We start from the raw sequence: 144179 nt of genomic DNA on the forward strand, positions 1-144179 counted from the left end.
CATATTGACGTCTGGAAGGAGCTCTTTCTCCATAATAGAAGACTTGGTGTGTCTTCTCCTGGATCAATGTTAAATAACTGGGTAAACTTGATGGACAGTATAAATTAATGCTTGCAAAATGTCATGAAAAGTGGATCTATAGCATAATAAGCATACCGCAGTAAGTATACCGCATCCCTAACAACACTACCTTCTGTCCTCACTCATCATTTTTAAGCATTTGCTAATATACTTTTCAGAGGAAATAAGAGAAGTATTGCAGGAAATCCTTTTACCTTCCCAAAGTGGCCAATACTTACAGTTTTATGTAGAAAGGAAATAATTAATTGAGCTAGAAAGGAAGGCAGCTGTATTTCCTGCTGCTCTCCATACAATAGGACCTGCCCTTCAGTCCACCACGGGTGTCATGTTAACAGACGTGTGGCTCATACAATTGCTTGACAGGCAGCTAAAGTTATGATGGATAATGTAAAAACATGGGCGATGGTGCGGCTGTGTTTTCATACTTCTGTCTATACGAGAAGCGGATTAAAGGCATTGTCTGACCCCCCCAAGCTGAAATTAATTAAGGGCTGGAATGTGTTTAAAATAAAGAAACCCGCCCTAGTCACTGCTGCTTCATTCCAGTGCTCAGGGTCCTGTCCCCTTTGGGTTAGAGGTGTGATGTCTCATCGGTGGGTCTCGTGCAGGGACATGTCACACTGATGTCAGCAAAGTTTAGTGAATGGAGTGGACACAGCTGGTGATGTCACTACCCAAAATCTGCCTGCCCACCCAATTCTGATACAGTGGGCTGGGGGAGCGGCCCCACATATGTTAAATTCACGCTATCGGAAGGGATTCAGACACTTCAAAGTGTCATTGAACGTTGAAAAAACTTTTAGTATGTGATAGTAAGGCATGAAAAGTTTCCTTTCTTAGTGGTCTGAGTGTTAAGACCCCCAGAGATCGCTAGAACAGGCGAGAGAAATGCTCACATAGCGCTCTCTTTCTTCGCTGGAGGAGATGGGCCGGTAGACTTTCTATTGAACCCGTCTCCTGCAGAGGAGTGTCTGCTAAGTGCTTTTCTCTCCTCATTCTAGCGATCGGTGGAGATCTCCACACTCAGACCGCCACTGATCAAAACCCTTGAGGGGTTCAGTGACACTCTAAGGATACAAGTTCAGATGTGTCAGATTTGTCGTACGGATTTTGAACTGTAAATTCTACTGCAGGACACGTGGGATGTTAAAAACGCTGTCCGCATTTGCAGTCCAGAGAAATGAACATTCTAGGGATTTCACCTCTGTGGCATACACATTTATTGCACATTAAGGCACATGTCCGACAGTGACCTAGCCCCTGGATAGGTCATTGGTATCTGATCGGTGGGGATCCAACAACCTGTGACCCCCACCAATCAGCTGCTTGAGAAGGCAGTGGCGCTCGCACTTGGCCTTAGCCCCACTGAAGTGAATGGGGCTGAGCTGAGACAGCAAGTACGGCCACTAAGAGAAGGCCGCTGTGAGTGCTGGTGCTTCTCAAACAGCTGATTGGCATGGGTCCAGGGTGTTGAATCCCCACCGGTCAGATACTGATGACCTATACAGAGAAAAACCTCTTTAAAGCTGGAGTTTAAAGTTCAGGCCAATTATCTGGAATGAACGTTCCTACAAATGCTTGTTCCCAATAATCTGCCCATCTAAGGCCTGTTTCCCACTTGCGTTATGGCTTTCCGGTTTTGAGATCCAGCAGAGGAAACGGTTCCATTTTGTCCTCATTCATTGTCAACGGGGTACAAATCTGATTAAGATTCCTTCCTTTCTGTTTTGTTGCATTTTTGGACTAGACACAAAACTGCTGCAAGCTGCGGTTTTGTGTCAGGTCTGCGAAAAAGTACAAACTGGATCTGACAGTAAAATCAATGTAAGTCAATAATTCCTGATCCATTTTTTCCAGATCCGAAATAAAAATGGATCCGTCATCCATTGACTTACAATGATTTTAGTGCCGGATCCGGATTGTTCCATTTCGATGTAACACAACTGCATCCTAAGGGAACGGATACATCCGGATGTGTTAACACCAAACGGAACCTCTCAAAACCGGAACCCAAAATGCAAGTGTGAAACAGGCCTAAAGGTGCCGCAGATCATCTGATGAACGAGCAGCGCTTCACCTCCACTAATGAGCAGGCAATTGTGGGAAGGAAAGCTTTCCTCCTGATTGGCGCAGCCGCGCAGTGTAAATGCATTTTCATGCTGCACCAATGAGCAGAGGATTGTTGGGAAGGAAGCTTCCCTTCCTGACCATTGCCGGCTCGTTAGTGCAGATGAAGCAAACGCAGCCATCACCTCCAGTGCTATCCCTCATCGCTGTCCAGAAATGATTTAGGCGACTGCACCTCAGAGCATTTAACCCAAGTGTTTTGCTCATTCATCAGCAGATTATTGGGAACGAGTGTTCAAAAGGAACGTTTGTATGCGATAACTGGCCGAGCAAATCCAGCTCCAGATGTTCCGTGCAGATTTCCCCCCCTTCAATACGGAAAGGAGGAATATTCTGTGAATCCGCAGGTAACCCTTGCAGATGTATCTGTATAATCAATGCAGATTCACCAGGATCGCAGCGAGATCCACTGTGGAAAATATTGCTTTGTCTGAGTTTACCCTTGGGGAAGAAAATTTACGGAAAATAAAAATGAAAAGCGTTTAACCAGATTGTATGCTGCTGATTTATGGAGGCTACCAAACTGCATGAAATCTGTCATTAGTAATACAACATAATATATTTCCTGGAATTTACGAGAATTTACAGGGTGTTATTAACCATATCAAATATGTCACTCCGATTAATTGCAGAAGTCTATTCGCTACCAGAGGCTCTGATAGCCGAGCTGCCAGACTTTGTACCCAATACAGTAAATGATGGTAACAGAACTGTCTCGGAGATAGAGTGTTTCTGCGACCTTGGTCACAATGATCTGCACAGAACACCATTAAACACTGTGTATTCTAGTCAGGCAGCCATTCTGCAGGGACGGATATGTATGGAAATGTTTCTGGGAGCTCTTAGAAACAGAAATACAGGAGATGAAGAAATAATAGGGGTAAGGTAGCTCTACATCTGCTGCTAGTCATCCCTCTCCGGACTGGTACCTTGATACTAATAATCCTTATTCATCCAGCACCTTCATTTCACAGAGAACATGTAAAAACAAAATCCGACACTACAGATTTAAAGGGGTTGGACATATTCCCTTCTTCACCCAGGCAGCCCCTCTGAATCGCACAGGGCTAGGGCTTTTTCAGTGGATCCGGTGATGTACCTGGTCTCTGCTAGGCAGAGGCTTCCGCCTAGCAGTGTTCCTGGTGACGCCACTGGCACTAATAGGAGGGCTTTAGCGCTGCCCTAGCCTGTAAAACAGCGCAGGGCAAGGGAGAGCATCGGAGCATTAAATGCTCCGTTGCTCATCTCAGAGGGGTTGCCTAGGTGAAGAAGGGGGCCACACCATAGATCTAGGTTAGTCAAAACTGCTGATTTTGGCCAATCATCTTAAAGAGATTTTCCGGTTGCACTAAAAATGATAAATAACACCAGCATTGAACCTTACTGCATTATATAAATCATATGATGCGGTTCTGAGTACATTTTGCAATCTGCGGACCACACCCTTTGTTTACATCCCGGTGCAAGGCTCACGGGGAATGTCTGCAGCATCAAGTTTCTGCCTCTCCTTCCCCTCCCAGCTGGAACGTCATAGATCCAAGCAGGACTGGCAGCCTCATTAGTATTCACTTCAGTGAATACTAATGAAGCTGCGTTGGGTATGGGTTAGGGGAGGGCTCCTCTTCTAGCACATAGGGGGAGATTTATCAAACTGGTGTAAAGGAAAACTGGCCCCTAGCAACCAAACGGATTGCATATTTTGTTTTCCCAAAGAGCTGGGAAAAATGAAAGGTGGAATCTGATTGGTTGTTATGGGCAACTTAACCGGTTTCCTTTACACCAGTTTTGATAAATCTTCCCCATAGACTTTTAATAAAGAAATGATTTAACAGGTCTTCATCAGGATTTATACCCCAGACCTTCTGTATGGCAGGCAGAAGAGTTATCATTACACTACAGACCTGCTCTGTTGGTAGGGCTGAATTTTCTGTGCTTATAAACCTATTTTCTCTTCAGGCATAACATTAAAGAGGACCTTTCACTGGAATATTCTAGTTTAATTAAATACCTTTCCTTGCGGGGCTGATGCCCTGGTTGTTTTTTTTTAAATAAATACCGCTCGTACGTCCCGCTGTGCCCCCCTGCAGTTTTCCCACTCAGTATGTTAATCCTGAGCATCGGTACAGGGAGGAGGAGACGCCAGGGTATCTCAGTGGGCGTCTCCTTCCCCCTGGCTGTGCCGCGGTACAATCACAGCAGAGAGTGCCACGGCCAGGTAGAAAAAAAAGCTCACCTTCTCCCTGGCTGTGATGCTCTCCGCTGTGATTGTGCCGTGGCAAAAGGTCTGTAATGCTTAGCAGAGGGGGGTAGCGGCAAAGAGTTCGGGTGAGGCGTGCTTGGGCTCTAAAGGAAGGAGGGCTGGGCACTGTACAGGGGAGTTACTGGGCTCCAGATTAGGACAATAACGCCCCTCTGGGCACCTTAGACGCTCATTTGCATAACATAAAAAGTGGATTTTATCGCTAATGAAACCATGAAACAAATAATGAAGCAAGAAATAAGGTATTTTATTGTACATGGCAGTAGTAACACTTTAATATGCTCAAAACCATAGCTGTTTTCACATTGGTTTTCTTTGGGTGTAAAAAAAATAAATAAAAATCTGGCCCAAAATATGTGTCAAACTAAATTAGAAATGCTCGCCTGTTAAAGGGCCTGCGTCCACTTTTCTAGTTATCCTCTATCCACAGGACTGGGGATAACTAAGTAATCCGTGGAGGTCTAAACACTGATCCCCCTTCTTGATTGAGTAGCAAGTTGAGCATATGCCCTGCTTCTCCATCCATTCTCTATGGGGTCGCTGTAGATGGCAGATTACAGCGCTGGCTATTTCAAGTAGTCCCAAAGAGAATAAATGGATCAGCAGCGCGTATGTGTGGCCTGCCACACCATCAAAAAGGGGGAACAGGACCCGTTCCTGGAATCAGTGGGGGTCGCAGAATCGGACCCCACACATCATATAGTTATGCCCCATGGTGTGGAGAGGATAACTTGAAATCCTGCACACCCCTTTAAATCCTCCACCATCCAACCAGCAGTATCTCTTTACATGGCAGCAGTGATGCCTGTAAATACGGAATATCATCACTACCGCCATGTAAACCATACGTGTCAATACTGGAGAATATCACGCACTGTGCAGAATTTTTCAGTAATAAGTCCAACCCCCTTTGTAGGTCACAACTTTTAACAAAGCCCAAGCAAAGGTCCTTGGAGCAACATGAGCAAAGGGCACAAACAGAGGGTCATAACTAAAGCAGAGGCATTAGGGTTACCTGAGGCAGGGTAATAGTGGGGATCCTGGAGCAGGGGTAACTGGAGAAGAGGCAATATTAGTGGTGACTTTATAGTGGGTTCATCTGGAACTGGGGGACTAATGGGGGTGCACCTAAATCAGAGGCATTTGGGTTGCTTGAAGCAGGGTAATAGTGGTGATCCTGAAGCAGAGGTATTAGGGGGGCAACTGGAGAAGATTCAATACTAGGGGTGCTTTTAGAGTGGGGCATCTGGAGCTGAGTCCCCCCAATGCCACTGTGAACTCTGCAGAGAGCAGCACACATTCATAGATCTTTGTCTGCTATAAACAAATCCCCTATTCCCCCCTTACAGTCTCCTACAGCTCACTACTGTCACACACCTGAGAAATCAGCCCAGCACCGCAGAGGAGTCTTTCTCTCCAGCAGCCAGTTTTCTGACAGCAGGGAGGGCAGGAGGATGGCCAGACATGTTCTCTCCTCCTTCACTGCCAGCAGCCCGGGAAGCTTAAAAGATACTGCGGGGCCTCCTGTACAATGTACACCAGTAGGAGACTGCATCACTGTGTGATACTGCCACCTAGTGGTTACAATAATTATCTCTCCTGAGAAACAAGATAAAAGATTATTCCTCTGTCTTATCTCCTCTGGGGGCCCACCGAGGAATCCCCCGCCTCCCCGGTGGGCCAGTTCGAGCCTGATGACCTTCATAGTTTGTAATAGTGAGAAAAGAAATCTGTACATCGAGTTCAGCCTGTTATCCTTCAAGTTGATCCAGATGAGGTTGAAGCCAAGTTTCCTCATTTTATGGGAAAATAAATTTCTTCCCAACTCCAGTCAGAATAAGGGTCATGCTCACGACTGTTGGATGTTTTGTGGTCTGCAATTTGTGGAACTACAAAACACGGATACTGGCCGTGTACATTCCGCATTTTGCAAAACGCAGTCACAGGCCCTTAAAGGGATTCTGTCACCTCTTTTTACCCTATAGAGATGCGGACATGCACGCCTAGATCGCCTCTAGCATGTCCGCAATATACCTGTTCCATATCTCTGAGTGGTTTTATTGAGTGTAAAAAATGATTTTATATATATGTAAATCAGCCTAGTAAGGAGCCCAAGGGGCTGTACTAACAGTTCTGGAGCCCAGCACCGCCCCCCTGTGAAGGAGCCCAGCACCGCCTGTATCCAGGAATATCCTCCTCGCTCACAAAGTCAAATTGCCGCGAGCTCGCGCATGCACAGTTCCTTCCCTGAGGCTGATACCAGCACAGGGAAGGAACACTATGCCGGCACTGCGCATCGTGAGATTACGGCGATCTGACTTTGTGCAGCCCCTTGGGCTCCTTACCAGGCTGATTTACATATATATACAGTACAGACCAAAAGTTTGGACACACCTTCTCATTGAAAGAGTTTTCTTTATTTTCATGACTATGAAAATTGTAGATTCACACTGAAGGCATCAAAACTATGAATTAACACATGTGGAATTATATACATAACAAAAAAGTGTGAAACAACTGAAAATATGTCATATTCTAGATTCTTCAAAGTAGCCACCTTTTGCTTTGATTACTGCTTTGCACACTCTTGGCATTCTCTTGATGAGCTTCAAGAGTTAGTCACCTGAAATGGTCTTCCAACAGTCTTGAAGGAGTTCCCAGAGATGCTTAGCACTTGTTGACCCTTTTGCCTTCACTCTGCGGTCCAGCTCACCCCAAACCATCTCGATTGGGTTCAGGTCCGGTGACTGTGGAGGCCAGGTCATCTGGCGCAGCACCCCATCACTCTCCTTCATGGTCAAATAGCCCTTACACAGCCTGGAGGTGTGTTTGGGGTCATTGTCCTGTTGAAAAATAAATGATGGTCCAACTAAACGCAAATCGGATGGAATAGCATGCCGCTGCAAGATGCTGTGGTAGCCATGCTGGTTCAGTATGCCTTCAATTTTGAATAAATCCCCAACAGTGTCACCAGCAAAGCACCCCCACACCATCACTCCTCCTCCTCCATGCTTCACGGTGGGAATCAGGCATGTATAGTCCATCCGTTCACCTTTTCTGCGTCGCACAAAGACACGGTGGTTGGAACCAAAGATCTCAAATTTGGACTCATCAGACCAAAGCACAGATTTCCACTGGTCTAATGTCCATTCCTTGTGTTCTTTAGCCCAAACAAGTCTCTTCTGCTTGTTGCCTGTCCTTAGCAGTGGTTTCCTAGCAGATATTCTACCATGAAGGCCTGACTCACACAGTCTCCTCTTAACAGTTGTTCTAGAGATGTGTCTGCTGCTAGAACTCTGTGTGGCAGTGACCTGGTCTCTAATCTGAGCTGCTGTTAACCTGCGATTTCTGAAGCTGGTGACTCTGATGAACTTATCCTCCGCAGCAGAGGTTACTATTGGTCTTCCTTTCCTGGAGCGGTCCGCATGTGAGACAGTTTCTTTGTAGCGCTTGATGGTTTTTGTGACTGCACTTGGGGACACTTTCAAAGTTTTCCCAATTTTTCGTACTGACTGACCTTCATTTCTTAAAGTAATGATGGACACTCGTTTTTCTTTACTTAGCTGCTTTTTTCTTGCCATAATACAAATTCTAACAGTCTATTCAGTAGGACTATCAGCTGTGTATCCACCTGACTTCTCCACAACGCAACTGATGGTCCCAACCCCATTTATAAGGCAAGAAATCCCACTTATTAAACCTGACAGGGCACACCTGTGAAGTGAAAACCATTTCAGGTGACTACCTCTTGAAGCTCATCAAGAGAATGCCAAGAGTGTGCAAAGCAGTAATCAAAGCAAAAGGTGGCTACTTTGAAGAACCTAGAATATTACATATTTTCAGTTGTTTCACACTTTTTTGTTATGTATATAATTCCACATGTGTTAGGGCTCTTTCACACCTGCGTTCTTTTCTTCCGGCATAGAGTTCCGTCGTCGGGGCTCTATGCCGGAAGAATCCTGATCAGTTTTATCCTAATGCATTCTGAATGGAGTGAAATCCGTTCAGGATGCATCAGGATGTCTTCAGTTCAGGACCGGAACGTTTTTTGGCCGGAGAAAATACTGCAGCATGCTGAGCTTTTTGCTCCGGCCAAAAATCCTGAAGACTTGCCGCAAGGCTGGATCCGGAATTAATGCCCATTGAAAGGCATTGATCCGAATCCGGCCTTAAGCTAAACATCGTTTCGGCGCATTGCCGGATCCGACGTTTAGCTTTTTCTGAATGGTTACCATGGCTGCCGGGACGCTAAAGTCCTGGCAGCCATGGTAAAGTGTAGTGGGGAGCAGCATACTTACCGTCCGTGCGGCTCCCGGGGCGCTCCAGAGTGACGTCAGGGCGCCCCAGGCGCATGGATGACGTGATCGCATGGCACGTCATCCATGCGCATGGGGCGCTCTGACGTCACTCTGGAGCGCCCCGGGAGCCGCACGGACTGTAAGTATGCCGCTCCCCCGCTCCTACTATGGCAACCAGGACTTTAATAGCGTCCTGGCTGCCATAGTAACACTGAAAGCATTTTGAAGATGGATCCGTCTTCAAATGCTTTCAGTTCACTTGCGTTTTTCCGGATCCGGCGTGTAATTCCGGCAAGTGGAGTACACGCCGGATCCGGACAACGCAAGTGTGAAAGAGGCCTTAATTCATAGTTTTGATGCCTTCAGTGTGAATCTCCAATTTTCATAGTCATGAAAATAAAGAAAACTCTTTGAATGAGGTGTGTCCAAACTTTTGGTCTGTACTGTATATATATAAAATCATTTTTTGCACTAAATAAAACCACTCAGAGATATGGGACAGGTATATTGCGGACATGCTAGCGGCGATCTAGCCGTGCATGTCCGCATCTCTATAGGTGACAGAATCCCTTTAATAGAACTGTACTAATACTATCCTTGTCCGTAATGCAGACAATAATAGAATATGTTCTATTTTTTGGTGAAATGGCCATGCTGACTGGGAATAGTTCCACATACGGGATGCAAAAAAATAAATAAAATAACTGAATGGACACGGAAAAAAATATGTTTGTGTGCATGAGCCCTAAGGGTGCCCTCACACACAGCAGATTTTATGACAGAAAATCGGTTCCATTCTATTCATTTGAATTGGGCAGCAAGCACATGGATTTCTGCACCCTCCATAAAGGTGAAGGAAACGGATTTTCAGTCACAGAATTTTCTGCCACAAAATTTGCTGCATGTGAATGCGCCCTAACTGCAGAAATCTAATCAGCCGGGGGATAAATAGATGATGGGAGAGAACTCTGTACTGATCCCTGATATATTTATACATAGTTATTAGACCTCCCCTCAGTCATATTTTTTTCTTAAAGTGAATAATCCTAATTTTGATAATCTTTCAGGGTACTGTAGTTGCCCCATTCCAGTTATTACTTTAGTTGCCCTCCTCTGAACCCTCTCCAGCTCTGCTACGTCTGCCTTGTTCACAGGAGCCCAGAACTGTACACAGTACTCCATGTGTGGTCTGACCAGTGATTTGTAAAGTGGCAAGACTATGTTCTCATCGCGGGCATCTATGCCCCTTTTGATGCACACACAGTGAAAAACGCATGAATACTGTGCAGACCAGGTCCTGGTGTGAATGAGGCCATTCTGAGCACACATATCGGGCTGGGCATGTGCCAGGACGTCTGCTCTATGAAGTACATGCACAGTCCGTGTCCTGTGGATGAACATGAGGGCACAGAACATTCTGATAATCGTGTCTGGCGCTTCTCCTGTCAGAACAGGCGGCACAGGGCAGCGCTTCACAAACGTGACGCTAATACATCGATAGTTCGGCCCATCAAAGGAACTAGAAGATTGTGGCGCAATAGCTGCACATGTGTGCGGTTTCTGCGGATCGCACTGCGTCACTTCCGCCCTGGCCGTGAGGGGGTTAACCGTCTCCCCCTATAGTGGAGGTATAGTCTGGTGACGTCACCGCACGCGCGTCTCCGCCTCTCTCTCGCGGTGTTGTGCGTGGCGGGAGCGCGCGCTGGAAGGTGTAAGTGTAAGGAGGAGGCGGCTACGAGCGGCGATAACTGCGAAGTGAGCGGAAGGCTGCGGAGGATTTATCGGTGTCGTTACTAGTATGGAGGCCGGGAGAGTCGGGTGAGTGCGCTGCGCCTCTGTAGGGAGAGGGGGCGCGGGGTAGAAGTTGTGTTATCGCTAGACAGATTGCATTGTACGGGCGGAGGAGGAGGGGACTGTGATTTTCCCGTATAGACTTGTGCAGAGCTCAGGTTCTCCTCACCTCCGCGGGCTCGGCCTGTACTCTGCACATCTCTGTGCCTGCCTGTGCCCCGGTCATTGGGGACTGGTTACAGCCCGGTCCTACTTACCTCCTGCCTGTGCCCCGGTCATTGGGGACTGGTTACAGCCCGGTCCGCTTACCTCCTGCCTGTGCCCCGGTCATTGGGGACTGGTTACAGCCTGGTCCTACTTACCTCCTGCCTGTGCCCCGGTCATTGGGGACTGGTTACAGCCCGGTCCGCTTACCTCCTGCCTGTGCCCCGGTCATTGGGGACTGGTTACAGCCTGGTCCTACTTACCTCCTGCCTGTGCCCCGGTCATTGGGGACTGAATACAGCCTGGTCCTACTTACCTCCTGCCTGTGCCCCGGTCATTGGGGACTGAATACAGCCTGGTCCTACTTACCTCCTGCCTGTGCCCCGGTCATTGGGGACTGAATACAGCCTGGTCCTACTTACCTCCTGCCTGTGCCCCGGTCATTGGGGACTGAATACAGCCTGGTCCTACTTACCTCCTGCCTGTGCCCCGGTCATTGGGGACTGTTACAGCCTGGTCCTACTTACCTCCTGCCTGTGCCCCGGTCATTGGGGACTGAATACAGCCTGGTCCTGCTTACCTCCTGCCTGTGCCCCGGTCATTGGGGACTGATTACAGCCCGGTCCTACTTACCTCCTGCCTGTGCCCTGGTCATCGGGGACTGAATACAGCCCGATCCGCTTACCTCCTGCCTGTGCCCCGGTCATTGGGGACTGATTACAGCCTGGTCCTGCTTACCTCCTGCCTGTGCCCTGGTCATTGGGGAGCTGAACCGGTCCGCTTACCTCCTGCCTGTGCCCCGGTCATTGGGGACTGGTTACAGCCTGGTCCTACTTACCTCCTGCCTGTGCCCCGGTCATTGGGGACTGAATACAGCCTGGTCCTACTTACCTCCTGCCTGTGCCCCGGTCAGTGGGGACTGACTACAGCCTGGTCCTACTTACCTCCTGCCTGTGCCCCGGTCATTGGGGACTGAATACAGCCTGGTCCTACTTACCTCCTGCCTGTGCCCCGGTCATTGGGGACTGAATACAGCCTGGTCCTACTTACCTCCTGCCTGTGCCCCGGTCATTGGGGACTGAATACAGCCTGGTCCTACTTACCTCCTGCCTGTGCCCCGGTCATTGGGGACTGGTTACAGCCTGGTCCTACTTACCTCCTGCCTGTGCCCCGGTCATTGGGGACTGAATACAGCCTGGTCCTGCTTACCTCCTGCCTGTGCCCCGGTCATTGGGGACTGATTACAGCCCGGTCCTACTTACCTCCTGCCTGTGCCCTGGTCATCGGGGACTGAATACAGCCCGATCCGCTTACCTCCTGCCTGTGCCCCGGTCATTGGGGACTGATTACAGCCTGGTCCTGCTTACCTCCTGCCTGTGCCCTGGTCATTGGGGGCTGAATACAGCCTGGTCCTACTTGCCTCCTGCCTGTGCCCCGGTCATTGGGGACTGGTTACAGCCTGGTCCTACTTACCTCCTGCCTGTGCCCCGGTCATTGGGGACTGAATACAGCCTGGTCCTACTTACCTCCTGCCTGTGCCCTGGTCATTGGGGACTGGTTACAGCCCCGTCCCAGTGTCCATGCAGGCTGCTTGTATACAGACTTACCTCCTGCCTCAGCTCTTAGAGGGGTGATTGGTCTGGATTGATGATGGCTGGTTCGATTTGTATAGTTATTAAATAGGCATTTGTGTACGGGGATGGAGGTGAAGATCGCTTATGTATTCATCAGAGTCAGGAATGGACTCCTAAAGACTCAGTCTGTATGTGCGTCTTCCCTTTACAATAAGACCCCTGAGTGTGGGATCCCAGCTTTCTGTGTCTTTCCCTGATATTTGGGGTTCTAGTGTTGAGCCCCAATAATCCCCAGAACAGGGCTGGATGATTTGTTCTAGTTGGGATGAGCGAATGGACCTTGGATGCTTCATCCTTATAGTCCAGGGGTGCACAACCTGCGGCCCGGGGGCCACATGCGGCCCTTGATACCATTCTGTGCGGCCCCCAACCATCTGGTAACAGACATGTATGCCTATGTCTTGTGGCTGCTCACATGTATTTTTCATGTATTTCTCCCATTAGATGGGAGTCCTGGAAGTGTAACTAGACATTAATGTTATATAATGTGTGTTCAATATGCCATAAGTACAATATTTCAGTTGTTAATACACCTTTAAATTTTCATTTCGGCCCTCGTCATTGGTTTAGTCTGGCAATGTGGCCCCCAACCAGGAAACGTTGTGCACCCCTGTTATAGTCTATGGCTTCTGTTGTGCCCCCTTAGTGGGAGGATATGGTCGGGCCGTGTTGCCCCTTCATATGCTGGAGGATATCCCGTACTGTCTAAAGCCTAACTCGATCAGGTTTTTTTTTTGTTTTAGCACCTGGTGTCATTTTGTATGCTTGTCTTTGCACTCCCCTGTAATGTCACTTCCTCTGTACTGGGGGAAAAAATGGTAAAAAAAAAATGATAGGGTCAGCATACATTGCATGTGTTTTTGTGAAAATGCAAAAAAAAAACAATTGTGGCGTATGGGAGAAAAACGCCAGACCCAGAGCATGCTGCCATCGAACGCCATTGACCAAGAAAAGTCACCTCGGAGCTGGAAATGGACACTACAAGAGATGCATCTCATCCTTCCTCTGATATTTCCCCTAGACTTCCATGCAACATCTGGAACTGGCCTTTTTTTGCCTAAAACTTCAGCAAAGAAAATGGAAAACCTCATCTAAAGATGGTTGTCACCAGTAGAAAGGCATTTTACTATAAATAGTCATTAACGTTTATGCCATAATTTATGTAAATGAGTACATTTTGGTCTAGGTGCACGGACCGCCAAAGGATGAGCCTAACGTACGAGGAGGAGTGTGTCGTCATAAATTGGGCGCGTCCACCTTTGATAAATGACCGCCAATATTGTCAATGATTTCTCAAGTACAGTTGGTCGGAGATGCTGTAGGAACTACTTTTCAGCTGAGCAGAGTCCGTGGAATATGGGTGGCACACGGAGGGCAAAAAGTCGGCTTCTTCACAGAAAAAAAACACAGGTTTTCCATAGACCTCAAACGGAAACGTGAACGAGGCTGTGGTTGTTTCAGTCCGTGCAGAAGACCCGCTCAGTCTGTTCTACTCTTGGGGCGTTGCTCGTCCGGAGTTTCTCCACTAGAAACCTCTTACAAGTTGCCCCAAGTGACAGTTGTGTGGACAGTCACCACGGTTGGTGACTGGCCATGGCAACAATCTGTGTATGATCTGCTGACCATAAACAGCCCTTTATGGAGGAATCCTCTGCAATTGATTACATCCTGGGCAATTCTCTGAGGAAATGTCCTGTTGGGGGAAGCCTATTGTTTGTAAATCCTATGGCCGTGACGTGCTGCCACGCTTATTAATTAGTGACGGGACGCTAATTATGTTGTTTCCACATAGACTTCAGTGGGGTTGTTGTATAAACTGAAAATCCGCACCAAGACCACCATACATAGTGCAGAAAGCTTGCGGATTTTCTGCATAGACGTGCCCTAAACAGGGTTTGCAGAGTAATTGTGGGGTAAAGGGGCACAAACATTGACATGCTGTGGATTTCAGACTCCGCATGCCAGGTCAGTTTCCAAACTTTGGCACATCTCATCTACTTTGCTGGTACTCTATTACGCTGTGTTTTTATCCCAAAAAAATTTTCACACTCAGATCCACGTTGAAAAACTGCACGTAATCCACCATTTGTGCAGGTAGCCTCGATGACCACTAATTTACTTGAATGTCATTGATTTGTGGCCATTTATTGCCCGACTGGCCCGAGCAAGAAGAACCCTAGAGAATTTACCTCTAAAAGGCTCGCACAGATTAATAGTCTATCAAAATCCGCACCACTGATTGCTGCACTTTTAATGAGCTTTCCATGTGCTCGCTGCAGATCAGAGACACTTGGTGGTACAACCACGTATGGTTTTTGCCACTAAAGCTGGGTTTACACCTGGCGATGCAATGGCTGATTGTCAGGAAGGAAGCGTTCCTACCAGACAGTCGGCTGCTCGTTCAGGGAAGGAGACTGCACATTTAGGCCTCATGCACACGACCGTTGTTTGGGTCCGCATCCGAGCTGCCGTTTTGGCGGCTCGGATGCGGACCATTCATTTCAATGGAGCTACAAAAGATGCGCACAGCACACGGATGCGGACAGCACACGGAGGCTCCACAAAAAAAAATATAACCTGTCCTATTCATGTCCGTGATTTGCGGACAAGAATAGGCATTTATATTGACTGCTTCCGTTCCACAAATTGCGGAAGGCAACGCGGGCGCTTTCCATTTTTTGCGGACTGCAAAAAACGGCATGGTCGTGTGCATGAGGCCTTACCTAGAGTGCTCTCCTCCACAGTATGAGGATAAGGGGATAACTATAATCCCTTGTCCTTATACAGATTCATGGCTTCTGAGCAGCAGATCGCTGTTTAGACCACACTATTTAGTTTCACACTAGCGGCAAGGAACTCCGGCAGGCTGTTCCAGCTGTGAACAGCCTGTCTGATCCGTGCTGCCGGTAGTGTATGCGTGCCCCCGGACTACCTCTCCAGTGCCTTTAGCGCTTTACCACTCCAGTGCCTTCAGCTCCTCTCCCTCAGTGCCATCAGCCCCTCCATGCCATCTATTTCCCTGTCCCCCAGTGCCATCAGATCAGCCCCTCCATGTCCCACCAGTGCTGGCTGTCCCCCTTCGGTGCTATGTCCCCCAGCGCCAGTGAAATAAAATTCTTACCTTTCCTATAGGGGCGCACACTCTTTTCCGCGCTGCACTGGATCCTGGCGTCGCACAACAACTGGTCATAGTGCGCGCTTATGTGCACTATGACCTGATGATGTGTCAGGATCCAGCGCGGTGCGGGCTGGCGGGTGACCACAGAGCTGTAAGTAAATAGCAAGCGCTTCACTCCCGCTCCGTGGTCACATGACACAAACGAATCCTCGATGCACAAAATTTGCATCAAGGATTTTTTTTTTTGGGGTCAAATTACCACAAAATACTGAGTGCACACGGACATCATCCGTATTTTTTGTGTTCAGCAAAATACATACGGCCGTGTGCATGAGGCCTAGGACTGTAGAAAGCTACAGATAATAAAAATTCCAATCTTTTGATCTCATGTGGAAATGCGTTACTTATTGCAGAGGCTGGAAGCGTTTGTGCTGCTCGACAGTGGGGTTAAATAGCCAAACGCCCACGCTCTGCTCATTGACATTTTTCTTAGTCTGTGGCATCGAAAGAATGAGCGAGGAGGAATAATCCAGTCCAAAGGTAAAAGTCTGACATTTCCATCTGCAGGACTCGCTAACTTCTCTAAAAAAGAAAAGTAGTCCCTTTGTTCGGTGGCCTCCTGCTCATATATTTGGAGGATTGCTTTGAGAGCAGTTTCCTAATATTCTAATTTGCTGCTTTTCAGAAGTGGAAAGCAGCAGCGAGGCAGTGGCGTCCCCGTCTACTGTCCTGGTACTGTTAACGGGCAGAGCGGAGAGGAAGAAGAGTCTGACAGCGGCTTCCTCCCGTCAGAGAATCATGCTGGCACGTGTTCAGGAGGTTGGAACTGACCACTGTCTTGTGTGTGGCTGTGGGCACAGTCTGGGTAGGAGCAGACTACAGAATGCACATCGAGTTCTCATATCACAAAAGTGTATCTGAGCTGTAAACTATTTGCTTAGTTGCTTAAATAGGTATTCGAACCTTGTCCCCTGCACCATCAGGTGAGGTGGCCACGTATGTGCGGGGCTTTCTACTTTTGTTTTGATGAAAGTTAGGCCTTGTTAACAGTAGCTATAGTAATACAAATGAGTATGGGTATTTGTCAGAAGATTGGTACCTCTAAAACTGTACAACCTGTTGCATTTGTGCTTGGCAGTCAAAGGCATCTGTGTTGGCACCATGTTCATAAGTCAGTGCTCCAGACAAAAAAAAACAGGAGCCATTGGCTCCTAAACGAAAAAATGTAGTCGCCAAATTTAAAATGCATAGGGGAAAAAAAAAAAAAGACTTGACAGAGAAGTTGAGACGCAGGTCAGTAGTGAGACAGCACTACATATAGGAGAATACAGCACTACATACCTCACATCCAGTGACCTCTTTTGGGGGACAAGGTGGCTAAAAATGGAGAATTGTGCTATTTATTTTTTCCTTTGTTACAGCCTTCACCAGAGCGGAAATATCTTTAATATTTTAATAGCGCACAGTTTTTCGGATGTGGCGATATGTAATAAAAAAAAATAATAATTTGTTTGTAAATTTTATATGTAAAATTGGGGAAAGGGGGCGATTTAAACGTAAGTATTTTAATTTTTATTTAGTAACCATTTCCCCCCTTAGGGGGGGGGGGGAACACTGGCGTCTCCTCCTCCTTGCTCTGAATGTTTAAAATACCAGGGGCCCAGGAATAATAAGTGCACTTAGATCCCTGGGCGCCGCTCTATGCAGCCTGCTACTAAGTTCATATTGTTAGGACCCATGAAAGGTCCTTTTTAACTCATTTATACAAGTGTCGGCAGCGGTGTTGCAAACCTGGCACCAGGCCTCAATAACAGGGCATGCAATCTGCAGCAATTAACCACTCAGATGTGACATCTGAGGGGTTAATTGAAGCGTATCGCATGCCCTGTTATTGAGGCCAGGTCTGTGATACCGCTGCCTATACTTGTATTAATGTTTTCCAATCATTGGTGGAGCAGTGGCCACAGCTCCTCCCTGCTATCTCCCCATTGGTGGCAGTGGCAGCCGCATTAGTGGGGAGGGAGGGACTCCCTCCTTCTCCACTGTGCTAGTGAAGAGAACATGGTACGTGCCATGTTCTTTAACTGATACTAGGCTGTGCGGCAGTCCAGTCGCAAATGGTGATAAGACTAAAGTCTTTTTTTCGCCATCTGCAAATTTTAAGGCGCATTGGGGACTGTTTTGGTCGCCATCTGGAGCCCTGTAAGTTCCTGCATTGTTGAGAAAAATGTAAATAAGGGTACTTTAACACTAGCGTTTTTCTTTTCCTGCACGGGGTTCCGTCCTAGGGGGCTCAATACCGGAAAAGAACTGATCAGGTATATCTTCATGCATTCTGAATGTAGAGAAATCCGTTCAGGTTGCATCAGGATGTCTTCAGTTCAGTCACTGAACGGCGTTTTGGACGGAGGAAATACTGCAGCATGCTGCGTTACCTCCGTCCAAAATTCCGGATCAGTTGCCGGAATGCAGGATCTGGCATTAATCTACATTTAAATATATTAGTGCCGAATCGACATTAAAAATACTGCAATGCCGTATCCGTTCTGGTCTGTGCATGTGCAGACCGGTAAAAATGTGAAATATATATATATTATATGATCCGTTCTTGCAATGCATTTGTAAGACTGATCCGGATCAGTCTACAAATACTGTCTGTTTGCATGCAGATTGCTGGATCACTCTTCCGCAAGTGTGAAAGTAGCCTAAACCTTTAGGAGTAACGGGGGCGTTGCCATTACACCTAGAGGCTCTGCTCTCTGCATCTGCTGCACCCTCTGCACTTTGCTTAGCTTCAGGAGAAGTAAGGGCCGGGTGTGATGACGTGAAGGATCAGCAGTTGAAGAGAGAGCAGAGTCTCTAAGTGTAATGGCAACGCCCCCGTTGCTCCTAGAGGCAAATAGAATTTTCATGTATTAATACATCACATTTCTCAGCAATGCAGTCACTTATGATCACATTTCTTAAGGTACAAATCGGCTGACAGATGCCCTTAACTGCAGATATCCTCATTGTGGATTAAAGGTGTTGTCCGATATTTGCATCCTGATAGCCAACCTTCCAGATAAGTTATCAATATCTGATCACTGGAGCACTGCGGCCTATTTAAATAGCCGGCTGTCAGACCCCCACAGTCCTATATTGATGACCTATCCTGAAAAGCCCTTTTAAGAGAACAATGAGGCCTGCACATCATCAGAACGGGAAGGTAGCGCTTTGGACAGATCCTTTAAAGTGTGGATAGATGGAGTGTAAGTTATGGGTCAACCCCTCTAAGTGTCCATTTAGGCTACTTTCACACTAGCGTTTTTCTTTACCGGCGCTGAGTTCCATCCTAGGGGCTCAAATCTGGAAAAGAACTGATCAGTTTTATCCCCATGCATTCTGAATGGAGAACAATCCGTTCAGGATGCATCAGGATGTCTTCAGTTCAGTCTTTTTGACTGATCAGGCTTTTCTGAAAACTGTAGCATGCAGTATTTTTACCTCCGGCCAAAAATCCAGAACACTGACTGCCGGATCCGGCCTTTTCCCATTGACTTGCATTAACGCCGGATCTGGCGCCCTGTGTTCTGTCAAACCGGATCCGGCTTTTGCATGTTTAACTTTTTTTCACATCCCCCAACCGTTGATTGTCGCATCGGATTGATTGAACACCGTACTTCTTGCTCCTTATTTGTATCGGCCCCTGTACATGCGCTATAAATCTTGACTGTTAACGCACAACTTTTTTTGGTGCTTTATTGTTGAATTTCTAAAGATGAACATTTATTATTCTCTTCTACAATTATTCTGGTTTCTAGGAGACTTCTGCTGTTTTTAGTTCTGTAGCATGTATGACCTAATGAAAGACTCCTGTTCCCCACCACTCCAGTCCTGTGCTCTGGCGCCTGTTCAACCATCTTTTGGTCCCACATTTGTTTACTTCTGGCCAGGATATGGGCATGGTCACATGTACTGCTGCAGCCAATGACTGGCTTCAGAGGTAACCTGTCACTGCTGTGCTTGAGGGCACATCACCGCTGAAGCCAGTCATTGACTTTCATTGAAAATAATAGAAAATTCCCAGAAAACCCCTTTAAGCCTTTCTTTCCTTATCCCTATATAAAAAACACTGCATTACATTTCAGCCATGTTCTGGTCTTCTCCAAAGCCATTGACCTTGCATTACTGCAGGGGTCCGGTCATTCCTGCCTCATGTTGAAGGGTAATAGGTCAGCGTTTCCTTCTGAAGATCCAGGAGTGCAATTAAGGAAGCAAAAATTCTGCAATCACGACTCTGGCTAGACTAATACAATTAGTCTGGTTTTGAAGTAAACCATCTGCACTTCTACGCAGACAAGCCTACCATATATATGGATTCCATTTAGATACAATGCTGAAACGTACCATTACTGCAGCACAATTTCTTTGGAGGCTTTCTGACTACTTTGATTCTGGTGAAATTCTTGTGGATTTGTGGCTAAATCCTGGCGGAATATTTTGAATGCACTTAGTGCCTCAACACACATGAAATTGGTCTCGTGTTTTTTTTTCCACCACCATGGCAACCACTTGTGTGTTTTTGTTTTTTTTTTTGTTTTTTTTTCCCCATAGCACATGTGTTTTTTATTGCATTTTTAGTTGCGTTCTTTGCAAAACAAACGTGTGGTTGACATTTATTGTTCAGATGTTTTTTTTCCCTCTATAGAAAAGGGAATGAAAAAATGCTGTTGGAAGGGGGGGGGGGGGGCAACAAAAAGTTGCATATGTTAGCAAAAAACACCACCAAGCCCCAAAAAAGGGTTTGCCCTGCATTGCATCTGTCCCATAGACTTTGATGGAGCTGGTATTACAGCAAAAACACACCTAAAACCACATGTGCAAACACCACCACCAAAACCTCAAACGTGCTGGAAAATACCTGTGTTCTTAGCCCCTTAGCACAGTGTACTGTATAGATAATAGATGGAGCTTTTTCTGACAGTTTTACCACGATGTTGGTCCAGAGCACTGCATTGAGAGGTCTCTGCAGTATCTGCTAGTGTCATCTCCTGACTTTCAGACCCACCTCCGTGCCAGCTGAAGCAGCAGTCTGCAGATGAGATGCTGGCTTAATTATTCAAGTCGTGTCTCAAGGCCTGTTTTACAAGGTCTAACACTGACTTACAGGATAGTTGCCTTAAGCCTGTGTTAGACTTGCCAATTGTCAGCCAGTTCATCGTTAAAGAGCGTTTGCAGGAAATTTCCTTAGTGATGATCTGGCAGTGTAATACTGCTGCCGATGAACAAATCAGACAATCCAGATTTTTAAGCTTGCTGCCGAAAGATCGTGCATCAACTGGACAGCATGGGGATGAGCGATGGTATAATGATCACTCCCCCCCCCCCCCCCCCCCATGCTGTGGAGGAGATCGCTGCATGTAATGGCCACGACCTCTTCCGCTAGCGAGCAGGTGACTGCTGGGAAGGAACGCTTCCCTCCCGACAATCGCCTGCCTGATCTGGCTGTCTAATGCAGTCCTTACATCTGGTAGCATTGGAGGAAGAGCTTGCTAAGGTCTCATTTTCCTCCCTTTCCCCAGCATTGGCTCTGCACTGCTTGTGTCAAATGTTTCAGAATTTGGGCGGAAGTTCAGCATTCATCCATTATTCCGCTCATTGTCAGGTACAGCAGTTATGCTTTATAATTGTTACCGCTGAAGGCACCGGCGCGGCATTGTTCCTCCTGACTTTGGAACAGTACACCAGTGTGTTGTAAAGGGAAACAAAAGGTAAACTCTCCAGAAGGCTACAGAAATTCCTGTGGATTTACAAGGCGGGTTCTCTGACAGATTATTGATCACCTGATGAACAAGCGAAATGCTCGTTCATTGGGAGATCCTGCCGTTCGTGCAGGCACCTAACTTCTTTCTGGGCAGGAGAGGTGATCGCCTCCACTTAAGGAAAAGCTAACTGTTGGGAAGGAACACTTCCTTCCCGACAACCTGCTGCTTGGCCTGTCTAAATGCGCCTTAATAGTTTTGTAGGAATCTTGCAAAGAACATTGACTTGGATTCCTCATGATCCCTTCTATTTTTAATTTTTGGACAACTGTGGGGCATGTGGTGGGGTTTACTGTTTCAGGCCTCCTATTGTAGGGACCAGAGGTTGCGCTACATTTTTTCTTACCATTTTTGAGTGTTTTTAGCTGATGTTACAGTAATCCAAATAGTTAATACGAAGGCCTACATACATTAAGGGGTTGCTATTTATGCAGGGAAACCATTACTAGTACTCTAAAACTGTCTTCCATGCATAAATAGCATATTTAGACCATTTAAAATTTGAGGCCACTGTTTTGCTCGGGGGGGGGGGGGGGGGGGTCGGTACCACTGAGGTCACTGTTGCAGTGATTTTGAAGTTTAAAGGGTATGTCCTAAGATAGGTAATAAATATCAATCGTTAAAGAGGACCCCTCGCCTCTCCGGATTTGTCTGTTTCAGAGACTACTTGCACCCCCCCCATGTACTATGTCCTGGAGCATCTAGTCTTATGACTTTATGTTGCACCATTCCTCTTATTTCTGCTATTAGTTATGAATGACTTGCTAGCAGTTTGCAGTAAAGGTCCAGATGGGGGTGTCGCTGCACAGCCTGATATTTTTCAATCCGTGCTGTCAACTGGTAACAGCGCGCTGGACCTTTATTGCAGACTACTAGTAATTTGTTCATGAGTTCTAGTAGGAATAATAGAGGAATGGTACAATATAAAGCAGGCATCCTCAAACTGCGGCCCTCCAGCTGTTGTAAAACTACAACTCCCACAATGCCCTGCTGTAGGCTGATACCTGTAGGCTGTTCGGGCATGCTGGGAGTTGTAGTTTTGCAACAGCTGGAGGGCCGCAGTTTGAGGATGCCTGATATAGTCTCTCAAGAATTGATTCCCCAGAATTGTTATTGCATGGGAAATGCAAGTCGTTACTAAAACAGACATGTCCCCTTCAAGTACATCATCGCTGGGGGTCCCACCTTGGTTACCATGTTCTAGTGTTCTGTGTTAAGTATGGATAGGTAAATAGTGTTTATCTTGGGACAACCCATCACTTGGCCATTGCTGCCCACCATAGTTAGATCCTGGTAGATGAGCTCTCAGGTGGGTATGTTGTGCCACTGGGGCTGTTGGTACACTCTGAAAAGACCTGAGGAACTGGCAGAGCAGGACAGGCACAATGAATGGTGGTGCATTCTGGTGCCAAGGGCACAAGCGAAAGACCTAGGCACATACCCCTGGTGCCAGGTGCTCGCACCGTCAGTCACTTGTTGTGAATCTGGATGATGTCACGCAGTGATAACCACCAGTCTCGCCTGTAGATCTGCATCAAGCTTCGGCACTCCAGCTGCTGTGAAGCTACAACACCCAGCATGCACACTTGCTCAGCTGTTCTTGTAACTCCTAAAGAAGGGAGGATACTGGGAGTTTCAGAACAGCTGGAGGGCCGGATCTAGAGGCTGTCATTTTGTGTTGTGCTTGGTCTTACTATAAAGGGGAGTTCGTCTTTCATGACCCATTGCCCTATCTCATGCCACCAGATAATGCCACAAAATTGCCACCACCGCTGTGGTTATTGGATTATACAGTCTAACAGCGAAGACTTCATGTGCTTGGCAGAGGGACTATGTCCTGGAGGCTGTAAATGGCCACATGCTGTCCTTGTAGCGCCATGTGCCGCCATATTACAGATGAAATCCTTACAGCACACTATAGTTCAGCATCTGATGGAACATGCTGATGAATTCATAGGAAAGCTGACAGGTGACACAGGTCTACGGGTGACAGGTCTGTCGTTATGGAGGTTGTATGGAGCTGTGGCGCGCCCTTGTGCATGAAGCCTCACTGAATTCTATAAGCAGGAGTCTGAAGCGCTCAGCCACTTTTCCTCACTGCTGAGCGTGGTAGTGAAGACGGTCCCTTAGACCTTCTATTGAAGCCGTCTTCACTACTGCGCTCGGCTGAGCGCTTCAGACTCGTCACTATAGGAGGAAAAACCAGGTGCTCAGATCCGGGACCCCCACTACACAGCAAGGCCACTTACCGTGCGCCCCCTCTCACTTCAGAGCGGTGTGCCATAATCTCTGGCAGCCGTCTCAAATTGTCCAATCACACAAAGCGCCTTACTATAAGGAGCTTTGTGATTGGTTGTTTCCGACAGCAGCATCGCTGCGCTAATGAATGGCAGGGAAAAATCTAAGGCATATCGGTACGCCTTAGACTTCTTCCAGGGAACAGATGTCTATGACAGCATTGAAGTTCAGGTGACAATCGTGGCTTCTTGAGCCTGGCTTGGCCAGCAGTGCATGTTCTCTTAGTAGGAAGTAGGGAATAAATGGCTGCCAGACACTTCAGGGTACTGTGTGTTGAAACCAGTTTCTTCTGTGGAGAGTGTATCCGGATACCCCATCCACATAAGGTGGTCAACAAGTCCCATTGGCATTCTAGTAAATGGGAGCTGCGCTATTTAAGTTGCCTAAACAGAACAAGAAATTGGTGGCCAGTGTGAAAAATACAGGATTATGTACACTTATTTTTTAAGATATAGTGACATGGAAAAAAAAAATGGCCAAAAATTGTAAAAAGTGTTTAACATAAAGTGCCTTAAACAATGGGTCTTTTTCTGATGCCAGTACACATGAATTGGGACACTTGGAGAAAGATGTTTCCGTGTTGCTGGGGCGGTGAGCTCGCCTTCCGCAGACAGAACTAAAGCAAATAAATACCGGACTACTTCTCCAGCCGAGTGTGAATAATGAGCAGAGCTGATAACATCTGGGAGAGCCAGCCAGTTTACAGCTTGGATGCTTCTTTGTATGTGAAGGGTTTCCCAAGATCTCCCTCAACCAGATAGTGTTCTCCAGCCAAAACATCTTAGTTTACAGGCATTTTTAACCCTCTTGCTCCTGGACAGTGTTTTGCCTTCAAAGGCAGACTGGGGGGCATAGCCTTGCACTACCTAATCTGATACTGATCTCAAGTGTCTTACAATCCTTGCGTATGTATCAAAAGCAAAAATGCTGCAGTATATCTGTGTTCTTTTAAATTGTCCCTAAAAGTTCTTAAAGGGAATCTGTCACTAGCAATTTACCAATTTTTTTTTTTTTCATGAATCCATGTTTAACAGAGTACCTTTTTTCCACCTGTCTTGTTCTTTTGATTGTGAGTCTTGTAGTTTCTTCAAAAAATCGATTCTTATGATATGTTAATGAAGCTGTAAGGAGCCCAGAGGGGCGTTATTCTTATTCCACGGTGCCCAGGAACGCCCCTCTGAAGTGCCGTGCCCAGCTAAATTTGAAAAGTAATAACTCCTCCAAGCAATCTAAATCGCCTCCCAGAGGCGCGGCTAAGTGCTCAACACCACCCCCCAAACCCCCGCCCCCCCCCCCCACCAGTGCCGCGCTCAGCGGCAAAGACCCAGATCCTCCTCTCGCCGGCAACCCAAATCCCGCGCATGCCCAGTGCAGTCAGTCATCTTATCATAGCGCAGGCAATTGCCGGCACTGCGCATGTGCGGGATTTGGGATGCCGGCGAGAGGAGGATCCGGGTCTTTGCCGCAGAGCGCGGCGCTGGTGTGGGGGGGGGGGGGGGTTTGGGGGGTGGTGAGCACTTAGCTGCGCCTCTGGGAGGTGATTTAGATTGCTTGGAGGAGTTATTACTTTTCAAATTTAGCTGGGCACGGCACTTCAGAGGGGTGTTCCTGGGCTCCGTGGAATAAGAATAACGCCCCTCTGGGCTCCTTACAGCTTCATTAACATATCATAAGAATCGATTTTTTTGAAGAAACTACAAGACTCACAATCAAAAGAACAAGACAGGTGGAAAAAAGGTACTCTGTTAAACATGGATTCATGAAAAAAAAATATGGTAAATTGCTAGTGACAGATTCCCTTTAACTTTATTTAAACGAGTTCTAAATGTGCTGAACACTTTTCTAATGTGCTTTAAAAACAAATGAACGGTTAACCAACGTTCCACACAAGACTGGCAGCTGTAAATTGTCAATAGGGCCCACTGGACCACCAGCATCCCCGTGGAGGAGGTCTGTTCCCACCGCTATATATATAATATTATTTTTTTTTTTTTTGAACCGCTACAGTTTTTATGTACAGAAGCTTCAAACTTGACCAATAGCTTTGCTAGGATCACAGTAGGGGTAAGGGTTCCTTCACATCTGCATTGGGTTTTCAGTTCTTATCCATCAGAAGAAGAACGGATCCTTTCTAACACCCCTTGGTTTGAATGGGCATCAGTTTGCATCCGTAAGGCGCTGTTCACGTCACGTTTTTGGAGTGTGTACATAATACAGTAAAAATGTATTGCAGCTTTATTGCTTATTGCAGGTTAGAACTGGGAAAAGATGATAGATAAAAAAATGCGTATTTGTCATTCAGTTTGCCCCCTGTGTTTCTGTACATTACGGTTTCATCTGTTAAACATCCTTTTTTTTTTTTTTTTTTTTAAGATGGCTTCAACTCCTTATTTAAAGGGAACCTATCATCAGCTATAGGGTGCATTCACACGACCGTATAAATGGATCCGCATCCATTCTGCGAATTTGTGGAACGGGTGCGGACCCGTTAATTTCCATGGGGCCGCAAAAGATGCAAACGGCACACCGTTGTTCCGTGGCCCTGCAAAAAGAGCATGTCCTATTCTTGTCCACAACCGCTTAGGCATTCTCTGTATAGCGCTGGCCATGTGTGGTCCGCAAAATGCATCATAATCATTGCAGCACAGGCCTTGAAGAGTCAAATCTACCTGAGAAGAGTCATGGTAATTCCTAATCTCCTGCTCTCTCGCCCATCTGCTGATGATTGACAGTAGTCTTCTACCTAGTTTTCCCCCTTTCTCTCTAGAAGAGTACTGTCAGTCATCAGCAGGTGGGCAGGGGAGCAGGAAGTCATGAATAACCAGGACTCTTCTCAGGTGGCCGTGACTCTTTTCCAGGCCCAGTCTGCAATGATTGTGATGTTGGTTCTCGGCAACCACTTACTTTTAACTTACAAATGACAGACCTCTGAAATCAACTCTCCTGTCTCTACTTTATTCTGTCTTTAGTATGGGCACCATAAAGTTGATGATGGGTTCTCTTTATAACCAAGATTTCACCAAACAGCAGATACATCTAAACTTTAACACTTTTAGAGGCCATTTTCACACGACCTGACGCAAAGAAGAAGCCTTATGAATAATTTCATTTTCCATTGAGTTTGTAGCCTGTAAATGCCCAATTTTGGTGTCTCTTGAAAGCACATCTGGATCCAGTTTGTATAGGCTACCACCTATGACTGACGCCACCCATGGTAGCCAGTTGTCTTGGCTTTACCTATAAGAATGTAAATGTATATTTGACCATATGTGGCAGGCACCCGGTTTATATAGGCCAACTACCGGGGGCGAGCCCTTGTACATCTGGTCATTTCTGGCCCAATCATGTGCAGGTGTGGAATGGACCTAAGCTTGTGTTCATACTTTTATAGCTCACTTCCAAGAGGCTTTGGCATGTTGAAGTCCAACAGTCCGATTCTTATTTCCTCTGTCGTCAGTCAAGCGGTGGAAGGCCCCCTTAAAGATTAGAGAGACAATTGATGGAGAACCATTCATCAGAGTGGAAGAAGCTGAGCAGAAAGTATATATAGTTTCATAGGAAAAGATTGACAAACCCCCTGTAAGTGTGTATACAGGGATAGCGGTCAGTCACAGTTGTGTAAGGGGGCAGTTTTAGTTTCAGAAAGCCCATGTATAAATAAAAAAAGGTTTTACTGAATCTTTTCCCACAGAATTATATATACAAATCTGCTCAGCTCCCCTGCTGCCTACAGACTGCACTGCGTATCGTCGTGATAGGGTCTCGAAGTCTATACCACCATTAAGCTCATTTTTCTGAACTTATTCTGTTATGGCCCCTTTACAGGGCCTGAACATTGGGCAGGTCCACCCTAGCAAGCTTTTGTAGGTACGCTCGTTAGCGCTTGTGGCGGTGTAAGGGCTGTTTCACACGAGCGGATGCCATGCGTGACATCCGCTGTGTGAATGACAGCCAAGACCCGATGCGGACAGCAGAAGCACAGAGCATTAACATAATTGATAATGCTCCATGCCTCTCTGTGACCTCTTTACTTCGAAATCACAGCGAGATAAAGTGGTCACTGTGATTTTGTAGTAAAAAGATCACAGAGAGGCATGGAGCATTATCAATCATGTTACTGCTCCGTGCTTCTGCTGTCCGCATTGGGTCTTGGCTGTCATTCACGCAGCGGATGTCACGCACGGCATCCGCTCGTGTGAAACGGCCTTAAAAGTGCTGCCGACGATTGAGTGAAATGCTTGTTCCTCTGGTAATAAGATTTTGTGCGGTCACCTAAATCGTTGTTTGCTGGCAGCAGATGGTGCCGACACAGCAAACAGTGATTCTGTATGAGGATGAGTGGCATTAGCGATCGCTCCTCCCGTACTATGGAGGAGATCACTGCATGTAAATAGATCATCTCCATGGACGAGCAGCAAATTGCTAGGAAGGAACACTTCCTTCTCGACAGTCGTTTGCTGGATTGTGAGTATAAAGGGGCCATTCATTGTAAGGAGATAAGCACTTTCTTCTGAATGTAGAAGGGCATTTTTCCTAACAATCCTTTGCAAAGTGCGTTTTTGCAGATATTCTTCAACTAAGTTGAAATAAAGGGTGGGTTGCCTCACACACAAACCGAGACACGGAAGTCTGGTTGTCTCCTTTCCAGATACAGTTTAGGTTCCCGCTCCGTTCCCCAGACATATGAAATGCGATATCATTGGAAACTTTTGGTTTAAGTCTGTTATTAGAGAAAATATCCTGCCGTCTCCTGGATTTTCTGCCTCTTGGATCCTCCACTGTTTGGTTCTTTGGAATTGTAGGGTATGGCGTGTAACTAATGGATAACTGAAACGTGTGTTGAATAGCTAGTACGTATTATATAGTAGGGGCAGGCGGACAGGTGACAGTTGGTAATGGGAGAGATTTGGAGATTTCTATAATCTTCTATGTAGTAGGTTGTTTGAATTGGACAAGCTGGTAAGTCATTATGCACACAGTACCAGGTTATGGAGTTGTATTACGGTGCTTTTTGGCGGCAAGAAATGAAGTCGGAGGCATTTAAAGGAACCGTAGGAGCTGGATGTTAGCAGTCTCGCATTACTAGTCTGTGGTAAGGAGCCATCATTTATGGCGCTGACTAGGGCTGCACGATAAATCGAAAAAATAATCGAATCGCGATAATTGGCAAATGCGATATGGCGATTTGGCCGACCAGAAAATGCCGCGATTATATATAAAAGGGGACCCCGCGCACATAACTGCCTTTTGTGTGTAAAGTGTTACTAGTGTGTGTGTGGGTGAAACAATCTCTCTCCTAACAGGTCCGGCCTCTGTACTCACTATGAATGCAATGCTCTGCAGCGAGGTGACTGACGTCACTTAGTAACGCTCCTCCCACTTAAGGAAGCAGGAGCGTTACTAAGTGACGTCAGTCACGTGCCGGCCGGCCACCTCGCTGCCGTGCATTGCATTCATAGTGAGTACAGAGGCCGGACCTGTTAGGAGAGAGATTGTTTCACCCACACACACTAGTAAAACACTTTACACGCAAAAGGCAGTTATGTGCCCAGTTTAGGACACATGAGGGGGACCAGCATAAGATGCTGTATGTCTTAAGCTGGCCCCCCTCATGGCCCTATGTGTCCTCCACACATCCCCTATAACAGTGCCATTCACAGGTCCCCCATAAGTGTCCTCCACAGATCCCCCATATAACAGCGTCCTCTACAGATCCTCCCCCCCCCCCCCATATAACAGCGTCCTCCACAGATCCCCCCCCCCCCATATAACAGCGTCCTCCACAGATCCCCCCCCCCCCATATAACAGCGTCCTCCACAGATCCCCCCCCCCATATAACAGCGTCCTCCACAGATCCCCCCCCCCATATAACAGCGTCCTCCACAGATCCCCCCCCATATAACAGCGTCCTCCACAGATCCCCCCCATATAACAGCGTCCTCCACAGATCCCCCCCATATAACAGCGTCCTCCACAGATCCCCCCCCCCCATATAACAGCGTCCTCCACAGATCCCCCCCCCCCATATAACAGCGTCCTCCACAGATCCCCCCCCCCCCATATAACAGCGTCCTCCACAGATCCCCCCCCCCATATAACAGCGTCCTCCACAGATCCCCCCCCCCCATATAACAGCGTCCTCTACAGATCCCCCCCCCCCATATAACAGCGTCCTCCACAGATCCCCCCCCCATATAACAGCGTCCTCCACAGATCCCCCCCCCCCCATATAACAGCGTCCTCTACAGATTCCCCCCCCCCCCCATATAACAGCGTCCTCCACAGATCCCCCCCCCCCCATATAACGGCGTCCTCCACAGATCCCCCCCCCCCATATAACGGCGTCCTCCACAGATCCCCCCCCCCCCATATAACAGCGTCCTCCACAGATCCCCCCCCCATATAACAGCGTCCTCCACAGATTCCCCCCCCCCCCATATAACAGCGTCCTCCACAGATTCTCCCCCCCCCCCCCCCCATATAACAGCATCCTCCACAGATCCCCCCCCCATATAACAGCGTCCGCGGCTCATATGGGAAAATCCAAGCAAATAGACCTCTAGCACAATTCTTTTTAAAATATTGCATCGCATATCGTTATCGCAATTTTTAGGGCCCTAATTGCAAACGCACAAAATTCCCATATTGTGCAGCCCTAGCGCTGACTGAACCGTTCTGCTGAGCCTAGTAGGCCATGTGCAGTGTTGTCTAGGAGGACCCTTCTGTGGGAGGCTACATAAGCCCTTATGGCTGGTATTTTGGTGGCACTGCCGTAAATGAAGGAAGGGATGTAAAGCTATACGGCGGCTGTGACTAGTGGAAAGCATTCCTAGTAGTATGACGTTCTAGGTACCTTTTTTATTAGGTTAGTCATGGTCTGTATGGTGATAGATGGACACCATGTGTAAGATTATCTGCTCACATTCTTCAGGCGCCTGAACTCTACTCACTCTTTGTGCTCCTTTATAATATCTTCTGCTTTCTGTGTGTAAAATTGTGACCATAAAAAAATGCTGTGCTTGTGTATAATCTTTCTATAGCGCCAACATATTCTGCAGCGCTTTTACAATGGCGCACAACTGTGTCCTTTAGGCTTTCACACTAGTGTTTTTGCTGGATCTGCCAGGGTTCATCAAAAACGCTTCTGTTACTGATAATACAACCATCTGCATCCGTTATGAACGGATCCGGTTGTATTATCTATATCATGGCTAAGACTGATCAGTCATGAACTCAATTAAAAGTCAGTGGGGGAAGAAGAGAAAACGGATCCGTCCCCATTGACTTGCATTGTGGGTCATGACGGCTCCACCTTGCTCCGCATTCCAGGACAGCATGCTGCGGTTTGTTCTCCGGTATGAGAACGGAACGAAATACATTTTGGAGCATTCCATTCTGTTCAGTTACATTTTCTCCCCACTGACGATTGGGGACAAAACGGAAGCTTTTTTTTTTCCGGTATTGAGGCCCTATGATGGATCTCAATACTGGGAAATATTGACTCTAGTGTGAAAGTAGCCTAAGAGCAGCTTTGTCACTAAACCTTGTAGTAATCTCTTTGCACAAATGATGGCAACCCCCCCCCCCCCCCCCTTCCAAACTGGAAAGTGTGAAGACTCCTTTAATTGTTCAGTGTGAGAGCTGAGAAAATCAATGTAAACATTCTGCAGCAGGCACTTGTTAGGAAGCGGTGATCCTCCTCGCCTTGTGTGTACATAGCCAGCTCAGACTGATTTCAGTATGTGACCTGCTATGATCAGTTAGAACATTAGTACTGCAGATAAGGAGTCCAGATCTACTTTCTTTTATTTTCCTGCCCCCTCCCTGTTACCCCACTGTCAGCAGTCCAAGCCGCACCGAAATACTGCTGTGCGGTGCTGACATAATGGAGAGGACTCCTGTGCACGTGCGCAGCAGTCCTTACAATGTATTTCGAAGAAGCTTCAAAAGCTGATGGCACAGAAACGGGGCGGTAAAAAATAAAGTATACTCTCTATCTGCAGTACTTCTCATGTAGTCCAAGATTGTGGTGACAGATTCCTGTTCTATTTTCATTAAATTGATGACCTCAATTTAAGATCATTGAGGGTCGGACTCTTGGCACCTCTGCCGCATAGCTTTTTGCACCTGCTGCCAGGGTGGATAAAAATCAATGATTTTTAAATCGGATTTTCTTTATTTAAATCAGATTTTTTTTAATTTAAATATGATGCTTTTTGAGGAAAATATATTACCATCCAAAGGTTATTCCATCATGAAATAAAGATACATTTTTTAATTATGTAGAATAAGACTGTGTATATTTTTTAGGTAAATAAATTCCATTAATCCATTCACAATGGGAGGGAAGAAATGCAAATGAGCTCTTAGCAAGCTTTGCCTCTAATGCCACCAGATGTAAGGCAGCTGTCCTGTAAGTCAACATTCAGCTCTTAAAATAAGCCTTGTGACATGACTTGGATATTAAATAAGCCAGCACCTCATCTGCAGACAGCTGTTTTGGGGTGATTGCCCCTCATCAGTGCAGAACAGAGAGTACTGGCTTAACTGGTTAGGAGGCCTGTGTCCGAAACAGCTGTCTGCAGATGAGGTGCTGGCTTATTTAATATCGGTCATTTCTCAAGGCTTATTTTAAGAGCTGAATATTGACTTGTAGAATAACTGCCTTACATCTGGGGGCATTAGAGAAAAAGCTTAAGAGCTCATTTGCATTTCTTCCCTCCCAGAATTCCAGAGGAGCATGTATGGCCTAAAAGTCTCCTCACACTGATTAAGGTGCTCTCTCCCGAAGGCCTCATGCACACGACAGTATTTTTTCACTGTCCGCAAAACGGGGTTCCATTGTTCCGTGATCCGTTTTTGTTTCCGTGTGTCTTCCTTGATTTTTGGAGGATCACCAGACATGAAGGAAAGTGAAAAGAAAAATCTAAGTCAAGTTTGCCTTGCAAATGATAGAAAAAATAGACACGGATCACAGACGCGGATGACAATCTTGTGTGCATCTGTGTTTTTTCACTGACCCATTGACTTGAATGGGTCTGCGAACCGTTGTCCGAGAAAAAAATAGGACCGGTCACTGACTGGAAACGCGGAAGACAAACGGTGCATTTTCCGAATTTTCCACAGACCCATTAAAACTCAATGGGTCCGCAGAAAAACACGGAAAACGGAACAATGAACACGACAACGATCGTGTGCATGAGTCCTAAGGAGTTAGTTTCCCCCTTTATCCATGTCATGATCTTCCAGAGGTTTTTGTAAGATTATTGGGCAGTTTCTCTGCCTACAAGATATTATCACAGATGCTTGGTTTACTTTTGCAGTTCTCAAAACTGAATTTGACTCAGCAGAGATCACAGGCCGCCTCTTCACAGCAAAAATGTTTATAACATGAACAGAGTTGAGAAAAAGAACTTACTCCTAACTTCTACAAACCTATGCATACAGAATCAACCTAATATGAAAAGTGTTTATTCTAAAAATCTTCATCTACTTGCATATTATAAGTTATACCAGCAAGAATTAGTCTTGATGTAAAAAAAATATATCTATATATATAATTATTTTTTTTATATATATGTTTGATTTAAATCAAATCCACCCTGCCTGCCGCTGAGCCTACGTCTACATTGTAGTGGCGGTGCAGGGTAATTACAAGTTCTTCCCCATTCACTTGAATGGGTTAAGCAGCTGTAATTACCCTGAAGAACATGCGGCACTCATGCGAGATTCACAGCATCTGCAAACTGCTTTTTGCCAGAGGTGCAGAGTCAGACCCTCACTGATCTCAGACTGATGACGTATCCCAAGGAGAGGTCCTCACCATTACTAAACCACAATACCCTCTTAGGGGCCAATGACCTGGAACAAACGCTCATAGAAATGTTTGCCTGATTATAGCTGGCAAATGCTGCTTTGTAGGCTGATTAAATCTTTTAATCGGGCAAAAAAATTGTCCTTTGTTGGCACATCACCCAGTGCAAAAGGAGGATGTGCCAGAGAAGATAATCCCATAACTGATTGGCCATTTGTTCTAGCGATTTATGCCTGCATAATAGGAAACCAGCACTGATTAAGTTACTATATTGTCGTTTGTTACAGGCAGAGATCTTCCTTATAGAAGGACCCTTAGCCTGGGTTCTTGGCCTCATCAGCAGATCGTTAGATTAAAGCATTGGTCACATTTCTGTTTTTCATGGAGGTGTGTGTGTGTGTGTGTGTGGTCCGCGTTCTCCACAGATAGTCCACGTACCCACTGATTTTAATGTTTGTTCACACGTCTGTTTTTTCTCTGACAGCGGGTGAGTGGAAATATCACTGAGACGAGCAATACCTTGATCCATGATGCAGACCATACAGGCCCATTGAAGCCTATAGGTCTGTGCCATTACAACAGACAGTGGAACCACAATGAACCCTTCCAAAGTCAGTGGGGCCCGTTGGGTGTCAGCACTGCTATGGTGGTTTCCAGTATAGCCAGTCTCCCTATGGTATGGTCAGTGGCACTATGGCAAGGGTAAAGTAGCCATTCTGATGGAGTAAATGGTAGTGTCGATTACAATAGAAAAATGTTGGCTGGTTTTATATACAGCCGCCCCTATAGTTCATAGTTTTGCATAGCCATATCGCAGGAACTTGTGGCTGTCTAGAATTAACCCTCACGAGGCCCCTGCGTAGATCCATATATATTCCTGGTATTCCCCTCTGTGATTGTAAGAAGGTTGACTTCTTGTCCAGGCTGATCCGTCTGCTGCGCCATTCTTTGAAAGAGCTCATATTTCTTGCTAAATGTGGCTGAGGGAAGAGGAGGGGGAGCAGGATCAAGTTACGTTCTGCGTTCCAGAGTTTGCAGCTACACTTCAAGACTGGAGCCATGCTGACTAGGAGAGGGTATGCAATCTCTGCATTCATTACCGCCCTGCCCCCACCCTGGACAGGAGGAACATGGGGCTTACCAGAGCTTTCTTTTCCCGTACACAGAAATGAAAAGTTGCAGTACCCACCTGATTTTACCCTCCTTGCTTGTTACTAGAGCTTTGAGTTTTTATGTTGACATTTTTTGTATATTATGTTTATAGTATTGTAGAAATCTAAAACATTCATACATTGTAACCTGTTAGTATTAAAGGAATTCTGTAACCTCTTTTTACCCTATAGAGCTGCGGACATGCACAGCTAGATCGCCGCTAGCATGTCCGCAATATGTGTCCTATAGGGCTGTCCTTTTATTTTGTTAAAAATATTATTTTTGAGATATGTAAATGAGCCTTGTAAGGTGCCCAAGGGGCTATACGAACCTTCTTGGAGTCAAGCCACGCCCCTTATGAAGTAGCCCAGCACCGCCTGTGTCCTCCGAATCACTTCAATTAGATTACCGGCACTGCACATGTGCGAGCTCGCGCATTGCGAGATTACAGCAATCTAACTGTGACAAAAGAAGGAGATTCGGAGGCTATAGGTGGGGCTGGGCTCCTTCACAGGGGGGCATGGCAGGGCAACAGGAAGGTTCGTATAGCCCCTTGGGCTCCTTACAAGACTCATTTACATTTCTCTAAAATCATGTTTTAAATAAAAGCACACAGCCCTATAGGACCGGTATATTGCGGACATGCTAGCGGCGATCTAGCTGTGCATGTCCACAGCTTTAGAACCGAAAACAAGGTGACAGAATCCCCTTAAAGGGCTTACCTGGGAGTTTGCTTTTGATCCTCACGATATCTTATCGGTATTCGATTGCCACAGGTCCTGAGAGTCTGAGCCAGTGACGTCACTGTGCATTAGTCACTCGGCCTAGGAGCAGCTCAGTCTCATCCAAGTGAATGGGGCTGAGCTACAATATCGTGCACAGCAGCTATACAATGTAAGGCTTGGTAAGCTGTAAAGGCACCGCAGCGTTTAACGGACCTTCAAACATCGGCGGGGATGCTGGGCGTTGGACCCTTGTCAATATGACTTATGACCTATCCTGATAAGTCATCAATATGAAGTTCCAATATAGTGGCTAGTGAATAATACCTGTTGTGTTTATAGCCTACTAATACGAAGAGTATGTTCACATAGGGCAGATAAGCTGAGGATTCTGTCCCAATTTGCCTACCGTGTATTAAGCTAGATTCACACCAGCGGCAGCGGTTTTCTTCCAGCCGATTCTCTGCTGATGCTGGAATACGGATGGTTCTCTTTCGGGCCCCATTATAGTGAATGGGACCGGACTTTGCCTTACTGCAAGCTTCCGCCAATGCTGGAATGTAGCGCCATCCGGCAGGCTATTCCCTTCCAGATCAGGTCTTGCAGTAGCAGAAGTGCATGAAATTTTACTAAAAAGCACTGAAGTGCGGCTTTTAAATCTGGCAAAATCTGTCAAGTCTGCATGTAAAGGCCCTTTAACATTGCTGGATTTATCAGCCATTGTCAGGAGGTAAATGTTCCTTCCTGACAGTAGTCTGCTCGTCAGTGGAGTGACCTCTGTATTTACATGGAACGATCTCCTCCACAGTATGTTCTCCTCCACATTGTTTGCTGACAACAGAGGCTGTTTAGATGTCACTATACGCCGCTGCCAAATGATGATTTAGCTGACCGCACAAATAATCTTATTACCCGATGAATGAGCATCTTGCCAGGCAACGGGTAATCGGCACCACCTTTACACCGGCAAGTGTTCCTACGAATGCCTGTTACCAATTATGTGGCAGATGCTTGTTCCAAGTGGACGAAAACTGAGAAAATAGGGAGCATAAATAGACAAGTTGCAGATTTAAGGTCTGCATCACAGCTCTTTCCACCCAGAGTCCGCATGGATTTGTTTCCCACCGCGTGGTTGCGGTTTGGAAAGTCGACCAGTTTGCTGCTGATTTAGTGCCCACAAATTCCAGATGGAAAATATTTGCCCAATTATTCATACAAGGCAGACAAATCAGGAGAGGTAAAGGCTTTTCTCACTAATGTCATATTTTTCCAGCCCCCCCCCCCCCCCCCCTGCACTTTTGAATGGGTTGGTCTGGGATCTAGACAGATGATGTCCTCATTGGTTGCTTGTACACACTGTGTATACATGCCTCATATTGGACCAAATGCCTTTTCCTTGTATTCCTTCCAGTCACAGGTTGATGATTCAGGGGCCACTATGCAGCCATGATCCCAATACAAGAGCTGAAGCCGCCTTGCTGTAACTGGATTCACCATTCGCTATCCCTCTATCTTTCCTATAGACAGGGCTGCTTGTGTATGTCGTCATAGTTTTTAAAATGGCACTGGGCAGAAGGTAATGATCGCCGTAATACTCGCAATGGAGAGCACATGAAGTGCTTCCATCACAGAAAACACTGACCTCCTAGGAAACAAATATCTGACGCACATATCTTCTATCCTGAGAAAAGGCAGCATGGGTGCCAAGTGAAAATCGCCTCCTTCACTGTATGTTCTTGGGCTACTTTCACACTTGTGGCAGAGTGATCCGGAAAAACTTGCGCCAACTGGCATTTGTAAGACTCATCAGTCTTTCCGGTGTCATCTGGCATGCATTTTTTTTTTTTTCACCTTTTCTTTTTGGTCTGCGCATGTGCAGAGCTGAAGGACTGATCCGGCATTTTTCCCCATAGGAATGTATTATGCATTCAAAATACCGTAAGTGTTTTTTGGCCGAAGATAAAACCATAGCGGTATGATCTCTGTCCTGATCAGTCAAAGACTGAACTGAAGACATCCTGAACGGATTACTTACATTCAGAATGCTTTAGGATAAAACCGATAAGTTCTTTTCCAGCATTGCGCACTTTTGACGGAACTCAGTGCCGGATAAGAAAAACGCAAGTGACTGTGAAAGTACCCTTACGTGGCGAGTCTGCAGCAGATGTTCCTCAGCAGATCTGACCAAAATCTGCACCAAATCCGTCAGCTTTTGGTGTGGATTTAATTGGGGAAACGCTGCTGATTTTCTGTGTATTTCATCCTCTGCATTGCAAAATGTGAAATTCTCAGTCGGTAGCTGAGATATTCTGCAAGTTGACATGCTGCGTATTTAACATCCACGCCATATGTCAAGTTGTCTGGATGCTGTTTTTTGTAAAATCTCCTCCACTTTGCCGCTGCAGTACAGCACCGTAGATTTGCTGAACGCAAGTCTATAACATTTACACCACGTGGATTAGCTGCATATAGTGTGGATCACACCAGGGGTTTTATGCGGAAAATCCACTGCCTAAGGCCTTTTTTTTTTTTTTTTTTTTTTTTTTGCGGACTGTATACGGAACCATTTATTTCAATGGATCTGCAAAAAAACAGAAGTTACTCAGTGTGTATTCAGTTTCCATATTTCTGTTCTGCAAAAAAATAGAACATGTCCTATTATTGTCCGCATTGCCTATGAGATGTTTGAGGATCACCATAGATTTCAGTGGGTTTGGTGAAATAAACAGAAAACGCGCTCAAAAACTGCAACAACAAAGTAACAAAACCAGCTTTATGTGCATTTTTCTGTGCCGTGTGCAGGTGGCCAAGGCCTCTCTTCTTGCATGGCGGGTGTCCACAGACTTCTATCCCACTGCAGAAGCCAGCATTTGGAACAAGCTCCATTTATATTGCAGGTGTTGGAGCTGAATCCTGGTATCAATCATCAGTGGAGGGCGAGGTTGGTGTCTGTCAGCACCCGTGGCTTGGGATCCTGGAAGGTTTGGCAGTGTTAGAAGACACACCTTTCCAACCATTAGTATTAAATGCTCTGATCCTAAATGTACAGTCACATTGAAGGGACAAAGCAGTGGAGAATTGCAAAGGTTAATTCTGCAGTGGGTTAGGATTATATGATCATAAATCTTACCCGCATGATATGCTGAACATGGTCACGATCTGATACCGTCCCACACGGTTAGTTCACCACTGGATATGCTTATTTCAGAGGCAGGAATCGCTTCTGTCCTGTCCGGCCTGGTGGTGTCCCTGATGTGACTGGGGATGTGACCACACATGTCTCTCTCTCCATTCACTTATGTCCAAGATGGCAATACCCGTTTCCTCTTACTCTGAATTCACTATGCTTTGAAGAATAGGTTTAGCCTCCCTGGTAGGAATGTTACACGGATAGTCGGTGGTGTCTCTTCACACAGGAAGCGCACAATTAAAGGGGATGTTTGTGTACACTTTATATACTATTCCTGACAACACTATGTCACTTCAGTAGTCCAATTCACATGCAATTATTAGAAGGTGCCTACAGGCAACGCTCCCTGGGTAGGACATGCAAATGGCTTTCTCCAAAAGGAAGAAGACTGTCTCCTTATAAGGGGTCTACCTTGTAAGCCAAAGACAGACACATTAGGAAGCTTTGAAACTTGACCACATGGCTCCTCCATGATGGATGCTTGCCACTGTCCTTCTTCCCGAATCAGTGGGGAGTGGCAAGCCCCTGCCAGAAACCCGATCCTTCTTTCCCTGAAACGGTTCCTCCAAAATCAACCAGTCTGGCCAACTTTCATGTGCAGGGCACTGGACTATTTATTGGTTCTGTTCCTATCTAAGAGGATTGATGATAATGAGGTCCATCAGGTTTCTGTTACGTTGTTGTTCTGATGGACAAAACGGTGCAGCGTGCAATGGTATTTTGTCTGGCATTACCATAACTGTTCAAAGCTGAGTAAATCTGCTTTAGTTGAGGAAATGCCCCCAAAAAAGGGGGATTCACCTTCCCGCTCTCGGGTCATGTACACAGACCCTATGGTGCCGCACTGAGTCCCTGTAGATCTTCATCACAGCCTTAGGGACTTGGCATGGTCCTGTATGATTCCTATGTGAGGCACCATGAGACTACCACTTTGTATAAAGAATCTAAGGAGAGAAAAACCTGTGTGCCTCTATCAGTGCCAGAATGTGATGGATATTGTATTTAAAGGGGTTGTCTCACTTCAGTAAGTGGTATTTATCATGTAGAGAAAGTTAATACAAGGCACTTACTAATGTATTATTGTTATCCATATTTCCTCCTTTACTGACTGGAATTATTTTTCCATCACATACACTGCTCTTTCCCGGGGGTTACGACCACCTTGCAATCCAGCAGCAGTGGTCGTGCTGCACTCTATAGGGAAAAGCAACGGCCTCTCTCGTGGTCAGGGCCGTGGGATCGTGCATAACCACACATGTGCAGCAGCATCTGCTGCAAGTACCCAATCATTGGCTGTGTAGATGGATGTTAAAGTGGTTGGATGTTTCCAGAAGTGGAATACAAAAAAATTACAATAAAAAAAATACCCGTCCATCCTCCTGGCCAGGCTTTGTTTTCAAAACTACAGCTGTGACCTGCCGATATACTGTACTAAACCACTGTAGCCAATCACTGGCTTCAGTGGTCTTGTGCAGTTTACTACTGCGTAGTGATGAGCGGCAGAGGCAATTTCACAAATATATTGTAGAATATTCGTCATATGCAAATTTGAGATTATATTCTTGGTTGCGATAATCGGCAATGTAATATCCACTCATGCTACATTTTTCAAGTTGGTATAAGTTTTGAGACTGGAGCAAATGGTTGGCACGGCAGAACATTAGAATAGCTTTATATGCAGATGGTGCTCACATATGTTTTTGGCAATATCAGCTACTCTATAGATCAATCTAACCTACACTGACTGCTCCCCCCCCCCCCCCAACTATCTGAATGAGAGAGGGAGAGAGCACAGCAATGACACTGCTGTCTCTTCATAACTGCAATAAACTTCAGAAAATAGCTGCTGGGGAGGTTGCTAAGCTGTGACAAAGCCTTCTCATTGGCCCACAAGCTAGAAGAAGGGAGGGATAATCACCTGATGTGTAAAAAAAAAAAAAAAACAACAAAGAAACGAATATTCGTCATTACGAATATATAGCACTATATTCAAATATATCACGAATTCTTGAAGTGCCGATATTCGCGATAAAAATTAGCTTTTCGAATACTCGCGCTCAACACTACTACTGAGGCCAGTTATTTCCTTTTTTACTGCAGCGAAAGCACTATGTCTTGGTGTCTTGGCTGCAGTTGTGCTGGAATAGAGATATATATATAGATATATATATATATATATATATATATATATATATATATATATATATATATATATATATATATATAAATTTTTATATTGTAACAGTTCAAAAACATCTCGGGCAACCCCTTTAAGGCAGAGCTACCATACAGTTTTACAGCTATGCTCCTGTTACCAGTGATGGAGAAAGCACAACTTATCTGAGTTCAGCAGACCAAACAATTATCCTTCGTGATCAGTAGATGGACTACTAAGGATAATGTTATGTCTGCGACCAGTTTTACTGGTTTCTGTTCTGTATGTATTGTGGAGCAGTAGTATTCCCAGACAGTTGGTGTCAGGCCCACATTACATAGCTTGTCCAATGTATTTTCAGGACAGGCTATAGTAAGTTAGGGTCCCAGAACTGAAACGTATCTGGAGAAAGAGGCTCTTATATACAGGATGCTTGAAATGTTCCAGAAAACTGAAAGGGGTTCACTGGCATTATGAAAAATACAGGCCTCTGGAAGGAAAAAAGATGGTTTTGTTAATACTTTACCATCCCCTGGGCCCCTGATGACTCTGCTGCATTAGCACAGGGTGCAGCGGACAGGTTAGTATTAATAAAACCATCTTTCTTCACAGGTCTGAGGAATAATTGTATGTTTCATAATGCTCATGGAATCCCTTTTAAAGGGGTTATCTCACTTTAGTAAGTGGCATTTATCATGTAGAGAAAGTTAATACAAGCCACTTACTAATGTATTATCCATATTGCTTCTTTTGCTGTCTGGATTCACTTTTCTGTCGCATTATACACTGCTTGTTTCCATGGTTACAGACCACCCTGCAATCAGTGGTGGTCGTGCTTGCACACTATAGGATAAAGCCCTAGCCTATGTGTGCTCCCATGGTCCCGGCCACCAGAGAGGCTGACCCTTTTGCCTATAGTGTGCAACTTCGACCACCACTGGTCATGATCAATAACACTGAGTGATGAACGAAAGATCTGTCCGAGAACTATTTTTGATCACGAACAATCTTTCATGCAACTAGCAGATGAAAATACACAAGGGCAACGTCTTTTCGAATGATAAGTCTGTCAGCGGTCAGCAAAAAAACAGTAGTTTGTTAAATTGTCGGGTGAAATTTAACAAACTACTGTTTTTTGCTGACCGCTGACAGACTTATCATTCGAAAAGACGTTGCCCTTGTGTATTTTCATCTGCTAGTTGCATGAAAGATTGTTCGTGATCAAAAATAGTTCTCGGAAAGATCTTTTGTTCATCGCCCAGTGTTATTGATCATGAATGGGTGGTTTGAACAACTGTCAGTGTGGACTAAAAAATGTATATGGTGCTGTCTGCGAAATCAATGTTCACCAGATGTTTACCTGCTGTTCAACCATCAACCAACTTGTATCTCGTGTGTGGCCTCCTTCTAGGCCTCAAGCACACAATGCTGTAGGCCGGGTTATCCCTGCAGTGCTTGATGGATAGAATCGCTGTCATATGGTGTCCAATGGAGCATTCTTTCATATGCCTCTTTTATAGGAGCTCGTCATATCGAGGATCGGTAGACCCAGTGTACAAACTCAAAGTTGCACTAGTCACCCAGCTTTTCTGCAAACAAAAGGCAGAACTTTGACAAAATGACAACTTTACGAGCTCTTTCATGTGTCAGCCAGTTTTCCGTAGTACTGACCAGCAGAAACTGCTAGTTAGGTAAAACATGCCCTACTCTCATAAAAGAGGACCTTTCATGTTTTATTTATTCTAGATAAATATCTTGCTGATGCTGCCACCCTGCCTGTTTGTTTTAAAATATGGCTCCTACGCCCCGCTGTGCCCCCTGCAGTTTTCCCGCTCAGTATGTTCTCCCTGTACCGATGCTCAGGATTGAGACGACACCAGGGTTTCTCAGTGGGCGTCTCCTTCTCCCTGGCCGTGCCGCGGTCCAATCACAGCGGAGAGCACCACCGCCAGGGAGAAAGAAAACTCACCTTTTGCCTGGCGCTGATGCTCTCCTCTGTGATTGGATTGCGGCACAGACAGGGAGAAGGAGACACTGATTGAAAAACCTTGGCGTCTCCTCCCTGTACTCCGCAAGTAAAGGTATTTATTTAGAGTAAAAAATAAAAATAAATGGTCCTTTTATTTAAATGGGGTGAGCTCTAAACCCGGACATATCCCCATCTTCGGGCCCTGATACGAACATCAAAGCATTTCATTTCGGCGCATGGCAAAGGCTTTTTTTTTTTTTTTTTTTGGGACATCCGGTGACGTAACTGGGTTTCCATAGGGACTGCTAGGCGGATGCTTCTGCCTAGCAGTGAGCCCGGTGACGTCACTGGCACGAAGCTGTAAAATGGCCTCCACCTAGCAATGTGCCAATAAAAAAAAAAATAATTTCAGCACAGGGCAATGGAGAACATTGGGGCATGAAATGCTCCGATGCTCATATCCAGGTCGGAGGGGTAAAGATGGGGATATGTCCGGGTTAAGCTCTGAACCCAGACAACACCTTTAAGTGGGCTTGTATAAGAAACCGATTGTAAAGCTACGCCTGTTACGGTATTCTATGATCATAGCGGAGAATAAAATGGTGCATCAGCAATAGTCGTTATTTACAGCAGATTATCAGGGAATGGACCCGAGGCTGTGTGTGAACGTGACTATATTCTATAGGAGCTGATGTTACTGGATATGCCCGGCAGGGTTTCGGTTCCCCAGTGTCTACCTCAGAGGAAACGATGGCACATTACAAATGACTTATTCTAATGGATTGGAGAAGAGAGGAGATTGGTAACCTTGGGAGGAGGTCACGCGGATCCTGGAATTCTTCTTTAGTACGGCTATGAGTAGATAAGATTACCCACTGGGTGGTGTAACTGGGATTATTGCAAACTTCCATTATTTTTTTACCCAAGTATTTTGTCCTGTTTAGTTTATGCTTTCAGTTATATGAAATTCGCCCAGTGCTAACATAGTGAACTGCATGTGTCTGCTGTAGGCAAGATACGACCGGTAGGGGCTTTATATTGTCATGTTAACGTGTCTTTATTCCGTTCATACAATGCCTTGTTTTTCTCTTTTTAGGTCTGCAAAAATATGCGTCATTTTCACACTGCTTTGGAGTTAATGAACTGGAAATACGGGTAAAATCGCCAATTGTCTCTCAGAACAGAATTATTAGGTAAAGTAAACTGTCGGTGTCATAAGTAACACTGCCTCAGTCACACAACCATATTTTCAGTCCGATCCGTGTTTTTTGCAGATCGCATGCAGGCTTATTAATTTCTATGGGGGCACACAAAAGGTGGACAGCACATGGATGTCCTCAGCATCCATGCCGCAAATTATAGGACATATCCAATTTTTGTCAGTTTTGTGGCAAAGAATAGGCATTTTTACAATGAGACCCGCAGAAAGTCCTGTCTCATTTTTCCGGGCTGCAAAACTGGCACAGCTATGTCAATGTAACCTAAAGGTCCTTTTACACCAGGGATGCTCAACTTGTGGCCCTCCAGCTGTTGTAAAACTGCAACTCCCACCATGCCTTGCTGTAGGCTAATCAAGCATGCTGGAAGTTGTAGTTTTGTACCAGCTAGAGGGCTGGAAGTTGGGCATCCCTGTTTTACATGGACTGATCATTGGGTCAGTTATTAAGGAAGAGTGTTCATGGAAATAGTTTTTCGATAAATGCTCTGTGTAAAGGCGTCGACAGTCACCTGACAAATGAGTAATCAGTCGTTTGTCATTTGGTCATATTTTTCAGGAAGTACCTGAAGGTGTATTTACACTACCCAATAATAGGGCAGATTATTGTGATTGAATGTTAGTGCAAATGCTCGTTCCTGACAATCTACCCCGTTTAAGGGCTCATTCAGACGACCGTGCTTTTTTTGCTGTCCGCAATAATACAGATGAGTTTTTTTTGCAGACAATTCAGCATAGTGTGCTGTCCGCATCTGTTGAATGGGTCCGCATCTAATCCGCAAAATTGCGAATCAGATGCGAAAAGAAGAAACATATGGCCGCCTGAATGAGCCCTAAATATGCTGCCGATCACCTGATGAATGACCGAAACAATTGTTCATCGGGTGATCGTGTCGTCATGCAGGCACATCAATTGTTTCTGGCTAGCAGATCGTGCGGTCTTAACCGCTATCTGCTGTCCATAAATGATGATTCTCTATGGGTTGTTACTGCTCCTAGAGGCTCCTTTCTCCCACCTTTGTCACCTCCAAGTCCTGATTGACAGGGCCATGCAGCGCTCGCATCGGTCTGTCAGCCCTGTGCTCTGGTGAAATCTCTGGCCGTTCAGTATTGCGAGCCTGCGAGAGTCTTTCCCTCACCGCGCCTGTGCCGATTGCTGAACGGCCGGAGATTTCACCAGAGCACAGGGCTGACAGACAGGTGCGAGCGCTGCCTGGCCCTGTCAATCAGGACTTGGAGGGAAGCGACAAAGGTGGGAGAAAGGAGCCTCTAGGAGCAGGAACAACAACCCCCCCAAACCCCCCCCCTTCCCTGCTCCTAGAGGCTAATTAGCATATTCTAAAAGTTAGATTTCTGGCGTAACGGGTTGAACCTGTACTTGTATAAAGTTGTTGTCTGAGATTGTTTTCCAAGAACAGTGCCACCCTTTTCCATGGGTTGTGGTATTGCAGCCTAGCCCCATGGCAGTGTTTGAGCATTTGCAATCTGACAACTGTCGTAAGCGTGCTTATATTTTTTAATAAAAAAAAAAAAAAATGGTTGGTCTGGAAAATCTACACATAGGCAGATGCAGCATTTTATTCTATGATTTATATCTTGCCTCCTATTAAATCTGTCAGTTTGTCACACGTGACTCGTGCTTTGTCTACACGGGGACAGAATAGCACTACATTTAACACCCTCTGCTGGAGCCGGGGTTCCTGTTACAGATTCACAGACCTGATTACATCCAGGCCTTAGAAATAATACCATCACTGCACATACAGGCACTGTCAAATTATTATTTTTTCCCTGTTTAAGTCAGTTTAATAGGTTATGCCTGTGCAGGGTCACACTGCTTATGATGATATGCACTTTTAGGAATGGTCTGGCTGCAGGCACCTTTAGCTAATCCTTCCCATCCCCCCCCCCCCCCCGTCCACCTGTCTGGCACTCGTCGCATAGCAGAGCTCGTCCTTTCCTTTTTCTATGTAAAATTAGTGTGACATACATGTGTTCTGCGTCTGAAAAAATGGTGTCATTGCTCACATTAGATTTCTTGTATAGGTGTGTCTGCAAAAATAAAAAATGCTTTAACGTCCGCCTGGTCAAAGTGCAGCTGTCTGCCGTCGGTGCATTTAGTTTCCTCCTTCATGTAGGTTAAAGGGGTTGTCCGGGTTCAGAGCTGAACCCAGACATACCTCCATTTTCACCCCGGCAGCCCCCCTGACTTGAGCATTGGTGCAGTTCATGCACTGAAGCTCTCCTTTGCCCTGCGCTAAATCGCGCAGGGCAAAGGCATTTTTTTGGAGATTTGGTGACGTACCGGAGCTCTCCATGGGGCTGCCAGGAAGCCTGGTGAGGTCACCGAACACACTGCCGGCAGTGTGTTATTGAAAACAAGAGACCTTGCCCTGCGTGGTTTTTATCCCATTTGGTGTAACGGGATAACTACGTAATGACAGCAAGTTTGTTCCTGCTCTGCGCTTCAATGGTACATCATGGTGATGGCATGGTCTTAAGAGCCTGACCCACCCCAGCTTTATTTTACAGCAGGCCTTTCACTGCTGCAATTGGAGATAACGCCGATCCTGGCAGTTTAATCCCTCAGATTACACAGTCCATAGCGACTGCAACATCTGAGCGATTAGACCAAGGGAGGGAGTTCACACTGTCCTAGCCAGTACCCCGCAAAAGCAATAATGGGGTTCTGAGTACTTCCTTCTGAAGGACCCCAGCTCTGCCGTGTCCTGGCCCCAATCAGTAAACACATTTGTTTTCTCCATGTCCGCAACAACCCTGCCTATTAATATATTTTATTATTTAATCCACATGGTGAATGCTGTTTTCTCACCTCCCAGAATAAACTAAATAATAAATTATCAAAAGGTCCCATGTATCTCAAAATCCATCCAATCTCAAAAATGAACCCTCACTGATGGGGCTGGGGGATTAATGAATGATGAGGAATTTCATTAATTTACTCATTCCGAGCCCAGCAGTGTGTGTGTTATTTAGGCTAATTTTATTTTTATACTTGCTGTATCAGCTCAGGCTGTGTGTTGTGTTCAGTCCCTACCGTCTACACGATTAACCCTGATGCAGGTGGCAGGGATTGAAGAAACCCCACAAAGGCTGCGCTGATGCTGATCACTGTGGGAGCCCAGCACTGACTGTAACGGCCAGAGTGGAGAGAACTCCAGTCCCAGCAGAGTAAACTCCTAGATGCCGCGGTCAATGGTGACAGCGCCATCTAGACAATTAAGGAGATTTTTGTCACCGTCAGCCCCCAGTAAAGACAATTGCAGAGTGCTGATGTTCTGCCATTGCAGCCTAGGGCCTAACAAAAGCCCCCAATCCTGCGTTGACAGTTTTTTAGACTGTGCCACAGGCTCAGCTTAAAGTCTGTCATGTTTTCATAAAAAAAATCAATCTTTTTAGTTTCTCACATACCACTGTTTTTCTCAAGGTTTTTTTTTCCCCTTAGCTACTGCTGTTTTAACATCTTCAATAGGAGTATCTTCTCAAGATGGCTCCTCTGCCAGTTCTGAGGCCAACATTGCCTGCCCTCACTTCACATACACACTTCCTGACAGCCAATCAGATTGGATTACTGAGATACCCCTTCGTACTCTGATGCCGCATGCAGTGTGAAGGTCTGTCCTGTCTTCTGTTTACTATTTGCAGGAGGCAGACAAGCAATGGTCTTTTAAGGGACAGATGACATTAATGAAAGCTGGTATTATAGTGTAATTACAGATCTTTTGACAATCATTGATATACTAACTCTAGCTCTAATAAACTAGCAAAAAAAAATTGTCACTTTAATATACTGCGACATTGATAGGCGTGGAACCGAACCAGAGTTCGGGAAATGTATTTTTGCTGTACAAATCTTGTGAGACTTCACAAAGCAATAACTTTGGCTCATCTGAGCCAATAAATTCAAATACTGTAAGGATCTCCTGGTCTGTACAATATTAGAACAAAGGTTTATGCGAATCGACTTTGGATGTTTGATCCAAAGTCTATTAGCTCATCCCTAGCTATAATGCATTAATGTACAATGTACTGTCCTATGTACCCTATAAGGGTGCCAATGAAAACTACATCTTGTCCTGTAAAAAACTAGCCTGTATACAGCTATGTTGGTGGAAAAGAGAATTAGTATGGCCCTTGGAATGCTACAACATAAACTATTTTGCATGATATGTGATATTATTGTGCAAAAATACAAATAAAAGCGCTCATATTCAGTATCTTTTTTTTTTTTTGTACCATGATAGGTCAAATCACAAAGATTGCTGAAACGATTACTCGATTAAATTGAGTAACAACATAAAAAATTCTCAATGCAAATTTTTTGCATCGAGAATTTGATTGTGTCATGCGACGACGGAGCGTGAGTGAAGCACTTCCTGTCACTCGCGCTCTGTGGTCCTCCGCCGGCTCGACCCGCACTGCACTAGAAGCTGGCGTACACACATCGTCAGGACATAGTGCACGTAAGCATGCCCTATGACCTGATGCTGTGTGACGTCAGATGCCAGTGCAGTGTGCAAAGAGACGGCGAATGGAAGATTTCTGGAGTGTCGGCAGCGCCCCTAAAGGAGAGGTAAGTATTATTATTTTTTTTCAATGGCACTGGGGGGCTGATGAGTTTTTATAAAGGAAAATGTTCTTTTTAATAATTACAATTTTTTTTATAGCTGCAGCCATAGTCAGAACTCCTCTTCATACATGGACATACCCATAATTTCGCCCAGGCAGCACCCCTGATTGCATCGAAGCATCTCATGCTCTGATGCGCTCCCTTGCCCTGCACTAGATCGTGCAGGGCAAGGGCTCTTTTTGTTTAGTGTGTTTGGTGACTTAACCGGCTCTGATTGGCGTGCTTTAGCGCTGCCCTAGCTGTTTTACAGACTTCACCGGGCTTCCTGGCAGCCACATGGAGCGCCTGATACGTCGTCGGAAATCACGCGATTTAGCGCAGGGCAAAGGAGAGCTTTGTTGCATTAACTGCTCTGATGCTCAAGTCAGGGGGGCTGCCTAAGTGAAAATTTAGGTATGTCTGGGTTTAGCTCTGAACCCGGACAACCCCTTTAAAGGGGTTATCCAATTTCACAAACGGGCCCCTCCTTCCCAATGTGTCGTGGCCCTCAGAGGTAATATACTTACCCCGCTCTCCTCTCCTGGTCCATGCACCGTCGCTGCGGCTTCTCCCTGTACACAGATGAAAGCATCCGCGTCACCCGCGGTACTAGGGAGGCTCTTCCCCGCCTGCCATTGGCTGGATGTTTTTCATCCGTGTAACAGGAGAAGCGGCAGCAACTGTACAGGGACCAGGGTAAGTATATTACCTCTGAGGGGCCTGGCACATGGGGGAGCTGTTTGTGAAATTGCATAATCCCTTTTTCTAGACTATAAATGCAATTTACTGAAGTGAGACAACCCCTTTAAGTATTCTAGATGTTTTCCTTCTTGCAGCCTATACATTTATTTATATACTATGTTGACAGTTGATCTATATCTGTGGTTTAGCTGATGTCTCGGTTTAGGTTATTGAGTGGTTGAGATCTGAGACAATTGTCCTCAGTTATCATACAGTGGTGAAGCTGTTTGGAATATCTCATACATATGTATATATGTAATGTGGACTATTGCGTTATAATTTGAACCTGTTTCTGCCAATCTATGTGGCTCTGCTTTAGGCTAGACAGTGGCAGTGGAGCCAGGTGTAACCCTCCGTAATTAATATGGTTTTGATCACACGTCTACTAGTAAATACTACCTGCCCCTTATTAGTCTTCTTTCTCGTGTTGGTATTTTGCAGTATGTGTGCTGTAATAGGTGTTCACTCGTAATGCATTTGTCCTACTTTATCTGCTGCTGGTCTGCGTAACGACAGATAATTTTACTAGTCCTCTCAGTGCATTCCATCGAAGATAAGTGTTTAATTATGGGATTATGTCTAAAGATGGCTAAAACTGGCTATATTACTGGAGTTGGACAGAGATCTTACTTGTATGTGGTTCTCCTGACTCTACCCAGATCACAGATGCCTGGGGGTCATTTACAGAGACCCTCTGCTGCCGATAGGATGTCGTAAGTTAGACGCACATTGAGCAATCTGAATGCCTGGTGTAAAAACTACTCCAATCCTTGACTGAATTTTTATTTTTTTATTTATTTTTTATTTACAGAATTTACTCAGGTTACAGGCATAAATGTTAATAAATTTGGCAGGGCTGATGTTCCACCTCCCACCACTCTCAGGTGGTGAACAGTGTTTTTTATGCCATAGTGGTGACATTTTTTTTTAGTAATTAACCCCCTGGTCTTTTATTCTTGAAGGAGACTTTGGGAGCAGGTCCTTCCACTGTACCTGTTGAAGTAAACATGCATACTCGGCCATACCCAGCATGCCTGCTTATACATGGCAACATAGGGGGTTATTTACCATCAGATATACACCAGATTTCTGCCGTTAATTGCAGCACAACTTTTCTCCGCTCACGCCATGTCTGTAAAAGGTGGTGTGGGCAGGGGCCAGGCTGGCAGGCCTGTCTCATTTATAATTTCTCGCCCAGTTTCCTTGGGGGACACAGAAGACCTTGGGTATAGCTCATCTCCATAGGAGGCGTGACACTAAGTGAAAACTGTTAAGCCCCTCCTCCACAGCTATACCCTCAGCCTGGAGAGAGAGGCTGCCAGTTTTTGCTTAGTGTCCAAGGAGGCAAGACACTCCCTGCTACTGCAGGGCTGTTTTCTCCTTTGTTGTTTTTTAAAATTTTTTGATTTTTACTTTATTTTCTTTTGTTCCAGAATACGGGACAACAGAGACGCACTAGACCTCTCTGTTTCTCCCGGGGTTGAGCTGCGCCAGTGCCGGTATCCGCACTGCTGCCTCCCCCACAGAAGGCAAGGTGGACCAGGGCAGCCCAGCTCCCCTGCATCCCGCCAGCGTAAGGGTCGCCCGCACGCCAAGTCCCTCTTCCAGCGTCCTGCCACTACGGTGCCAGTAGCTGAAGGGGCGACCCTGCTGGAACGGACCGAGGGTGAAGACGGCTGTGGTGAGAGAGTGGCTTCTCCAGCCCTACGACCCCCTCCCCCCCACCCCGGTCTCCTGCTTGACTGACCCCCATACTGGTCTGGCCACCCTAGTTTGTTTTATTAGTTCCCTCTCCTCCCCTCCACTATAGGTGCATCCACTGAGGGGTTATGCTGGCGTCCCTATCATGCCGCCCAGGGAGCTGCCTCTCTCCTTGCAGGGTCCCCCATCCCCCCCCTATCGCCTTACCGGTGCGCAGGCATCCCTCCTTGAGACAGCTCAGGGCCTGGGCCCTCTCCTGACTGCTGCGGCGTAGGGCCCTTGTTTCCGGTCCGCGGGGTGGGCTCCCGCGGCCGGCATGACTGCGGTGTTCAGCGGACCCCGACCGCAGGTGCTCGGAGAGGCTGTCTTCCGGTCGGTCGGGCGCCGCAGAAAGGTTCTATCCCGGGCTCCTTCTTCCGGGCCCCCTGATTCTCCGGCCCGCGGGGTGGGCTCCCGCGGCCGGTATTGTGCATGCGCCGCTTCGCTCCTTCCAGATCCCGGCCGGTACCTCCGGGCACCGCAAACTTTAGGCCCCGGCTTCGCGGCCTACTAGGCCGCAATATTCCGGCCTCGATTGGAGGGGGCGGGCATTCGCAGGCGCGAATTCTTCCCGCCGGAGGTCCCCCCGCCCCCAGGGGATCGCTGCACCGCCCTCAGGTCCGATCTGTATTAACCTCTTGGACGCTGACGGCTGCCATCTGGAGGAGACCCTGGGATGGCTAGCCTCTCAGTGAGGCTGTGCTCTTATATGGTGGCCCCTTCCTGCCTAAAAGAGGCTGTGTTTTACAATAATAAATAAAAAAAAAAAAAAAATTAAAATAAAATAAAAAATATAATAATATTAATAATGAAGTGTGAATATATATCATATATATGAAATATCTGTATTTTATGTTGGCTGCGCAGGATACTGCAGCCTGACCTTAGAGCGCTGGCCGTATGCCTGCCCCTATTCTATAGGTGGCATGTTGCGCTCCGTGGCACTGGCCAGGTATACATGTTTCCCTTTCTAGGCGGACCCTTGCCCTCTCCTGGGGTACGGCGCTGGCCAGGTGCAGGCCGCCTTTTTCTATAGGCAGAATTAGTCGCCCTCTCCAGTCGCGGTGCTGGCCATGTGCATGACCCCCCATTATAGGCGGCATACTGCACTCTCTCTGGCTGCGGGCTGGCCTTGTGCATGACCCCCTTTCTGTAGGCGGAATACTGCCCTTTTACCGCATACGATGCTGACCATGTGCACGACCCCCTTCCATAGGCGGAACGCTGCACTCTCGCTGGATTTGCTACGGCCATATGCGTGACCCCCTTCCATAGGCGGAACGCTGCACTCTCGCTGGATTCGCTACGGCCATATGCATGACCTCCTTCCATAGGCGGAACGCTGCACTCTCGCTGGATTCGCTACGGCCATATGCATGACCTCCTTCCATAGGCGGAACGCTGCACTCTCGCTGGGTTCGCTACGGCCATATGCATGACCTCCTTCCATAGGCGGAACGCTGCACTCTCTCTGGCTTCGCTGCTGGTCATACGCATGACCTCCGTCCAAAGGAGGACTGCTGCGCTCTCTCTCTGGATTCGCTGCCGGCCATATGCATGACCTCCGTCCATAGGCAGAACGCTGCACTCTCGCTGGATTCGCTGCCGGCCATATGCATGAACCGGCCATGTGCATGACCTCCTTCCATAGGCGGAATGCTGCACTTTCCGGATTCGTTGCCGGCCATACGCATGACCTCCGTCCATAGGCGGAATGCTGCACTCTCTCTGGATTTGCTGCCGGCCATGTGCATGAACTCCTTCCATAGGTGGATTGCTGCACTATCATTGGATTCGCTGCCGGCCATGTGCACGACCCCTTCCTTGGGTGGTGTGCTGCACTCACTGGAATCGCTGCCAGCAATGAGCATGTATCCTTTCCTCAGGCGGCATACGCACAACACCGCTGACTGTGGTTGTTTTCTCGCCAGTGCGTTGCTGGCCATGTGCATGTCCCGCATCCTTGGCGGGGTGCTTGCATTTTTGCTGGATGCGGTGACGGCCGTGTGCATTACCCCGCCCCTTTCTGGGTGGAATACTGCTCTTTCGCCGGATGTGTTGCGGGCCATACACGGCCCTCCTCATCCATGGGCGAAAAATTTGCACCCTCACGTGACCCATGGCTGTCCGTGATATGCTGTGCGGGATTCTTGCATGTTCTCCTTCATTGTGGAGTAGTTGCACTCTCACAGTATTCGGTGTTAGGTGGGTTATTGCGCACTCGCTTAATGGTTGGATAACCCCGTGCATGTCCCCCTTTCACTGGGCGGACCTCCCTCCTGCGTTCCCGTTGGGTACTGTGCGGCCATGTGATTGGTCACCTTCTGGGCAGACTATGGTATGTTCTACTTCTCTGAAGTTGTTACTGGCCTTGGGCATCCCCCCTTTGGGACGGGCCTTTGCATTCTTACCAGCTGCAGTGTTGCCAGATACGTTTCCCCCTTTTCTGGGGGGCCTGCCTGCATTTCCATCGCATGCCATACTGATGTCTTGTGCATAACTCCCTTTCAGGTTGCACTTTGCACTTCCGTTGATACTGTTGGACTCTGTGGCTGATCCCCTTCACTGGGTGTCTATTTTTTTGCGGTGAGCGGTATTTCTGGTGCACTCTGTCCGTTGTTTGGGCCGTGTATGCCTTCTCCTCCCATAGGTGGGTTGGCCTTCTCACTGCTTGCGGGGCTGCTCGTACGTATGCCTCACTTCCTCCTGCAACATTCCCTCTTTTTCTCTTGGGATGTGGTGCTTGTCACGGGCCTTGCGCTCTTCTCTAAAGAGATCATTCTGTCCACCTGTGTAACCCTTGGGTGCTGTCATACAAGCATTAAAAGAATGCCATTGTATTCAAAGGTGTATTCCTTAGATATAGTAGATGGGCTCTACTGCTCTCTACTTCGCCGAGCTGGGTGGTGCTCGTTTCTCTGGTTTGGCCTGTATATTGTGGTCCCGTTGGTCGGCATCCACCATGTCCGTTGGCCTTTCCACCTGGGGAGTGTTCGTGGTTCTTTGATAGGTGCCCTTTCGTTCTCCCGTGCACTCGCTTCCCGGCGCAAGTGGTCACTGGGTCGAGAGTGCCGTTTGCAGTGCCACTCGTTTTCGGCGTTGGCTCTGGCGGGGCTGCTGTTCCCTCGCCTGCTACTGTTTCCTCCTCTTCGGGTGTCGTGCAGTATGAGTCTTTTTTCTTTTGGCGCCCCCTCCGCGCTTCAGGCTGGTCCGCTACCGGGTTCGGGCCGCTTTTCTCGGGATGGTCACCCAGCTTCTCTTGGGTGCTCGCTTACCCAGGTCCGTAGGACCTCCACCTTGGGTTCTTCAGGGTACTCGCCTTCTGCGTGGCAGTGAACCGGGCGTCTCAGTGAACCGGGCGTCTCCTTTCGGTTGGAGGGTGTTATGCCGGCCTCTGTCTCGACTGCCTTTTCTCGCCGGCTCTGCTTGGCTCCCGCTCGGTTCGGCTCCCTCCGGTGTGGCTTTTGCCCCGGCCGCGCTTCAGTGGCGGTTCCTTCACTGCCCTCCCCTCTGGGGAGAGCTTGGTTGTTCATGTGGATGGTTCTGATGTTCCTCTTGGCCTCGTACTGTCTCCCTTGTTCACTCTGGCTGTAACTTGGGAGGAACCCCCATTCGGTCGAGATTGTCATTAGATCTCCCACACCGGGACTGTAGGACGTCTTCCTGTGGTGGCTACATCGACATGGACTTTAGCCTGTCTTGTCCTGGCGGTTACTGGGCGGACCCTTCGGTTCCTTTCCGTCTGTCCTTCTGCTCCCCCACTCCGGGTGGTTACAGGACAACGTTGCTCGGGGGCCGACGGGACCAGTTTTTGCCGACCGTACTGCCCGTGTTTCGGGTCTGCGCCTGTTCGCATTGGGTTTTCACCCGCTTGCCCAGGCGACTCTTGCGTGCTCGCTAGTGTTCGCTCCTAATGGTTCTGTCTTTCTCCAGTCCGACCTAGATCTGGGACTGGGACTCTGTTGCTTGAAGTGTCAAGTGTCGGCGCTGTCCTTCCCCTTTCAGCGTTCCCCGGCCCTCTGGGCCTGTCAGGACCCTCTTCCATGGAGCGGCTTTGGGGTTCCCTTGTACTGCCCCTGGGTACCGCCCTGGGCATTGCATACTGGGCTCTTGGCACTCCAGTCTTTCCCTTGGAGCCGTTACAGAAGCTCTCTCTACTCCTTCTGTCCTGTACGGTTATGTTTCCGTAGCCGTCGTGTCTCTGGCGGGTGCCTGGGTGGCGGCCCTTCTTGTTCCGGGCCTTCTCTTTCCTCAGGACAGGGCTGTTCTCCATCCCGTCTCTTCCTTCCTTCTGAAGGTGGTGTTTGTCTTTCATTTTGACGAGGCTTTCGTCCTCCCCTTTCCACCCCCGGGAACGGACTCTTCTTCAGATTTGGGAGTTGTTTGGGCCTTGCGGTTTTTACTTGGAGATCTCCGGCTCTTGTCGACGTTGGGTCACTTGGTTTTCTAGGAGGTCCGCGCAACGGGTTGGTGGCCTCCGGGGTGGCTTTCCTCCGCTTTCTCACTGTGGTTATTGCTGTGGTTACCGCACCAAGGGCAGGGTTCTGCTTTTGGTGTCTCCGTTCATTTCACCAGAGTTGTCGGTGCCTCCTGGGCCGGAGGCATTTGGCTTCGGCCATGCGTCTGTGCGAGGCGGTCACTGGTCTGCCTTACAGCGTTCTACAGGGTGCCTACTCTGGCTTCGGCAGGTGCTGCCTTGGGCCGCCTGGTCTGCGGGCGGCGGTTTCTTGATGCCTTCGGGTGCTTCGCCTTGGTGCTGTGGTCCCTCCCCCTTTTGGACTGCTTTTGAACGTCCCAAGGTCTTCTGTGTCCCCCAAGGAAACTGGGCGAGAAAACGAGATTTTTGTATAACTTACCAGTAAAATCTTTCTCGCTCTTTCCTTGGGGGACACAGCACCCACCCATTCTTTGTTTTTCTCTACACGGTTTCCGAGTTGTTTTACCCGTTGGGTAGTTGGCTTGTTGGTTCCACTTTTGGACTTTGCCTTTTTTCACTACTTGGACACGCAACTGGCAGCCTCTCTCTCCAGGCTGAGGGTATAGCTGTGGAGGAGGGGCTTAACAGTTTTCACTTAGTGTCACGCCTCCTATGGAGATGAGCTATACCCAAGGTCTTCTGTGTCCCCCAAGGAAAGAGCGAGAAAGAGATTTTACTGGTAAGTTATACAAAAATCTCGTTTTTCTACTCCTGTTTCAGGCATAGAAAATAGTCTAAATCAACACCAGCAAGGAGGCTGCCATAGATTTAGACTGGAAGACAACTGCTGCATGGGGCTGGATGGAGCCTTACCAACCCATGGCAATGCCAGACTGCGCAGAGATCCTGCAGCTTGTTCCCTGCCGGTCTTTAACGTTAGTGTGCAACTAGCCTTAGGGTCCAATTCAGACATCTGTAGTTCTGGGTCGGGGTGCGGACCCGTTCATTTCAAGTCTGTGTGTGTGTGTTGCCTAAATGCCCCCAAATTCCCCCCTCCGATATTTGCACATCCACTTAAATACTTTCTCTCCTTTTATTGTTCACTCCTCATTTTGGTTTTCAAAACTGCATGGCGAAATCTGACCATGTGGCCGTACCCTAATAGAGACCTAAGGCTTTGATTATAGAAGACACCCTGGCATTTAACCCCTTAGGTGCTGATTGCAACACCTGTGCTGTATAAACAAAGGGTTTCCTTTTCTGTCACCCAAGTGTTGACTGTTATATAGAGAGGCCTGGAGCGGACTCCTCAAGGCTGCATTTTCAGATTCTCACAAGACATAAACACATTTGGTGTGCCCATAGCCATAATATTCCCAACTTTCTGCACTCCAGAAAATATAGGTCATCCCACGAAAAAAAAAATAAAAAAAATAAGCTATACACAGATTTCACATCTGCAGCAGATCCACTGCCAGATGGACCATAGTGGGATCCATCAGCTTTCTGGTATGGTTTCTGATTTACTGCTCCTTTTTTGTCATACTCTTCTCTCCTCTGCTGCAGATGTGAACCTAGCCTTAGGTCACCGCCACTTATATGCATTGTTCCGCTCTGTCAAAGCAGCAGAACAATCAGAAGTGCTGGATTCTGCACATTCCCATTCACTATAATGGAGCCCGGTTTGGCTTTCATTCAGGTGTCCACTTTGTATGACGTGCAGGACTATTTGTCTGCTCTTTGTGGCAGAACCAGCAACGGAGACCCCGAACAGAGCCTCCAACGCAGATGTGAACATAAGCTTAAAGGGGGGGAAAAAATATGTCTGAAGATAACGAAGTCACAATTGGCTGCATCCTTAAGGAGTTAAGTATAGTTCTTAGATGAAGCCAAAGAAGGGTTTAGCGCAGGTTGACTTTTCAACCTGACTTTGTCCATTTTGCTTGCCTGTTTGTGCGTAATTCAAGACTGTCAACAGGAAGTAATCTGGCGAGAGGGCATCTACCGTGCATAGTTCCTAATGTGCCGTCTCCAACCAGGCCTCCAAACGGCAGTCCCCTGGTGAAGGCTTAAAATAATAGGCATGCGTTCTGACGAGCTGTCATCGCCTGCTAAGTGTTAGCTTTTCAGAAAGGGTTGAAATGGTTTGTGGAGAAATTATACCAAGGGGGAAAAGTAGAGACACTTGCCTTGTGTTAAGGGACAGAGCGGGGGAAGGCTGCTGCTTGGGTTTGCATGATTTAAAGGAGGGTGGTATTCTTATGCTAATCCAGGCCTTGGATAAGGAGCAGAGTAGCCCCCTGCACACAATGGAAGTGGAGCCAGGATGTCTGGCTTGTAGTCGAGCGCGCCTTGGAAAGCATGTCAGACAGGGCGCCTGAGGCTGCCTTTGGGGGCAGGAGCTCAAGGAAGAGGAGGGTCCCTGCTTCTTTAGTGTGCTGGCACACGGCCAGGAGGAAAGACTGCAGATGTTAATTCAAGAAACGCAGGACCCTGGATCACTCTTCTGGCTTCAGTTTTCTCTGTGTGTGTGTGTGTGTGTGTGTGTGTGTGTGTGTGTGTGTGTGTGTGTGTGTAACCCTTTCCATGAAGAAACAATTTACATTCATGTCTGAGCAGGAACGCAGTTAAATTCCGAAAGTTGCTCCGGTGATGATACGCGGTTACCCGGCCTCCTAGTGTTCGCATGGCGAAAACGAGGCCAAGTAAACAGCGTCCCGTATGCCACATCTGTAATGGCAGAAACCGAGCGATTCCTCCCAGGGGTGGAAAATGTCGGGAGAAAGGAAGTCCTTTCTATTGTGATTCCACATGTTAAATAAGACTTATTAACCATTTCACTACAGGCACAGGAGCAGCGTTTGGCCTGTTGCACCATGCCGCATATCTGTAAAATGTCACGTTTAGGCCTCTTGCACATGAATGTTGTGCATCCGTTCTGTACATTGGGGACCGCAATTTGCAACGTCCATGTGGTGGCCGGGACGAATCGAGACCCATTCAACTTGAACGGGTCCGTGATCTGTCCGCATCTATTATATTATTATTTTTTTGCGGTGCGGAAGCACGGGCAGGAACACCACAGAAGCACTCCGTAGTGCTTCCATGGGGTTCTGATCCATGCTTGCATTCCACACCTCCGTCCTCTGATTGCAGACCCATACAAGTGAAAGGGTCTGTATCCGTAATGCGTTGTGCACAAGGGCCGGTGCCCGTGTATTGCCGACTCGCTATGCGCAAGAGGCCTTAAAGGGAACCTGTCACCTGTATTTTGGGTATAGAGCTGAGGACATGGGTTGCTAGATGGCCGCTAGCATATCCACAATACCCAGTCCCCATAGCTCTGTGTGCTTTTATTGTGTATAAAAACCGATTTGATACATATGCAAATTAAGCTGAGATGAGTCAGAGCTTGAAAATATGACTCTTCTCTGGTCACACAAGTAAGATATGACTCTTTTGTGTTAATTTGCATATGTATCAAATCGTTTTTTGACACCATAAAAGCACACAGAGCTATGGGGACTGGATATTGCGGATGTGCTAGCGGCCATCTAGCAACCCATGTCCTCAGCTCTATGCACAAAATCCTGGTGACAGGTTCCCTTTAACCCTAAAGGTTTCCTGGAGCGATATTCATTTTGTAAATGACCCATCCATGTGGGGTGAGACACTGCTTTCACCTTCTAAAAAGGTGGCAATGGTGGTGTGTGTTTTTACCACCACAAAGCAAACATGAGGGGTGTGATTAATCACATCCTATATGATGGCCTGGCTCCTCATGGATTCTGTCTGCCCTCAGTCGCCACAGTTCCTCCTGCACTACATGTGATTGGGATTGTTCATTTTCCTTTTCCGGTTGGAAATGTGAGCACATTATATGTGTATTAATTATATAACATATGACTAATATATGAAAGGAGCGCTCTAACCTGAGCTTTTAGAAGTCAGTTCATACCTGTCTGTTTCCTCATCAAATTCATGAGCATACTGGGTCCGATTTTATATCACATTGACATACGCCAAGAGAATCCTTGTGGATTTTTGTCAGCCGCAATAAAAACAACCATTTTCTTTTTGCAGATTCCACGCACAAGTGTAGATTAGCCCTGATGAATGGTCCACCACCATGCCTCAGATCCTCTGGACTGCTGGAGGTTACCCATCTCTGCTTGCTGTTGAGGACATTTGGCCAAACAAAGCCTGACTTGACTCTGCACCCGGGCTGACAATTTGGTTGTCACCAGCCCTTCCTGTCCTGGGGCAATGGTTTTCTGTGTAAACAATGGCATCTTATGCTGTTTCCATGATTGATTGAGGATTTTTCATTTTTTAGCCTCCCACGTTTGGGCAGCTTGGCCCCATCTCATGAATGCTTTTTTTTTTTTTTGTGACATTGAAGCTTTTTAAAGCATTCCTAAGAAGTGCAACTGTTACATTTCTAGTGTGTAACCTTCCACTGTCCGGAATGGATTACTGGGTAATCTAATACAGTAGTGATCCACTGTGTACCATTCACAAGCTGGTGCCATTAAATAGACTTGTGAGCTGAAAATAATAATTATTAATACTAATTTAGTATTTTTGTTCCTGGTTCCTTTACTGCTGCAGCAATTTCATAGGTGTAAACTTTGTCACGTTGTCTCTACTTACCCAGGTCCCCTATGAGCATCGCCAGACCTCTGTGCTGCTGGTTGTCTCACAGGCAAACATTTTGTTGGACAGATGAAAATCCATCCCATCTGACCCTTGCTTCACATGAGATTACCCTTGTCTGCGCGTGTGGTCAAAATAGAATTGGGGGGCGGGCGCGCATACTAGTCTGAAGTAGTCTGGCTTAGTTGCCCATAGCAACCAGATGCCACCTTTAATTTTTTTTTTTATAAAAGATAAAATCTGGTTGCTCTGGGCAACTAAGCCAGTTTTACTTCACACTAGTTTGATAAATGACACCAATATATTTGTATAGGATCCATCGAAAAAGGGTTCATCATATCGCTATGAATCATGTATACATTAAAGGTCCAACACTGTGAACAAGTACATGAGCTGAACCTTTATATACAGTAGTAAGTAGATGGAAAGCAGAAAAGCAAAATTAGGTTAAGGGTCCATTCACACGTCCTGTTTTTTTTCATCCTGAAAAACGGTCCGTTTTTTGCGGATCCGTTGTTCCTGAAAATGTTTCCGTATGTCATCCGTTTTTTGCGGATCCGCAAAAAACGGAAACATGTATACATTTCAATAATCAAAAAAAGTTGTTTGGATTTCTTTGAAAAAAAATTGAAAAAAAAAAAAAATTATAATAATTTGTTATGTGTTTCCAGGAACAGAATCCGCAAAAAACGGATGACATACGGAATGACATCCGAATGTCATCCGTTTTTTGCGGATCCATTGACTTTGTATTGTACCAGGATCAGATTTTTCAGGACAAGAATAGGACATGTTTTATATTTAAACGGACATGCGGAACGGAACAACGGAAACGGACAGCACACATTGTGCTGTCCGATTTTTTTCCAGGACCCATTGAAAATGAATGGGTCCAGATCTGGTCCTGATCTGTTCCTGAAAAAACGGAACAGATCAGGAAAGAAAAAACGGACGTGTGAATGGACCCTTAGGCTACATTCACACGTCAGTATTTTTCTATAATCCGAATTTCGGTCCGTTTTTTGCAGATCCGTTGTTCCTGAAAATGTTTCCGTATGTCATCCGTTTTTTGCGGATCCGCAAAAAACGGAAACATGTATACATTTCAATAATCAAATAAAGTTGTTTGGATTTCTTTGAAAAAATAAAAATAAAAAATATTTGCTATGTGTTTCCAGGAACGGATTCTGCAAAAAACGGAAGACATACGGAATGACATCCGAATGTCTTCCGTTTTTTGCGGAACCATTGACTTTGCATTGTACCAGGATCCGATTTTTCAGGAACATAATAGGACATGTTTTATATTTAAACGGACATGCGGAACGGAACAACGGAAACGGACAGCACACATTGTGCTGTCCGATTTTTTCCAGGACCCATTGAAAATGAATGGGTCCTGATCTGTTCCGCAAAAAACGGAACAGATCAGGAAAGAAAAAACGGACGTGTGAATGGACCCTAAGGCTATTTTCACACTTGCGGCAGTGTGATCCGGCGGGCACTTCCGTCGTCGGAAGTGACGCAGGCTCCACCACGCTGGATGTGACTGAAAGCATTTGTGAGACGCATCTGGATGCGGATCAGTCTCTCCGCTTGCCATGTGGACAGACGGACCCGTCGTGTGTGTGTGTGTGTGTGTTTTTTTTTTTTTTTTTTTTTTTTTTTTACATTTTTACCCGTCTGCACATGCGCAGATGGATTTTCATCTGTCCAACAAAATGTTTGCCTGTGAGACAACCAGCAGCACAGATGTCTGGCAATGCTCATAGGGGATTACATTTGAATCCTGATCAGGTTTTTGATCACAATGAAAAAATGCATTGGAAAAAACTGATCCGCCATTTATGGACTTTAAAGAGGACCTTTCACTTGTATAAACTATGTAAACGGAGTATGCTGCCATATAGAGTGGCGCCCAGGGATCTCACTGCTCTTAGTATTATCCCCGGGCGCCGCTCCGTTACCTTTGCTCCTTAAGTTATAGTAGGTGGGTCTTCCCTTGTCCTGTGGGCGTCTCCTTCTCCTAGGCTGCAGCGCTGGCCAATCGCAGCGCAATCTGCAGCCTAGGAGAAGGAGACAAGGGAAGACCCGCCTACTATAACTTAAGGAGCAAAGGTACTGGAGCGGCGCCCGGGGATAATAGTAAGTGCAGTGAGATCCCCGGGCACTGCTCTATATGGCAGCATACTCGGTTCACATAGTTTATACAAGTGAAAGGTCCTCTTTAACTTTTTTTTTCAAATTTTTCGGGTTTAACATTCAAAAGCCGGATCCAGTTTGACAGAACACACGGTGCCGGATCCGGCATTAATGCAAGTCGATGGGGGAAAAAGGCCGGATCCGGCAGTCAAAGGGTTCCAGATTTTTGGCCGGAGGTAAAAATACAACATGCTACAGTTTGCAGAAAAGCCTGATCAGTCAAAAAGACTGAACTGAAGACATCCTGATGCATCTTGAACGCATTACTCTCCATTCAGAATGCATTAGGATAAAACTGATCAGTTCTTTTCTGGATTTGAGCCCTTAGGACGCCCGAAAAGAAAAACGCTAGTGTGAAAGTAGCCTTAGAAGTCTGCCCGCTGTAAAGGACCCTCAGGAAAGGAGAGGTAAGGTCTACAGACCGAGGCAGCCAGTCTGATGGAATGTCACCCTAAAACAGGGCAGAGCAACTTACATTGTATGTGAAAGCATGCAGGCTGATGGAGGAAAAAAGTTATATTTTTTTATTTTATTTTTTAACACCAAATTAAGTACAATGCAATAATAAAAAACTAATTCACAGATTAGATTTACTTTTATTTGGGATCATTTGCAGTCATGTGACAACTAAGCCCAAGGCTTACAGATGTATTTTGTAGAATATTTCACGTGCGTGTTCACCCGAGTCTCAGATCTTCTTCTTTTATAGGTGCCAAGTACGTTGTATGTTGTAGCCTATCTCGCAGCACATGACTGTCTTGCATTTTTATATATATTTTTTTTTTAGTTTTTAATATAGTTCCCCCCTGTTGCTAGCCTGTCTCCCTTCCCTTGCGGTAATGAATCCTTTTTGTTTCCCAATTACTGAGAAGTCACAGATGTGTGAAAAGTAGGCCACAGGTCGAAGGCTGCGTGCCCCTTACCCAGTGAAATTGAAAATGACAGGAATCCTTTTGCTCCACCACTAATTTGCTTGTGTGTTAAATGGCTCCGGAGCCCCAATTAAAAAGAAAAGTTCTTGGGTTCTGATGAACAGACAGATTGAGTTATTTATGGTGGAAGCAGCCACCAACATAATTGAGGCCCATCCTTGAACAAATACAAATTATTCCATTCAGGAGTAGCGCCAGGCTGACAGGGTCGTGCAGGTCAAGCTCACCGAAACAAGAGGCCAATGAAAGCCAAAATGTGCCTTCCATTCATCTTAGTACAGATCTCCTTTGTCTGCATTAACTGTTTAGGTGTTTGCGTTTTGCCGCAATTTTTTGGTTTAGTTGTCCTCTATTTTACTATTTTACTATTTTAGTGAGGAAATGTCTATTACAGTGATCACATGAAGTTGATGCAGAATTGTGTGTTGTCGTAAGGTTGCATTTGCCAAAGCTCAACTCTTTAATCTTCATCAGTATAACATTGGGCAGAACGTTCTGCCCAATCTTTGGGCTCCAGAACAGAAGGAACTGGGCAAACTAGTGTGGGGTTTTGTATGGTAAAAGTTCCAGATGAAATGTAGTATATCTGTGGGTGGTCCTAACTGGTGATATAGGCTACATTAACACTCGCGTTTGGTGCTGATCCGTCATGGATCTCCACAAACGCATCCGTTCAGAACGGATCAGTTTGTATTATCTTTAACATAGCCGAAACGGATCAGTCCTGATCACCATTGAAAGTCTGATCCGTCCCTATTGACTTACATTGTGTGTCAGGATGGATCTGTTTAGCTAAGTTTTGTCCGCCTACAAAGTGGGATGGAGATGGCACGGCGCCAAACTGATGCATTCTAAGCAGATACTTATCCATTTAAGGGCAAAACTGATCTGTTTTGGACCGCTAGTGAGAGCCCTGAACGGATCTCACAAACTGAAACCAAAACCCCAGTGTGAAAGTAGCCTTAGACTGATCTCTGTATTCACACTTTGTGAATCACTGCAAGTGGACAGGGATTAAAATGCTTCCCCCAAAAACTATATCCAGAAGTGTCCACAGATGGGGTACCATGATAACCTATCCAGTTATACAATAGACAACCATTGGCTTATGACTTTGTGGCATCACACTCATGATTGATTTTATTTTTTATTTACAGATTCGCTACCAAAGAAAATTTATCGGTCATTGTGCTTAGGTCCTCATCTCCATTTTCTGTGATTTTGTGAAATGCCACCATTGAAGAACATGACACTGGTAGAACGTGTTCTAGCCACTTTAGTCGGATGTATTGTATTAGCAGTTCACATTCAAGGTGAGTTACCTGTTTCCTGTCACTTTCTGAGTCTGCATGCTTTTCTGGGGTAGATCATTTCTCTGCAGAATACAACATAAAATTATGTGACTGCCATGACGTTTTGTCATTGTTAACGTTGCGTCCAGCTCCTGATACTTTATTCAACAAATAGAGCATGTAGTGTTTCCAACCACTTCTACCGATTTTGGTCACTACTTTGGCAAGGTTTGCACAACTCCATGGCACAGTGTGGAGAAAATACAGAATTGTAACAGGGAGCATATTGCACTATAGATGTCATCCTTAACCTCCCTAGGACCGCCTAACGCACGGATGCGTCCTGGAGGCGGTCGATTGATTCCTCCTGGACGCATCCGTGTGTCATCTCGCAAGAGGCGAGATTTCCTGTGAACGCGCGTTCACAGGATCGGAAGGTAAGAGACTGGATCTACAGCCTGCCAGCGGGCTGTAGATGTGTGTGTTTTTTTTTTTTTTTTTTACCTCCAACAGGTATATTACATGCTGTTTTGATAACTGCATCTAATATACCTGCTACCTAGTCCTCTGGTGGTCCCTTTTGCTTGGATCGACCACCAGAGGACACAGGTAGCTCTGTAAAGTAGCACCAAACACCACTACACTACCCCCCCCCCCCCCCCCCCCCGTCACTTATTAACCCCTTATGAACCCCTGATCACCCCATATAGACTCCTTTATCACCCCCCTGTAAGGCTCCATTCAGACGCCCGTATATGTTTTACGGATCCACGCATCCATGGATCGGATCCGCAAAACGCATACGGACGTCTGAATGGAGCCTTACAGGGGGGTGATCAGTGACAGGGGGGGTGATCACCCCATATAGACTCCCTGATCACCCCCCTGTAAGGCTCCATTCAGACTTTTTTTTTTGGGGCACAAGTTAGTGGAAATTGATTTATTTTTTATTTTTTTTTAGTTTTTTTCTTACAAAGTCTCATATTCCACTAACTTGTGTCAAAAAATTTAATCTCACATGAACTCACCATACCCCTCACAGAATCCAAATGTGTAAAAATTTTTAGACCTTTATATTCCAGACTTCTTCTCACGCTTTAGGGCCCCTAAAATGCCAGGGCAATATAACTACCCCACATGTGACCCCATTTCAGAAAGAAGACACCCCAAGGTATTCAATGAGGGGCATATTGAGTCCATGAAAGATTTAAATTTTTGTCCCAAGTTAGAGGAAAGGGAGACTTTCTGAGAAAAAAATCAATTTCCGCTAACTTGTGCCCCCAAAAAAAAAAATTTCTATGAACTCTCCATGCCCCTCATTGAATACCTTGGGCTGTCTTCTTTCCAAAATGGGTCACATGTGGGGTATTTATACTGCCCTGGCTTTTTAGGGGCCCTAAAGCGTGAGGAGTCTGGGATCCAAATGTCTAAAAATGCCCTCCTAAAAGGAATTTGGGCCCCTTTGCACATCTAGGCTGCAAAAAAGTGTCACACATGTGGTATCGCCGTACTCGGGAGAAGTTGGGGAATGTGTTTTGGGGTGTCATTTTACATGAACAAAAAATGGCGAATCACGCAGTAATTTTTTTTTTCTGTTTTGGTGTATGTATGTGTGTATATATGTAGAGTTTTCTTTATTTTTATGACTATGAAAATTGTATATTCACACTGAAGGCATCAAAACTATGAATTAACACGTGGAATTATATACATAACAAAAAGTGTGAAACAACTGAAAATGTCATATTCTAGGTTCTTCAAAGTAGCCACTTTTTGCTTTGATTACTGCTTTGCACACTCTTGGCATTCTCTTGATGAGCTTCAAGAGGTAGTCACCTGAAATAGTTTTCACTTCACAGGTGTGCCCTGTCAGGTTTAATAAGTGGGATTTCTTTTCTTATAAATGGGGTTGGGACCATCAGTTGCGTTGTGGAGAAGTCAGGTGGATACACAGCTGATGGTCCTACTGAATAGACTGTTAGAATTTGTATTATGGCAAGAAAAAAGCAGTAAATGGACATCTGTCTCCATACAGTATTAGAATGTATGGGCTCTGATGAGCTAAAGCAAGTTATTCACTAGGTCGCGTGTGACTTTGTTAAATAACTTTGGTAGTTGATTTTTTAAGTGGAAAACCACTTTAAAACTTGAAACTGGTACTAGTTGCAACCGAAGCAGAGTTCGGTTTCAAGTTTTAAAGTGGTTTTCCACTTTGTTAAATAACTTTAGTAGTTGGTTTTTAAAGTCACACGAGACCTAGTGAATAACTTCGACTCATCAGAGCCCATACATTCTAATACTGTACGGAGATGGACCTCCATACAGTATGCTGAAGTTTTGAACGAAGTGGCTTCGGCTTAAGCGTCGCTCAACTCGTGTCAATGCAACACTTTCATTTTTTCCTTTTTTAATACATTTTAATAAATTTAACAAAGATTTCTAACCTTCTTTTTCAATTTGTCATAAATTTTAGCACAAGGCTGCAACGTAACAAAATTTGAAAAAGAGTCTGAAGACTTTCCGAAAGCTTTGTATTTGTTACATCCGCTACTTTCATACGTCATTTGTAAAACTTCTCATTAGATAAATAGAATCGGAGGTTCCCTCTTTGATCTTTGCACCATGGACCCTAAGAATGCAAAGACTGGTAAAATCCCAGGAACCAACTAGTCAATGCAGTTTGACTGCTTTTGGTTGTACTCTATGAATGTAAAGTCCTCGCTCTAAATATCTCTAAAACCCTATAATTACTTCTCCTGCTTCATTCATATCAGTAATGCACAGCTTAATAAGTATTTAACATCTTGAGTTCACGTTTTGCCTTTTGTGACATCTGCACGAATGTTGATGTTCCACATCTGTATCTGCTTCAGAGTACTGGTGTATAGTAGTCAGGTCCATAAATATTGAGACATTGACACAATTCTAAAATTTTTGGTTCTATACGCCACCACAATGGATTTGAAATGAACAAGATGTGCTTTAACTGCAGACTGTCAGCTTTAATTTCTGGGTATTTACATCCAAATCAGGTGAACGGTGTAGGAAATACAACAGTTTGTATATGTGCCTACCACTTGTTGAGGGACCAAAAGTAGACAGTGGGACAGAATAATAATCCTAAATCAAACTTTCACTTTTTTAATACTTGATTGCAAATCCTTTGCAGTCAATTACAGCCTGAAGTCTGGTACGCATAGACAACACCAGACACTGGGTTTCATCCCTGGTGATGCTCTGCCAGGCCTCTACTGCAACAGTCTTCAGTTCCTGCTTGTTCTTGGGGCATTTTCCCTTAAGTTTTGTCTTCAGCAAGTGACATGCATGCTCAATTGGATTCAGGTCAGGTGATTGGCTTGGCCATTACATGACATTACACTTCTTTCCCTTGAACCCTTTGGTTGCTTTTGCAGTATGCTTTGGGTCATTGTCCATCTGCACTGTGAAGCGCCGTCCAATGAGTTCTGAAGCATTTTGCAGAATATGAGCAGATAATATTGCCCGAAACACTTCAGCATTCATCCTGCTGCTTTTGCCCGCAGTCACATCATCAATATAAGAGAACCAGTTCCATTGGCAGCCATACATGCCCACGCCATGACACTACCACTACCATGCTTCACTGATGAGGTGGTATGCTTTGGATCATGAGCCGTTCCTTTCCTTCTCCATACTCTTCTCTTCCTATCACTCTGGTACAAGTTAATCTTGGTCTCATCTGTCCATAGGATGTTCCAGAACTGTGAAGGCTTTTTTAGATGTCGTTTTGGCAAACTCTAATCTGGCCTTCCTGTTTTTGAGGCTCACCAATGGTTTACATCTTGTGGTGAACCCTCTGTATTCACTCTGGTGAAGTCTCTTGATTGCTGACTTTGACACACATACACCTACCTCCTTGAGTGTTCTTGATCTGGCCAACTGTTGTGAAGGGTGTTTTCTTCACCAGGGAAAGAATTCTTCGGTCATCTACCACAATTCTATTCCGTGGTCTTCCGGGTCTTTTGGTGTTGCTGAGCTCACCAGTGCACTCCTCCTTAAGAATGTTCCAAAGAGTTGCTTTGGCACATATGCAGACTGTTGGAATTTTTACACAACCTGATTTGGATGTAAATACCCTCAAATTAAAGATGACAGTCTGCAGTTAAAGCACATCTTTGTTTAATTTCAAATCCATGGTGGTGTATAGAGCCAACAATGTTAGAATTGGCGATGTCCCAATCTTTATGGACCTGATTGAGTGTTGCCGAGTTCAGGTGTGAGATTTGTATTTTAAAGGGAGTCTTTCCCCTAAATTATTGAACGCTAACACCATGATCTCCATTATAGTCCTCATTTTGGAATGCTGCTTACCATATAGCTGTCCGTTGATTGTTTTTTTTTTTTTTTGAAAAAATAAAACACTTTTATTCAATATGTTATTAGGTTCTGAAGGTGCACAGAGGCAGGGTTCATGCAGCCGGTGCCCAGGCCCCTCGTCGCGTTTTATATCAAACCCCTCCCGTTTCACCCCTCTGGTCCACCCAAGGTTCTTCAGAAATCAAGCACCAGCGCCGTTCAAAAGATTTGCCTTGCCTGCGCACTTCATTCCTCATTATGGGTAGAGGCACAAGGCCGGCTAGATGTACGGGCCGGCACATGTGCATTAAACGCTCTTGTGTCTCTGCCCATAATGGGGAATGAAGTGCACAGGCGCGGCAAATCTTTTGAATGGCGCTGGATTTCTGAAGAACTTAGGGCGGGCCAGTGGGGTGAAACGGGAGGGGTTTCATATGAAAAGCGAAGAGGCCTGTGCACTGGCCACATCAACGCTGCCTCTGGGCACCTTCGAACCTAATTAACATATTGAATAAGTGTGTTTTTTAGCGAAAATAAGCGACGGACAGCTATATGGTAAGCAGCATTCTAATATGGGGACTATAATGGAGATCATGGTGTTGGTGTTCTATAATGTTCAGTTTAGGTGACAGCCTCATGCACACGACGGTTCAGTTATTATTATAATTTTTTTTTTTTTTTTTTTTTTTTTTTGTAGGGCTACGTAATGGAGCAATGGATGTGGATAGCACAATGAGGTCTAATGCTCACATTCTGATGCGGTGCTGCCAATTATGCAACTTTTATCTTCATGCTTGCTTGTATTCTGATGCTATGTTCTGACGAACCAGCAGTAAAATGCACTGGGAGGACTCTTGGAGTCCTCCTCAGTGTGTGTGAGCTCTTGAGTCCTCACAGTGCATTTTACCCCAGGTTAATGGGACCTCAGCATCAGAATTTAAGTGTGAAAATAAAGATTTCATAACCAGGCATCACTTACACTATGCTCTACTTTTTTTTTTTTTTTTTTTGGGCGGGGTGTTTCGGAGCTGGGAGATTCTCTCTAGAACACTTCTGTTCAGACAATCCCATGTGGCTTTTCCATGAAATTATTATAGTTCCTGACCGTTCAGTGCATCAGTCAATGTCATGCTGTATGATTTCCCATCATAAATTCTTTCCCCATTAATTAAAGTGAAATGTTAGTTTTCTCTGCCACAATTGTCATCTTATCATTCTGTTATCCACAACTCTCAAAAGGAGAATGAAATGAACCTCTGCATAATGTGGTAAGAATGCAAAAACAGAAGTCTCGTATTTCTGATTGTAGTGACAGAATGACACGCCATAAGAGATGATAAAGTTTTGGTCACATACTGTATATTTGTGGAAGCATACTGTTGGTCCTTGTCAGAAGGTAGCTTACACCATGGAGTAGAGACAAAAAATATACTTCATTCCTACTGGGGGTAAAGTAATAGGTGTTAAAGCCGAGACTGAAGTCCTGAGTGGAAGACAGCGGAGTCTGGTTCACCCATACTTGTGATTCCGTTCATGTCTCTGCTGCAGAAATAGTCGTCTAACGCAGTGATTCTCAAACTTTTCACACCAAGTATCCTCTAGTGCAGGGGTAGACCACCTCTGGCACTCCAGCTGTTGGAAAACTACAACTCCCATCATGCATAACTTGCTCTGCTCTTCTAAGAACTCATCAAAATGAATGGAGCATGCTGGGAATTGTAGTTTCACAACAGCTGGAGTCCCAGAGGTTGCTGATCCATGCTCTAGTGAGTAGAGGTTTGAGCCGAGTGCCCCAAAGAAGCAAACTGTTAAGGCTATTCTCGTTCCACTGTTGTAGGCTGTGTTCTAAGCCTCTGTCAGCAAGCAGTTCCTTCAGATTTGCAGGAAGAATAGTGCAGCACCACATTAGGATTTACTTTTTAAATTGCATTTTGTGCTACCAAGCGTGCAGGAGAATACAACAGCCAGTAATGTCTCCTCTAATATACACAGTCACGTCACATTATTATGACCACCTACTTTCAGCGTCTGCTCGTGAAGAAGTCTCGTGTCGGGTCTGCACATTGCTGTCATGCGTAAGAGTTGCAAAAAGGATGGATTTTGGTCAAAGGGTGTCAGTATTTCTGAAACTGCAGTTTGTGAACTGTTCACATGCTGCTGTGGTGAAAGTGTATAGTCAGTGGAAAAATGGTACCATTGCAAATAAGTGATGTGGAAACTGCAGGCCACCACCTGCTAGAGGTAAATATCGGCTCCAAAGAACATATCAACCCGCTACAGTAGAGAAGCTGACATCAAAATAGCTCAGTCACTGATGACTCCTCCTCCCTGTACCAATAGCACTTCACAGGGCTGCCAACATAAATGTATAAATTACAAGTTTGAATTAAAAGGGGGGTTATAGTCACAGTATGTTTTAAAATGAACACTGTCCAGGGACTGTTCTGTAATTGGCATCTGTCTAGATAGGACTATAACCCCCTCATCCATAGAAATCCACCCCATGTACTGCAAAATATGGGTAGACTCCTAGGGATGTGGGGGGTTATAGTCATATTTAAAATAAACACTGTTCTGTAAGTCATTCGTCTATATTAAATATGACTATAACCCCCCTCATCCATAGGAATCCATCCATATTTTGCAGTACATGGGTGTATTTCTATGGATGGGGGTTTTAGTCATATTTGGCACACAGTTTTTAATTGAGGTACCATAAATTGCCTTAAGATGTCCTCACCTTGGGACTTAGGATGCAATCTACGGTACCTGGGGGTGTCATGTGGCACTGAACAGTGTACCGGTAGCTTATTGGTGGAGGAAGGGGGAGCAAGTGTCAGGACCTGTACTTGCGGCAGGACACTGGGACGATGCACATGGAGGGCGGTCCGGACACTCCAGGACCAGCTCACATGGAGATCGGGCGCAGCATTTGGCCATCAGTGGCAGCTTCACTGAAGGATACCATGAGTGCGTTCCCCGCCCGTTCTCCCATTGTTTTATGGCACTCAGGAGCAGTTAGTGAGAGCTCCTGAGCCGCATTAAGTTACACATTTGTGCCACATTCCTTTTATAAGACACACTTTGGAGGGGAAAAAATTGCGTCTTATAAAGCGAAAAATATGGTATATAAATCTGCCCAGCTTCTCCTGCTCTAGAACATGCTGCTTTCAGATTGCATTGCATTTTTTTGTTGACAGGTTCTCTTTAATAAATGTGGTACAAGCCATGTACGCCAGTTGCACAAGCATTCTTGCACATTTCCAACAATAAATCTGCCCCAGTGTCTATGCAGTTGGCTATTCACCACCTGCAAGTGTGGGCATGGGTGCTACCGGCCACTTGATCTTCACTAGTTTGGGAGCACTTAAAGGGAACCTGTCACCGGGATTTTGTCTATAGAGCTGAGGACATGGGCTGCTGGATGGCCGCTAGCACATCCGCGATATCCAGTCCCCATAGCTCTGTGTGCTTTTATTGTGTAAAAAAACCCGATTTGATACATATGCAAATTAACCTGAGATGAGTCCTGTACGTGAGATGAGTCAGGTACAGGACTCATCTCAGGTTAATTTGCATATGTATCAAATCGTTTTTTTTTTACACAATAAAAGCACACAGAGCTATGGGGACTGGATATTGCGGATGTGCTAGCGGCCATCTAGCAACCCATGTCCTCCCTCTGCTCTATACACAAATTCTGGGTGACAGGTTCCCTTTAATATATGGGCAAGTTCACATGATGCAGCTGTAATGTGACCGAAAACCAGAATGCCTTGTGAATGTTAAGTGTATACTTGCCCAATGTGTCCTGCCTTTTTTCTGAGCTAGTGCATAATCGCTAAGCAATTAGTTTCCAGTAAACCCATTTATGTAGAATACCTCCCCATTTTTGTAGAAGGGAATATGAGGCAGACTATTTTTTTTTTTGTGACATGAGGTGACGTGTTAATTAAAAGCAGGTATCTTTAGTGGGGGTATGAACTGGCATCCTTGAAAAGTTGCTTATTACGAACTATAGACTGGGTCTATGGGCATGTGGCAATTGTTAGCATTGTCTGGTGTGACTAACATTGGTTGTCTCTTCACCCAGAGATTGATGGAGGCCTTGTTGGCAATCTTTTGATGTAATGTATTGAGTAGTTGTTCAAGGCGACAACCTTATAAACGGACTATTAACAAGCTGCTCACCATATGACAATTACTAGCGTAGGACCAAATTCACACAGGCTAGGTTACATCCTAAATTCCTTCAAAATGCTACCGAGTTCTGCCCATCTCAGCAATGTTTTCCAGGATGTCTTCTGGTTTTCAATCCTGTTTCTTTGCCAGTCACATGTTTTCAATGGCACTTGGTGCTGGGGTCCAGGTCTCATTCCAAGCTTATGCTAAGAAAATAGAGTTCCTCCAATGGCGCCAAGCAAATCAGACCAAAGGAAAGTTCACTTTATCACCTTGACAAACATAAATGCACACTTGTTCGGCTATAAGATATTGTTTATTTGCTTAGTCTTCTACTTCACCTGTGACACACAGAAAATGATTAGTTTCACGGACACACGCTCTTTCTCCTCGACATTTGGAAGCCCTTGTAAGCTCACACTCCTAATTTTCTGCTGCCCCCGAGATGTGTATTCTCTTAGTGGAACATGGCACTGGACAGAAAAGCTTGTCAAAGCAGAGGTTTGTGTAAAATGAAATTGCAGACCAGTAACACATGGCTTCAATTAGGTCATAGCTTTGCTTTATAAGTAATGGGCGATAATGGCTTTAATTGTGCAAATTCAACCTGTCTAAGCCCTAATGCAAGCTAGACATGTTTTATTAATGATACCCAAACCATACAGAGGAGATGATTGCTATGTGTAAACAGGGCAATTATTGGGAATGTTTGGTTCATTCTTGATATTCGCTTGGGCACTGGCCCATGTAAAAGGACCTTAAGAGTGACTGACTGCAAAGTGGTTCATATCCAAGTTTAAAAGAAGCGAACACTGACCAGTATCCTGTCAATAGTTTGCACAGGGAAATATGGCTACGCCTAGGGTGCCATTATGGGAGTCAAGCCGCAGCTAGCGCTAGTTGCCTCAATGCACTGCACGGCATTTATTGGTTACAACACTTCAGTGCCAGCTATTTATATAATGGATCATGTATTTAATTTTACTGTCATTAATCCGAGGGATCTGCAGGGTTGTCCTGCAGATCATGTTTTTAAAGACGGTGATCCCATTTTGACACTTCCCTGGTCCCTCACGACAGACAGGAAATGCTTGCTCAGCAGATTACTGTATCTTTTTTATCTGTATAGATAGTGCAGCTGGTGGGTGTTCTCTATGGTAGCTGGAATAGAAATATCTAGGCTACTTTCACACTGGCGTTTCTGGGTCCGCTTGTGAGATCTGTTTCAGGGCTTTCACAAGCGGCCCAAAACAGATCAGTTTAGCCCCAATGCATTCTAAATGGATAAGGATCCGTTTAGAATGCAATAGTTTGCCTCCGTTCAGCCTCGTGTCCGCCTGGCGATGCGGAACCAAACGGATCCGTTCTGACTTGCACAATATGGTGCAATTGAAAACTGATCCGCCTCCCATGGACTTTCAGTGCAAGTCAAAACGGATCCCTTTGCATTATATATATATATATATATATATATATATATATACACCGTATTTATCGGCGTATAACACGCACTTTTTCCCCCTGAAAATAGGGGGCAAATGATGTATGCGTGTTATACGCCGATATAATGTTAAGAAGCCATGTTTTTACATACCGAATGTATAACATTAAGACGGCGCAGCGCCTGTCCCAGCTCCCTCCTCATGCGCCGCCTGTCCCAGCTCCCTCCTCATGCGCCGCCTGTCCCAGCTCCCTCCTCATGCGCCGCCTGTCCCAGCTCCCTCCTCATGCGCCGCCTGTCCCAGCTCCCTCCTCATGCGCCGCCTGTCCCAGCTCCCTCCTCATGCGCCGCCTGTCCCAGCTCCCTCCTCATGCGCCGCCTGTCCCAGCTCCCTCCTCATGCGCCGCCTGTCCCAGCTCCCTCCTCATGCGCCGCCTGTCCCAGCTCCCTCCTCATGCGCCGCCTGTCCCAGCTCCCTCCGTCATGCGGCGCCTGCCCCAGCTCACTGTCATGCGCCGCTTGCCTGTTCATTCATAAAGTGAGATAAGCAGGCAGGCGGCGCATGAGGAGGGAGCTGGGGCAGGCGGCGCATGAGGAGGGAGCTGGGGCAGGCGGCGCATGAGGAGGGAGCTGGGGCAGGCGGCGCATGAGGAGGGAGCTGGGGCAGGCGGCGCATGAGGAGGGAGCTGGGGCAGGCGGCGCATGAGGAGGGAGCTGGGGCAGGCGGCGCATGAGGAGGGAGCTGGGGCAGGCGGCGCATGAGGAGGGAGCTGGGGCAGGCGGCGCATGAGGAGGGAGCTGGGGCAGGCGGCGCATGAGGAGGGAGCTGGGGCAGGCGGCGCATGAGGAGGGAGCTGGGGCAGGCGGCGCATGAGGAGGGAGCTGGGGCAGGCGGCGCATGAGGAGGGAGCTGGGGCAGGCGGCGCATGAGGAGGGAGCTGGGGCAGGCGGCGCATGAGGAGGGAGCTGGGGCAGGCGGCGCATGAGGAGGGAGCTGGGGCAGGCGGCGCATGAGGAGGGAGCTGGGGCAGGCGGCGCATGAGGAGGGAGCTGGGGCAGGCGGCGCATGAGGAGGGAGCTGGGGCAGGCGGCGCATGACCAGGGAGCTGGGGCAGGCGGCGCATGAGGAGGGAGCTGGGGCAGGCGGCGCATGAGGAGGGAGCTGGGGCAGGCGGCGCATGACCAGGGAGCTGGGGCAGGCGGCGCATGACCAGGGAGCTGGGGCAGGCGGCGCATGACCGAGGGAGATGCCGGTCTGCGCCGTCTTAATGTTATACCTCCGGTACTACAGTAAGTACCGTACAATTAGATATAGAGTCAGATTGAATGTTTAACAGTTGCGGGGCCCGGTGTATTAGAGTAGAGTCACTGCACCGGGCCCCGTCATGAGTGTTCCCGCCTCCTCTCTCCACACTTATCCATCTAATGGGGGATCTGTAGATGACACTTATGGGGATCTGTGGATGACATAAGTGTCATCCACAGAGCCCCATAAGTGTCATCCTTTTACATTATTTACCTTATAAGTGGTATTAATATTAATAAAAAAAAGTTCTGAGCTACCCTTTTTTTCCTGAAATTTCCCTCTTAAAATGAAGGTGCGTGTTATACGCCTGTGCGTGTTATATGCCGATAAATACGGTGTGTGTGTGTGTGTGTGTATATATATATATATATATATATATATATATATATATATATATATATAATATTTTTTTTTTTTTTTTCATGGTAATGCAAACTGATCCGTTCTGAACGGACACAAGCGTTTGCATTACATCTGTGCAGATACCAGACTGATCCGCACCTAACGCAGGTGTGAAAGGAGCCTTAGTCTCATGGAGGTGATGAAGAGCCTTCTCCCATAGAGACCAGTTGAGCGCCATATCTGTATGTACAGAATTGCCAGCATGCCTTATTCAGGCCTCTAGCTGTATGCCTTCCTGTTCAGGACACGTGCAGTCGGCCAAAGAACGAATAGATGGGATGGATAGAATAGATATTGCTCTCTAGTTTTACAGTTATGTGCATTTTTAAAATTCTGTTTTGTTTTAATCAATAAACTACTGACATCACTCCCAAATTTCTGATAAAAATATTGTATTTTGAAGCATCTTAGCTTTTTTAGAAAATGACAAATTGTCAAAATAACAAAAACTGTTCCAGTTATCAGACCTCAAATCATGTTTGGGAAAACTAGTTGATATTCATTTTTACAGAGTACTGTGGCTTGAAGGCCTCTCCAGGTCTCAGTCTAAGGCCGAATGCACACGGCCGTGAGCGGTCCATGGAACCGCGGCCTGGATTCCTGCTGAGTGCAGGAGCGCACGGCGTCATTGGTTGCTATGACGCCGTGCGCTCCCTGCTGCCAGCACAGTACAGTAATACACTGGTATGATCTATACCAGTGTATTACTGTACTGTGCTGGCAGCAGGGAGCGCACGGCGTCATAGCAACCAATGACGCCGTGCGCTCCTGCTCTCAGCAGGAATCCAGGCAGCGGTTCCACGGACTGCTCACGGCCGTGTGCATTCGGCCTAACTATTACTTGACCAGGTATTGGGCAAAGCTGAAATTGGGGCTCATAATAATAGATTACCTTCTCCAATCATCTTTGGTCTAATCCTTATGGTCTTTTGCAAACTTAATCCTGACTCTCCTTTGCTTCTCATTGATGAAGGGCTTTTTTCTAGCTTTTCATGACTTCAACCCTGCCACTAAAAGCCTATTTTGAACTGTCCTCGCTGTGCATTTCATCTAGACTTCTACTTCTTATAATTTTTGTAGCTCATTTGATGTCATCCTATGGTTAGGCGATATTCGATTGAAGTAGTGGTGTTCACTGTCGGTGTTCAATTGTCCCAATTGCTACTTGACATTTTTCTTATGAACCACTGTATTTGAATTTAAGGATGAAACCTGCTCACTGTATCCCTCTCCTAGTAAAGCTAGAATTGAACCCTTCTCATTCAGAACTTTTCTATTTAACGTTTGGCATGATCTGTGGTGAGGTGTGTGTGTATGTGTGTGTGTGTGTGTGTGTGTGTATATATATATAATATATATATATATTTGATATTAATCTATCTATCACCCCTTTTGGACTGGACACGCCAATCTACCTGGGACTTCTGAGCAGAGTACTTTTGTCGCTGGTTCCTACACAGCCATGAATATTGGAGGCTTTAAGTCCAAAGTGAGGCAGTATCTTTAGTGATAGAGACCCATCTGCGGAAGCCACCTTGACGCCTGGTAGATGGGCCCGACACGTATGTGCGCTAAGAGCTTCCATTACTTATTCATACTCATTTATAGTCGGTATTGTACCACTTTTATCTAGAATGACCCCCATTTCTTAGCTCTAATTAATATATATATATATATATATATATATATATATATATAAAAAAAAAATTTTTTTACACTATTGCTCGTTAAATAAGACTTGGTTAGGTGTTCACCTAAACGACCGTTGTTGTGTTCTGTTCCGCAAAATGGGGTTCCGTTGTTCTGTGATCCGTTTCAGGTTTTTGTTTCCATGTGTCTCCCTTTTATTTTTGGAGGATCACCAGACATGAAGCAAAGTAAAAAAAAGTCTAAGTCAAGTTTGTAATCCGCGTCTGCGTCCGGTTTTTTTTACTATCATTTGCATGGCAATCTTGTGTGCCTCTGTGGTTTTTTTTCACGGTCTCATTGACTTGAATAAGTCCGCGAACTGTTTTCCGTGAAAAAAATAGGACAGATTATATTTTTTTTGATGGACTGGAATCACTGAAGCGGGTGACATTGAAAGTCAATGGGTCCACAGAAAAACACAACAACTGACACGGAATGAAACAACGGTCGTGTGCATGAGGCCTTATATAGAGAATCAACAGTGCAGGGCAGTCTTTAACGTGGGGCCCATTTGCTCCTTGGGGGACCAAGGCAGCTGCCTCTTGAGCCCCGCTGGCCACTGGTGACGTGGGGGGGTGGCAGCAGGGCACCGGTCAGCAATACAGAATGAAGTGCTGCGGCAGGGGAGGGAGAGGCGTATCCCTTCCCCCATTTCTCTGATAGGCTGCAGGCATCACGTTTTTATCACGTTTTTATCGCGCGGGTGCAATGCGTTTTGCACACGTGTGATAAAAAAACCTGACTGTGCTACCCAGACCCGAACTTCTTCACAGAAGTTCAGGTTTGGGTTTGGTGTTGTGTAGATGTTATTATTTTCCCTTATAACATGGTTATAAGGGAAAATAGCATTCTTTAATGCAGAATGCTTAGTAGGTGGTCAATTGAGGGATAAAAAATAACTCCTTCTCCTCTTGATCGCGTAGCTGCCGGTCTCTTCTTACTACTTTAATCATGAGCTGCCAACTAAAGGACCTGTGGTGATGTCCAATCATCATGGTGATGGATCATGGTGATGGATCATGTGATTGGATCATGTGATATGTCACCACAGGTCCTTTAACCGGCAGCTCATGATTAAAGAAGTAAGAAGTTAAGAGTTAATTATTTATTTTACCCTCAATTGACCACCTACTAAGCATTCTGTATTAAAGAATGCTATTTTCCCTTATAACCATGTTATAAGGGAAAATAATACAGTGAATAGACTGTCACCTAGCAACCATGCGTGAAAATCGCACCACATCCACACTTGATTGCGGATGCTTGCGATTTTCACTCGGCCCTATTCCCTTCTATGGGGCCTGCGTTGCGTGATAAACGCACAATATAGAGCATGCTGCTATTTTCACGCAACGCATAAGTGATGCGTGAAAATCACAGCTCATGTGCAAACCCCAATAGAAATGAATGGGTCTAGATTCAGTGCGGGTGCAATGCGCTCACCTCCCGCATTGCACCCATGCGGAAATCTCGCCCGTGTGAACTCGGCCTAGGTGTGTATTTATTTTTTTATTTTTTTTATTTTTTAATATGGTACTACTACTGGCACATGATTGGGGGCATCTATGGGGGCACTTGATACTGGAACATTATTTGGGGGCACTTCTTACTGGCACATTTGGTGGCTCTATGAGGACACTTGCACATTATTGGGGGCACTATGGGGGCATCTTCTGAGGTCACAAAGAAGGGGTATTTTGTATGAGGGAAAGAGGAGAGGGACACTGGGGGTTTCTACTGAGGCCACAAAGAAGGGGTATTTTATATTGGGGGGGCTCTGTACAGGGGCCTTTTATACTGGGGCACGTTATGGGTACTATGGGGAAGGGGAGAGATAAGAGTACTATTGGCTTATCTATGGGGGGCACTAAGAAGGGGTATTTTATACTTGCAAATTATAGGGGACACTGAGGCCATCTACTGGGGCACTATATGGGGCATTTTATACTGGTACATTATGGGGGCACTAGGAAGAAGGGGGAGAGGACCACTTTTGGGCATTTAATGGGGGAACTATATAGTGGTATTTTATACTGGCACATTATGGGGGACATTAGCTCAACTGGGGGCATTAAGGTTTTTTTTTTTAGTTTTTTTGCACTGGCACATAAGGAGAATTATTACTAGTGGCGGGTATTATGATGGACTTTATTACTACTGGGGGTCTATGGGGAACATGATTACTGGTATGGGCACTATGGGAGCATTCTTACTTCTGGTGTACAGTGGGGACATGTTGGGGGCACTGTAGGAGCACTATTACTACCATGTGTGCTCTAGCAGAGAATTATTCATATTGTTGGGACTTTGGGGAGCACTATTACTGTGGGGGCACCTTGGCACAGTATCGGCTTACCACAATTATTTTTGGGGGACATTATGTTTACACTATTAGCGTCAGGGTCACAATTTGCTGGGTGCAATTATTTTAGGGAGCTGTGTGGCAATAATTATTAAAGGGCACTATCTGCATGGTACTATTATTATTACTGTTTCTGCAGTATAGTATTGGGGAGCACAGTATTGGGGTGTGGTAGGATGATTTGTCCAGGAGATGGGAGGATGATAGAAAAGTAGTAAACTAAGATTTTGTTTGTCAAACTGCAGATATGAGAAATGGCTGAAAATGGTGGCCTGGTCAATATTAAAGACTGCCCTGCAACAATGTACTGCCCTGTAAGAATATCAGGGTTTTATAGAACACATTTTGCTTAGCTTTTTTGTTTCAGAACCAACTTGCTTTTTTATTTGACCATGCCTTGAAATCTTTTCCAGTTTTATAAGCCTCCCTTAAACAGTAGTATTAGAAGATGTGAGGATCAATAAGGAGCAACCACAATTGAAGAGCTATGCACAATTGACTGTAGAGTATCAGAACAGTGGAGAGGCTGGAGGCTATTATCTCTTGCCCTCTGTGGACCTTCATGGTCTCGATGTGGAGCTTAGAAGCCGGGTGTGGGGGCGGGGCTGGATAAAGCCGTTCACTTAAGAAAACATCAAGAAAGGAAATAAAAGCAGCTGTTGGGAAAAAAAGGCTGATTCAGAAAGCATTGCCAGACCTCAGACTCCTTTGTGACTGCTAAGGCAATAAAACAAGGGGGGAAACATGTGGACACAAGTTGTGGGATGTGTTCTCCAGAATTCCTTGCCACGTGCTCAGGCTTCTTGTATTCTTCTTTTAACTCCAACACACCAATTGTCTTTCATCTTTACTTCACCTTTTTAATTGCATTTCCTTTTAGTCATTTACCGCAGAAAGACTGTAGTTCTAAATAGATATTTCTCCAGGAAAGATGGCTTGTGTGTAGCTTAGAGTCTATATAGTAGAACAATTGTACACATAGTTTGGGGCTTTGCATACAAAATGTGATTCTTAACCTCAAACGAAAGGCTTCGATTTACGCTAGTGTGCAGCCGTAGGGTGGCAACCATCGCTCACATTGTAAAAACACTTACTCTGTGCTGTTTAAGAGTTACTTGGAAAATAAAGACATTTAAGCTATCAAAACGTGCCGTATAGAAAAAAAAAATTTGGGTTTCTACAGGCAGTTCTGAAGCGCCAGAACAAAGTTGTGTGTATTACTGGCCCTTAGAGACTATTCCTAACAATAAATGCAGAAAACCCGAAATGTTATGTTTAAAATGACCAAAATGATAAGAAAGCATGAAGTAACTTTGACTATAAGCAAGAGTGTAAAGAAGTCCTTAGCACATGCCAATGCTGAACCAATTATAAACGCTGATCAGTGATATTCAAGGCCAAGTGATCGTATGGTTGTATGTTCTCGATAATTGATTCGTCCCTAGTCTGAGTAGAAGGGCCCTTCATTTGTGGTGGTTTCCCCTCTTTGTGTGGAGCTAGCCTGTATGATGTGCTCTTGAATGTGTTAATTACTAGCTGCCAGTGATTTCATATGAGGTCATTAACACGGTTAAGTGTGTATTCGTCTCAAAATGAATACTTTGCCTTTGTGTCCTCAAGAGTATTGATCTGTGTTACTGGAGCATTTTGCTTGTCTATACGTTGTCTAGCCATGAGATGATTTGTCTCCAGTGGCAGGTTATGCAGTCTTAAATCCTTAGGAAGGATCAAGTCCAGCATTCAGTAGAGGACATTTTTATTTATGGCTAATTGACTCTAAATTTATATTCGTTTATTAATTGTTGGCTTTTTGCTTTTGATGATACAAAGGATTTTCATGGGGTCACGTAAGATCATTTTATCAGATCTACAATAAAGCACGGGTCTCATCAGATTTTTCTACAGATGGAAAGGTCTAATTTACATGACCTAGCAAAGAAGTGTCAGTGAAACGTGCATTTGGGCACGGAGCATCTTCTTGGCCTGTAGTTTGATGTTTGCCATTTGTATGTCTAGGAAATTTTCTTTTGCAGGGTGCCTATGATGTCGTTTATCCAACCTAACCCTGGTTGAAGCACTATGCACCTTGTATATGTTTGTGATATATTAAATAGGGAGTGTAAAATCAGGCCCTATCTCTATTGTTTGTGTAGAAAACTTTGTGGTGCCCTGATGGGTTCGATTTTTCAGCCTTATTGTATTTGTATAGCTGCATAAATTTTAATTTTTACCATCTTTTGGGTTGATTTTATTTTATCAAAGATTTGTTTGCTTTTATTTGTGAGGACGTATGTGTATTTAGTATGGCATTGCAAAATGTAAACCTACCAAGATAATTTGTATTAAACAACTAAATAGCCTATCCCTAGTATAGGTAATTAATATTCGAGGGTCAGGTCATCAGTTATAAAATCGTAACCCGAACCCCATTGAAGTCAACATGGACCCGAACTTCACTTTATTATTTTCAGTTATAACATAACATGGGTATATCCGAAGATAATAGCTTAAGACAGAATGCAAAACAATATGGCCATTTAGGGGTTAAAAAACTTCCTTATCCACTTGATCATGCTGCAGCAGCTTCTTCTATCCTCACTGAACAGGACCTGCCAAAGAGAGATAAGCTGCAGCACGATCAAGTGGTTAAGGTGACGTTTGTTTTAACCCCTAAATGGCCATATTTTGCATTCTGTCTTGGGGTACTTTCACACTAGCGTTGTTTGAATCCGGCCGGCAATTCCGTCGCCGGATCTGTGAAAACGGATTACATTTGAACAGGATTCTGTTCACATTGAAAAAATGTATTGGAAAAAATGGATCCGCCATTTGTCTTTTTTTTTTTTTTTTGCACATTTTCGGGTTCAACATGCAAAAGCCGGCTCCTTTTGACCGAACACACGGCGCCGGATTCGGCAATGGGGAAAAATGCATTCAGTCAGTGTTCCGGATTTTTGGCCGGAGGTAAAAATACAACATGCTACGGTTTTCTGAAAAGCCTGATCAGTAAAGACTGAACTGGATGCATCCTGAACGGATTGCTCTCCATTCAGAATGCATTAGGATAAAACTGATCTGTTTTTTTTCCAGATTTGAGCCTCTAGGACGGAACTCGGCGCCGGAAAAGAAAAACGCTAGTGTGAAAGTACCCTAAAGAATGCTGTTATTTTCTGATATATCCATGTTTTTTTTAATGGAAAATAAAATAGCCCAAACGCAGAACCCGGACTTCAGTGAAACATCTGGGTACCCAAACTCACAAAGTTTGTGTTCGCTTATCCCTAGTAGTGACCCTTTTGAAGGAGTTATCACATCACAACAACCCTTCTGAGAATTCCCATGGCTGATGACAGTGGTCATTGAGATGCAGCTTTCCACTCTGCTTAACCATATGCCATATTGAACAACCACTTGAAAGGAGTTCTCTGCTTCGCAATTGTTTGGTGCTCCAGTGAGTGTTGCGTCTCCATCTTTTACCACGTATGGCTCAGGACTTTTGCTAACAGCTATGCCCGGCTTTACAACTTCGTGCCATGAAAGTGAATGGGACTGAGCTGCAATAACAGATACATCTACTACTAAAAATACTGAGCTGTATTGTACAGAGTATTATAAATCGGGACGGTACCAGCTGATCGGCAGAGGCGCAGACCATCAGTCTAATGCAATCTTCCTTAAAAAAATAAATAAAATTTAGGCTAAATGCACACGATCAGAATTGCGTGCGGAAAATCCGTACCGTAGGTCATGTACATTGTATTATATAAGAATTTGAAATTATCAATGCACACGATGCATTTTTTTTTTTTTTTTTTTCTCAATGTGGTTTTTGACCTGCGGTTCGAATTTTTAAATCCGCAGCATGTCAATTTTATTAAACCTGACCGGATTTTCTTCATTTACTTAGTAAAATCCGCACCAATTGATGCGGATTGGCTGCACAGATTTGCCTGCGAACACCTGTGGATTCTCCGCACATGAATCCTGAACGTGTGCATGTACCCTTAAGGTGTTCATAACCCTCATATGTTTTAAATGGGTTTTATAGCATTTTACTATAGATGGCCTAATGTCGCAATAGGCCAGCAATATCGGATTGGTGGGGGTCCGGCACCCCCAGAACCCCGCTGATCAGCATTTCTGCAGTAGCTCCAGCACCAGAAGTCCGCATTGAATCTACACATTTTAACGGTGTAGTGGACAGAACTCTGTACGGCATCACTATTCTCATTTAAGTGAATGGAAGCCATGCCGCAGCACCAGCTCTTTATCCGGAGTATAAGCCATCAGTGAAATCCTTGAGTAAATATCAAAGCAACGCAGGGCAAGTCAAGCTGGGCAGGTTTTAAGTGCCCCTAGAATTTTTCTGATGGTGTGGAACTATTTAGTGTGTATTATATTTCGGTGTGAGCTAGTTCTATTTACCTGACGGCGAGTAAGAATGAATCTGACTCCTGGAGTCCTGCAGTAATGTCTGCTTCATTAATGATGCCACCAATGGTGGTAATACTGATTATGTCTGTAGTGCAAAAGTAATTGACTGTAACCAATATATTGCATTGGTCACAAAGTAATGGGCCTACTTATAGGGGTTGTCTCTTGTCAGCAAATGGCCAAAGGTAATACAAGGCACTAATGTATTGTGATTGTCCATATTGCCTCTTTTGCTGGCTTGATCCATTTTTCTATCACATCATACACTGCTCTAATCCAGGGGTTAGAGCCACCGCTGCAGCGCAGATATGAGGTGGCTAAGATGGGAGGTGCTGCGCATGTGTGCCTATATGCACTCCCATGGTCCTAGACACTAGAGCAACAAGTGCCTTCTCCTATAATGTGCAAGTGCAACCACCACTGATGGATTGCAGGGTGGTCATAACCCATGGATATGAGCAGTGTATAATGTGATCTAGCCAGCAAAGGAAACAATATGGACAATCGCAAAACTTTTGTAAGAGCCCTGTATTATCTTCCTTTACGTAATAAGTGCTATTTGCTTAAGTGAGACAACCCCTTAACATCGGGTGTGAGCCGTGGTACTAGATACATCTGCAGATGGATAAACAGTGACTGAAACACGGCACTCAGCGGAGTAGCCGCATGGACTCTTGGTGGTGGCTGCCATAAGATTAGACTTCCCCCAGTGAATATAGTCCGGTGGATCGTAAGAAGACTCCATTGTCAAATGGCTGAAATAGCCCCCTATAAAAGGACTCTAGAAAGCAGGTGACGGTTGTTTGGGTCACAAATGTATAATGAGCGCTTCACCACATTGCGGGCACTGTCAAATGACGCCACACAATATCACTGACAGTCTGAGCTCATTTTTTTGCCTTTTATTAGTGATATGTAGAAAAGTGTTAATAAATGTAAGTGAGCATGATCATATGACTTGTAACATAGGACAATCTTCAGCCTAAATAAGTCCCCTTTTTTATTTTTCTGTACTTTTTAACACACCTTAGCAAATTGTGCTGTTGGTTTTAAACCTGTCTGCCCTTGTGAATGTGCTAATACCTGCGGCGTGGATGTGCCATTCCATGGATGTGGTTAGGGTGATGTTGGCTGTCCTCCCCTGGCACGTGCTTTACAGCTCAGGACTCCACGCTATGCTCTCTTCATATCCAAAAGCTTTCAGCAGGAAGTTCGGGTACGTCTGGAAAACCTGTCTGCTTGTCCTTGTCTAGCTGCCAGAGGATTTCTTTACACTTTTGCTTATAGTCGAGGTTACTTGATGCTTTCTTATCATTTTGGTTATTTTAAGCATAGCTTTTTGGGTTTTCTGAGTTTGTTTGGAGTAGTCTCTAAGGGCCAGTAATACACATATGACTTTGTTCTGGCACTTCAGAACTGGTGTAGAAACCCCCAAGGTTTTTTTTTGTTTTTTGTTTTTTTTCTTCCTCCCTTCCTCCCTTCCTCCCTATACTGCACAAGTTTTGATGGCTTGTCTAATGTATTTATTTATTTTATTTTCACGTAACTCTTTTTTTTCTACCATTTTATTCCCTATAGAACACCAGAGCTTCGGCATGCTGCATTCTTAAACGAACCCCAGAGACACCCCCCCCCCCCCCCCTCAAAAAAATTCAAATTGGAGTCCCACATTTCATGTTTCCCATGGACCTTCAGCTAACATCTCAAGCCTACATTTTTTAGGGCAAAAAAGCATCAGAAAGCAGGTGCAAAATTAAAGAAAAACTTCACTAAAACCAATGTGTGAACCCATCCAAAGTCTGCTTCCACATATTGGTGATTGGTAATGGTTCATTTTTTATTTATTTTTTTGGGTTGGATTTTTCCATAAAAACTTTGAAACCAAGATTAAGAAAGTGCGTGTAGATTAGGGTTCCTTCAGATCCGTATTGAACTTTCTGTTTTTCTGATCCGTTTTATTTTGAGCATCAGTTCCCTGTTTGCATCTGGTTTTTGATGGAAGAAAAAGTACAGACAGGATTTCTTGATGGCTCAAAAGAACAAAGCGCAACTGAGATGCGTAATTATTTTTTCTTCTAGTAGGTGCTGTGGACCTGGGCTGTTCCTGCTTCTGCAGCTCAGCCCCTTTTCAAGGGCCTAGTTTGTCCCAGGGTGGAGAGATATATATATCTATATATATATCAGCACTCCAAGACTTGAAAAGGAAGGTATCTTTATTCACCCATGTGAAAAAATAATAGCAACGTTTCAGCTCACAACTGAGCCTTTCTCAGGCTTGAGACAGGCTGAGTTGTGAGCTGAAACGTTGCTATTATTTTTTCACATGGTGAATAAAGATACCTTCCTTTTCAAGTCTTGGAGTGCTGTCCCATTTCTACATATATATAATGGTGAAGCTCATTCCCTTGGACATAGCACCTGAGCCAGCGTACTGGTGCCGCCGAATTCTTTTTTGATAGATATAGATAGATATAGCTCTATCTCTCTATCTCTATATCTCTCTCTCTCTCTCTATCTCTATCTCTATCTCTATATCTCTCTCTCTCTCTCTCTCTCTCTCTCTATCTCTATATATCTCTCTCTCTATCTCTATATATATATATATCTCTCTCTCTCTCTCTATCTCTCTCTTTTTTGGGGGGGGGGTAAATTTCATTAATCCATTCACAATGGATTAATGAAAGAGAGGTTCTTGTAAGATTATTGGGCAGTTTCTCTGCCTACAAGATATTATCACAGATGCTTGGTTGACTTTTGCAGTTCTCAAAACTGAATTTGACTCAGCAGAGATCACAGGCCGCCTCTTCACAGCAAAACTGTTATAACATGAACAGAGTTGAGAAAAAGACCTTAATCCTAACTTCTACAAACCTATGCATACAGAATCAACCTAATCAAACTAATATGAAAAGTTGTTGTTCTAAAAATCTTCATCTACTTGCATATTATAAGTTATACCAGCAAGAATTAGTCTTTATGTAGAAAACTGATTTAAATCAAATCCACCCTGGTTTGTCCACTTGGAAACCACTAAATATTATTTTATTAATTACATATATATCCTACATATCAATGTATTTGCTTTTTCCTTTATTTATAGGTCAACACTTTGACATCTTGCCACACAGAACTGGAATGAAATCTAACTCTGACCCTAGGAAGCAAGAAAATGGGGTAACATTGGCTCCCGAGGACACGTTACCCTTCTTAAACTGTTATTGTTATGGGTATTGCCCAGAAGATGCCACAAATAATACATGCATGTAAGTGAGGGATTTCTCCAATTTTCTGTTTTGATGTATTGGGCAATGGAAACACTCGCCCCAATTATAATATAATATAAAATGTAATTGCTCTTTGTTTCATAACCAGTTTGTGTGCCATTTGTATTGGTTAAAATGCAATTTTCTTGTAAGCAGAATGGCAGACATTCAGACTGATGTCTGAAATAGTGAACTTTTTACAAGGCCCTAGAGTCAGTCCTAAATATTCTGAATTCTTCTGTGCGACCATTATTTTAAAAGAAAGGCATACGCTGCCATCTAGTGTTCAGTACAGGTTTTGCACCCCAGTTCTTTGGAATGTAGATCCTGGAACAGGTTTGTGCTGAACAGGTTGGATAACTGGAGTATGTCATTGTTATATCTTTTTTTTTTTGTATCATAATATCCAACTTTTATATCTGCTTATAATGCATTCAACATTTATTAAGCATGAATATTTAATGTTTCACTGTTTTCTATAGAAAGCTATTCATTTCTGCTACAAGACACTCTTCATTTCTGTTTTCTTCAAAAGTAACCATCTCCTTTATATCTTGTAGTACAAATGGACATTGCTTTGCTATTATTGAAGAAGATGAGCATGGGGAAATTACACTTACATCTGGCTGCATGAAGCTGGAGGGCTCGGATTTTCAGTGCAAGGTAACATTTGAGACATCTGCTGAGACAACACATTACAAGTGTGCGGGCCTTTACTTATAAGGCTTTAGTACATAGATTATATGTGCCCATTGGCGTACAAGATTGCAAGCGACAACACAGCGGTGCTTATTGATTATATGTAATCGGCACAGAAGAGTTGGTGAAGGTAACTGGGGCCGGGTTAGTGTTGTTGCACCAGAACTCTAGTGTTTTAGTAAAGCAGGCTCAAATTTGTGGACCCGTAAAATGAACCAGACGTAGTACAGGTGAGCCACATCCTTTTAGTTATGGTTTAAAGCTTACCACCCAAGCCACCACTGTGATGGATTTCATCGACTTTTATGATGCCTAAATATTATCTACCCCAGGGTAGCCATTCTGCAATGTTTCTCACATTCTGAAAGCCCTTCCCATTACCATCCAAGTTTTATCCTATGAATTCCCCTTCCACTCCTGTCCTGAAAATGGCTGCTGATGGAGGCGCTAGTAAAGCGGTCTCGACAATCAGTGCTCCCCATTAAAATGCACTGTGCCTGTGGCAGCTTCCTTCCTGGAGGCAGGTCCTAGGAGCCCAGGAAGCTGGCACAGGTGCCAGGTGTTTCAGCTGGAGTAACATGTTCTCCTCCTGAGTGGCCATTTATAGGATGGGAGCTGTCTGGGAAGACTTGGAGACAAGTGAGTAGTTTTAAAAAGAGAGAGAGAATGTTGCAGAACTTCTGAAGATTATTAAGTTGCATATATCACCTTTACCCTCTCCTATACTAATTAATTATATTCAAGGTGGCCAACCCTTTTACAGAGGTTATTTAGCTTTTTAAAGTTCTTAGGGTAGGCAATAAATTAGTTTAGAGGGGTGCAACTGTCGGCACGTGTTTGGAAGGGTAGCATCGCTCTGGAGAGCACTGAAGCCTATTTGTTGTTTACATCGGCCCTAATGCTGTTCATAAATCAGGGTCTTTGTCCCCTTCTGTCCTACTACAATACCCAGAACAGCCACTGCTAAAAGTACGGAGGTGGCTGCGGGGCACCTTCAAATAGCTGATCAGCATTGTGCCAAAAGTCCAACTCTCAACTTACTAACATTAGTTTGCCCATCCTAAGGCTAGGCCATCTGTTGTAAAATGCTGAATATCCCCTTTTAAGAATCAGACCTACTTCCACAGTTTTTGCTAGTGCTACTGAAATTGGTCAACAGGCACGTTGGACAGACCCATTAATAAGGATGTGCACTACCAGATAAGTGTAGAGCTCTATCTACAAGCCTCTTCAGAGCCTGCATATGAAAGAGGTCTCATGATATATTTTTGAAAGGCAGTAACCCTTTTTTCTTCTGTTTGAAAAATGTAGGATTCTCCCAAAGCCCAGATACGAAGGACAATTGAGTGCTGTCGGACTGACTTTTGCAATAAAGATTTGCAACCCACACTACCACCGGATGGGAGACCAGGTAATTTTTCTCTGCGCATAATACATATCTTACTTGGGCCTCATGCACACAACCGTAGTTCAATGGGGCCGCATAAGATGCGGACAGCAAGTATTGTCCTTACTTTTGTCAGAAGAATATTCTTTTAACATACTCCAGCCAGTCGAAGTCTAAAGGTGTGCTAGATGTACAGGATATGATCTTTTCCTGACAATGATGTGCAGTACTACAATGCTGATGAACTATCCTCCAGATAAATGGTCAATATATAATTGGCAGAGGTAACCCCTGCCGATCAGCTGTTTGAAGAAGTAGATGGCAGTGTAATTACAGCTGTTCTGTGCCATTCATGTGAATGGGACTATTGTTTGATCTTTTGAATGATTTCATGGACAACTGATGGGTCGTAATGCAGCCAGTCAGTGTCTCGTGTATGGCTGGTTTTAGCGGAGGTCCTTGTAAAACCGTATGAATGCTGGGAAAGACCTGGAATGTGTATAAAAAAATAAAATGCACTCATCTGTTCCAGCTCTGAGAGTCCCATTTCCACTGCTTCCATCCTCCTGTGGACCAGAAGTGCGACGTCCTATCAGTCATGTGCTGCTTTGGGACACATCACCGCTGAAGCCAAGAAATGGCAGCAGCAGTGCTTGTTACAACAGATGGGACATCACACTTACAGTCCACAGTGGACTTTAGCAGTAGAGACCCTCAGCTCTGGAGCCTCAAAGGTCAGGTGAATATCTTTGTTTTTTGTCTTGAACGTATTCTGGGCCTTAGCTGACTTTACTCGGGAGTCTGATGGCTCCAGACCATGCAGCAGTTATAGTGCAGCATCAGAGGAGTGGGTCCACACTTTTTCTTGCTTGTGAATATATCTGAGTTAATAATGTTAGACAGAACAGTAAGAGTAACTAACCTGCCTTCTGTTACATAGTACCGAATAACAGGGTCATTCTTTTCAGAAGGAATATTTGGCAGAAGTGTCCACGTCATAGCGCTGATTATATCCATTGTGGTCTGCTTATTAATCATGGTGGTCTTCATCTTCATTACCTGCATGTACAAGTAAGATCTTTATTAAAAAAATATATATATATATTTAGCATGTGACTTTTTTTTTTTTTTTTTTTTTGCTGTGATTTGTAAAAATACCAAGGGACAAAAAACCCACCAGGAAACTATCATAACGTTGTGTTTTGTAGGGCGTTATATAGTTTCCTATTTACCAACATGTATCACTGGCTGTGGCGTTTTTGCTCCCCCCCCCAAAAAAACTAACTAAAAATTAACCTGCATGTGCAACCACTCTGTTTTTTGCAGGCACAAGCTGGCAACCCAGAGAATGCTGTACAATAGAGACCTGGAACAAGATGATGCTTTTATACCAACTGGAGAGTCACTAAAGGCTCTCATTGACCTGTCCCAAAGTTCTGGCAGTGGATCTGGGCTTCCCCTCTTGGTAAAGCACAACGTTATCAAGTATTTTCTGTTTAAAAATTGACCAACTACTAACAGTTTTAGACGTCATGCACACATAGCTGTAGGCATTTAATGTGCTGTAATATCGTGCTCCACATAGCATCATATTAAATGTTAATACTTCCTTAAAGAAGCACTCCAGGATTTTATTTTTTTATTTTCTAACTGTATTTAGGGCAAAATAGGCCATTATTACCGAATACGGTAGAGACACATGTAGGTCTCGGCCACTAATCGAAAAAACTAAACAAAAAAAAACTGACCATTGGCTTGATTCAAAGACAGCACCTTGCCTATGTCATTTTTTTTGGGTTAGATTTTTGTGACATATGTTCCCTCTTCAGCTCCGTGGTTTCCTTCTCACTGGGATACTGCCGGCCAATGCCACCAATGATAAAGCCCAGTGGCCCGATGAAGTGTCAGGGAGGGAAGGAGAGGAGAGAATAGGAGGGCAGGCGAGAGGCGTGCTGAATGTGGATAAAGTAAAGGACCTTTGATGTCATCGCCATGTGACTAATATCCACTTGTTGTTGGTCACATGGTGATGACATCATCAAAGGTCCTTTTAACTTATCAGCATCCAGGCAGATCTTGCGGCAGGAGGTTTCCTTCAGTTTTACAGGTGTGCTTTATGCTGTGTCTCTGTGCCTTTTATATTAATAGCAAGTGACCCCAACATGTCATCATATAATAGGCTTCATGGGGTTAATTATGGTGTCACTATTAATGAGGCACATGGAGGTTTAAATTTAGAAACACCATGTACCTCCCATTAAAGGGGTTTTCCAGGCTTTTAATATTGATGAGCTATCCTCAAGGTAGGTCATCAATATCAGATCGGCAGGTCTCCGGTCTCTCTGCTTGCTGCTGCTATGTCTACGGCAAGCAGGAAGAGAGACAGGAGTCGGCACTCTCGCACAGCGCATTCATTCTCTTCATAAAACTGATAAACCATGTTGATGACCTACTCTAAACCTAATTTGTTGTTGGCAGCCATCTTGATTCCTTCTCCCCTCAGATATTGTTTTCCTAATGAATCCTACGTTTCCCATCAAGCATGGCTTTGCAGAGGGCGTGGGTCCCACCACACTGCACTGTGTAAGGGCAGCCATGACACACAACTGCTGTCCCCTCACACTGCAGGGTCTCGGTGTTCTCCTATGTCAGGGGTGGGCAACATCAGGCACTCCAGCGGTTGTGAAACTATAGCTCCCAGCATGCATACTTGCTCTGCTCTTCTCAGAACTCTAATAGAAATGAATCGAGCATGCTGGGAATTGTAGTTTCACAACAGCTGGAGTGATGAAGGTTGCTGATCCCTGTCCTATGTCATGCAGCTTGACCTGTCTGCCTTCTCCCTTGTCAGCTCTTACATACAGGAGGCAGGTAGACCAGTGTGAAGCTCCATCCCAGGGAACTACAATGGAGAATCATCATGTGAGTCAGGAGGTGTATATAACTGCAGCTAGTCACTGTATACACTTACCTACTATATATCTGAACTCCTGGTTCTTTAGATAGAGACAATATATTTTCCAGGCAGGCTTTTATGTGTCTCCTACTGAGGGGAGGCTTCTTTCTGGCAACTCTGCCATATAGCTCAGATTGTTGGAGTGCTGTAGTGATGGCTGACCTTCTGGAAACTTCTCCCATCTCCACACAGGATTTTTTTTTTAGCTCAGCTAGAATGACCATTAGGTACATGCTCACCTCTTACCAAGGCCCGTCTTCCCCATTACTTAGTTTGGAGGGGTAGCCAACTCTAGGAAGAGTCCTGTTTGTTCCAAACTTCTTCCATTTAAGAATTATGGAGGTCACTGTGCTCTTGGAAACTTTCAGTGTAGCAGTGTACCCTTCTCCAGATCTGTGCCTCCACACAATACTATCTCTGAGCTCTCCCAGCAGTTCTTTCCTCCTCATGGCTTGGTTTTTGCTCTGATTTATATCGACTTGATTTTTTTTTTTTGCATAAGGCCGTAACATAACAAAATGTAAAACAAAAATGAAATGGTCTGAAGACTTTCCCAATGCATTGTACATGGGTGGTGGGTTATAAAGTCTTGCTTTTGCCTCTTCTATTTTAACTTGATGAAAGACATTAACCATTATGACACTTTTTGATGTGGATTAACCTATGGTTTGGCCTTACAGGTCCAGAGAACAATTGCAAAGCAGATCCAAATGGTGAGGCAGATAGGAAAGGGACGATATGGAGAGGTTTGGATGGGAAAGTGGAGAGGAGAAAAAGTGGCTGTGAAAGTCTTCTTCACTGCTGAGGAAGCCAGCTGGTTCAGAGAGACCGAAATCTACCAGACTGTGCTGATGAGACATGAGAATATATTAGGTAAGTAAAACTCAAGCCACCTCAAGAAGTAGTTTTCTCGTCTGTATGTGTATACAGTAGTTAAGGCACTTAGGGGTGGGCAGCAACCATAAGAAATGTAAACTCAGCCCAAGGCCTTGCTAACAGCTTAATGAAACTGATAAAAATGTTTCACAAGCTGAAGGACTGTATTTGAGCTGGACATTCTGTGTACTGACACTGAACCAGAAAGACTTGTAGAAATTTGGGACATTTAAAAAACAAAACAAAAACTACTCAATGCAGGTCTGAATCATACTGGGATACATGAGGGTCAGTGCTAATATCACCATTCTGCATCTAGGGCTTTTCAATGTGTGTGGTTTTTTTTTTTGTTTTTTGGATTCACCCAACTGTAGGCTGCCTGTGCCCATATTGTGGACTGCAATCGCCATTGACTTGAATGGATCCACAAGATGCGGAGCGGAGGCATGGATCGGAAGCCAATATTTTGTTGTTGCAGAATCTCTTGCATATTGTGGACACATTCAAGTCAATGGGGCCGCATCCGCAAACTGCGTGCACACGGGGCGGTGCCTGTGCATTGCGGACCATGATTAGCGGTCCACAGTATGGGGCACACGCTTGTATGCATGAGCCCTAAAGGAGTTTTCCAAGACTTTAATACTGTTGACCTATCTTCTGGATAGTAATCAGTATCTGGTGCGTTCTGACACCTGAGGCCCCTGCTGGTCATCTGTTCGAGAAGGCAGTCTTCTCTTAGCTTTTTCTAGGCCAGTGACGACACGTTCATCGGTTACATGGCCTAGTTGCAGCTCAGCCCCATAGAAGTGAATGGGGCTGAGCACGACACCAAGCAGAGCTGCTGTACAATGTACGGCTGTGTGCTTGGTAAGCACAGAGAAGGCTGCAGCGCTCACAGTAGCACCGATCAGATACTGATGACTTATCCAGAAGATGGCGAATTGGTACTAAAGTCTTGGAAAACCCTTTTAAAGGGTTTCTGTCATGAGAAATAACGTTATGTAGCTGACTGACATTAGCGATGTGCTAATGTCAGCACTACATAACAGTAGGCTTTATAACTCCCTGCCTGCCGCCGTTCTCTTGGAATAAAGACTTTTAAAATATGTTAATGACCCTCTAGGTTCTACGAAAGCATTGCTTCAGCATCTAGAGGCTCTGAACCCTTTGGCACGCCCAGGTCCTGTTGATTGACGTCAGAGTTCTCCTCATCGTCCATTAAATTCCGCGCCTGCGCTGTCCCGTTTTGTATTCGGCGCAGTGATTGAAGGACGCGCTCCTGCTGCCGGCGGCTTCCTTCCTGCTGCCGGATTTACGGGACGATTAGGAGAACTTGAAAGTCAATCAACTGGACCTGGGTGTGCCAAAGGGTGCGTAGATCAAGCCTTATGGGGCTGAAGCAACACCCCAGTAGCACCTAGAGGCTCATTAGCATATTTTAAGTGTTTATTTTAAGAGAACGGCGGCAGACAGGGAGTTATAAAACATACTGTTATGTTCGATGTGCTAATGTCAGTCAGCTACATAACGTTATTTCTCATAACAGAAACCCTTTAAGTAGGATCTTAAAAGTTTCAACCTGTTCATGCAACGGCTCTGCCCAGTGGTCTATACCCAATTAAACCAAAACTCTGACTTAGAAGCTGATCTGTCAATAACGTGTGCTGCCCTGTAGCATAATATTAAAACAGGTCTTTTAATCATGAACCTGGACAGCACAAACATTTTGACTTGTAGAACCTTACAAAGGCTACAATAGACTCCTAGTTATGAGCCACATCCCAGTGACTGATGGACTGCCATGAAGACTTGCGGGAATGCGACAGTCAGCCCAAATAGCACAAATGAAATTGCAGTGACTAATAGAGCAGACCTGTTCCCATACTTGCCCTTACAGCTCGTAGTACACGGAAAGAAAGTAAATCTGACTGTTTTTGTTTTTAGGTTTCATAGCTGCTGATATTAAAGGGACTGGATCGTGGACACAAATGTATTTAATAACAGAATATCACGAGAATGGGTCTCTCTACGACTTTCTCAAGTGTGCCACCTTGGATACAAGATCTCTTCTTAAATTGGCTTTTTCTGCTGCCTGCGGCCTCTGCCACCTCCACACTGAAATTTACGGTACTCAGGGAAAGCCAGCAATCGCACACAGGGATCTGAAGAGCAAAAACATCCTGATCAAGGAAAACTGGACATGTTGCATTGCTGACCTGGGACTTGCAGTGAAATTTAACAGGTAATTCTTAAAACTTGCCAGATTTCCCAGAAAGTATTGCCAACGTTATTTCAGTTTCTAATATTACACCCAATTCAGACTGCATTCATTTCCGTCCATGTGCGGTCAGATTGCACCCGCATAGCACACAAACCCATTAAAGTAAATGGCGCAATTACACTTCAGTTTTTTCTGCACCAACTGTTGGTCAATACAGAGAAACTCAGATCATGCACCAATATTGTCAGTTTTCACTATAAGGTCTCATGCACACGACCGTTGGTCAGCCCGCAAACGGCGGGTCGGCAATCCACAGCCGCCGGCTGTGTGCATCACGGATGCGGACCCATTCCGGAAATGCGGAACGGAGTCACAGAACACAGGAAGCACTATGGAGTACTTCCGTGGTTTTTCTTTCCGTTGTTCCGCACCGCAAATAAATGACAAGTCATGTTTTTTGGCGGTGCGGTCAGACCATGGACCCATTCAAGTTGAATGGGTCCGGCCCACTGCACAGATGTTGCTCGTGCATTGGGGACCACAATTGCAGTCTACAATGCCCGGAACTGTCGTGTGCATGTGGCCTAAGAGTGCATTCACATGACCATATGTATTTTTCAGTCCGCAAAACACGTATCCGCCAAAAATATGGATGACGTCAGTTTTGCTTTATTATAATTTTTTTACTTTTTATTTTTTTATTTTTATTTTTTTAACACGCTCCCAAAACTGTAAAACCCCCTCAAAACGCCCAGGAAATAACCGACACCAACCTTAGCTGGTTATTCTGACTTATATGATAATAGGGCATGGCTGCCACAAGAAGGGGTTGTGCTAAAATTTTGTTGTATGATTCTGTAACACCTATTAGGTGTTTGAAAGTTAAGGCAGTAGTGGCGAACCTCTGTGGGCACCTACACCCTGGAAGAAGTCTATGGTGTACTAATATGCCTTAGACTTTCCCTGCCATTCATCAGCACAGGGCGCACTATAAACACACTGAATGCAGGCAGGCTATTATAGCTAAATGATAAAGTACATGGAATATACTATATTGGTATTCAGGGTAACTTGCTGTGTTGGCACTGTGATAAATAAGTGGGTTTTGGCTTCCATTTTGGGCGCGCGGCCTCTAAACAGTTAATCATGCATATTCTAAGAGCTCATTTACACAACCGTATGGCCGTTGTGCTACTGTTGCTTACCGCAAACAGCAGGTCCACAATACATGGGTGCGGGTAGTGTGCACTCTGGGCCTGCATCCACTGCACATTGACTTGAATGGGTCCGCGATCTGCAAAAGATAGGAAATGTCTTATCTTTTGCAGAGCGGGGGCAGAGATCGGAAGCCCTAACGTCTGCTTTCAGGTCCGTGTCTCTGCAATGCAAAAGAGGACTTGTCTTATGTTTAGCTGTATTTTGCGCATTACTGACCCATTCAGGAAATTGGGTCCACACCGCAGCACGGAGCTCACACAGCCTGTGCCCGTTCATCGCAGACTGCCATTTGTGGTCCACAGCACGAGCATGGTAACTATAGGGTTGTGTGAATGAGCCCTAAAGATGTATCCTAGTTATCATCCACCATCAGGAACTGCTAAATTTGTGTGTATATATGTGTGTGTAATATATGTATATGTGTGTGTATGTGTATATATATATATATATATATATATATGTATTAGGAAATCTGCCCCATTTTATACTGTAGCTCATTTGTTTGGTAGTGAGCAGAAATCTAAAAGCAAAAACAAATTTCAAATTTTTTTTTTATGCCAAAAGCAACTTTATGCTTGAATAGATACAAGTGGTATTGGATAAGAGAGACTTAAACTTTTTTCTGTTGGATGAAAAACTGCACATGTGATTTCAACCTTAGTGTGTAACATTACAAAAATCTTCTGCTTCTCCTTCCTTTCAGTGACACACATGAAGTAGATATTCCCCTGAACACTCGTGTGGGCACAAAACGGTACATGGCACCTGAGGTCCTGGATGAAAGTCTGAATAAGAACCATTTCCAGGCTTATATTATGGCTGACATCTACAGCTTTAGCCTAATCATTTGGGAAATGACCCGTCGCTGCATCACTGGTGGTAAGTCGTCATATAAACCATTGATTGTCGGAGAAACTTAGGGAATATCCGCAGTTTCTTAACGTTATTTGTCAAGCAATAAACTGTCAGGTCGGCTGTTAAGTAGAATCACGGTGCCTCTTACAGCAGCCTGTATACCGATGGTGCATTGCTGAAGTACTTGTAAGATAACATTTATAGTATACCTACTCTCCAGTGTGGTGGTAACCATGTTTTCAGTCTCCATTTCTGATTTGCACAATTTTTCAGGTATTGTTGAAGAATATCAGTTGCCATATTATGATATGGTGCCAAGTGACCCATCCTTTGAGGACATGAGAGAAGTTGTGTGCATTAAGTGCCTACGGCCCACTGTGTCAAATAGGTGGAACAGCGATGAGGTAAGGGGCTCGTTTTCTTCTATTGCTCTGAGGTTTATTTGGATTGCTTACAACACTACATTTTTACAAAGGACTTAAATGGGTTCTCCACGTAGTCTAAATTGATGACCCATGCTCAGATTAGCTCGTCAATATGAAATCTGTGGGGGGTAGACTACTTGCACCCCTACCGATCAGCCGTAAGAAGAGCATGCAACGCTTGTACGAGAGTCTTTGGCGTTTACCTGCTTGTCGTCAACACTGCAGCAGCGGCCACTGTAATTGCAGATCCTACACGTGAATAAGACAGAAGAGATTTAATTACACTGCTTGCCGTCAACACTGCAATGGCCAACAGTGAAGAGAAGTTTACCTGCTGCTCATACAAAGGACAACATGCTCCCTCCCATTATAAATGGGGCTAAAAGTGGCCATATTCCTTCATAGCTTCCAGCCCAAAAGCTGTTCCTCCTGACTTGGGGAATTCAACATTGATTAACCCCTACCACAACCTCTCTCCCCCCACGCACGCACACAATTTGCTGGAAGAATATTGGCAGTACATCAAATATATTGTTGGCCATTCCCAATAGCCAACCTTAGTCTAAGGCTACACGCACACCAACGTTGTTGGTTTCCGTGTCTGTTCAGTGTTTTTTTTTTTTTTTTTGTAAATAGGATGCGGACCCATTCATTTCAATGTGTCCTCAAATTTTTCTTTTTTTGGGCGGTTCAGCAATTTGCAGACTGCAAAACATACGGTCATGTGCATGTAGCCAAAGGTTGGCATTTTATGCCAAGCAATGTTGAAAACTGGGACTCGTGGACATTCAGAGCTGCAGAACGATCAGAATTGCCCACCTCACTTGTACGTGTGTCTACTTTCTATGTTGATTAACACGAGAAGGTTATATTGGAGATTCAGGGAAAGTTAAAGGGGTTGTCTCACTTCAGCAAGCGGCATTTATCAAGTAGAGAAAGTTAATACAAGGCACTTATATATTGTGACTGTCCATATGCTGTCTAAATTTATTTTCCAGCAGCAGTGGCCATGCTTGCACACTATAGGAGAAAGTGCAGATCTCTTTGGTGGCCAGGACTGTGGGATCTCGCATAGGCTGATGCTTTTTCCTATAGTGTGCAAGCACGGCCACCGCTGATGGACTGCAGGGCAGTCGTAACCATTGAAAGGAGCAGTGTATAATGTGATGGAAACATTAAGCCAGCCAACAAAGGATGCAATATGGACAATCACAATACATTAGTAAGTGCCTTGTATTACCTTTCTCTACTTAGTAAATGCTATTTGCAGAAGTGACACAACCTCTTTAAGGTCCCTTTTTGCAGGACTATTATCTGGCAGATTATCAGGAACCAACGTTTATACAATCGCTCATTCCTGATACCTGGCTCTTGTAAATGTGTAACTGATAAATGATCAAGTTTGAGTGAAATATTTGTTTATGCCAACACTAAAATCGGTGCTCTGCTGTCCAGAAACGCTGAATTTGTATGGGGATGAATGACTGCCGCAATGATCACTTCTCCGTCCAGTGGAGGTGATTGCTGCATGTAAATGCAGCTCTTGCTTCCTCTGACTAGTGTGTTATTATCAGGAAGGAATGGTGCCTTCTCCGTAATTGCCTGCTCAATCCCTGCATGTAAATGCGCCATTAATGTGGTGAGGGTGAGTGCAGGAATGGCCTTATGCAAATCATGTACAATAGATATGTTATTGCCATCTTTACGTTTCAGAACATGCTTTTAATACGTTGTCTCCTTCTCCAGTGCTTGCGGGCAATTTTGAAGCTAATGGCTGAGTGTTGGGCCCAAAATCCAGCTTCCCGTCTGACAGCTCTAAGAATCAAAAAGACGCTTGCAAAAATGGTGGAGTCACAAGATGTCAAGATTTGACGGTGGAAATAATCCGGCTTCAAAAAAGGGACTCTAGACAGAGGAAGCAAAGTGCAAGAAGAGGCAACTGAAGATTCAGCGGCCTCCCGTATTCATTTTGCAGGCTGCTATCTAAAGACATAACTCAGTACTATGTAGAATATTGTGCCGGGAGCATCTCCTCACCGCTGGGAGCCGCTGTGTGTGTCAGAACAGAATATTTTTGTTTTTATATTTTATCAAGACTTTTATGACAGACTTCAAAGTTCCAGTTTTATGATTACTGAATTGCATGTTCAAGCTATATTGCTTTCTATGAAAGCAAGTTATTTTAAGATTTGCTTACGCACCCTTGTGGAGAAGAAACATGTCAGCGTTGCCTTTTTACTATATGTACCTAAAGCAAGGTTTTTTTTGTGCCACCAGTTATTGTTTGCCATATTTTTTGTATGGTGCCTCCCCCACGTAATAGTACCTTTCTAACAGGTCTTCTCAGTGCCATTTCTATCTTTGCAACTAAATTTGTATTTTCTTAGTGCATCTCCAGCTCTCATGCGGCCTAAAACCCTGTGTAGCCCGATTTCTGCAATTACACATTCTACATGGTTGTCCAGGTGGACATAGCCTTTAGAGAGGACCTGTCAGCACTCTGACATGTCTGCTTCCCATGACATTAACTCTCTGGGGCATCTGTTCTTATGCATTTATGTTGTTCCTCTGTTATTAATACGAGAAGTTTAGGAGTGAATTGCCAGCGGTGTGTTGCTAGTTGTGGGGCTCCCTGCACAGTCTGAGTCCTGTCCGTGAAGGCAGTGACCGATTATGCAAGGACACACTGTTTTCACAATATTCATGGTAACTAGTGGTTGGCAATTTATTCCTACATTTATAGGAGTTAAAGGCTATGTCCACCTGGACAACCATATAGAATGTGTAATAGCAGAATCGGGCTACAGCACAACAAATGCAAGTAGTTACTAATACGTGCCTGCCAGGAAATCTGACCGGTCCACTTCAAGGCCCATTAATCTGAACAGACCTGATTTATGTTCTGCCAAATCATATAATTCTGAAATTGGGATGGATAAACACTAAAGGAGCGAATCCATTGCAAAGATTTACCTCAGTATTTTATTAGCTAGAAATATTTTTTTTTAAAATAAATTCTGTATTAGTGGAATATGTATGTCCCCGTGAACATCAGTTGCTCAGACTCTTGCACCTGCTAGGAGTATTAGTTTGAAATTATTTTTTACAGGACCTAATAGGGCCTTAGAGGACCCGCTGCCAAACTAAAGCTGTTAACTAGATAAAATAGCCATGTTTTCCACAGTATGGCATGCTTGTTTGATTTTCCTGATGGAGCAATGGAGATTTCTCCTTGTAAAGAATCTGAAGCGGTTGCCACACTTCTATGTCTAATTAGTTTGGATTTGTATGTCTTGCCCAATAACTTTAAGGGGCATAACTCAAAAACAGGGGTCGGGCAGAAAAATCAAAGTATGCCATGTTCAGGGAAGCATGGCTATGTTAACTATATAAACAGCTGACATATTTCACTTTGGTGGTAGGCCCTCTTCAGTTAAGCCCCTGTATGCACACAGCCGTATCAGTTTTGCGGTCTGCAGATCTGCAAAATATAGGTGCCGTCCGCGTGCCGTCACATTTTATTTGTGGACCCGTTTTTGTTTTCAATGGATCCTTGGCCTTTCTCTTTGCGGACATGTGCATGCAAAAAGCACACAGATCATCTGTGTGTTTTCCTGCATACATACGTCCATTCCATGTCCTATACCTGTGCCTGTCCCCAAAATGTGGATGCAACATGGACTGCCAAACATACGGTCTTGTGCATGAGGCCTTATTCTCAAATTTCCTATCACATTAGTACTATGAATTAACTAATGTCCTTTTATATGAAGATATTTCTTGTACATTTAAAATATCTGCCTTTTGTTAATTTAGATTAGACTGGAAAAGTAACAACTCCACTCTTCTGGTGTTGCAAGTCAGTCCCATCCGAGCGAATCTCTGACAACGCTTTTAATGGCCGCACTATTTCTAAGGTGCATAGGTCATTAGCATGTTAGAAATACAGTGAAAGTGGCTTTAACTGTCAGATATGTTGTAACGCCTGCAGTCCATGGACCTCCTCACACATCTTCTGAACCAAACCTAGACCAGGCTCCAGTGGTCCACATCCAGTTTAGGATATAAGAGAAACCCCATGAAAACCCTGACACGAGAGCAGCTTTAGCTGGTTCCTAAGAATAAAAATGAACAGAAATACTAAATGTGCTAGTGTGTTATCGTAGTATTTTCTATTAGGTAATTTTTCTGAACGTCTGGCTAACTGATCAGTCCCTGCATTCGTTTAAAATATTAAGCTATATTACGGCCTATCATAATAAATTCAGGAGTTTCATTGTATTAGAGTATAAAGCTGGTTTTACATGTATTCCAAGCTTTAATTTTAAAGTTGTCTCCTCTCGCCATTACTAACCAGCAGCTGGCTGGGAAACAGCAGTGTGCTCCTGTGCTCTGTTTCAGTAGCTCCCATTGCGGTGCATGAGAGATGGAAACAGCGTAGCACACAAGCTATGGTGGTTTCTGAGTTGGGGAAACAATAGCTTGCTGTGCTATCTTTCTGTAGTTCTCATGCACTTCATTGGGAGCTACTGAAACAAGTGCCAGAGCGCTCTGCTTTCCGACCAGCTGCTAGGTCTCGTGTCACCTTAGTAATGGCGAGATGTGACAACCCCTTTAAGGAAATAGGTTTCTGAGGGGGGGGGGGGGGGGAGGGATGAAATTTGTATTTCCTTGGCCATCAGTGTCAGATAGGTGCAGGTCCCACACCGGTTCTGTCTTGTCCTAGTGTGTCAGGGGTATAACCGATTATTAACATTTGATTATAGGAATCCATTTTTGTGAAATACTTTAAAAGTTTATCTCAATGTTCATTCAGGCAAAGGCCACACGAGTTTGTGGTCTGGCCTTTACTCTCTGATGGCCACAGTTCCCAAAAGGACAACTGCTTGGCTGACCTGAACTTACTATATATCATAGTGCCCAGGTCTTCTGTCCCCCTACTCAGAGTATCTTGTGGGACAGCACAGTAGTGTGGTCAGGCACGGACTCGGCATCATAAGCGACTTTGATGCAGTGAGTTGGAGTCTGTCAAGCCATGATTGATCCAGAAAAAGGCAGCCATTACACAGAGCGTGTATTCCAGACCAGAATTCTCTTAAGAAACCAGCCTCAGAGTAGTTGGATGAGAACATCTGACTGAGCAGACAGTTTATCATTCCTTTCCGATAACTGCCTGCTCATCCGTGGAGGGAAGAGCTGCAATTGAATGGCCAGATATTCTGCCTGGTAAGCAGTACAGATTTATGACCGCTCTTGTTAAAATGAATTTATCCTTGGTATAGGGAATGAAGGAGCGGTAATACGATCTGTTGTCCCATACAGTTTTACTTTGTCTGCAGAACATCCCTTGTATACGTAAAAGATACGATCACCCAACAGACAAGCATTTGCTCATTTGTTAGCTGATCGTGGCATTCTTACATGGGGCAAAGATCAAGAACGAGTGTTCTCCCTGATCAGTGGTCTTGTGAAAGGCCCCTTAGGCGCTGTTCACCGGCCCCCATTTCTTCAGGATCCAAGACTAAAATATTGAGATATCAGACTATTTGTTTTCAAATGTGAACTTGACATTACAGGAATGGCACCACAGGAAAGATGATGGGAGAGCTCGTATTAACACTAGTGCAATCAAAATGTACAGCATCAGCTACTTTAATTTTCCGAAGAGACAGGAACTGCAATTAGTTGCCACTTCATTTGTTTTAATAAATCACTATCTGTGTGTGAACAGATCCATACTAAAAATAAAAAAAACTTGAGTGAGATTGACACATCAACTATTTACAGCAGCAAGAGACTACAGAATAATGGTTATTATCAGATGCAATAATGTGACACTTGCAGTGTTTTTTAATATATGATTTGTCAGCTTACTGCGTCTGAGTGCGGTGATCCTGGCTCGGTTTCTTTCTAAGGCCTCCTGCACACAACCTCATGTTCTTTCCACATCCAGGCTGCATTTTTTGCGGCTCGGATGTAGGTCCATTCATTTTAATGGGGCAACAAGACATGTGGACAGCACACCGTGTGTTGTCTGCATCCATGTGTCCATTCTGCGGCCCAGCAAAAAAGATAGAACGTCGTCTTGTCCATTTTGCAGACTAGGATAGGATATTTCTACAGAAGTAAAAAAAAAATGGCAGCATGCACGCGTCCAGAATCTGCATTCTTAAAGGGCAATGGCTTAACTGGAAACAGATTTTAAAGGGGACCTGTGCCATGAAAATGTAGTGCAATCTGCAGGTGTCATGTTATGGAGCAGGACTCGCTGAGCAGATGGATATATAGTTTTATGGGAATAGACTCTGTAAAACGTATTTAATTTGAAGTCACTGATTGATCCGTGATTGACAGCCTTCCCTCTATGATTATGTATGCAGAGAGCTGCCATTCACTGGTACGACCACCTCCTTGATTTCAAAGTGGAGGACGAACAGGAATTTAAATACATTGCAGGTTATACTGTATCTTATGTTTCCCTAAAACTATGTTTCAATCTGCTCCACTCCTTCTCTTTAACATACTGCTGGCAGATACCACTTAAGTATTGTGGTGACAGGTTCCCTTTAAGTATCTCTGGTGCATGGAAGTGGGGTATATCCATATTTCCTGCCCATGGACAAGATGTATTTTGATGAAATGGATCTCATTTATCAAAGCTATCTAATACTTTAACTGGCCTAGTTGCCAATAGCAACCATTAGTTTTTATTCTCCACAAATTCCTTTAGAAAATGAGAAGAATAAATAATGAGTTTTAATTAAAAAAATTATATAATTTATATTTATAATCTAATCTCAATATCAGTCCCACTGTCTCGCCAGAACCTACACAACCAATTTAATTAGAAATGTTCCATCTGAATCCTACATAAAACTAAGTGACCTTTGTAATCTAATTACCACGTAAAGTGCCGAACATGTTTGGTTGCCTTGCTTTTTAACAAAAATTACTTTACAAATTTGAAGTACCGCTTCCCCCAAAACCCTGTTTTGTTTGTTCCTGTACTCTTTTCCTGAAGATTAAAGGAAATATTGTGCAACCTATGACTGTTTTTGTCATGTGTACCAAGATCTGATTTGTGTATGATAAAATGTACAATAAAGTAACACTATAGGCAATGTAGCAAGTGTAAATAGTTAAGAATCTATCATAAAGCAGTGACTATACTATGATGATATATATGCCAGAACTGTAGAATAACCTTTCAAAATGTAACACTAAATGTATTTTGTACAGCATCTGGTTTCAAAGGTGCCTTATATTAAGTTTACCATAAATTGCTTTGTTCTGTATACAATGTTCAATGTATCATTTCTAAGTAAATAAGCTTATTTTAGTAAACTGTTGTCTTTTCTTTATTCATGGAACAAGAGACAAAGGTATCTGCCCCAAACAATCTGCAGTACGAGTGCAAGTTATAAATAGCAGAGTATTATACATGTGTTTAAAATACCGCAAGTCCAGATCTTTATTTTCCTAATACAAACTAAAAAGAAAAAGGGGAGTCTTATTTAAAGTCAGTTTTATGTTTGATAAATTCGGTGCATCTTTGACCCCTTCGCGCATTCTCATGTACATGTGGGAATGTGTGTGTTTGTTTTTTTTTTGTCCCCCCCACAGCACCATAGAGAGAGGGATCCACCCCCAGGGACAGGAAACCTGCAGAAATAAAAGGGTGGAGCCTCTCTTCCCATTCAGTGGTTTCCGGTCCTTGGAGTGGGAGACCTACAGTTTTTTTCTTTTTAGCTCTTGCCGTTGGTCTTTGCTTCCTAGGAGTTTCCTAGAGGGCTGTCGGTTGCTGCTGGGGTCTATCGTGCTGCTGGGCAGGCTGGCAGGACCCTTGGATACGGAGGTGCTCCTGGGGCCCTCCGTATCATGCGGCAGGCATGTGGGTTAACTCTCACAGAGAGCTCTGCCCCATGGGAAGCGCCATTTGTGCGGCTGAAAGTGGTCATCCTTGAATGCGAGGCTCTGCCACTTGGTTTCGGCTGGAGCAGCGGTGTAGCGCTTCCGGACACGTGGGCGGCCACTTCCGGTACGCGCGGAGGGCATGACGCACTTCATTTTTTTTCCTCCAGCTCCATTGAGGCATGGAACGCATATTGCGCGACTTCCAGTTTCGGATACCGGATGTGACGCGCTTCTAAAGCGGCGGATAGGAAATGGATGCTGTCTTTGGTATTTAAGAGAGGCAAGCCAGACCAGTCAGTAAGCCTATACAGGACGGTCTGTGCGTATCTACAGTCGTGGCCAAAAGTTTTGAGAATGACACACACATTAGTTTTCACAAAGTTTGCTGCTAAACTGCTTTTAGATCTTTTTGTTTCAGTTGTTTCTGTGATGTAGTGAAATATAACATACGTTTCAAAGGCTTTTATTGACAATTGCATGACATTTATGCAAACAGTTAGTATCCAGCTTCTTTTTCCTTATTGTTTCATGGCTGTGTTGGATTTAAAGGACGCTTATTTCCATATACCAATGCACCAGAGGTTTCAAAAATTCCTGAGTGGCGATTCCGATAGAGGGTCAGATTCGGCAATATCAATTCCAGGCATTAACCTTTGGCCTGTCCATGGCCCCAAGGATATTTACGAAAGTAGTGGCAGAGATAGTGGTGTTCATAAGAATCAAAAATATTTTGATAGTTCCATATCTGGACGACTTTATAATTATTGCAAGTTCCCGGCTGGATTGCGAAAAGAACGTTCAGACTGTTGTTCACCAATCAAGAACCGCAGGATTGCTATTCAAGACACGACTACCTCTAGCTGCGGCTACTGCTGCCACAACCCCTTACTCTGCTGCGACCTATGCTTGCGTCAAACATTCAGGCCTCTGCCACTCCTGTGTATGGCCTGGCACTTCTCTGCCTGACTTGTAGCTGAACTAAACAAATGAAATGGAAATTAAAACGCCCCTAAAAGTGATGAATATCTTTTTCTTTTTGTACTGAAATAGGCCACTAAATGCTTTCACCACAATTAACTGCTGAAATGAACTGAGAACATATTTTTTATTGTTGTACTAAAATATGACCCTATACGTTTTGACAAGAAAAAAAATGAGAACTGCGTATATATTTTTTGAAGTACTGAAATACACCCCTATACGCTTTCACCAGAAATAACAACTGCAGAAATGAACTGAGAATATATATTTATTGTTGCACTGAAATTGGCCACTATATGCTTTAACCAGAAAAAAATTTAAGCGTGAACTGAGTATATATATTTCTTGAAGTACTGAAATACGCCCCTATACGCTTTCACCAGAAATAACCAACAGTGCAGTGCGTATATACCGTACAGACCAAAAGTTTGGACACACCTTCTCATTCAGTTTTCTTTATTTTCTTGACTATGAAAATTGTAGATTCACACTGAAGGCATCAAAACTATGAATTAACACATGTGGAATTATATACATAAAAAAGTGTGAAACAACTGAAAATGTCATATTCTAGGTTCTTCAAAGTAGCCACCTTTTGCTTTGATTACTGCTTTGCACACTCTTGGCATTCTCTTGATGAGCTTCAAGAGGTAGTCACCGGAAATGGTCTTCCAACAGTCTTGTCTTGAAGGAGTTCCCAGAGATGCTTAGCACTTGTTGGCCCTTTTGCCTTCACTCTGCGGTCCAGCTCACCCCAAACCATCTCGATTGGGTTCAGGTCCGGTGACTGTGGAGGCCAGGTCATCTGGCGCAGCACCCCATCACTCTCCTTCATGGTCAAATAGCCCTTACACAGCCTGGAGGTGTGTTTGGGGTCATTGTCCTGTTGAAAAATAAATGATGGTCCAACTAAACGCAAACCGGATGGAATAGCATGCCGCTGTAAGATGCTGTGGTAGCCCTGCTGGTTCAGTATGCCTTCAATTTTGAATAAATCCCCAACAGTGTCACCAGCAAAGCACCCCCACACCATCACACCTCCTCCTCCATGCTTCACAGTGGGAACCAGGAATGTAGAGTCCATCTGTTCACCTTTTCTGCGTCGCAGAAGACACGGTGGTTGGAACCAAAGATCTCAAATTTGGACTCATCAGACCAAAGCACAGATTTCCACTGGTCTAATGTCCATTCCTTGTGTTATTTAGCCCAAACAAGTCTCTTCTGCTTGTTGCCTGTCCTTAGTAGTGATGAGCGGCAGGGGCAATATTCGAATTCGCGATATTTCGCAAATATTTGGGCGAATATTCGCCATATGTTCGAGAATTCATGATCTCCAGGCATTATTTTCTTAATTGCGAAAATTCGCATACAAATTTTCGCATGAACTGGTATTTTCACAAAAATCGAATATTTGCAATTACGAATATATTTTGCGATATTCAAAATATTCGCAAATTCTCGAAGTGCCGATATTCGCGATTAAAATTCGCAATTCGAATATTCGTGATCAACACCAGTCCTTAGCAGTGGTTTCCTAGCAGATATTCTACCACGAAGGCCTGATTCACACAGTCTCCTCTTAACAGTTGTTCTAGAGATGTTTCTGCTGCTAGAACTCTGTGTGGCATTGACCTGGTCTCTAATCTGAGCTGCTGTTAACCTGCGATTTCTGAGGCTGGTGACTCGGATGAACTTATCCTCCGCAGCAGAGGTGACTCTTGGTCTTCCTTTCCTGGGGCGGTCCGCATGTGAGCCAGTTTCTTTGTAGCGCTCGATGGTTTTTGTGACTGCACTTGGGGACACTTTCAAAGTTTTCCCAATTTTTCGGACTGACTGATCTTCATTTCTTAAAGTAATGATGGACACTCGTTTTTCTTTACTTAGCTGCTTTTTTCTTGCCATTATACAAATTCTAACAGTCTATTCAGTAGGACTATCAGCTGTGTATCCACCTAAATTCTCCACAACGCAACTGATGGTCCCAACCCCATTTATAAGGCAAGAAATCCCACTTATTAAACCTGACAGGGCACACCTGTGAAGTGAAAACCATTTCAGGTGACTACCTCTTGAAGCTCATCAAAAGAATGCCAAGAGTGTGCAAAGCAGTAATCAAAGCAAAAGGTGGCTACTTTGAAGAACCTAGAATATGACCATTTCAGTTGTTTCATACTTTTTTAATAAGTATATAATTCCATATGTGTTAATTCATAGTTTTGATGCCTTCAGTGTGAATCTACAATTTTCATAGTCGTGAAAATAAAGAACTCTTTGAATGAGGTGTGTCCAAACTTTTGGTCTGTACTGTATATATATTTTTTTTACTGTAATACACCCCTGTACGCTTTGACCAGAAATAACTGCAACAGTGCAGTGCGTATATCATCATCTTTTTTTTACTTAAATACGCCCCTAAACGCTTTCACCAGAGATAACTGCAGCAGTGAACTGAGAATATATATTTCCTGTTGGACTGAAATAGGCCGCTATACGCTTTGACCAGAAATAACTACAACAGTGTAGTGCGTATATATATATGTATATATGTATATATATTTCCTTTTTTTTTTTTTTACTGTAACACGCGCCTACACGCTTTCACCAGAAATCAGTGCAACATTGCAGTGCGTATATATTTGTCTATTGTTTTTTTTACTGCAATAAGCCCCTATATGCTTTCACCAGAAATTACTGCAACAGTGCAGTGCATATATATGTTTATTTTACTGAAATACGCCCCTATACGCTTTCACCAGAAATAACTGCAACAGTGCAGTGCATCTATAGATATATATATATATTTTTTTTTTTTTTTTTTTTTTTTTTAACTGTAATATGCCCCTATACACTGACACCAGAAATATCTGCAACAGTGCAGTGCGTATATATTTTTCTTTTTTTCTCTGTAATACGCCCCTATACCTTTTCACCAGAAATAACTGCAACAGTGGAGTGCGCATATATTTTTCTTGTTGGACTGAAAGACACCCCTATACACTTTCACCAGAAAGAACTGCAACAATGCAGTGCGTATATATATATATATATATATATTATTTTTTTTTTCTACTGTAATATGCCCCTATGCGCTTTCACCATAAATAACTGTAATAGTGCAGTGCATATACACTCACCTAAAGAATTATTAGGAACACCTGTTCTATTTCTCATTGATGTGATTATCTAGTCAACCAATCACATGGCAGTTGCTTCAATGCATGTAGGGTTGTGGTCCTGGTCAAGACAATCTCCTGAACTCCAAACTGAATGTCAGAATGGGAAAGAAAGGTGATTTAAGCAATTTTGAGCGTGGCATGGTTGTTGGTGCCAGACGGGCCGGTCTGAGTATTTCACAATCTGCTCAGTTACTGGGATTTTCACGCACAACCATTTCTAGGGTTTACAAAGAATGGTGTGAAAAGGGAAAAACATCCAGTATGCGGCAATCCTGTGGGCGAAAATGCCTTGTTGATGCTAGAGGTCAGAGGAGAATGGGCCGACTGATTCAAGCTGATAGAAGAGCAACGTTGACTGAAATAACCACTTGTTACTACCAAGGTATGCAGCAAAGCAGTTGTGAAGCCACAACACGCACAACCATGAGGCGGATGGGCTACAACAGCAGAAGACCCCACTGGGTACCACTCATCTCCACTACAAAAAAAGAGGCTACAATTGCACAAGCTCACCAAAATTGGACTGTTGAAGACTGGAAAAATGTTGCCTGGTCTGATGAGTCTCGATTTCTGTTGAGGCTCCCCCAAGACCACTCCTGGCGTGCCTTTTGAATCGGAGGGATCGCAACATTATTCTCAGCCAGGCTAGGAGCAAGCAGGATATCAGGCATGAAAATGCAAGTCTCCCTTTTCCCAGATTTCTCGGCTGATCTCCAGAAGAAGAGGGCCACGTTTGTGGCGGTTAAACGCTGTCTAAGGGAGCTGAATCTACAGTACTCTATGGCCTATCCAGCTCGCCTCAGAGTGATAGACGGCGACAAAACCGTTTTCTTTAGCGACCCCAGGGAGGCTGAGGACTGGGCCTCGAGGAAGTCTGCGCGTCCTTCGCAGCGCTGATCTACTTACCGTCTATGCACAGCAAGTACTACTTATTCCCTCATGTCTGTTATGGATGGGACTTGCTCTGGGACTCCCTGACTTTATTACGTGAGATAGTGTGTCCTGGTCACGTTTCGAGATGGCCACTTCAGTTTAATGGCCTCCAAGGAGAGCACACTTCCTTCCTAGGGACATCTCTGAGTAAATTTGTGGAAGTTATATTAGCTTGTCCCACCATCTTGTGTTAAGGCTGGCAGTTTTTATGCTCTGGCGGGAATGAGGCAAGGAGCACTACCTGTGTGGTAACAACATCTACCTACGCCATGCAGGTCCCCGAGTTATGGACCACTAAGTTAGTCGGTTCTATACCTGACACACTCAGGTCACTTATGTTATTGTTATATGTTGTGTTACTGTATGCTCAAGTTTACACATTTCAAGTATGGCCAAATGCCTCTATGATGCTAGCAGGAGAACAACTGTCTCAGTTGGTTCTGATGTTTACACCGCTGACGCACGTTTTATGTGAGGGGATATATGTCTTTTATTTATTTATTTTTTTAATTCTGGTGTCACCATGGCCCCCTTCAGAGTGATGTCATGGAACGTGAGAGGTTTGGGCGACCCTAAAAAGAGGATTGCAGTGTTTTCCCAGATTAGATCCTTTAACCCACATATACTGGGTCTTCAGGAAACCCATCTCACCCCGGAAACGGGAAACAGGCTTAAAAAACCATGGGCCCAGCATTTATTTAGTGCTTACGGTAGCTCTCACTCCAGGGGAGTGGCCCTTTTGTTTCATAGATCCCTCAGGTGTGAGGTTCATCATTTTGTGGTTGACCCAGGGGGACAGTATATTTTTATATTTGCTCATATTGATTGTGTTCCGTATGTGATTGTTAATTTATATAACTCGCCTCCTGCATCTCTCTCCCTGCTGCAAGCAGTGGTGGGCTTCATGGCCAACTATCCCGCTGCTCGCTTCTTATGTATGGGGGATTTTAATGAAGTGGTGAGCGAGGATCTGGACAGATTTAGCTGTAGGGCCGACAGAGGTGGGCTAGGTGGGGAAAACACGACCCTTGCAAGGATCTCTCAAGAAATGGGATGGATAGATATGTGGAGAGCTAGGAACCCACATACAAGGGAATATTCCTGTTTCACTCCCTCCAGAGGAGCTCTGTCTAGGATAGACTATTTATTCGGAAACTCCATAGTGTACACTGATCTGGTGGACATTCGCTATGGTCCACAGGGGCCCTCTGATCATGCCCTGGTGCTGGCAGGGCTGGAGATTTCCGACACTGTCTGCACGGGCGGGCAAGATGCGCGTACACCCCTTGTGGCTCACCCTGTTTGGTTTAAATGACAGAACTCCAGATCAGCTGAGCATGTTTTTTGGAGTCCAGGATGACTCTACTGATTCCTTACTGTTGTGGGAGACACTGAAGGCGTACCTCAGGGGGTGTCTTAAGTCCTCCATATGGTATGTAAAGAGGGATGCGCGGCGTAGGGAGCATGACTTACATGTCAGATGTAGGGAGGCTGAGAGGGAGTTTATTGAGTCCCCCACTGAGGAGCGCAGGGTGGAGTGGCTGTCTAGGGGAAGGCAGTACATGCTGCACTTGGATGAAAAGAGTAAGAGGAAACTTTTTTTCCTTAGGCAGCAGGCGTTCGAAACGGGCAATCAGACAGGAAAGTTGCTTGCGAATATAGCTCGCTCCAACACTATGGCTCCACCAGTACTTCGCTTACGGGAGACTGATGGACACATAGTGGAGACGGTGCAGGATATATTGAAAATTTTATGCGGGTCTATACAGGTCGGTGGCTAGTTACTCGGGGCAAGAGCTTAAATCATACCATAGCGAAGTTTCCCACCCTAGGCTGAATGACTTGGACAGGGGTATTATGGAGGAGGATATTACCTCGGAGGAGGTGGAGAGAGCCATTAAGGATTTGCCGTCAGGGAAGGCTCCTGGTCCGGATGGCATTCCTGTGGAGGTGTACTCCAAGTATAGGGAGAGTTTGGGCCCGCAGCTGTTAAAGTTATATAAAGCGGCGCACTCCTGCGGATCATTGCCAGACTCGATGTACGACGCTTCCATTGTTGTGATTTTGAAACCCGGCAAGGATCCGTTGGACTGTGGATCTTATCATCCAATTTCCCTTTTGAATTTGGACTATAAAATTCTGACTAGGATTCTAGCTAACAGATTGAACAAGGTGATCACGTCTGTGATCCACTCTGATCAGTCAGGCTTTATGCCTGGAAGATCCACCTCAGATAATATCAGAAGAGCGCAAGTGATTGCGCAGGTGGGAGTTGCTGGGAAAGCAAGATGGGCATTAGCCTCCCTAGACACGGCTAAAGCTTTCGACTCTCTAAAATGGCCCTTCTTGACAGCCGTACTGAGGAGCTTTGGCTTTGGTCCTAATTATATTAGATGGATTGGCATTCTTTATTGTAATCCCTCTGCATGTATTCAGCTAAATGGTTCATACTCTGACAGACTTTCCCTGCTAAGGGGCACTAAGTAGGGTTGCCGCTTTCGCCTCTGTTGTTCGCAATAGCGATAGAACACTTAGCCATTAGACTTAGGCAGGATTCAATCTATACTGGGGTGTCTGTGGGAGGTAGGGAGGATAGGATAGGATTGTATGCGGACGACTTGATCCTGTTTATGTCTGATCCGGAGGTGTCTCTCCCGAGAGCGATTGCAATTATAGAGTCCTTTGGGCAATACTCTGGATTACACATAAATTGGGGCAAGTCTGCCATTATGCCCCTATGGGAACATGATTGATCGGAGTGTCACCACAACCTGCTTGTAGTTGATAGGTTCAAGTATCTAGGGGTAATCATTACTAAGATACCACAGCTCTCTTATGCATTGAATATTGAACCCGTGGAATCTAGGGGGCACTGAGGCTCCGCGACCTAATGCAGAATCCTATCTGCATGACTACCTGAAGGTATCTATGTTGTGGCCTGTCCTAGAGGGTTCCTGTCACAAAAGGGCACACTCCCAATTCACAAGCTAGCCCATCAGATATGGCAGGCATCCAAACTGAATGCTTATAAGGACCTACCCAGTGAAGTCCCCATTTGGGACAACTGTATGTTCCCTCATCTGCTGTGGTTAGAGGGGGTGTCTGAGTGGAGGAGGTACGGGGTTCTAGTGTTGGGGAATCTGTATGAGGGAGGGCAGTTGATCTCTTTCTTGCAGATTCAGGAGAGATTCCTGGTGCCGCGTACCCTCTTCTACAGGTACCTACAGTTGCGACATGCGCTGCAGGCCCAATTTCAGGGTGGGATTAGGCACATATCTAAGTACCCTATCATTGGGGTTTTGAAATCCCAGGGCCCTAGAGGGATAATCTCAGCCTTAGGCCTCATGCACACGACAGTATTTTTTCACTGTCCGCAAAACGGGGTTCCGTTGGTCCGTGATCCGTTACCGTTTTTTCGTCCGTGGGTCTTCCTTGTTTTTTGGAGGATCCACGGACATGAAAAATGAAAAAAAAAATCTAAGTCAAGTTTGCTATTGAAATGATAGGAAAAAACGGACACGGATCACGGACACGGATGACAATCTTGTGTGCATCCGTGATTTTCACGGACCCATTGACTTGAATAGGTCCGTGAACCGTTGGCCGTGAAAAAAATAGGACAGGTCATATTTTTTTCACGGCCAGGAAAAACGGATCACGGATGCGGCTGCCAAACGGTGCAGTTTCCGATTTTTCCACGGACCCATTGAAAGTCAATGGGTCCGCAAAAATAAACGGAAAACGGCACAACGGCCACGGATGCACACAACGGTCGTGTGCATGAGGCCTTATACACACATTTGCTTCACTGTCGTATTCTGGTGACCCCGTTGGCTGTCGAGGATAGGTGGAAGTCGCTTATACCCTCTTTATCTTCTGATGAGTGGGAGGAGGCGTTAATAGCCCCCAACCAGAGTGTCCCCCTCTATTAACAACAAGATGATTCAGCTCTTTATTCTGCACTGCAGCTATCTCACTCCCACTAGACTTCAAAAGATGGGTAGGATTGATCACTCCAGGTGTCATAGGTGCGGTGCAGAGGGTGCCAGTTTCTGGCATATGATTTGGGATTGCCCAATCATTCGCCAGTACTGGGCTGCGGTGCTGGAGGTTCTCACTACTATGGTCCCTACGGCACTGCGGTTATGTCCCAAAATCTGTATCTTGGGTATCGTGGATGAGGAGTCGTGGTTTCATTACCACAGAATTTTCCTAGAGGAAACCTAGCTAGGAAGGCGATTGCCCTGCAATGGATGGGAGATCCCCCCCCCCCCCCCCTCAAAAGGGACAATGGCTCTCGCTTGTGAATGACGCGGTCTCCATGGAGAACATTGTATACAAGCATAGGGGATGCCCACAAAAATTTGATAAAGTATGGGGTGATTGGTGTGCGTCTCCACTTACCCTGCATACTTCGCGTCTGTATTCGACAGCTGATGGCCCTTAGGGTCCTTTACCTTACGGGATACTCACCTGTGGGTTATGTTGTACCCTCTACTGATTAGCCTTTTGTGTGTGCATCATGTCTGCACTGTTTTAAGCGTGTGTCATCTGAGCCACTTTCATGTAAATCTCTAATATGCGACCCCAGCTGTATGCCATTCTTGCGTTCTATATGTGCTATATCTGCTCTTCTATTTGGCCCCTGCGTGGTCACCGTAATGTCATGTGTATGCCATACTTGTCTTATTCTCTTTTAATAAAACGAGTTTAAAAAAAAAAACCTCGCCTGATCTAAACCCCATAGATTCTCTGTCAAGAGGAAGATGAGTCACCAGACCCAACAATGTAGATGAGCTGAAGGCCGCTATTAAAGCAACCTTTTATATCACCCATGCTGATCGCCTCCATGCCATGCTGCATTCATTCAGTAATTCATGCAAAAGGAGCCCCAATTATTGAGTGCATAAACTTAACATTCTTTTCAGTAGACCGATATTTCTGTATTAAAAATTATTTTTGATTGGTGTTTTATTATATTCAAATTTTCTGACATATTAACTTTTTGATTTTCATTAGCTGTAAGCCATAATTCACATTTAAAACAATAAATGCTTGAAATAGATCACTGTGTGTAATGAATCTATATAATATATGACTTTCACTTTGAATTGAATTACTGAAATAAATTTACGTTTTAATGATATTCTAATTTATTGAGATGCACCTGTAGATATGGAAAGGGTAGGGTGTGAAGCAGTGGCGGATCCAGAGCCTGGTCTCGGGAGGGGCACTTCCAGATTATTTTCTGTCTGCCGCCACAAAACAATGGTGCTTATAGAACAGACTACACAGTGTAGCGGTATACTGTATATTGTGTGGCACATTGTAGCGGTATACTGTATATTGTGTGGCACAGTGTAGAGGTATACTGTATATTGTGTGGCACAGTGTATCCTATATGTGTATAACAAACATATTTCACATGAAAACTTACAATTACTTGGCTTGGCCCTTGGGGATCTCGGACACCACTTCAACACTTTGGCCGGGGTGTTTTATCCTAATGAGAAAGATTTCATAATAAGGATTTGGAGAAGGGGCAGAGGGATAACAGAGCAGGGAGAGGATGGTGCTGCTACTAGGGGGCTCATACCATGGGGGAGTAATAAAGCCCAGCATAATGCCGCCCCCCCCCCCCCCAGTAGAAATAATTCTCCTTATAATGTGCAAAAAATACCCCCTTGTAATGCCCCCAGGTGAGCTAATGTCCCCATAGTGCCCCCATAATGTGCCAGTATAAAATACCCCTATATAGTGCCCCCAGTAAATGCCCCCATAGTGCTCCACACCCTCCTTCCTCCTAGTGCCCCCCATAATGTACCAGTATAAAATGCTCCAGTAGATGCCCTTAGTGTCCCCCATAATTTGCAAGCATAAAATACCCCTTCTTAGTGCCCCCCGTAGATGACCCCATAGTACTCCTCTCCCCCCTTCCCCATAGTACCCACCATGTGTCCCAGTATAAAATTGTACTGTACAGAGCGCCCCATATAAAATACCCCTTCTTTGTGGCCCCAGTAGATGCCCCTATAGTGCCCCCAATAATAGTAACATAGTACATAAGGCCGAAAAAAGATATTTGTCCATCCAGTTCGGCCTGTTATCCTGCAAGTTGATCCAGAGGAAGGGAAAAAAAAACCTGTGAGATAAAAGCCATTTTTCCCCACTTTAGGGGAATAAAAAATTCCTTCCCGACTCCAATCAGGCAATCAGAATAACTCCCTGGATCAACGACCCCTCTCTAGTAGCTATAGCCTGTGATATTATTACGCTCCAGAAATACATCCAGGCCCCTCTTGAATTCCTTTATTGTACTCACCATCACCACCTCCTCAGGCAGAGAATAATAATGTGCCAGTAATAACAGCCCCCCCCCCCATGTGCCAGTAATAACAGCCCCCCCATGTGCTAGTAATAACAGCCCCCATGTGCCAGTAATAACAGCCCCCCCATGTGCCAGTAATAACAGCCCCCCATGTGCCAGTATTAATAACAGCCCCCTCATGTGCCAGTTATAACAGCCCCCCATGTGCCAGTATTAACAGCCCCCCATGTGTCAGTAATAACAGCCCCCCATGTGTCAGTAATAATAGCCCCCCATGTGCCAGTAATAACAGCCCCCCATGTGCCAGCAATAACAGCCCCCCCATGTGCCATCAATAACAGCCCCCCCATGTTCCAGCAATAACAGCCCCTCCATGTGCCAGCAATAACAGCCCCCCATGCGCCAGCAATAACAGCCCCCCCGGCCTGTGTCCCACGCTGTATGGCTCATGCGCAGCCGCCCTCCATTCATTTTCTTTGGGGCCATCAAAAATAGTTAGGCAGCCAGATGCCCCCCTATATATAATAGTTATGCAGCCAGGTGCCCCCTATGTACTATTTATGCAGCCAGGTGCCCCCTATGTACTATTTATGCAGCCAGGTGCCCCTATATACTATTTATGCAGCCAGGTGCCCCTATATACTATTTATGCAGTCAGGTGCCCCCTATATGCTATTTATGCAGCCAAGTGCCCCCTATATACTAGTTAAGCAGCAAAGTGCCCCTATATACTTTTTATACAGCCATGTGCCACTATATATTATTTATGCAGCCAGGTGCCCCTATATACTATTTCTGCAGCCAGGTGACCCCCTATATACTATTTCTGCAGCCTGGTTCCCCCTATATACTATTTCTGCAGCCAGGTTCCCCCTATATACTATTTCTGCAGCCAGATGCCCCCTAAATACTATTTATGCAGCCAGGTGCCCCCTAAATACTATTTATGCAGCCAGGTGCCCCCTAAATACTATTTATGCAGCCAGGTGCCCCCCTATATACTATTTCTGCAGCCAGGTGACCCTCTATATACTATTTCTGCAGCCAGGTGCCCCCTATATACTGTTTATGCAGCCAGGTGCCCCCTATATACTATTTATGCAGCCAGGTGCCCCCTATATACTATTTATGCAGCCAGGTGCCCCCTATATATTATTTATGCAGCCAGGTGCCCCTATATATTATTTATGCAGCCAGGTGCCCCCTATATACTATTTATGCAGCCATGTGTCCTCTCAAAGGAAGTTAAAAAAATAACTAAATACTCGCCTAGTTCCTCACGATCCCAGCTCCAGCACAGTCCTCCTCCGCAGCAGCAGCGCGGTGTACAGTCACACATGGGGCTGCTGTGTAGGAGGACTAGCTCACAGCCGATTCCCTGCTACACAAACCAGCAGCACCATGTCTGACACTACATTGCGCTGTTGCTGGGGATCGCTGGTTGTTGCAAATGGTGGTAAGGAAAGCAGACTGCTTCCCTGCTTCACCATTACTATCAGGACTCAGAGACAGCTGAGATAAGGATATAAAAAGATGGGGGAATAGCGCTGGAGGTAACAGCCATAAAGTTAGCTGATGGGGCCAAAGGGAGGGTATACTAAAAAGACAGTTTTTGTTAGTGCAATACCTATGTAAATTAAACTGGCTGGCAGGAAACAGAATCAGGAGACAGGCAGGAACCCAAGCCAGGCCCACCCTCTATGGTGGGTAGTGTGAGGGGCGGATCTTCACCCAGCAGACGTCTGCAGCGCGTGTCTGCTGGATGAAAGCCTTTTCTTCTTAAAGAGGCAGGACAGCGGAGAGTATAGGCTCCATTATGCATTTCTAAGTCACATTGGCGACCATCTGGAGCCCTAAAGGGGTACAACAGCAACTGCATTGCCAGCAACTTGGCCAGATGAGAGTTCAACTTGCTCAAAACTGGCTTGTGGAGTGTGTTTAGTTGTTTTCTGGCCCCACATTCTATTATCAATGACAGACGACACAGCGGAGGAGCCATCTAAGCAGGTAACCAAGTGAAGTGGGGTGAGGACGATGACAAGCAGGGGCGTTGCTAGGGTCTCAAAAGCACCAATGAATATGGCCCAGTTCTCTAAGCCAAACCTCCCTCCACACACTGCATTTTGCTTTACTTGCGATACAGAAGCCTGTCACATCCAGGGGCCTCCAGGTGATGTCTCTTCCGATGTAGATCTTCTCTGTCATCATCTTCCCAATTTGGTCTGTACAACTTCTTTCAGCCACGCCTCATCTCTGCAGAGTGTGACACACAGACATCTTAGCTTCCTCACATTCTCTCAACCTGGAGTCCCCACAGTGTTATCCTGCTGCTTGCTGTGCTCCCCAGTACCCCAAATATTATCCTGAAGAAATATGAGTGCCCCCATATTAATAGTACTCCTCATAGTCCCACCAATAGTAATTTCCTTCTAGAATGCCCTCATTAGTAATACTGCCCCAAACAGTAATAACACTCCCCAAGAGTGCCTCCATTAGTAGAATAGCCCTCTAGTATTAATAATACCCTCACTAAGCCCCCAGTAGAAATAAGGCCCCCTATTGTTCCCCCAGTGGCAATAAAGCTCTTTACAGACCCCTCAGCAGTAATAAAGCCCCCCATAGTGCTCTTAGTAGAAATAAGGCGGATCTATAAGTCCCTCTTATAGAGCCACCAGTAGTAATAAGAATGCCTATAGTGCCCCTGGATTTATAATACCCCTACAGTAACCCCAGTATTTATATGACCCCCTACTGTTATAATGCTCTGCCTGAAGTGCCCCCAGTATTTATAATGCCCCCTGTAGTTATATTCCTCCCTCTACCATACAGTCCCATGTAAATAACATAACACCATCTCTCCTGCCCCCTCCAAAAAATAGTCTTATGTAAATAACATCAATCCCCTCCCCTCACCCCTTCCGATATACAGTCCCATGTAAATAACACTATTTCCCTCCCTCTGCCATAGAGTCCCATGTAAATAACATCACACATCTCTCCAGCCCCCTCCAATATACAGTCCCATGTAAATAACATCCATCTCTATCTACAGCCCTCTCCAACATTCAGTTCCATGTAAATAACATCACTCCCTCCCACAGCCGCCATCAACATACAGTCCCACTTAAATAACATCACTCCCTCCACCAGCACCCTCCAACATACAGTCCCATGTAAATAACATCACTCCATCCTACAGCCACCATCAACATACAGTCCCATACAAATAACATGACCCTCTCCCCAATCACCTCCAACACACAGTTCCATGTAAATAACATCCCTCCCTTCAGCCCTAACATATAGTCCCAGTTAAATAATCACAACTTCCAGCATTGCTCTGCCCCTCCCTTCATTTACCTCTCCTCATATAGCAGACATCAACACAGCTTCTTACCCCAGGACTTCTCCTCTTCACTGCTGTCCTCTCCTGCACTGGTCACATGATGGTGACATCATCGCAGGTCCTTCTCAACCACTGCCTCCTTTACTGGTCACATGACCTGTGATGTCATCACAGGTCCTTCAGCTTTTCGAGTGCTTTAGATTCAATTGTATAGCAGTCCTGAGGACAGCAATACAGTTGTATCTAGCAGGCAGGCAGAACTTTCGGGGCCTGGGACAAAACATCAGGGGCCCAGGCCCCCGAATGTTTTAACCTAGCAAGGACACTATACTAGTTGTTATTGCTGCCATGCTGCCTCAGGAGAAGGAGGACGGACACATTCCGATAGCTGGATGGTTCTGTTTTCCTACTGGATCTGGTGCTGCCGCTTCATGTGTGTGAAACTGCATGACAATTTAAAAATTAGACCATTTTTACTGCTGGATACAAGTAATCATATTAGAACAGAATTAAATTTGATTAAAGGTGCAGAACTGCACCACATTTACCACAACAAAGAGGTACAGCAGCAAGTGCACCACCAGCAACTTGGCCAGGTGGGAGTTCAGATTGCACAAAAGCGAATTGCTGGTTACTAATAGTTTACTCATGGCCATACATTCCATTATAGATTCCACATGATGAAGAAAGTCTGAGTAGAACAAAAATCAGTTGATGGTGATAAGGACAGTATACTGATTGGGGATGCGGCTTGGCTGCCACAAAAAAAAACACAAAAAAAAAACAGGAGAAGGTGAATAGACTTGTTCCGATTTGCAATGCTGGCCAGTTTCATTTTCCCACAGAATCAGGTGATGCCACCTGATGCCGCAATAGAGTCCTGGTACCTATGTTTGTGTTTGAATGCCCATGGCTAATTTTAATCCTGCTGCAGATCTTGCACATGGCTGTGGTGTTATGCCAGTCTTGGGGAGAAAAACTGCCATGCAGGAGATACTTAGTATCTGCCCACAGTATCAGGTGCATTGTCAGCTCCCGAGCTGACCACACTAGAAACAGATCTGGCCCTGACATTTGTTTTGGAGGTTTTGGCCGTACGTTGCCTCCACTCTTTACTGATGCTTCGGCCACCATCCTTCTCCTCTGATATCTCCTTCTCCTCAGCACCCTGATCTGGCTCCCTGGTCCTCGTGGGCTCCTTGGCACCCTCCAAATTCCCTCATCTGTATTTGCCTCTATTGCCACTGTTGCTATCACTGCTCTTATCTCCACCACCGTGGCTACAAGTGCTACCAAGGTCTACTACTTCACCAACACAGCTATGCATGGGATCCCACACCTCCGCCTGTACCTCCTACTTATAAGGGTTCAAATGCTAACACAATAAGAAGACTATGTTGAGTATCTTCCATAGTGCATGTTGATTTGTTGCCTCTTCTTAGGGAGAAAGAATTTGCCCAACTAAGAGGTGGCAGTGAAGTTAGATGATGCAACCGAAAGGCTTTTCTGGGGCTGCAAGGAGATGGAGCAGAAGGAATCCAGTGGCTCCATGTGGCTCCATGGCAGTGGCGTCACCAAGGGGGGGCCAGAGAGGGCCACGGCCCGACGACATCACGCTGTGCCCCCCCATGTGCCCCCCCATATGAAATGCCCCCCGACTGAGCAGCTCGAGGGGGGGGGGCGGCTTATGCAGGGCACAGGGAGATGAGCGCTTCCATCTCCATAGTCATCTGTATTGCTGTCCTTAGGACAGAGATACAGATGCCTGTGCTAGTGCGGCGGGGCAGGGGAGGGAGAGGCCTATCGGAAGCCAGGGAGAACCATGGCCTACTACTACTACTGGCCAGATGGCTGGTGTTGCTACTGCTGTTTGCACTACTATCCGCAAGATCTTTCCCATGCAGTGATGACAGCAGTGAAACATTTTGGGGGATCTCTAATGTTTATATAGGCTCTGTCACCAGGATCAACCCTATTAAACCAGACATACTGCCTGGTAGGGCTCATCATGCTGATTAAAACTCTACCTTTCTTTTGTATGTATGATAAACAGCATATGCAAATGAGAATTTCAAGCAATCGGAGGCGGGGCTGAATTGTCTGAGCAGTGCTTTGTTACACCCCCTGTGCTCTGCACGCCCCCCCCCCCCCCCACCTCCCATTTATTTACAGGGCTAGACATGAGCCTGAGGGCAGCAAAGAGCTGTGAGCTAGCAAGTAAATATCAGATATTCCCCATATACTTTCCCTATATATTCCTCTATATACCCCATATATATTCCCAGTGGCGTAACTATAGTGTTATGGGCCACAGTGCAAACTTTGGATTGGGCCCTCCCCCCCCATTTTTACTAAGAAACGGCAGATTTTCTTACTAAGGGCTCTTTCCGTACGGCTAATCTGCTGCGTGAATGAGTGCCAAGCCCCATTCTGGACAGCAGAGACACGGAGCAGTAACATAATTGACTGTGATGTTTTTGCTACAAAATCACGTTGACAACTTTATCTCACTGTGATTTTGTAGTAAAAAGATCACAGGCACAGAACATTATCAATCATGTTAATGCTCCGTGTCTCTGCTGTCCGGAACGGGGCGTGGCTCTCTTTCACGCAGCAGATTACCAGCATGGGATCCGTTGTGTTAAAGAGCCCCAAGCCCAATGCATGGCTACACTCACCCAGTCCTAATAAAATCTTGTCCTACCTCATTGGCGTGATGTCTGCTGGATCCAGAACAAGGTCCCTGTGGTGAGAAAAAAAGAATAATCACATAAGGAAGGAAGGAAGGGATAGTGACTGTCCATGTGAAATCACCAGCAGGGGGCGATGTGCTGGCCTGTAAGACTGAGCCATGCCAATGTATAGCAGGGTAATCTAGGACATTTGCCCTAAGTGCAGCCACACAGTACTAATGCCAACCTTGTGGCCCCTCACAGTAGTTACACTCACCTTTGTTCCTGACTCAGTAGTTATGCCTAGATATGTGCCCCCTCACAGTAGTTATGCCAGATTATGTGTCCCCTCACAGTAGTAATGCCCAGTTATGTGCCCCCTCACAGTAGTAATGCCAAATATGTGCCCCCTCACAGTAGTAATGCCGAGTTATGTGCCCCCTCACAGTAGCAATGCCAAATATGTGCCCCCTCACAGAAGTAATGCCCAGATATGTGCCCCCTCACAGTAGTAATGCCCAGATTATGTGCCCCTCACAGTCTCACAGTAGTAATGCCAGATTATGTGTCCCCTTACAGTAGTAATGCCAGATTATGTGTCCCCTCACAGTAGTAATGGTAAGTATGTGCCCCCTCACAGTAGGAATGCCCAGATATGTGCCCCCTCACAGTACTAATGCCCAGATTATGTGCCCCTCACAGTAGTAATGCCAGATTATGTGTCCCCTCACAGTAGTAATGCCAGATTATGTGTCCCCTCACAGTAGTTATGCCAGATGTGAAAGTACAACTCCCAGCATACAAACTTACTTTGCTCCTGTTACTCCCACAGTAGTGAAAGGAGGATTCTGGGAGTTGTAGTTTCACAACAGCTGGAGTGCTGGAGGTTGCTGATCTCTGGTGTATATGACATTTACCAAGTAGCACACATCTCTGCCCTCAGCATGTCTAGCTCTGTCAATCAACTGGAGGCGGGAGTGTGCAGTGCACAGGGGGTGTTACATAGCAGTGCTCAGAGGATTCAGCCCTGCCTCCTGGTGCTCCAATTGCTTATTTGCATATGATTAAAAACACATATTTCTCTGCAGATATTTATCGTACAGAAAAAAGAAAGGTATTGTTTTAATCAGCAAGAGAAGCCTTATCAGGCAGTATGTCTGGTTTAGTAGGGTTTATCCTGGTGACATAGCCTCTTTAAGTTTCAACAGCAAGTACTGGAACTGACCTTATCCAGGGGCAGTTAATCAGACCACCCAATTACTATAGGGTAAGCAAAGATATACTGGAGCATATGTACAGTGTGTGAGGTTCCAACTGTAGGTCACAGTAGCAATACAGACAGCCCCTCAAAGTGTCTTATATTTACAATAGGGGATCTGAGAGTGTGTGCAAGGTATATGATCTGCTGCTTAGATAGATGCCAATTAGCATAGCCCCTCAAAGTGGCTATTAGAACCTAGGGGAGATAGTTAGGTTCATATATATTTGGACACTGACACAAATTTGTTTTTATTTGCCTGTTTACTAAAACATATTCAAGTTATAGCTATATAATGGACATTTCAGCTTTCTTTTGAGGGTATCCACATTAAAATTTGATGAAGGGTTTAGGAGTTCCAGCTCCTTTACATGTGGCACCCTGTTTTTAAAGAGATCAAAAGTAATCAGACAATTGACTCAAAGGCTGTTTCATGGGCAGGTGTGGGCAATTCCTTCATTATTTCATTCTATATTAAGCACATAAAAGGCCTGGAGTTGATTTGAGGTGCTTGCATTTTGAAGATTTTGCTGAGAAGTAAACATGCGGTCAAAAGAGCTCTCCATGCAGGTGAAACAAGCCATCATTCATCTGCAAAAACAGAAAAAAAAATCTGAGAAATTGCTACACTATTAGGAGTGACAAAATCTACAGTTTGGTACATCCTGAGAAAGACAGAAAGCACTGGTGACCTCAACAATGCAAAAAGACCTGGATGCCACGGAAGATAACAGTGGTGGGTGATAGCAGAATAATTACCATGATGAAGAGAAACCCCTTCACAACAGCCAACCGAGTGAACAACACTCTCCAGGATATAGGCATATCAATATCCAAATCTACCATAAAGAGAAGACTGCATGAAAGTAAATACATAGGGTTCACTGCACGGTGCAAACAACTCATAAGCCTCAAGAATAAGAAGGCTAGATTGGACTGAAAATCTTAAAAAAACAGCACACTTCTGGAAGAACATTCTTTGGACAGATGAAACCAAGATCAACCTCTAACAGAATGATGGAAAGAAAAAAGTATGGCGAAGGCATGGTACAGCTCATGATCCAAAGCATACCACATCATCTGTAAAACACGGCGGAGGCAGTGTGATGGCTTGGGCATGCATTGCTGTCAGTGGCACTGGGTCCCTAGTGTTTATTGATGATGTGACACAGGACAGAAGCAGCCGGATGAATTCTAGGGTTTTCAGAGACATATTGTGTGCTCAAATGCCGCCACACTGATTGGTCGGCGTTTCATAATACAAATGGACAATGACCCAAAAGATAAAGCTAAAGCAACCCAGGAGTTAATTAAATCAAAGAAGTGGAATATTCTTGTATGGCCAAGTCAGTCACCTGATCTGAACCCAATAGAGCATGCATTTCACTTGTTAGAGACTAAACTTCAGACTGAAAGGCCCACAAAACAAACAGCAACTGAAAACCGTTGCAGTAAAGGCCTGGCAGAGCATTAAAAAGGAGGAAACACAGCGTCTTCTGGTGATGTCCATGAGTTCAAGACTTCAGGCAGTCATTGCCAACACAGGGTTTTCAACCAAGTATTACAAATATACATTTTATTTACAATTATTGTATTTGTCCAATTACTTTTGAGCCCCTGAAATGAAGGGATTGAGTTTAAAAAATGCTTTAGTTCCTCCCATTTTTATGCAATCATTTTGTTCAACCCACTGAATTAAAGCTGATCAGCCGGGACCCCCGCCGATCAGCTGTCTGAGAAGGCAGCGGCGCTGGCAGTAGCAGGCCCAGTGATGTCATGACTAGTATCAACTTGCCTGGGCGCGGCTGAAATCCGTTCGCTTGAATGGAGCTTAGCCGCGCCCAGGCAAGTTGATACTAGTCTTGATGTCACTGGGCCTGCGGTAAACAGTGAGAAGGCCGCGACACTCCTGGAGCGCCGCTGCCTTCTCAAGCTGATTGGCGGGGGCTCTGGGTGTCGGACCCCCACGATCAGTTTAAACAAAATGCAGAACCTCTTTAAGAGTGGAGCCATGTAGAGTGCATTAATTACAGGATATTGATTGAATGTCAAATGCTACTAATTTAATTCAGAATACTTGACATTTATCCCCAAGAGTGATATATACCATTTGCCTGCATTTAAGCAGCACAAAGCAATTGCAGCAGGCAACATCACCAGGATATATATCAAACTGCACAGCCTTTCCTTCCTCTCTCAGTCCTATATCTCTCCCCCACCCCCCTTTTTCCATGAAGCTCTAGGACAGCATACAGGGAGTGCAGAATTATTAGGCAAGTTGTATTTTTGAGGATTAATTTTATTATTGAACAACAACCATGTTCTCAATGAACCCAAAAAACTCATTAATATCAAAGCTGAATATTTTTGGAAGTAGTTTTTAGTTTTAGCTATTTTAGGGGGATATCTGTGTGTGCAGGTGACTATTACTGTGCATAATTATTAGGCAATTTAACAAAAAACAAATATATACCCATTTCAATTATTTATTTTTACCAGTGAAACCAATATAACATCTCAACATTCACAAATATACATTTCTGACATTCAAAAACGAAACAAAAACAAATCAGTGACCAATATAGCCACCTTTCTTTGCAAGGACACTCAAAAGCCTGCCATCCATGGAATCTGTCAGTGTTTTGATCTGTTCACCATCAACATTGCGTGCAGCAGCAACCACAGCCTCCTAGACACTGTTCAGAGAGGTGTACTGTTTTCCCTCCTTGTAAATCTCACATTTGATGATGGACCACAGGTTCTCAATGGGGTTCAGATCAGGTGAACAAGGAGGCCATGTCATTAGATTTTCTTCTTTTATACCCTTTCTTGCCAGCCACACTGTGGAGTACTTGGACGCGTGTGATGGAGCATTGTCCTGCATGAAAATCATGTTTTTCTTGAAGGATGCAGACTTCTTCCTGTACCACTGCTTGAAGAAGGTGTCTTCCAGAAACTGGCAGTAGGACTGGGAGTTGAGCTTGACTCCATCCTCAACCCGAAAAGGCCCCACAAGCTCATCTTTGATGATACCAGCTCAAACCAGTACTCCACCTCCACCTTGCTGGCGTCTGAGTCAGACTGGAGCTCTCTGCCCTTTACCAATCCAGCCACGGGCCCATCCATCTGGCCAATCAAGACTCACTCTCATTTCATCAGTCCATAAAACCTTAATAAAATCAGTCTTAAGATATTTCTTGGCCCAGTCTTGACGTTTCAGCTTGTGTGTCTTGTTCAGTGGTGGTCGTCTTTCAGCCTTTCTTACCTTGGCCATGTCTCTGAGTATTGCACACCTTGTGCTTTTGGGCACTCCAGTGTTGTTGCAGCTCTGAAATATGGCCAAACTGGTGGCAAGTGGCATCTTGGCAGCTGCACGCTTGACTTTTCTCAGTTCATGGGCAGTTATTTTGCGCCTTGGTTTTTCCACACGCTTCTTGCGACCCTGTTGACTATTTTGAATGAAACGCTTGATTGTTCGATGATCACGCTTCAGAAGCTTTGCAATTTTAAGAGTGCTGCATCCCTCTGCAAGATATCTCACTATTTTTGACTTTTCTGAGCCTGTCAAGTCCTTCTTTTGACCCATTTTGCCAAAGGAAAGGAAGTTGCCTAATAATTATGCACACCTGATATAGGGTGTTGATGTCATTAGACCACACCCCTTCTCATTACAGAGATGCACATCACCTAATATGCTTAATTGGTAGTAGGCTTTCGAGCCTATACAGCTTGGAGTAAGACAACATGCAAAAAGAGGATGAGGTGGTCAAAATTCTCATTTGCCTAATAATTCTGCACTCCCTGTATAGGGAGTTGGGATACTAAATCCAGTGAAATCCCTGGCCTAGGTAATGTTAATGGCCCCATGACACCTCTCCTAACTCCAAATGGGAATAACCCCTGTATATAATATACCGGAGCACCCTTCAGCTAGGGAACCCTAGGAAGTACTGTAAATGACTATGTGAAGTAATACTGGCCTTCCGCACACATTTCTTGCTACCACATTATTAATTCAGTAATAATGCAGCTATCTTGACTCAATACAACTGGTATATATATGCTGTTATTGGAGTAATAATGCACAGCAATCTTGATGCATTGTTAACTAGTATATAAATGCTGTTATGGCAGCAGAATGTGTTCGGTAATAATGCATGTAATCTTGATGCAATGCAATGCATTAATGGTTAACTGGTATATAAATGCTGCAGCGCAATGCGTTTATTAATAATGAACACATTGCGTTAGAAAAAATAAGCAATTTTTTATTTTATTACAAAAAAAGCTGGCTGGCTGTTCATACAGAAAAATATGAGTTTCTTGCAGGATTCTGTAATGCAGGACTTGAGAGCAAGCTGTATGACACAACTGAGACTCATTCACTATCTATGCTAAGCTTTCTCTGATAAAACTCTAAAATCTACTCTATATTCACTCATTATACTGTCCCTATAATTGCCCTTATCGTGTCCCTAGTAACTGACTTGTGTCTGCAAAAGTTTTTTGTCAGAGACAGCCACAACACATAGTATCACATCCACAGTTCAGAACAGAATGGTGTCTGTCTCGTGCTGATTGGCTCATCAGGCTGTTTCTCAGTCTGAGCCAATCGGGGCAAGCCCTTTCCGCGTCCCTTCCAAGATCATGTGATCATCCATCTTTTTCTTTCTTGTACTCACCAATTTTCACATTAAAATGGCGCTAGGCACTGTTTTTTTCAGAATTCATCTGAAGTGAATCACCAAAACTTCAGCGTCATTTGGTGGACACATTTTTATTAAATTCGTAACCAATTTGATTCATTTAGAATCGATTTGCTCAACTCTACTTCTATACCAGGACCAAACTAAAACCACCATACAGTAATAAAATATTATCTTCATACTGAAGGCAAATTGCCACGCAAAGGCCAGTGGATACAGTATTACAGTTACTCCATGACTAGTACCATTATCACTACAAAGTGACTGATTAATACTACCATACTATTACTGAATAAAAAAACCAATACAAAGACCAATATTCCCACCATTCAAATGTTGTTCACGTTTCCCATCTATTCCTTTAGTCCCAGACTGCTAAGGTGACTTTATACAGCTAACCCTAACTCATCTCTGCAGAGTTTGCAACAGACATATTTTGTTCTTGCAGCATCATGCCTACATTTTTCCGACCTACACAAACTCGCGATCTTGCTCATGACAAATTCTCAGGATAGGTCATCAATATCAAACGAGTGGGGATCCAATTCCCACCACCCCCGCCAGTCAGCTGTCTAAAGGGGCCATGGCGTTCTTGCAAACGCTGCGTCCCCATAAGTATTTACCTGTACATCATCTATTTTATAATTGTGGTGCAATGTGATTACAGCTTCCTCTCCAATTTAAGTGAATGGGACAAACAACTTTTTTTTAACAACCTTTTATATATTCAGATAATTGCTTGAGCTAATGGGCTCACGAATGATCATTCACTGCTTACTTGTTGGCAGCACTTCTCCTGTTTAGACCGGATGATGGCTGTCCACAATTAGTAATTTTCATGTTCACATAAAATATATGCTGAGCCAATGAATGAGTGTTTGGTTGTTTGTTGGATAATCGCTGGGGACCTTTACTTTACAGGACAATAAAAGTCAAGTGTTTGCAATTGTGATAATTCGCCTGGACCATCTGCCTGTGTATAAGTCCCCTAATAAAAGATGAGTTAGGATGCTGCTCGAAGATGTGACCTTTTATGTTTATCTTAATTTATCCATATGGAAAGCCATTCTTAATACATTCCCACCATATTAGTGCCACAGTTATTTTCAACCAATACTTATGAACACACAAGTTCAAGTGGGCGGACTGCCAACTCTACCTACAGGGTACAGCCTGAGCCCTCTGCTTGGCTGCCACTTATAGAAATAATGGTCTAAAGCTCCCAGAGTTAATTAATGCTGGGGACATCAAGCACTTATGTACTTGGCTAGTGGCCGCAGGTGCCCTCCTGATTGCTGAATTCAACTGTATTAACATGCTTAGGCAACTGGAATAGGAGGATGGAACATGGAAGCTGGAACTGGCCACCACAGAGAGGCGTGGTATCTTTGCCATAGCATGTGTCTGAAGGCCAGGGAGAAAAGCGGGATTACCCACCAGGTATGTTAATGGTGAGAGATTAGATTGTAGTGAAAACTTAAATCTAACAGATCTCCATAGGAGAAGGGAGAAATGTGACAAAATAGAATTAGTGCGGATGGCATCTGGTAGGGGGAGGGTAGACCAAGTTAGGGCCCTCCAAGTGTAAGGAGCAATCAGGGATTGCTCCAATGAAATCCACAATGGATGTGTTTTAGGATCTAGATGGGTTAAGAACAATTGAGCCAGTCTGGCTGCTTTGTAATATTTTATGAGGTCTGCAACTGAAAGACCTCCTTGGGTTTTATGTCGGCACATCAGTATCCTAAATGTTCGGGGGAGTTTATTTGCCCAGATGAATTTCATGATAACAGTTTGGAGAGCCCATAGGTCGTTGGTAATGAAAGGTATGGGGAGGGTTTTAAATAAGTAAAGAAGTCTAGGAAGAACTACCATTCTTATTATGTGATCATTTTATATTTAAATGCCGGTTAACATGCAGCTCTATAGCATAGTGGTTAAGGTTCTGGGCTCTAATGTAGAATGGAGTTCAAATCCTGGCAAAAACATTTCATAAATAGAGATTAAATGTATATATTTGATATTTTTTTAGTAATTGTAAAAAATGTATGGCACAAAATAAATGTGTAATTACAAAAAAATAAAATAAATAAATAAATAAATAATATATATATATATATATATATATATATATATCTATATATATATATATATAGATAAAATCATACTTCTGATATATATGAATACATAATATGTGGGAAACTACTACTGATGTTTTTATCCATAATATATTTACATATATTATAATATATTATATATTATAAATATATAATAATATATGTAATTATATTATGGCTAAACATTTAGCTATTTTAATTACATTTAGCCTCTATTTCTGAAATGTTTCTGTTAACCTGCAGTTTAATATAAAATTATACTTCTGCTGTATAGGAATACTTACTACAGGAGAAACTACTATGAGGTTTTTCTGACACAGTTTATCATTCAGCTTTATAGCTGAGTGGTTAAGATTCTTGTCTCTAATGTAGAAGGTTGTGAGTTAAAATACTGGCAGAAACTTTTCAGAAATAGAGGCTAAATTAGATTTAAATACACTGGGTGTCCCCAAGCACTGACTTCATATATAGACATAGCTATATATGGAGTCAGAGCAGGGACTCCTAAGCGCTGACTCACACTGGGGGATTCCCCCACTGTACAGCGATCTTCTGCATAGACCTCAGTGGGACCCGGCACCCTCCCCTCTTCAGAGCGGGGGGGGGGGGGGGTGCCTGGTTTAATGCTCGGGTTCTCCCACTGGCTTCCATTGTGCTCGGGTGCTCTGGTGCTCTACAGAGCATCCCAAAGTGTTCTGCTTGAGTACTTTGGTGCTCAATTAACACTATACTTTACCTATTACATATTGTGTCAAACCCTATTTTACCTGTCAAACACACTGACGTGAAAAAGGAATTTTAGTGAACAGCAAATTGAAATGGAGAAACCAGAGTCAGGCAGCTGCAGCCAAGGCCAATAAGATAATGGTTATTCACTTTAGAAAAAGACAACTAAGGGGAGATCTACAAACTATGTTAAATATCAGGGGTCAGTACAGAGATCTCTCCCATCATCTATTTATCCCCAGGACTGTGACTAGGAGACATCCTCTGCGTCTGGAGGAAAGAAGGTTTGTACACAAACATAGAAAAGGATTCTTTATAGTAAGAGCAGTGAGACTATGGAACTCTCTGCCTGAGGAGGTGGTGATGGTGAGTTCACTAAAAGAGTTCAAGAGGGGTCTGGATGTATTTATGGAGGTTAATAATTTTATCGGTAATAGTTATTAGATTTCTAGAGAAGCAGGGGTGGATTGGCCATAGACCCTACAGGGAAATCTCCCGGTGGGCCGATGCCTAAGAAGGCCATTTAAGCCCTCCTCACAGCAGCCAGCCTGGTACATAATGATCTCTCACGCACCTGGCCAGGAGCCGCAGGTGTCCTGCTAAATTAAACTGCATCTATGTCCTCAGTTCAGCAATACAGTTGAATACTTAGATGGCAATATTTTGAGCTGCACTAAGGTAGTTGGTTCAGCTGGGGTGGTATATTGCTCTTCACTATGGTATTGCAGGCTCTGTCTACAGGTCCTTCTAAAAAAAATTAGCATATTGTGATAAAGTTCATTATTTTCTGTAATGTACTGATAAACATTAGACTTTCATATATTTTAGATTCATTACACACCAACTGAAGTAGTTCAAGCCTTTTATTGTTTTAATATTGATGATTTTGGCATACAGCTCATGAAAACCCAAATTTCCTATCTAAAAAAATTTGCATATTTCATCCGACCAATAAAAGAAAAGTGTTTTTAATACAAAAAAAGTCAACCTTCAAATAATTATGTTCAGTTATGCACTCAATACTTGGTCGGGAATCCTTTTGCAGAAATGACTGCTTCAATGCGGCGTGGCATGGAGGCAATCAGCCTGTGGCACTGCTGAGGTGTTATGGAGGCCCAGGATGCTTCGATAGCAGCCTTAAGCTCATCCAGAGTGTTGGGTCTTGCGTCTCTCAACTTTCTCTTCCCAATATCCCACAGATTCTCTATGGGGTTCAGGTCAGGAGAGTTGGCAGGCCAACTGAGCACAGTAATACCATGGTCAGTAAACCATTTACCAGTGGTTTTGGCACTGTGAGCAGGTGCCAGGTCGTGCTGAAAAATGAAATCTTCATCTCCATAAAGCTTTTCAGCAGATGGAAGCATGAAGTGCTCCAAAATCTCCTGATAGCTAGCTGCATTGACTCTGCCCTTAATAAAACACAGTGGACCAACACCAGCAACTGACATGGCACCCCAGACCATCACTGACTGTGGGTACTTGACACTGGACTTCAGGCATTTTGGCATTTCCCTCTCCCCAGACTTCCTCCAGACTCTGGCACCTTGATTTCCGAATGACATGCAAAATTTGCTTTCATCCGAAAAAAGTACTATGGACCACTGAGCAACAGTCCAGTGCTGCTTCTCTGTAGCCCAGGTCAGGCGCTTCTGCAGCTGTTTCTGGTTCAAAAGTGGCTTGACCTGGGGAATGCGGCACCTGTAGCCCATTTCCTGCACACGCCTGTACACGGTGGCTCTGGATGTTTCTACTCCAGACTCAGTCCACTGCTTCCGCAGGTCCCCCAAGGTTTGGAATCGGTCCTTCTCCAGAATCTTCCTCAGGGTCCGGTCACCTCTTCTCATTGTGCAGCGTTTTCTGCCACAGACTTCCCACTGAGGTGCCTTGATACAGCACTCTGGGAACAGCCTATTTGTTCAGAAATTTCTTTCTGTGTCTTACCCTCTTGCTTGCTTGTCAATGATGGCCTTCTGGACAGCAGTCAGGTCGGCAGTCTTACCCATGATTGCGGTTTTGAGTAATGAACCAGGCTGGGAGTTTTTAAAAGCCTCAGGGATCTTTAATGAACTTTATCACAATATGCTAATTTTTTTAGAAGGACCTGTACTTCTGTTGGCCCTGCCTAATTATGTTACTAACTTCTGTTAGTTTTGACCTACCTACAACATAGGGCCACTTTTATGATTTTTTACCAGGGCCACTTTTAGTTCCTAGTCCACTCCTGTAGAGAAGGGTTATTGATCCAGGGAGTTATTCTGATTGCCTGATTGGAGTCGGGAAGGAATTTTTTCCCCTAAAGTGAGGAATATTGGCTTCTACCTCACAGGGTTTTTTGCCTTCCTCTGGCTCAACTTGCAGGATAGCAGGCTGAACTGGATGGACAGATGTCTTTTTTCAGCCTTAAAAACTATGTTACTATGTTACTAGATTTAGTGCGGATTCCAACCCAAGATAGGGCATGCTGCTTTTTTCCACATGAAAAAAAAACTAGTTCTGCTTCCTATTAAAATGAATGGGAGGCTGTTTTAAGGCTTTTTTTTAAAGTTGATTTTGAGGCAGAAACATGACAAAATGAAGGCAAAAAAAAATATCATATCTTCTTGTTCTAAGTAGGGATGAGTGAACCTCTGAATTTGTAGTTTTGAGGGGTTCGGACGAACTTTGTTTCAAAGTTCGGTTCGGGTTTTGAACTTGGCCCAAATTTAGCCCTGAACAACGAACCCCATTGAGGTCAATGGGGACCCGAACTTTGGGTCACAAATGGTTGTAAAAAAGTCATAGAAAGGGCTAGAGGTCTGCAAAAGGCTCCAAAGTGGGTGCAAACAAATGTGGATATTGAAATGACTTAAAATGACATAAAATACATAAAAATAGAAAATAGTAATCTTGAACCAAGAGGCCGAGGTCCAAATGGAGTAGTAAGTTGAGGAGGCTGTGGATATAGCGGTGTAGGTGGAAGAGGCAGAGGAGGTAGAGGAGGTAGCCAACACTCTCTCAGTTTTTTCTTTTATGCGTCTGTCAATTCTGTGTGTGACCTTTAGCCATTTTTGGGAGTGTGGCCGGTATATTTCTCTACTCTTCCAACATAAGACAAAATAATCTGGAGCCAGGAGGTGGAGGTCCAAGTGGAGGAGGAGGCAGACGTGTAGGTGGAAGAGGCAGGAAGGAAGCCAACACTGTTTCTGTTTTTTTTTTTTTTTTACGTGTCCGTCAATTTTGTGTCAGGTTGCTAAGGGCCATGGCGTGACAGTTTGGTGCTTGTATGTTCTGGGTTAAAACTAGGTAAAAATTTTGTCTCAGTTTAAGATCTCATACGTCTCCTATTTGGGGACTATATATTAAAAAAATTCTCCTACTACAGTAAGACAGATGCCAAAGGGGTGTTCTAAATTTTAAAAAAATTGCCAGAGTGTCACAAACACACTCCACAGAAGAAATTCCTCTCCCACAATAGTTAGAGGGATGAAGGTGGTGTTCCTAATTTTTAAAAAAATTCATGACTTTCACAGAAACACTACACTCAATTAATGAATTCCACTCAATTAACAGACTGATTGACTATTATATTTCCCTGTGACGGTGGCAAGTACAGTTTTCACCCCCCAAAAAATAGGTAGGTCACACCGACCAATTAACAGGCCTATTAAGTATTATATATCCCTGTGACAGTGACAAGTAAAGGTTTTTTCACCCCCCAAAAATAGGTATGTCTCACCCACACAACTAACAGACTGATTAACTATTATATCTCCCTGTCACTCGTGCAAAGGAGTAGGATTGCACCGAATAAAAATGCCAACAGGTTACCCTCAGACTGAACAGCATGATTAATTATGGTATTTCTGTCTCACTGGTGCAAAGAAGCTGTATTGCACTGATCAATAATGCCTACAGGTCACCAGCACAGTTTTTAAAAATAATAAAGGCCTAACACCCTCCATTCCTGCAGCAGCGTCCTGTCCCTACACTAGTCAGGGCAGAATCGCGGCGCACCATGTGATCCAGCATGCATGGTCACATGGTGCACCGGCCATTCACAGCCATGCCAATACTAGGCATGAGTGTGATGGCTTCCAAATGCCCACCGCTTGAACACTTGCTGATTGGCTGCAGCCTTTCAACAAGCTTTATTTAACCTGCTCAGGACCGCCGTACGCAGGATTGCGTCTTTGAGGCGGTCCTGTTTCTCTGGGTGGACGCGCCGGTGCGTCCTCTCGCGAGACGCGAGATTTCGGGCAAAGCCGCAGCGGCCTCTGGTACTTCGCTAGCCTCCCATTTGTAAGACAGGCTTGCTTTTTTTCTTGGGTAGTCTCAGGGAATACCCCTAAATTTAGTTGCCCAAATGTCAAACAGGGGGTATTCTTCTGAAGAGGCCTACAGGCTTCTGACCCAGTCGGATGAGGAATGGGAACCCTCATCTGATGAATCTAGCGGGTCAGAATATGAACCTGTAGAAAGCAGTGGCTCTCTGACCCAAAGTTCGGACGAGGAGGTTGAGGTCCCTGATAGCACCAGGCGTACCCGGCCCCGTGTCGCTAGACCACAGGTTGCGCAGGATCCGTTTCAAGGGCAGCAGAGTGGGGCTGGCGCTGTCGGATTACGTGGTGAGGCATACACCAGCAGCGCAGCCCATCCTGGACCTAGTACCAGCACTGCCGTACAACATGGTGAAGTGGCGAGCACCAGAAGGGCAGTTGAAGCTGGTACGGTGGCACGTGCATTAGTTACCCCGTCGCAGCCACCGCAAAGACGGGCCCGTAGAGCCCCTAGAATCCCTGAGGTGCTGGCAAACCCTGATTGGCAGTCCCCAACTTCAGCCGCACCTGTAGTTCCCCCTTTCACCGCCCAGTCTGGAGTTCGGGTTGAGACAGCTCAGATCGGTTCGGCCCTGGGATTTTTTGAGCTGTTCTTGACTGCGGAGTTCTTGGACTTAGTCGTGGCAGAAACAAATCGGTATGCCACTCAATTTATATCCGCCAACCCGGGAAACTCTTATGCCCAGTCTTTCCGGTGGAAACCAGTCCAAGTTTCCGAATTTGAAATTTTTCTGGGCCTTCTCCTCAACATGGGTCTAACTAAAAAGCATGAATTGCGGTCATATTGGTCCACAAACCCAATTCATCACATGCCCATGTTCTCTGCTGCTATGTCCAGGACACGATTTGAGACCATCCTGCGTTTCCTGCACTTTAGTGACAATAGCACCTCTCGTCCCAGAGGCCACCCTGCTTTTGACCGGCTCCACAAAATTCGGCCCCTCATCGACCACTTCAACCAGAAATTTGCAGATGTGTATACCCCTGAGCAAAACATCTGCGTAGACGAGTCCCTTATACATTTTACCGGGCGCCTTGGCTTCAAACAATACATCCCAAGCAAGCGCGCCCGGTATGGGGTCAAATTGTATAAGCTCTGTGAAAGGGCCACAGGCTATACCCACAAATTTCGGATCTATGAGGGAAAAGATCAGACCCTGGAGCCGGTCGGTTGCCCTGACTACCTGGGGAGCAGTGGGAAGACAGTCTGGGACTTGGTGTCACCCTTATTTGGCAAGGGGTACCATCTTTATGTGGACAATTTCTACACAAGTGTGGCCCTCTTTAGGCATTTGTTTCTAGAACAGATTGGCGCCTGTGGCACCGCGTGAACTAGTCGCGCAGGCTTCCCCCAACGGCTCGTTACCACCCGTCTTGCAAGGGGGGAGAGGGCTGCCTTGTGTAACGAAGAACTGCTCGCAGTGAAATGGAGAGACAAGCGTGATGTTTACATGCTCTCCTCCATTCACGCAGACACGACAATCCAAATTGAGCGAGCAACCCGTGTCATTGAAAAGCCCCTTTCAGTCCATGACTATAACCTTCACATGGGAGGGGTGGACTTCAATGACCAGATGTTGGCTCCGTATTTAGTGTCCCGCCGCACCAGACGCTGGTATAAGAAGGTGTCTGTATATTTAATTCAATTGGCTCTGTATAATAGTTTTGTTCTCTACAGTAAGGCTGGGAGAACTGGATCCTTCCTCAAATTTCAGGAAGAGATCATCGCGAACCTCCTGTACCCAGGAGGTTCCGTGGCCCCATCCATCAGTGTAGTTAGCCGTCTACACGAGCGACATTTCCCCAATGTCGTTGCTGGTACCTCAAACCGACCGCCACCCCGAAAAAAATGTTGTGTCTGTAGCAGGAGTGGAATAAGGCGTGACACCCGCTATTTCTGTCCTGACTGCCCTGACCACCCTGCCCTATGCTTTGGAGAGTGTTTTCGGAAGTACCACACACAGGTACACCTAGCATAGGGATCACATCTCACCAGGACAGGTACACAGGGCTATTAGGGCCCATTCACATACAGCTGCTGCAAACCTCTCCTTTCACCTGGGATAAAGTGCATAATGTACTTCGCCACATCTTTGGGCAATTTGCGCTTTGCACATTGTCCCATGGGGAAGGAGAGGTTTGTCCTATAAACGTAAAAAAACTAAAACAAAAAAAAAACACCAGTAAGCAAAAAAGTTCAGTTTCAAAAGTTAAATAAAGTTTATATGTTCTGTTCTAAAGTTATTATAAAGTTAATAAAATTTATTGCGTTGTGGCCTGTTTTTTTTTTTTTTTTTTTTTTTTTTTACCTTCCAGGTGGACCAACCGATCGACTAGCTGCAGCACTGATGTGCATTCTGACAGAAGCATTGCGCTGCTGTCAGATTACACGCAAGTCGGTGTATGCGGCGCTGCAAGACGAGATTTCTCCTCTGCAGTAAAAGATACGTTTGCCAAGGCATATGAGCTGAGGAGGTGGCGGTGTTCCTATGCTTTGGCAAACACTTTGTATATAAAGAAAAAAATCCCGGCAATGATTTATTCATCCACATCGATTGATGTGAATGGAGAAATCTGGTTTGCCAGGGCATACGAGCTAAGTGGGTATGGATGTTGGGCGGAGCTCCTATGTCCTGGCCTTTCCCCTCCTTTTTTTTTTGGCAGAGATTTTTTCATCCACATTGATCGGTGCGAATGAAGAAATCTGTGCCGTTCATTTTTTTTCTTTCAGCCCAGAGGCTGAACGGAAAAAAATATCTCATTACCTGTATGCTCAATATAAGGAGAATAGCAGAAACTCCTAATGCTGGCCATACATGTAATGATTGTGGAGACCCTCAAATGCCAGGGCAGTACAAACACCCCACAAATGACCTCATTTTGGAAAGAAGACACCCCAAGGTATTCGCTGAGGGGTATATTGAGTCCATGAAAGATTGAAATTTTTGTCCCAAGTTAGCGGAAAGTGAGACTTTGTGAGAAAAAAAAAAAAAATAATCAATTTCTGCAAACTTATGCCCAAATTTTTTTTTCGATGAACTCGCGATTCCCCTCATTGAATACCTTGGGGTGTCTTCTTTCCAAAGTGGGGTCACATGTGGGGTATTTATACTGCCCTGGCTTTTTAGGGGCCCTAAAGCGTGAGAAGAAGTCTGGGATCCAAATGTCTAAAAATGCCCTCCTAAAAGGAATTTGGGCCGCTTTGCGCATCTAGGCTGCAAAAAAGTGTCACACATGTGGTATCGCCGTACTCAGAAAAAGTTGGGGAATGTGTTTTGGGGTGTCATTTTACATATACCCATGCTGGGTGAGATAAATATCTTGGTCAAATGCCAACTTTGTATAAAAAAATTGGAAAAGTTGTCTTTTGCCAAGATATTTCTCTCACCCAGCATGGGTATATGTAAAATGACACCCCAAAACACATTCCCCAACTTCTCCTGAGTACGGCGATACCAGATGTGTGACACTTTTTTGCAGCGTAGGTGGGCAAAGGGGCACACATTCCAAAGTGCACCTTTCGGATTTCACCGGTCATTTTTTTACAGATTTTGATTGCAAACTACTTCTCACACATCTGGGCCCCTAGAATGCCAGGGCAGTATAACTGCCCCACAAGTGACCCCATTTTGGAAAGAAGACACCCCAAGGTATTTTGTGATGGGCATAGTAAGTTCATGGAAGTTTTTATTTTTTGTCACAAGTTAGTGGAATATGAGACTTTGTAAGAAAAAAAAAAAATCATAATTTTCCGCTAACTTGTGACAAAAAATAAAAAATTCTAGGAACTCGCCATGCCCCTCACGGAATACCTTAGGGTGTCTTCTTTCCAAAATGGGGTCACTTGTGGCGTAGTTATACTGCCCTGGCATTCTAGGGGCCCTAATGTGTGGTAAGTAGTTTGCAATCAAAATGTGTAAAAAATGGCCTGTGAAATCCGAAAGGTGCTCTCTGGAATGTGTGGCCCCTTTTCCCACCTTGGCTGCAAAAAAGTGTCACACATCTGGTATCGCCGTACTCAGGAGAAGTTGGGGAATGTGTTTTGGGGTGTCATTTTACATATACCCATGCTGGGTGAGAGAAATATCTTGGCAAAAGACAACTTTTCCCATTTTTTTATACAAAGTTGGCATTTGACCAAGATATTTATCTCACCCAGCATGGGTATATGTAAAATGACACCCCAAAACACATTCCCCAACTTCTCCTGAGTACGGCAAAGGGGCACACATTCCAAAGTGCACCTTTCGGATTTCACCGGTCATTTTTTACAGATTTTGATTGCAAACTTCTTCTCACACATCTGGGCCCCTAGAATGCCAGGGCAGTATAACTACCCCACAAGTGATCCCATTTTGGAAAGAAGACACCCCAAGGTATTTTGTGATGGGCATAGTGAGTTCATGGAAGTTTTTATTTTTTGTCACAAGTTAGTGGAATATGAGACTTTGTAAGAAAAAAAATAAATCATCATTTTCCGCTAACTTGTGACAAAAAATAAAAAGTTCTATGAACTCACTATGCCCATCAGTGAATACCTTAGGGTGTCTACTTTCCGAAATGGGGTCATTTGTGGGGTGTTTGTACTGTCTGGGCATTGTAGAACCTCAGGAAACATGACAGGTGCTCAGAAAGTCAGAGCTGCTTTAAAAAGCGGAAATTCACATTTTTGTACCATAGTTTGTAAACGCTATAACTTTTACCCAAACCATTTTTTTTTACCCAAACATTTTTTTTTTATCAAAGACATGTAGAACAATACATTTTGTGAAAAATGTATATATGGATGTCGTTTTTTTTACAAAATTTTACAACTGAAAGTGACAAATGTCATTTTTTTGCAAAAAAATCAGTAATTTTCGATTAATAACAAAAAAAGTAAAAATGTCAGCAGCAATGAAATACCACCAAATGAAAGCTCTATTAGTGAGAAGACAAGGAGGTAAAATTCATTTGGGTGGTAAGTTGCATGACCGAGCAATAAACGGTGAAAGTAGTGTAGTGCAGAAGTGTAAAAAGTGGCCTGGTCATTAAGGGGGTTTCAGCTAGCGGGGTTGAAGTGGTTAAACTACGAACAACTAACCCAGACACAGACTTTAGCACCAGAATCCGTGTTCGGGTTCGGTACCCGGGCACCACAATTTCCTTTGTGGTCCCGAATGTGGCGGTCCGCACACACATCTAATGTGTGTGTGGACCTCCTGCATTTGATAAACATGTCCGATCCTTTTGCTGTCAAGAGATAATCCATTGCAGAATGGTCTGCATCTGCTTACACCACTCTCCCCATTGAGAATACGTGCATGCTCAGCTGGGGGTTGAGATAGATAGCTGTCAGATAAATGCTTGTTTGACCAACAGCTATCTAATATAAAGACTGCTTTTAGAGCATATTCGAATGAACATATTTGGTTTTACAACCTCAAAAAAACTGATCCATGAAAAGCAAATACATTCAGTTTTTTTCTCATTCCCATCAAATGAACTGCCTGTTCTGATCCACCAAAATGGACCAGAATAGGACATGCAGTATGTTTTTTGAATCAATCACACTGATCCTTTAAAAAAACAGATTGGGAATGAGGCTACTTTCACACTAGCGTTCGATCGGATCCGTTCTGAACGGATCCGATCATATTAATGCAGACGGAGGCTCCGTTCAGAACGGATCCGTCTGCATTATATTGGCATATAAAAGCTAAGTGTGAAAATAGCCTCAGACGGATCCGTCCAGACTTTCAATGTAAAGTCAATGGGGGACGGATCCGCTTGAAGATTGAGCCATATTGTGGCATCTTCAAACGGATCCGTCCCCATTGACTTACATTGTAAGTCTGGACGGATCCGCACGGCCAGGCGGACACCCGAACGCTGCAAGCAGCGTTCAGGTGTCCGCCTGCTGAGCGGAGCGGAGGCTGAACGCCGCCAGACTGATGCAGTCTGAGCGGATCCGCATCCATTCAGACTGCATCAGGGCTGGACGGAAGCGTTCGGCTCCGCTTGTGAGCCCCTTCAAACGGAGCTCACGAGCGGACAGCCGAACGCTAGTGTGAAACTAGCCTAACCCATTGACTTGTGCTGTCCGGTTAGCTCACGAAAAATAAATAAATTCTTAGGCCACTTTTAGGGCTCTTTCACACGTCGTTGGGGCTCTATGCCGGAAGAATCCTGATCGGTTTTATTCTAATGCATTCTTAATGGAGTGAAATCAGTTCAGGATGCATCAGGATGCATCAGGATGTCTTCAGTTCCGGAACGGAACGTTTTTTAGGCGGAGAAAATACCGCAGCATGCTGCGCTTTTTGCTCCGGCCAAAAATTCTGAAGACTTGCCGCAAGGCCGGATCCGGAATTAATGCCCATTGAAAGGCATTGATCCGGATCCGGCCTTAAGCTAAACGTCGTTTCGGCGCATTGCCGGATCCGACATTTAGCTTTTTCTGAATAGTTACCATGGCTGCCGGGACGCTAAAGTCCTGGCAGCCATGGTAAAGTGTAGCGGGGAGCAGCATACTTACCGTCCGTGCGGCTCCCGGGGCGCTCCAGAGTGACGTCAGGGCGCCCCAGGCGCATGAATGACGTGATCGCATGGCACGTCATCCATGCGCATGGGGCGCTCTGACGTCACTCTGGAGCGCCCCGGGAGCCGGGCGGACTGTAAGTATACAGCTCCCCCGCTCCCCGCTCCTACTATGGCAACCAGGACTTTAATAGCGTCCTGGCTGCCATAGTAACACTGAAAGCTTTCAGTACACTTGCGTTTTTCCAGATCCGGCGTGTAATTCCGGCAAGTGGAGTACACGCCGGATCCGGACAACGCAAGTGTGAAAGAGGCCTAACACCAGAGTTTTATACCTCCATTGTTTTGCTTCGGCACATAACTAAGACCAACGGAGCTAAGCAGACTCCAATGACAACAATGGAGTCCATTCAGTTTCCGTTCAGAATCCTGTTTTTGTACCAGTCCTGCATACAGGACTTCTTTGTCTAGTCTTTTTGATGGAGCCTCCAATGCAGATGTTAACTTGCCCTAACTCTGGGAGGATGATTGCGTTGACGCTTTGTAAAATCATAGTTTCTATTAAGCAATGCCCACATTCTACTTTATATCCACTTATTTTAAGCTCATTAGATTTTTGGGATTTTGTAGAATTCGATTACATTTTCTGGAATGATAGGATGACATTAAATACAGACGACTATCCAATGTGA

General features: G+C 44.8%; 1 protein-coding gene across 4 annotated transcripts; it reads left to right on the forward strand.

Annotated features, from left to right (window-relative positions):
- The first annotated feature begins 10443 nt into the window (after positions 1-10443).
- Positions 10444-105839, forward strand: BMPR1A (bone morphogenetic protein receptor type 1A). 4 transcript variants are annotated; one of them, XM_044300001.1, is made up of 13 exons: positions 10444-10584; positions 43715-43811; positions 64310-64465; positions 87696-87858; positions 88419-88521; positions 89869-89968; positions 90913-91015; positions 91271-91409; positions 93581-93773; positions 95721-96018; positions 97919-98094; positions 98344-98474; positions 100242-105839. In XM_044300001.1, exons 3-13 carry the CDS (start codon positions 64381-64383, stop codon positions 100365-100367), a joined length of 1617 nt encoding a protein of 538 aa, XP_044155936.1. In that variant the 5' UTR covers positions 10444-10584; positions 43715-43811; positions 64310-64380; the 3' UTR covers positions 100368-105839. The 4 variants fall into 4 exon arrangements, with proteins under 4 accessions (XP_044155936.1, XP_044155939.1, XP_044155937.1 ...); XM_044300004.1 differs by having other exon boundaries at positions 90916-91015; XM_044300002.1 differs by having other exon boundaries at positions 43715-43773.
- The last annotated feature ends 38340 nt before the right edge of the window (positions 105840-144179 follow it).

The sequence above is a fragment of the Bufo gargarizans genome, chromosome 6 (assembly GCF_014858855.1).
Source record: "Bufo gargarizans isolate SCDJY-AF-19 chromosome 6, ASM1485885v1, whole genome shotgun sequence".
In the NCBI taxonomy this organism is placed as follows: domain Eukaryota; kingdom Metazoa; phylum Chordata; class Amphibia; order Anura; family Bufonidae; genus Bufo; species Bufo gargarizans.

Bases quoted from the DNA above. Each gene is read 5' to 3' on its own strand.
- BMPR1A (XM_044300001.1), top strand. From the start codon at position 64,381: ATGCCACCATTGAAGAACATGACACTGGTAGAACGTGTTCTAGCCACT. The intron at 93,774-95,720 runs GTAAGTAAAACT...TTTTGTTTTTAG, and splicing joins GAGACATGAGAATATATTAG to GTTTCATAGCTGCTGATATT. The intron at 98,095-98,343 runs GTAAGTCGTCAT...ACAATTTTTCAG, and splicing joins CCGTCGCTGCATCACTGGTG to GTATTGTTGAAGAATATCAG.